The 127062-nt window shown below is 47.6% G+C and overlaps 1 protein-coding gene across 7 annotated transcripts; it reads left to right on the plus strand.

The window, feature by feature from the left end:
- The first annotated feature begins 8244 nt into the window (after positions 1-8244).
- Positions 8245-117119, plus strand: GAS7 (growth arrest specific 7). Of its 7 annotated transcripts, XR_015703221.1 has the most exons (16): positions 8245-8525; positions 48395-48518; positions 69305-69376; positions 70395-70480; positions 74103-74156; positions 83739-83828; positions 86005-86120; positions 91811-91885; positions 95150-95228; positions 99263-99391; positions 101391-101514; positions 103922-104001; positions 106319-106417; positions 107119-107246; positions 113553-113614; positions 114946-117119. XR_015703221.1 is itself a non-coding variant. In XM_087750799.1 (15 exons), exons 1-14 carry the CDS (start codon positions 8343-8345, stop codon positions 107230-107232), a joined length of 1425 nt encoding a protein of 474 aa, XP_087606925.1. In that variant the 5' UTR covers positions 8245-8342; the 3' UTR covers positions 107233-107246; positions 113553-117119. The 7 variants fall into 7 exon arrangements, 5 of the variants coding, with proteins under 5 accessions (XP_087606925.1, XP_087606926.1, XP_087606923.1 ...); XR_015703220.1 differs by having other exon boundaries at positions 107119-113614; XM_087750799.1 differs by having other exon boundaries at positions 113553-117119.
- Positions 117120-127062: the final 9943 nt, after the last annotated feature.

Genomic DNA, 127062 nt, shown 5'->3' on the forward strand with positions numbered 1-127062 from the left:
ATAACAGTATAAATGTCACTGTGGGCGGGTTGTGCCTAAAGTGTGGGCCAGCACCGCCTCAGATGAAACAGGCAAGGGACAGATTCCAAAATATACTGCCTGCACTGGAAACCCTTGCTACAGAATTTTATGGATGCTAAAAGTTTGCATGGGCTCAAAAAATAATGGAAATGAACTGTTAAATACAAGATACTACCTCTAACTGGGGAAGACCTGAGCTATCGCTTGCTGGAAATCAAGAGGATGTTCTGAAGAAATATCTCTCTGCACTTGTCCTTTTCCCTAGACTTCTGCTATTAGATATTGCTGGAAACAGGATAAGAAACCTGACAGACCTGTGGTCTGATCCAGAACTATTTGTCTTATGTTGTTGTATAACACTTAGAAGTTGAGACCCAAGTGGCCACAGCTTGCTTGTTACTGATACTGAAACTATATGGTTTATAGATTATGCCTTTCTTCCTTTCAATGGCTTTTCCATTTAGCATGAAATAGTTAAACATTCAATAAATAAAATTCTGTGACCTAGTGTTTATAGAGCTGGAAGACGAGAGGACACGGCTACAGTATATGCTCTAATGAATACAAATGCTTAGGAATCATTGAGGTGGTCTACAGTCAGGCCCGTCCTCTTCTTTGTGAGCATCCTGAGCACCATGAAATGCCCTGGATATGCCCTGCATATTTGGTTTGCACCAAGAGGAACAGCAGTGGGATGGACTACGGGAAGCTCTCTCCTGAAGTTCTGTAGCCAGCTGGTTGGAGCACATTGTTGTGACTTGGGCTTTCCAGAGCCCCAGGAAGAGAGAGGTGAACACTGAACTGCCGGAGAGAAGGCATGGCATCGCCATTTCAAACAAGGGGTTTGTGACAACTGGCTGCTGTTGATATCTAACTCGAAGGCGAAGAGTCAGAGTTATGAGCAACATTTATATGACCAAATATGTGCCTGTCATGTAACAGGGTGGGACCTGCCCTGCCTCTCAGTAGGAAATATGTTGACTGGAAGCAGGCTGATGTTATCGGAACAGTTTGTTATTCTCAGCCGGCTTCCAAGAAAGGAGGTGAATGGAAGCAGTCAGCTCTCCAGGTGAATTATCCTGGCAGGCAAATCCAGTTTAGTCTCAGGTGAATCACCACAAGCTGTTTGTGCATGTAATATCACTGTCCATTTATAGCCAGAGACTACGTTTGTTTATGTCTGACTCTAAAATAGTAGGTACAGCTCTGGGCACTGTTACGACAAAGATGACTAAATCTGCTCTGGAACATCACTAAGTTGTACAATGGCCACGGCCAGGCAGGGCACTGCACAGCTGATCTTATTTTCAGAATTGACCGTGTAGAAGGGGAGTTCCAAGGTCAGCAGAGCCACAAGAAACACTGCTAAAGGCAGAAATCAAAGGTAAAGCCATTCTGTATCATGAAGTGCATTTTTTTAATTGTGTTTGAATCACATCCTTGGTCATATGAACATGACTCATAACTCTGAGTCCTCTCCTTGGAACGTCTGAGGTCCTGGATGCCTAAATTTCCAAGTGCGATACTCAAGAATATCTGGCTTAGGAAATCCCTAAACTGCCATTTGGTGGATGATGGGAGAGTGTTCAGGGGAAGCACTGCTATACGTTGTCCTGCTCTTTCACTCCACCCTATGCATTCTCTTTGAGTTGCTGTCAGGAAGACGACTGCAGACTGGATGAAATTTTGTTCTGAGCTCCTGTATCTGTTCTTATGTCTTGGCTGTTCAAAGCGTTGAGAATGGTCCCTTCCATCAAAAGCTGTAGCTTTTAAGCATTTTAACAACTGGAAGTATCTTTTGTGTACAGGCTCAGAACATTTCCTCTTCAGCAAAAGAACTAATTTCTGCTAGTCATTTAGACTTCAAAGGTCATTTAAAGACCCAGTGCTACATGTGGTTTCTTTTTAGTCTCTTTCTTTCCTGGTTCTTGGCCTCAGGAGATCTCCTAGTGTTGCTGTTTATTGCAAACAGGTATGGCAAATCAGTCATTCATGTGAATCTCCAGTCCATCATGACTAAAAAACTCTCCCATCCACCTATGCCAACCCTTTCTCATTTTGAGCTCCGCAGGATCTTTTCAGTGAAGACAGCAGGAGTAATTTAGCTCTTGTCCATGGGCTAGACAGATTGTCAGATGTTGCTTTAAACAAACAAAACACTGACCAGGCTGCTTCTACAGCTGTCAGATGTGAACTTTCTTCTGTTACTCCCAAGATGTTCTTAGGTCCCTCTTCAGGGAATCGGCCCATCTGTACAGGGTTTGTTTTAGTGGTGTCATTTTAAGCTCCAGGTCCAATCTGTAAAGTCATGGAATAAATTCTCTCTGACTGGATAACCATAACTGAGGCTCTCCTCAGCGCTACATGAAGTTGGCTCTTTCTCATTCACAGACAGCATTTCAGTGACACTAAGGTTTGTTAAAAAGTTAGATGTCTAAGACTGAGGTCTTCACCCTAGACTCTTTGGTAGCAGACGGGGAGAAAAAGGTCCTTTCAAGGTGAGATTTGTCTCACCCTAACATAGAGTATGTTCATGTGACACGAATTTTAGAATTGGTTTCTCATTGCTAAGTGGAATACTGTCGTGGTTTAACCCCAGCCGGCAGCTAAGCCCCACCCAGCCGCTCGCTCACTCCCCCCCATGGGATGGGGGAGAGAATCGGAAGAGTAAAAGTGAGAAAACTTGTGGGTTGAGATAAAGACAGTTTAATGGGTAAAGCAAAAGCCGCGCATGCAAGCAAAGCAAAGCAAGGAATTCATTCACTCCTTCCCATCGGCAGGCAGGTGCTCAGCCATCTCCAGGAAAGCAGGGCTCCATCACGCGTAATGGTTACTTGGGAAGACAAATGCCACCAGTCCAAATGTGTCCCCCCCCCTTCCTTCTTCTTCCCCAGCTCTATATGCTGAGCATGACGCCCTGTGGTGTGGGATGTCCCTTGGGGCAGCGGGGGGCAGCTGTCCCAGCCGTGTCCCCTCCCAGCTCCCTGTGCCCCCCAGCCTCCTCGCTGCTGGGGTGGGGGGAGAGGCAGAAAAGGCCTTGACTCTGTGTCAGCACTGCTCAGCAGGAACGAAACCATCCCTGTCTTATCAGCACTGTTTTCAGCGCAAATCCAAAACACAGCCCCATACTAGCTACTATAAATAAAATTAACTCTATCCCAGCCAAAACCAGGACAAATACCTTCCTAGAGCAGATGACAGAGTGAGTATGACAGTTGTGATGGCTCAGAAAATAAATTCAGAGAGATCTTACAGCCAGAGGGATTGTTTTGCTCATTCAGTCAGGCCTGTTGAGTACTGACCAGAGAACACCTGCATCCAGCCAAGATGCTTTAGCTGAGCTGGAACAGATGACAGAAAACAAGGCTGAGACTGAAAGCTGACCAATTCATTCCAGTGCCTGGTGCTCTTCACGTTGCAAATCTGCATGTTTCTGGGGTGGCTTCTGTATCTTCCATCTAGCGACTCTGGCTCTGATATCTTATGCTAGATAAAAAAGCTGTCTATGCTCAGAAATAGTTTTCCTCATAGAAGTAAACATGTCACCCTTTAACGTCCTTCACGGTAAAGACAATACATGATGCAGAAGCAAACATAGGTCTAAGCCTTTGGTGAGAGCTGCTCTCTGTGCAGGAGGTAAAGCCATTTTGCAAGTTGAGAAGGACCAGACATATCTCCGAGAAACAAACCATGTAATGATCTGCACAGTGAAATGAGGATTACTTACGGGACCTGCTCAGGAGAGATGGAGCTCCAGTGACTGAAAGGGATCCTCTGACGTGAACGGAGCCCTGCTGTTTACAGACCGGACATTTGTACACAAGCCAAAGTGAAGCTGTAGTGACAGGTTTAGAAAGAAAATGCAAAATAAGAATGAAGTTAGTGTTTACATTTGGGCTCGCCTGCTGAAAAAGGGAAGTTTGTAATTGCTTTGGGAAGTGGGCAACCCTAGGACTAAAACCTTGCTAGAGGCTTTCTCATCGAGAAAGTTCATGCAAAGAAGGACAGAAGCCTGCAAAAATATCAGAAAGGGAGATAAAGAGAAAGCAGAACAAGTTGGAAGTATAAAAATAGCAGAGGAAAAAGATATCAGAGAGTAAACTGAAGAAAAATATTTATGTATTCTGGCAACATTAAACACAATAAAAGTAAAATTTAGACTAAAATTCATTGTTGTACATGAACGCTCTAAACTATTTGGATCTGTATTCCAACGTAGGCATAGCTGGGTTTGTATATGCTGAAGAAAAATATGGGGTTTTTGGTTCAGTTTCAGTTCTTGCCATCTATAAATGGCATTGTTAGAGAATACTGCTGATAGATGTACCTGGCCGTGTGCCATGATGTCAGGTCTGTTGTTTTTTGCCAAGCACGGCACAGCTGGTATGATAATAACACATAATGGATCATAGTTCAATAGTTATCAGCTTAAATGCTTATCAAAAGGGGATGATTTTAAGCAATTCACCACAAATTCAGAGAATCAAAAATAGAACTGTGGAAAGTAGTCCAAAAGTTGTTGAAAGAATCCTGAGAAAAAACCCTGAAGAGCTCAGCTCAGATCGCTGCTTAGCCTCTCTAAGTGAAGGACAGCTACATTGAAAGTCACCTCCTGAAATGTTCAGGAGAAAGGCTGCAGTCAGGCTACCTGATTACCCACTTTGAACGAAAAGGTATTGCAAATTTGTAAAACTCCAGGACATGAGAGAGAGAAAAATACTCTAATAAAGTGTCACATAAATAAAAATCCTGTGCAGCCCCAGGCCAGGAGACACACACATGATGGTACACTATAGGCACAAAAGGTGGTGGTTGTTCTGAACTGGCTCCTCACTACTGATTGCAAAGCAAGAACAAAAGAACAAATCAAATGGAGAAATGGGAGGCTCTTCCTCCGTGAAAAAAGATGGAAGAGAAAGGAATCTGAATGTTAGAAACAGAACAGGCCATCCAGGAGTCAGTGGTCAGATGGGGTCTGGGAAAAGGACTGAGCTCACAGCAAACCACCACAAATTGTGCAAAGCCTGGACTGACTCACAGAAGTACCTGCGTCCTTTCCACCGGAACAGAAGTTGATGCATGTGCCCTGAAGTGCAGGACCCGCGCCAGCACCTGCTCCCTGAAATGAGTTGCCCAAGCACGTGGCTGTGCATGCGCGCAGAGGGCCCCAGACAGGTGGAGTCCCCGACTTGCACGCACCGGAGTAGGTCATGCACACACTTCAGTCGAGGGAGTTACAAACGGGCAAGGAGCGTCACACGCAGGCTGCAGTCCCACGAACACCTGCATGCCCAGATGTGCAGCGTACGTGCAGGCACTCTCACGTAGCAGAATGGGACACACAATTGACTCATGCACATAAACTGACTTGTGCAAGAGGAATCATGAGCCCAGTGGAGTTAGGGACATACTGGAATAGGGAGATGGATTGGTAATGCACACAGCGGGAATCACACGCACTGACACAGATCTCATGCTCTTCAGAGCAGCATGGACAAATACACTGTGGCTTATATAGGTACACGCTATGTCTCAAACCTGCCTGCGTGGAGGATCTCACCAAGCCACAGAGACACGCAGTGTATGCCTGCTGCTGTTGAGACCTACACGTCCTGGGCTAAGTCACACCACACATCTTGAGTTTTGCACACATTGTGAGTTTTTGCCACATTCACGGTGGACACATTGAAATGAATGATGTGTACACACACAGACAAGTGCAGTCTTATGTGTGTGCACGTCTATTCCCGGAGTCAGTCACGCACCCCTGTACTGCAGCAAGCCTCTCCTGTGGACCAACAAGGTTCTCAAACACACACACATGGAGCTCAGTGCTCACACACTTGCACACGCTGGAAGCAGACGTGGTTTCCTGCACACCCACAGACACACAGTGCCCGGGAGGCAATCAGCAGAGGGAGCATCGGAGGAGATGTGGACATGTCCGCTGGGCACGGCTGGCTCCCGCCAGTCAGGGGGGAGAAGGACCCACTCATCTCACTGATGACTGAATACAGCAGCAGGTTTGTGCCCTCCTTTCCCCTCTCCACCGACTGACTACAAAAGGATGCTGGGTGGCAGGCTTGGATACGGCCGTGGGGTGTTGTCAGGCAGACCCAACTCCTTCTGCCTCATCCCTTCCACATGCATGCTGGCGTGAATCTGGCACACACAGAAGTGAGCCTCTCCCTCTCCTTCGTGTGCCACGCGTGCTATTGATGGGTGCCATGCGTGCAGATCGCCGTGCCACAGGTTGCACAAACACGGGTGAGACCCTCGCACACGCCTGTGGTGCAGCGTCACACCAGTCACTGATCCTTACAGGCACTCTGGAGTGAGCCTCTCATGCATAGGTGTACAGAGACACACACAGAGCCAGCTTACACACACACACACGCGCAGCCACACACATGCAGCTGGGTCTCACACGGTTGTCCCATACGCACCCGTACAGGTCAGTCTCCTGCAAGGGTGAGTCTTGCCCACTCCGGTGAAGCCACACACACGAACACGCGGGTCTGACTCACAGCTCAGCCTCAGCGGCTGCACGCACACACAGCTGTCTCTTGCACAAGCAAAGATATGTACACCCTCATACAAGGCTGAGATTCATACAAGATTGAGTTTCTCACACGCGGTTGTGGGAGAGTCTCCTACACAAACACGTACATACGTATCCCATACACCACACACAAGATGTAGTAGAGAGTCACTCAGGTGCGCGTGCCCTGCCTTTCCGGTACACCCACGCACACGTGGAGATCCCAAGCACTACGCGGGCGAGGTGCACATCCTCTCACCCCGCCACAGGCGCACACCCCCCCCGAGTGGGCCAGGCAGCCCGCCCTGCAGCAAGCTGCACATACGTGTATGCCTGGGCTTCCTACAGACACCAGTGCTCGTACACGTATAGGCAGGCGTATATTCCATATGTGCAGTGAGTCAGGTGTGCGTACCTGGACAGAGACACACACACAGCGGTTCACACACACCTCCGTGCACAAAGACAGGTATGTCTTACGCACACACACAGGAGTCACACGCCTGCTGCAGCGTGAGTCAGGCATGCACACCTGGAGCAGGTTGTACACGCAGGCTGTTCATAAACAAAATACACACAGGGTGGTGTCTCACACACACCCATACACGAGCATCACACAGATGAGGGTGTCACACACATGGTGCGTCTCTCACATACACACAGGTGTCACACAGACCAGGGTGTTACATACACAGAGGCGTCTCACACACGTGCAGCTCACACACGTGCCGCAGTCAGACACACACGCGTGCAGCAAGCTGTGCACGCAGCTGAGTGTTGCAGAGACACGCACACACTTGGGGATGTGTCGCACCCCCTTGGATGGTTCGTACACATTGGGGTGTGTCACACCATGTCTTTCAGGCAAAAAGGATTTCCCACACTTGGGTGTGTGTCACGAACACGCACGTGGTGACGCAGACATAGAGATGTCTCCCGCTCTCACACAGACGTGAGTGTCTCCAAATGCACACACGGTGTCTCAGACACGCGGGTGTTACAGACACACATGGCGTCTCACACGCCGTCTCTCACACACAGGTGTTGCACACACACACGGGTGTCAGACACACAGACAGACACACACACACGGCGTCTCACATGGGGCCTTTCACAGACACACACGGGTGTCTCGGTGTCACAGGCACGGTGACTCCCATACACACGGGTGCCTCTCGCAAACACACACGTGGGTATAACGCACACATGGGGGTCACGCGGTGCCTGTCCCCCAGACGCGGTGTTTCTCACACACACACGCAGGGGTATCGAGCAGGCAGGTGTCACACGCAGTGTCCCTTGGGGACACGGTGTCCGTCACTCACACCCCCCCACCCCCACCCCCCCACCCCCCCCCACACGCGCACACCGTCTCTCTCTCTCTCTCTCTCTCTCTCTCTCTCGCACACGCTGCCTCGCCGACACGCGTGTCACACGCGGCGCGGGCTGCGCCCCCAGCTGGCCCCTCCCCCCCGCCTCTCCGCCCCGAGCCGCCGGTGCCCGCGGGGGCCCGGCCCGGGGCCGCCCCGCTCCCGCCGCCGCCGCCGCCGCCCGCGCTCGGCGCCCGCCGCGCCCCCCGAGCGGAGCGGGGCGGGGCGGGGCGGGGCGGGGCGGGGCGGGCGAGGGGCGCGGCCAGCGCGGGCCCTCCCGCAGCCCTGCGCGCCGCGGGGCCGGGCAGCGGCGCCCCGGGCGGGCGCGGAGCGGCGGCCGAGGCCGGGGCGGCTGCGGGCGGAGCGCGGCCGCGTCCCCGTCCCCGTCCCCGTCCCCGTCCCCCGGCGGGATGTCGGGCTCGCGCTGCCAGACGCTGTACCCCTTCTCCGGGGAGCGGCACCGGCAGGGGCTCCGCTTCGCCGCGGGGGAGCTGATCACGGTGCTGCAGGTGCCGGACGGCGGCTGGTGGGAAGGGCAGAAGGAGGACGGGCTGCGCGGCTGGTTCCCGGCCAGCTACGTGCAGCTCCTGGAGGTAGGAGCGGGGCCGGGGCCGCGCCGAGCGGGGCGGCGGGAGCGGCGCCGGGGGGCGGGCGGGAGCCGCTCGGCGGCCGGGCCGGGCCGGGCCGGGCCGGGGCGGGGGAAGGGGCCGTCCCGGAGCGCCCCTCGCTCGGCTCCCTGGGGTCCCTCCGCCCGGCCCCCGGGACCGCCCCAGCCGCCAGCTCTGCTGGCAGGGGGTGCCGGCGGCGCTGGGGGGGAACGCGCGGCTGCACACCGGCGCTGCTGCCGGGGACCCGCCTCGGCATCGCTCTGCCCGCTGCCGGGGGCAGGGCAGGTGCCCCGGCCACCCCAGGGCCGGAGTGCGCTGGGTGTCGGTTAGAGTAGGCGGCACTCGGAGAAGGAGCAGCCCCGCCGGCCCCGCCTCGGCAGCCGGAGCCGCTGGTACCCGCAGTCGTAGCCGTGGAGCGGCGGGGTTCGGGGTGCAGGGCGAGCTGCGGGCCCCTCTGGGCACCGGTGCTTTCACAGCTGCTACACCGCAGCAGAAGTCAGTGGCGGAGGTGATACAGCCCCCGTCAGTCACGCGTGTGGGCCAGCTGCTGTCCGAGTTCCTCCCTCGCCCCTTCCCTCTCCCTCTGCTTTCCTTTCACTGAACATCTCTTGGCTTTGCGTTGTGGAAGAGGTAATTCAGATACGTCCCTTCCGCTGCAACAGTTCCCCAGCTGCCTGGAGATACCTTGCTGCTGCACCGGGAGCCCCGGCAGAGTTAGAGTCAGTTGCCCACCCTCAGAGGTGATGGACTTTCCGTCGGGGTGCTGAGAAGCTCTGTTAGCTTCAGTTGTTTTCAGGGCCCTGACAGCTGTATTCCCACCTCAGGGACTGCTTGTGGCTGGACTTGTTTATTACTTTCTCTCCTATGCAAATAAGACACAATGTGAGTGTAAATATATGTCCACAAAGACTGCCTCACCGTCTTTGCATTTCTGAAAGTGAAATCTGAAATATCTCATGCGCCAAAGCAAGAACCTGCCATGAGCCCATCGGTCCTTCCCTCGCTGACCGTGCCCTGTTGTCACTTAACCGAGAGTGTGCATACGGAAATGGTCTCTCGAAGCAGCGTCCCTGCGGTGACTGGGCTGAGGTGGTTAGCGGCACAGTGTTTCTTGGGTCAGCCTCTGTGTGTCCTCCAGGTTCCTAAGGGGAATCAGACAGCCTGCTTCGCATACATGCAAGGCAGGCACCACCCGCCCCAGGCTTTCCGTGCCCACCCTCTGGGGGGTCCAGAGTGGCGGGAGGCACAGCCCCGAGCAGGACCAGGCCCACCAGAGGCACGCAGAGCAACGTCCCGTCTGCAAAAGGTGCTGGGCAAAAGGACTTTTTGCCTATAGATCTGGCATTGCCTTTTGGTTTCTCTAGTCCAAATGAATTAAAAAATCTCTGATGTTTCCATTGAGTTTCCGTTTCTCATTCTTACCTGGAAAGAAGGAAAGTAGGAGCAAAATTTCCCCACTCAGTCCTACAAGAGTGAGGCCAGGGACTTTTCTGTGCCACTGAAGCACTTGGGACTTTTTTGTTAGCTTAAGAATGTGGGAGTCCTTTTGTTTGTCAGTTTTGCCACCTACAAGATCATTTACTGAGATATGTGAATGTTTGTGGTTTCACAAATTGCTAAATATTTACACATCTAACCAGGAATTTAGGAATTGTTTGAGGCGAAATGTATCATGAGATGAGACAAACTCTGCTCAGCAAAGGCAGTGGGAAATCACTTCTGCGTACATAATAACCCTGCTTCCCTGTCATCTCCCTCCTGGAAACTCCTCTTCTCCGACTTAAGTCTGAGCAAGTTGCACTGTGCTCAGGTCGGTGCCTGCAGCCCCCAGATGCGCCCTTCTGGCCCTTGGCTCATGTTCCACGGAGAACTTTACTGCAGACCCGTTGTCCACACAGCCCAGCCTCCTTTCTCTTGCGCAAACCTTCAGAAGGACGGTAAGAAAGACGGCGAGTGCCGAGTGGTGTTCACTCTGGCATGCTTTCCTTCTCTCCAGAGGTGGTGCCTAATAAGGACTATGAGCTGGAGTTAATAAATATGAGAGCTAATTAACCAAATTTATGGGACCACAGGTACTTGGCACACATTACAGTAGGGTAGATGTGTGAGAAGAAGAGAGACCTGTGTGTGTGTGTCTCTCTCTCATGGCTCTGTGCAGGTAGCCTTTCCCTTGTGTACAGGTATGCAGCTAGCTTGCTCAGGGACCCGATCTAACTGAAAGACACCACGATAGAAATACTCTTCTTCTGTGATCCGAGCCCCCGTCCAACCACATTGACATTGGAGCTGGCATCAGGAGGAGATGACAATGCATAGCCAGATGGGCCATGAACACGATTCTCCTTTCAGTACCAACCAGCACCTATGTTGGCTTTGGGTGGCCCTGGCCCTGCAGCTTTTGGTAAGGTTCAGTGTTATGTTCTGAGCTGAACGTAACCACACGCTGTTGTTGGAAGAGGAAGATGTTATTTATTCCCGCCCTCTGTCCTGCCTTCCCTTCCCTGTGCCCAGTTCACTCCAGCAGGTACCTGTGCTCCTCTCTCTGGAGCCCTGAAACTCATTGTCCCGAAGGACAGCTGGCTGCATTTTCTGCCACAGCAGTGAATAAACGTGGCTTGCGGCATTGTCCGAGGCATGCCAGGGCTGGCAGGGTTTGCCCTTGCATGGCACACACCCTTTCTGCTCACAGCAAAGTCTGTCAGGTGGCTGGGTGCTACCAAAAGGAGATGGCCTTCTTCTGAAGCTTTTGTAACTTTAAGCCTGCTGCTGTGCATAGGCAGGCGGGCTGGTTTTTCTCATTCATACGGCTTCATGTTTACCAACACTGAAATCTCCTCTGGCAGCGCTGCTCTGAAGTCTGCACTGAGTTTTGGTCCTGAGCTGAAAGAGGGACACGCTGCCCAGGGCAGTGGCTGAGTCCCCACCCCTGGAGGTATTTAAAAGATGTGTAGACGTGGTGCTTGAGGACTTGGTTTAGTGGTGGGCTTGGCAGTGCTGGGTTAACGGTTGGACTCGATGATCTTAAGGGTCTTTTCCAACCTTAACGATGCTATGATTCTATGATTCTGGGAGGGAAGTGAGAAAGGTGTGAAGGACAGCAGTTGAGAGGGGAGTCTCTTCCACCCTTGAGCGGTCGGTTTAGCAGCTAGTCTGCAGCGTGCTGGTTCCTGCTGGACGAAAGAGGAGAAATGACTGTTCCTGATGCTATCTCTGACTTGGGAGGAACCATGCTGCACCAACAGCACCTGCGTCTCTTCACAGGCAGCCAGGCTGTGCTGCTGCCAGCGCCGATCCTCTGCATGCTGCCACATGGCTCTAGTTGGCTTATCCAGGAGCTAAGGATAGGGCAGGCTCTTCCTCCTTGTATGCACTCACTCCTGGCTCTTGCAAAGGAAAACAGGTATCCATGGCTGGTGGTTAACCAGAACTGGTTTTAATGGCAAATGTGGAGTTGGACAGCTCTGATAAAACCATGAAGGTTGCTTGGGAGAAATAAACTCCAGTGCTAGAGATGGGCATTCCTGAGGGATTGCTGCCTTTGCCTCCCGAGTTCTCTTGCTAGCAAAAATGTGTTTTCAATTGATTCATCACAGAAGATCAAGGAAAGGACCAAAGCTGTAGTAAATAGAGAAAGCTGTAGCAAGAGAGGCACAGGGAGGTAAAGAGGTAATGATGTTTGGCACCCTTTGGTTCCTGCAAGCCCACAGTGGTGGGTTAGAAGAAAACAACGATGGCTGGAGGTTCCTGCTCATGGCAATGATGGAAACAATGAGAGCTGGAGGAGCGTATTGTAGGGATAAGCCAGAAACAAGATGTTTCTGTGAGCCCTGGAGAAGATACAGTTGTCATAGAGCAAAAAGGGTAGCATAAACCAAAAGACTATCAAAAGCAGAGAGCAAAGTGAGCAAGGGAGTGTATTAGCTCCGTGATGGGGTTCCAGATGGGTTCCCTGAGGCCTGGGTGGTTGGCAGCAGCTGGGGAGGCTGCTGTGGTCCTGTTCACAGAATTGCTGAGTTGGAAGGGACCTCTGGAGATCAGCTAGTTCGGCTTCCCTGGCCATGTCTGGTCAGGTTTTGAATATGTGCAAGGGTGGAGACTCCACAGCCTTTCTGGGCAATCTGTTCCAGTGTTTGACTACCCTCACAGTTTTTTGTTATGTTTAAAAGGGATTTCCTGTGTTTTAATTTGTGCCGATTGCATCTCATCCTTTCACTGGATATCACTGAGAACAGTCTGTGTCTGCTTTTTTTACAGTCCCCCTCCATAGGTTTTTATACACACTGCTAACATCCCTCTCGAGCCTTCTTGTCTTGATGCGATACAGTCCCAGTTCTTTCAGCCTTTCCTTGTATGACAGATGCTCCCATCCCTTAATCATAATTGTGGCCCGTTGCTGGACTCTCTCCAGTATGTCCTTGTCTTCCTTGTGCTGGGAAGCCAAGTACTGTTTCTTATACTGTTTTGCTCTTGGAGATAGTAGGTTAATGGAGAAACAGCCCTCCACCAATATTTCCTGAACATAAGAATCCATTGACACTAGAGGAATCCAAAAGGGTGCTGCCAAATTCCTATGGTTTTGCTTTTACTGAGCTTGATCTGTGAGCAAGCAACGCTCTTGTGCAAACTCAAGGGCTTGGGGAAGGAGGGGTGTTGTTGCGTGTGATCCATATCCCATTGAGTAGATACACCAGCAGCTTCAGCCTTCACCCCACCTCCTTTGGTGGTTGACAGCTATGTATGTCAGCCATGCGACCTGAAAGTCAGGGACTAGCAGCTGCATCTTCTGACCATCTTCTCCCTCATGCGTGCTTTTATATTTTTGCCTGACCTTTTGACTATTTGAGCAGAGCCTTGCAGGGATCCTTTGTACCAGACCGCTGCAGTCCTAGGTTAAGCAATTGTCCTTCCCTGCCTGATGCAAAGAGGAATCTGTGTAGATACCGGCGATGAGGAGTCCTTCAAGCCAGCACTGCCACGGTGAACACAGGTATAGAGCAGGTGGAATGTGGTGTGTGATACAGCGAGGGATTTCTTAACAGCTGAAGGTAACAAAACGTTTCCTACCCAGAGGCTGACTGCCTCCTCACCCCACCTGCGTCAGAGATGCTTGGGATGATGATGGGTGTCGAAAGATCCGTACAGCTCCAGACCTGAGGGCAACCTAGGACAAGTCCCAGGTGTGTCCCAGTTTGTCACAAGCTTTATCGGTGCAGGACAGCATAGATGTCAAGCGGGTGAGGTGGTGTTCGACCTCTGGGGTATGTACTCCAAAGCACCTTTGCACGGGACCCTCTGGGGAAACACTGGCTGTTGTGTCTGCCTTTTCTAGAGAAGTGATTTTCAGCAGGGTGGGGAGATGTGTCATTCAGTCACATTTGCAAGCGGTTTGTTTTAAAGTCTATTTTGGGCTTTGCTTTTTGTATTTGTGGTTAGCTAGAAATCACTTATATAAGCAGCAGCAGCAGCAACATATGCAAATTTGCTGAAAATTGTCAGCACTTTTTATAGCTTCAGTCATCCCACAGATGTAAGTCTCTGTATGTAGCACAGTGTGTGCTTCCAGCATGGATGGAGGTGGCTCTGGAATCTGACTGAGCGAGCTGGACCGAGTAGGACTGAGAGCTGCCGCTGATCTTGTCTGCACTTTCACAGCTTGATTTACTGGAACCGTGGGGCACTTTGGAAGGAAAGAATCGCATCCTTCTCCCTCCTGTATGGTGCACGTGCAGGCATCAGGCAGTATTATCCATTACTTCCACTGCTGTGTGATATCCGGGGGATACCTCATCCCCCCAACCCAACCTGTGACATCTGCCACACGAACACTGAAACGTGCCAGCAGCTGAGCCTGGAGGTTGTGGCACATTCAGTTGCAGGAGGCGTGGCATGGCACGAACTGCTTCATTCTTTGTGCCCACGTAGTCATAGAGAAAAAGGATGAAAGGAATTCACAGAAATGATAATGCCTCTAATTTATTTTGTAATAGCAGAGAATGTGGAGAGGATTTCCATGCCAAGCTGTACCTTGTCTTAAGCTGATATGATCCAAGGAGACAGTGTGCTTAAGGAGAAACTAGAACCTGCAGCTGATTAGCAAGGAGAATTCCATTTCATGAAAAAAATTCAACTTCTGAACATTTATGTGAAACAGTATTGTGATGAAACCCCTATTTTTAGAGAGAAAAAAATTATGGTTTATATTTCTCTTCCTTCACATTAGTGATGGAGTGTATTTTGACCAAGAAAAGCCCCAAAACATTTTGTCAGAAAATATCCAGCCAGTCCTAGAAATGAGCATCACTGCAGCCAGTGCTACAACGCGATGGCTGTGCTGTGTGCTGCCACAGCCAGGGCTGACACGAGCAGCTGCTGGAGCTGCTCCCTGCTATCGTGGGAGCTATATAATGTGTACGATACCCTTGGAAGAGAGGAGATGGTGGTACCTGTTGCAACAGAGCTTTTCCTGATGACGATACAAAGAAGAATAAGGTTGTGTATGGAAAGCACCTGGCAGGCTGTGAGTACCCGAGGCCTGGGCTCTTTGTGTGTGGCACCGGTACCTCCTGCATGCAGCAGTGGTGCTTTGCTTTCTTAGCAGGTTGGGGTTTGTTGTCTCACGCTCTCTCGTTCCTCCATCTCCCCACTCAAAAATCAGCTCAACATAAAAAGTCATGGAGAGCAACAAGGACCAAGGGTATGTGTGACCATCTTGGGTACAAATGCGGCTGCTACCACTGCTTTTTTCTAAGGATACTCCGTGGAACAAGTAATGCTCCAATATGTAGTCTTGTGTGATGGGAGAGGAATCTGGTCTTTAATCCAGCATGATAAGGCTGTGGGTGCTGAACCCTTCTGTGGTTTTAAGCGGCTAGGGAGTGAGCATGGCACTGTGCTCAGGAAACCCGTACGGCGTTCTGTGCCTGGTGCTACAAGCTTAGCAGTTAAACTACTTGGCTGAGCAACTGCCAGGCTGGAACTGGTTCTCCCATCTCCCTGTCATTTTTTAGATCTGTGACTTTCTGTAACTGTATCTTTTCAGACTTGAAACTTCTGGTCATCTGACCATTGACATTTCTGGAAAATGTGAACAAAATGAAATAATCTATTTTCTCATATTAAAAGGATGAGGAAATTATGTTTTGCTGCCAGAAGATCACTTTTCGATCAAGGTTTCTGAGGGATTTTAAAGCCCCATGAGAATGTGAAGGAGATGTGATACTACAGTTTACAATCCCTCGCTCATAAGAGTGCCATCTATCATGCATCTGGTGATAATTGTCTGTAACTGTTGAAGTTACAGATAGAATTTAAAAACTGAATAGTACCATAAACACCCAAAATTTGTGAAAGAAAGGGCCTCACTGATGGGTGTGGCGTTTTTTGTGAGCTCTTCTGCACAAGCTGGGGTGTTGCAGAAGCTGGGCTTAGGGATGCTGCACCTGTAGCAGGTGAGAACAATCACATCGGTGGCCTTGCAGAAACTGCACAGGACAGAATTTTTAAAGATGTTTTTCTTTATCCTTAGCTAAAAGATGAAAAAATGTCACGGGAGGCTTAATCTGGAAGGAACTCTTTCTGTCTATGGATTACAAAGAGAGTCTAAAAACGGTCTCACTGCAGATGTCCGCCTTGCAGATGTTAAAGACAAAATGAGTTGCCATCCACCTGCACGTTAAGGGTGGATATAGAGCGAAGATGAAAAATGTGGATCATTTAAAGACTCACTTGAAGATCGCTTAGTTCTCTCAAGAATTCCCTGTTCTTTCTGTGCTCTGAATGGGGCACGCATCCTGTAGATAAACATCGGAGAGCGATTTCTGCAGTGGTAGGCATGGGGTACTCTAAACAGTCTCATTTTCCAACTTGGGTGCTAAAATGCACCTTCAATGTCTTGAGTGGTGTGCTGGAAACAACGTGTGTTGAATGTATAACATGGTACTTTATACTGAATGTAGTTTAAAAGACACAGTAGGAATAATGAGAAGATGCCAGATACTCAGTATTTCCTAAAACACTGCTTTATTTTGGTGTCCAAAGTGGAAAATTTAGCTCTGAAACCAAGACCAGAAGATTCTGGCAGATTTGGTGGGGTTTGGTTTTCTCTACTTATTTGACTTCTACCTGTGTGATAATAAATGACCAGGTAGAATTAACTGGTCATTTAAATAACCAGATTAAACCTTTGTTTTATTCTCCATGATTCCTTATCTTCCATGGTTGCTTATGCCCCGTGGAGCACATTATTATCAGTAATGCACCCCGGTTCTGCGTTACCAGAATATTAAATGTCTCAGTATGTACTGAGGACTTGTTTTCATTATTTCACTGACTACTGACACCAAGCGCAATCCCAAAGATAGGACATTTTTCTGTTTTGGAGAAGTCCCACAATAATAGGAGCAAGTATGTGGTGCTGCAGCATTGCAGATAGTATCTGTCTTTGGAAATATTTGGGCCCGTTGAGGTTGTTTTCACTGTGGCCACACTACAGCTCAGGACAGCAAGATTGATATTGCTCACGGTGCATGCGTTCATCCTTTTCGCACCAAACGGCGGAGCATGGGGAGCCAGCCTGCTGAGCACGGCAGGCAGGCAGCACTGCTAACTTGTGTCTTGGAATATTTGACATAAGGCACCGATATTTCTGTCTTTGATTTCTGACACTTCCAGGGAGCACTTGTTCTGTGCAGCTTTTTCAGAATCCAGCGCTTATGGGCTGTGCCTTGCTTACTGTGCACACATGACAGATTTACTGGAAGCCTCCCAAAAGCTTGGGCCGTGTTGCGGTGGCTGCTTCCTGCTGTGCACATTTCCAGTAACCGTGCATGGCTCCACATTTACACACAGGGAAGGAGGACCTGGGGAAATCTGAAAGAAGCATAAGGGACTTGATGGTCCCCACTCTGTGCTTTGCACGCTGTCATCAGTTTACGTCAGTTTAAAGTGTCGTTGGCCGTATTTAATTACATGTCACACTCCCTTTTATTGGTATGATCCACTTAGAGCGCACAACAGCGTAAAATCAAGGCCAACTGTTTGTTCAGCCGCTGTTTTTCAAGAACAGGGCACTTCAACAAGTGTTTGTCTTGAAAAATGTAAGTATGCTTCAGTGTAGTTGGAATTTTTTATGTCACGCCACTGTGTAAAACATTACCTATTAAGAAGAGCTCATGCAAAGGTTGGTATGTGGCAGGAAACCCGGGCTATCAGCTCTCCAGATTTGCACTGCGTCTGCCGTGCAGGCAGACAGGCTGAACCCATGCAGCATGGGGGGTCGGCATGGGAGAGGGCCGGGCCAGCAAGAGCCCCTGCATACCTGCCATACCAGCAAAAGTGCACTTGTTTTGGTTGAGGGGGAGAGCAAACTATACTCCATGGGCTGTAGACTTGCTGGTGATACTCTGCCTGCTAGGGTGCCTCCTCTGTACATGCTGTGGTGACCGTCCTGGGAAGCACTCCTTTTACAGGTATATATAATAGCAGAGAAAGTTTTTTGCTCATACTAGTAATCCAGTTTTCCACATTATGCTATCAAAATAGCTTTTGTATTAGTCTAGTACATTTGTGGTTTGCTTTTTTGCTGGCAGATCCCAGAAGGGGGATGCCATGGGTTACTCGGGAGCTGCCACTCTGCATTTTGTAGAACACATCTAGCAGTGGAACAGCCCAATGTCTTTTAACATACACCTTGTTCGGCATTTGTGAGCAGTCCCCTCAGCACTCAGTTGTCGGTATGGGCCACTTTGGAGTGAATTTAGGCTGACTAACAGGTGACTTTGGTTACTGATCTTTGAACTCCCTAGATGGGTGCAGACTCAAAGGTTGAAAATCTTCCTTTGATGTCGTTTGAGATCTGTCTGACACTTCTTCCTACATTCATAGTTGGTAAGAGTAGACTGTGCAGGCTGTTCTTGAGCCACGGATATTCCCGCTGTGATGCTGGCAGCAAACGCACCGTGGTCTTCCAGTGTTGGTCTGAGCACCCAGTTTGTTTACTGCGCAGATCTCCCCGGGCTTCCCCAGCTCTGTGGCAGCTTGTGATAACCCTCTGCACCTCTGCTGCTGCCGTCTCCAGGCTGTACGCTAGGAACAAAATAATGTCAACATTAACTGTTCCGTCTGCTATCACTTCACGTGCCCCTGTTGATCAGTTCTGTGCCTCTCTCTTCTGCCCTGTCAGTTGATTTTCTGTGGAGGAAAAAAAAGCTCACTAAAAGGTAATTAAAAATAAAATGTCTTGCGAAGACCTGGGATGTTTGTATCATAGGATGGATTAGGCCAAGGTCCGTAAGGAGGGCGTGTGAGTGAGTTTTCCGTGGCTGTCCTACAGCGAGCTCCAAGGCCAGGAAGGCGCGCAGCTGAGGTGAAAGCTGCAGGCCGCCTGCCCAGCCCAGCCGTGCCGCCGCTCGCTGCTGGAACCCAGATCCGCAGTGGGCAGCACTGCTGGTGGACCTGCCAGAGCAGGGGCAACACGGCAAGGCTTTAGCACATTACATAGAGAGAAAGCGGGAGCTTGCTCTGGACTGGATAAGGAGCCTGTAATTGGCAAGTTGTGCCATTGGCACTGAATCCTAGTCTTTGAAATGCCCTCTCACACTCAGTGAGTCCAGGAACTTACCCGGCATGAGAGTGAGGAGGGAGCAGAGGCACATCACAACATAATTAAAAGTCCCAAGCTGCCTGTTTTATCTTCCCATATTTGCCCCTATCTTTTACTTGAAAACTCTGTAAAATCTTCCTTAACTTTCAGAGGCAGATCTGGTAGCTCCGAGTTAAATCTGATCTCTTACTGAACCTGCGGTGTGCTTTCTGGCATGTCAGTGTTGCTCATGGCCTCCGTTAGCCTTCTCGCACCCATTCAGTCAGAGACATGGTCAAGCAGAGACTGTTGAGGAAAATACAGCAGTTGAATGGGGAGCATGGAAGGGGTTAAAAAGAAGCATCTCCCCTCTCCTGAGAGGTCTCTGGGCTGCCAAAGGACCAGCTTTTGTGGAAGACAGAGGGAAGGAGCAAGGATCTCTGAGCTGGTGGACATTGTTTGGGACATGAAAGATACACGTAGGATTCCAATTATGTAGTATTTTGCATTTATCACTAGTGTAGTTTGTTTGCTGGGATGTTACCTGTTCATTGAAGACTTACTGAAGCTCTTTAGGCTTTTGCCTCATGTAAAAAATTATGTATAACTTGCACATATTTACAACACACTTCTGACTCTCTTTTTCTTGAATTGCTTGAGGAGCGAGTGGCATCATCAGGCCTTTGTGGTTGACTTTTGAGTTTAGGAAGACTAACTTTTCTTGTTTCTGCTCCTTGCTCTCTGGATTATTAATTTTTTATTTTGCACAGTGGTTTTCTCACTCCTTGACTGCATCTTTTCTTTTGAAAGTCTTCACAGAAAGGAGTTTATGCATGCTTGTGATAGTTGGTCTAACAGAAGATATCAGCACTCCCAAGAGTACCTAGCACATATCCTTATGCTATCATGACTATAACATTGCTATTAAGTGTATTCTGTCATTCTGCTTTTTTCCCTCTGGTCATCTATAAGCACTTCCAGAATGTTCTTTTAAATTGGCTGACTGGATCTGCTTTGTCTTCCTGATCCTTTCCAATTTACTTATTCATTCATATTTCCATACTTATTCATTCATATTTCCAAATCAAAACCCTGCAGTTGCTGTGTGCCCACGGGCTCTTCCTTGGCCCGTGTGCCACAAAGCCACAAAGCTAGACCTACAGTGACAAGCTGGTGCACGACAAGAGCAGTTTCAGTTGCTGCAGAAGTGAGGCTTCGTCGTAGAAGAGGCAGCATCAAGAGCTGGCAAGTTTTTGGTAGTGGGGGAGAAGGAATAATTAGTATGGAGGAGTTTGGAGGAGAAAAATGGAGATTTGGAGTGACAGAGTTTGCAAGGGGTGGCAGAGAATGGAGAATTAATGTAGTTTGAATTTGATACTGATATGGCAAAGTGCCATGCAGAAATTGCAGAGAAGAGGAATTATATTTCCAAGGGGTGGGCAAATGCTTAACTCAGAAAGGAATACCCAGAAACCGGATTGATGAATGCAGTGTATTTTGTCCCGGAGAAATGTGTGTACTGTCTGCAGAATTCAGTTTAAAAATCCTGCTGCAGGCTGTGTGTGTAGCACATGGCTGAGCAGTTCCAGCCCTGCCCATGTAGTGAGCTGCCTGAGCAGCAGATTTGCTTCTCCTGTGCCAGCTGCTGTATAATAGGACTAATTCATTACCAAGGCCAAGTAATCACTCTCAATAGCAAGATTTAGAGGAGAGCCTCTGACTTGTCTCATTGCGCTGTGAACTGCTGATTAGCAGTGATAACTGGCACCAAATGAAGATGGGAATTGAAGCTCAGTCCATTATGGGATGAAGAATAGAACTTCAGGTATTTCCAAAAAGAAACCATGTTTAAATTATCTATGGGTCCCTTTTGGAAAATAATTTTGACATGAAACTGTGTCAGTGAGCCCCTGTGCCCAGCTCCTGCCTCAGCTGCACTGCCCCAGGGTTTGCTGGACTCCCTCACTCCTGCTCCCTCCTCTGCTCTTGGCCAGCACAATTTACCAAGTCCGAATATGGATCTTTGGTGAGGGACAAAGCTTTCTCTCGGTGCTGGCCAGAGACATGATCCTGGGCTCTCATGCAGCACAGGGACGGGGCCATGGGAAATTCTTCTGATGTGCATCTTGCCAGCTGTGCTGGAAGTGGCAGGGAGGAGAGGTGGTGCAAATCGCTGTTCCCAGCATATTGTGATCACTGTGGCCGATGCTCTGTGCTGCCCAGTGTGCACCAAGCAGGCTGCTGCCTGCCTCATCACTGTAGCAGGTAAGACAGAACAGGGCATCTTCCAGCGTATCTCTGATTAATGATCCCCTGCTCCGGCATCTTGTCAGTTTTGAGGTGGGACCTGCCACATCTCAGAGGTGGGACTCTCTGCTGGAGCAGGACAGGAGGTCTTCTGGCCATGTTGGAGCCCCATGGACAGGGAACCCACAGATAAAGACCACCAGCCCTAAGCAGCACATGAAAGGGGAAAGAAGCTGAGGGCTGCTGCCCTCACTGTGAACCAGAGACACTGAATGCTACAACTCCGGCTGCATTTTTTACTTGAGTAGGTTGGAGAACTTGATCACAGAGCTCCACCCAGTGATGCCCAGCAAGTTCTTTATATCACAGCCTTATAGGCTTGCATGCATGCACTATTCCTTCTGTGTGTCCAAGGGAGGAGCACTCCAGTCTGACCTGGGGAGTATGGGGACTGCCACCTCCCTCATGACTGTCACCCAGTGGCACAGTGTTCTCTAGGCTCCCTTCTCCAGGCCAAGAGTTGCTCTACCCATGTCTTCTGGGCTGCGAGGCTGCTAGTTTGCAACCAAGCGCAGATAATTTCAGATACACAGATCACCTCATTGTATCATTTGCATGAATGTCACACAGGAGGCTGCCCACATCTCGGCACTCCTGGGGCAGCAGGCTGCTGGTTTGCCTGCAGATGGGTTGCACGGAGAGCCAGGCCCAGTGCTGCTGCAGCCTCAACTGCACAGAGCTCTTCTTGGGAAAGGCTCTTCTGCTTCACCGTTTTTCTCTCAGTTGACCTCAGTGGACTTTGCATTAGTCTGAGAGTCTCTGCAGCCAATGGGTCTCATCCCTTCCTCTGAGTTGACTATGAAGAAGCTTGTTCTTATGTCTTTCAGCGTCTCGGCAGGATGGGGGGAGGTGCTGGTGCTGACGAGCAGGGCCGATCAGAGAGGGCCAGCTGGGTGCCATGCACTGGGTCTCGTGCAGAGCAGCAGCTCTGGGACCCTGCACTTACAGCTGAAAGACGGTGATTTTTGTAACACCGGGAATGAAGCTGGCCGTGCTGAATGGAGTGGCTTTTTGCTGGACAAGACGTGGATCTCTAGAAATGGCTCTTTTGTGACTCTAGGATCAGAAATACGCAAGCAGGAATGCCCGTAGTCCCTGTGTTAGCACTGATTGGTGCTCTGTGTATGTGTGTGTGTGTCCCTGGTTTATGCAGCGCTTTTAGAGCCACACCGCGGAGCCCCCTCCTCCCTTCCCCGCCCTGCTGCCTTCTGGGGGCAAGGCTGCTCCGGCGCTCGGGTGCCACCGCTGGGGTCCGGGCATGTGCCCTGGCAGCCGGTGAAGAGCACCTCAGGAACTCCAGCCTTTTCCCAGCCCCCGTGCTCCAGCCTCTGGAGCAAATGAATCTCAACATTCATTTCCGTGGTACGGAATTTGCTTTTGCTTTCAGTGCTGGAGGATCCAATGTTTGCCAGTGGTTAAGAGGGAAGAGAGCTTGAAAGCCGCTTTTCCCCTCCCCATGGGAGGCAAGCGTGGTGGGGAGGTTGATTTGAATTGCTGTGCTCAGGCCTTTCCCTCCCTGTGCTGGCATGGGATGTTTCCCCTTCACCACCAAGTCAGAGCCTCATGCAGTCTTCTGCTGTTTTTTTCTCATCTCAGAGGATTCATGCTTTAACTGCCATGCACCTTCATCCTCTCTGACACACACCACCTATGGAAGGATCAAAATCAATCCAAATCGTTAGTCCTTTTTTTGAAAATAACAACAATGCTGACTAATAACCTTTGCCTTGCTCTGTGTGATGGAGGCCTTGTGGGTTCTTAATTGCTTGTTTTGACTTGAGGGTGCACACCTGTACCCCTGTGGAGAAATGCAGCACTAGCATTGTCAGGACTATTTGGCTGGGATGCAACAGACAACTGTCACGAGTGGTTCTGCCTGCCAGGGACAGCACGTAGCAAATGGGTTTAGGTCATGGTTTGTCACTGTCTCTTTGTTCAGGTGGCATGCAGTTTGAAGGGCAGATGTCCTCCAGCTTCTTATGGCTTGGAATGCAGTGCAGCTAAAATCCTTAAAAATACTTTTATTTTAACAAATAAGGTTACAGCTTGGCCTCTGATAGAGCCTGTGCACCTAAGATGTCTTATTCTACTCTGCGGTGAGCAGCAATTGTCTCTTTCTGTCATGTAATGTGTAACTGCCTCAGTTGCCTTATCAGAGTATTTCCAAGGAGTAGAATTGAATCACTGATCATTACAATGCAGGACACAATTTTTTCGTCTGTCGTAAGCTTTTTCCTTTACCTATGATGTTGTCTTCCTTGGCAGCTTCCACATTTTATTCTCAAGGTGAGAAATTTATTTATAAATGAATAAAATATATAAATTTATACATTCTTCAGTGCTGGCTCATTTTCTCCTGTCTGCTAGGCTTAAGCTCTAGCAGTAGGAAGGCAACTTCTTCAGTTGAAGGGGTTAAATATATCACCCCAGAAAAGAGCAAGCCAGATCTGAAAGCTGTTCCTGTACCACTAATTTTGATCTCAGCCCTGTTTCCTGTCTAAAGACTTTTCTCTTTCAGTGGAGATCATGAAATGTCACATTCATTATTTTTGCTCAGAGCATGCTGAGAAAACGGCTTTCAGCTCCAGAGATTCCCTCTCTTCGGAGCACGGTTTGAGGAACAACAACCATGAGTTACAGCGAAGTTGCAGTTCTCGATTATTTTTAAACAATATCATTCTGAAGAACAATAATATTAAGTGTGTTGCCATGGTGTGGTAGCGTATGATTAATTAGACACAGATTCAATACGTTTAAGTGTGCAAGATGACTACTAGAGTCAGGCCAAAACCAGGATAACCTCCCAGATTTCCCTCAAATAAAGCAGGTTTTGTTTTTCTTCGCATGGCGAGATCCTGCAGCTGTGCAGGATTCACCAGGGAAATTCCTTCTGTAATCAGACCAACTTTTCTCCCTTAATCCAGCCAATTACAGGAACTTGAGATGGACAACACAGAGCTGCTGTGGCAGGAGCACCACTACACTATGGACGCCCTCTGAAGCACCCGTGCAGGTGGGGGAGATGGACACTTGCCTATGGGGGCTGCACAGGAAGGTGGCACGTCTACAGATGTCACATGCATACAGATCCTGCTGATCCCAGGTTGTCCGTAAGCTTTCGCTGTTTCAGTTCAGCGATGGGCACAGCAATATTTAGAGTAATGTGAAGGATGTTTAAGCTATGACAGGTGAAGACCTATGGCAAGGGTGGAGAGCTGACCTGGTCTGGCCTCCCCTTCAGTCCTCCCCTGCCTCTTTACGCTCATATGGATTCAGCAGCAGTCCCGTGATGACCCTGTTGAACCTCCCTCCACGAACCCGTCCAGCTCTCAGCACCAGGCGACTCGCTGTTTTCCTGGGGTGACTTCTCTGCTGGGTGAGCTTGCAGGGCCACGGAGCACCAGAGCCTGTTCAAAGGGAATGTCGAGAGTAGGGACGGGAGCAGGACCCTGCTGTGAGGCAGCTCAATGCCTCTCCTAGTATTTTACCCTGTGGTTGCAGCAGCCGGGTTTCCAAGGATGCTGAACATGTCCCTTGCCTCTCTGGGACTGGGGTGGCAGTGGGTGAAGCAGTTCGAGCACACAGATCGCAAGGTGTTACAGACGGCACCAGAGCCAGACCTCCACCTGGTCACTAACATGTAGGTGTGCTATCTCCACCGTCTGAGGCAGACATCCAGCCCTTCTGTACAGACGACACGAGACACACTGGTTTCTCCAAAGGGGACTGAGTGTTGATTTATGCTTAGCAGGAGCTGCCCAAAGCTCACCGGTGGGAAAAGCCAAGTCCTGGGGGTGCTGTGAGCGAGGGCTTCTCCTGGCAGCTGCAGTGCCTGACGTGGGGCTGTGCAGGAGGGCTGTATGTGTTTGATGTCCACTGGTTTGTTAAAAGCTGCGGGGAGAGGAGGCCGTTAACCACCAGCCTCCTGTGCAGGCAAGCAGCTTGAGCGCAGGAAGTGGGAGCCGTGGCTTCGGTTTCCTCTGTGTGGAGTCAAGCGCGTGCTTCTCCGTTCCTCGGGGAGCGCATGAGCTGCCAGGCCGTGCAGCGAGCGTCCTCCTGCCCCCGGGGAGGCTGCCCATGGGCAGTCAGCAGGCAGGAGAGCAAGCACGGGGAGTCCAGGGGGACAGCAGGTTTCTCGTAAGCTTCAAGGATTATTCCTGTTGTGATGGTCCAGTGTGGACAGGCGAGCAGTCCTGGAGCAGAAACTGCTCAGTTCAACATGCAGACAGTGAAGAACAAGTTCATCTTTATTTCAGAGAGACAAAACAGTCACTCAGATTCCTTTATAGCCAACTGAGGAAGAGGTACTTCTGAGATCAAACTCTCCCGATGCTTTTTCAGACGTCTAGGCTGAAGGAGCTGGGTCTTCTGTCTCTCCCCGGTGATCAGAGAGCACCAGCCCAACTGGCTTGGCTGTGGGCACCTGCGTTCGCTCAGGTGAAGTACGCAGTGCTGAACGGAGGCAGGAGCGTTGACCAGCTCTGCATATGGGTGTCTTTGCACTCAAAACAGCTCCATGAGGAGCTACACTGAAATGTAGTTTTCATGTCTTGCCAAACTGTTCTTCCTATTGCTAACTCAGAGAGCAGGAGCCTGGGGGTGTTGTTATCAATCTGTAGTTTGAATTCAGCATCTGTTCTGCGTCGTCCTGCTTCTTTCCTAGGCGTGAGGCCAAGGCTGGTGTTTGGTGTCCAGGAGGAGGTGGGACCTGCCTGCAAATGCAAGGCTGTGTTAGAGCTCCCGATTCCTTCCTCCCTAAACAGGGCTGTTGCAACAGAGCAGGAAGGTGCAAGTACGGTTTTTACAAGCCAGAAAGCGGCTCTTGAGTTTGAATGAAAACAATTTTCCTACAACCTAAATGCTTGCTTTTCCCGCCTGTGTCTCTCTGAGCCACACAAATATTCGGGCAGCTGGGTGCAGCCCCCCAGATGTCACGGCATGGTTGGCCTGTGGCTTCGCGGGAAGTTTCAGGAGGGAAGTTGTACAGTGAGGTGCCCTGAGCAGGGCAAGCTCCTGACAGAGGTTACCTCTCAGGAGCTTGGGGTTTGGGATATTTTCAAGAGGGTGTTTCCATGACTCCTGGATTAGCTGGGCCAAAAGTTGTGCTGCAATACTCCTCTGTTTTTTCTGCTCTCACAGGGTGGCAGCTTGTTACCAGGAAATTTCTGACCCTTTATTTTTACATCAAGTCTAGATTAAAAATAGAATTCTACCTTTTTCACCAACACACATGAATTAAAAATCCCATGGCCTTAAAAATCCCATCTAAAGCACTGGGATATAATTGGTAGACTCATCAGAACTTTCGTGCTTTGTCTAGATTCAGTTTTTTTGCAGTCCCAGGCTTCAAAATACCTCAACTGCAAATACTACTGTGGTTCACGTGCAAAAGTTTGCAGCGGTTCATGCGGAGAGGGTTGTAGTCTAGGAATTATTTCTTTGTGCCTCTTTGAGGTAATGATGTCCAGGTGGTTATACATGAGACCAGAGGCAGTGCCACACGCTGAGAAGGGCAGGGTGATGTGTGCTGCAGGATGGTGCCATCGCTGGGGTGCTGGGCTGGAGGGGAAACAGGCAGCTCTGTATTTCAGTCTCTTGCAGAAACCCTCAGATGTTGCAAGCATGTGTGTGCTGCAGTGCCTGAGGGCTTTGGCAGAGACCACTCTGCCCAAGCTACTTTGTACAAATCCAAGGTCACTGATCTCCAGAATCCGTTGAATAGCACGGCACAGGCTTGGATCTGCAATCACATCAACCTCTGTCTGAGTTTCTACCAGGTCTTTTCAAAAACAATGACCTTGTGTCTCTGTCATTCAAGCACATTCATTTTTTACTGACATTTTTAACGGCCTGCTGGATCAGTCCAGAAGCTTGTCTGGCTTCGTGATTCAGACTGGGTTGGAAAAGTCTCTTGCATTTGGCTCATGGGTGGAGAATTGTCTGAATGCAAGGGGAACATGGCTGATCTGAGAAGCGACCGATGAATAAAACTGAACCTAGGCCTTCTGCACCGCTTTGAAAATGGCCTGGTTTGGGTGTCTGCAGGGAGATGTTACTGGTTTGGCTGGTGGTAGTTAAATGACTCGTATTTGTTTTTAAATATCAGGATAAAGGAGAGGTAAAACCTGCATCACGGTGGTCCCCAGGACCTTATTCCCAATTGCTGTCAGTCTAAATTGTTGCTCTTACAGCTGAGCCCATTACTCTTGTAATAAATTTCCCACCAGAGGACGGAAATGAGGTAGAGTTAAGCAGTTTCTCAGTAATCACATAACTCAAGCATCAGAGGCCCGTGGAAGAAAATGATTTATCATTATGTTACTAAAGATTGCATTGTGAATGCCGTCAGAAAGATTTCATAGTCCCCACCCCAATTCTTCTTAACTTTCAGCTCCAAGTGTTGACCTTTTCTAAGTAGCATTTTCTTATATTAGATTTTGTCTTCTTTTTAATACATGATGTCATACTTTAAATAATATTTTCATATCAAGTGCATCTATTCCAAGCCACCTCAGGGAACATCAGCATAGTGTGATCTTCGAAAAAACCTGCCCAGGGAATACATGCGTGTCTCATACTATAGTCATAGGCTCACTCCTCTGCTCCAAGAAAGGCTCAATAATACCTACATCATTTCTTACAAACAGTTTCTGTTTTTTTCTTAAGGAAGTCCAAGCTATACCATGGCTTGAATATCACCTCCATCCTGAACCTTCCTTCCTGCAATTTAAATCCATTTTCATCCCACCTTTGGATGGGAAAGCAAAACCATCCTTTTTCTCTTTTCAGCAGCTTTGTGACATATCTGAGACACTCCCCTCTCACTCGTGCCTGCTCTGTATTAAACAATTTTTCCTCTTTTCCTTTCAGATAATTTTTTCTAGGTCTCTGGTTTTTATTCTCTTCTGGACTAGCCAGTTTGTTCATATCTTAAAGACTGAAGCTCAAAACTTGACACATAGCTCCAGATGAGGTCTTACCAGGTCCGTGTCTCCAAGGCTGCTCTCTTGTCTTCCTTCCCAGTCCGATGTTTGTCTCTCTAGGAGAGCGTACCACTGCTGACACCTCTACGGCTCCACTTCCACCTTGGGGCTAGTGTTCAGTCCCATGCAGGTGATCAGATTGGTTCAACAGTTCTATCCAGGACAAGATGGTGTAGGCTTTTAATTATATCCTTGTTGTCTTCTCAGGGGCCTTAAAAAAATGTTAAATAATTTATTCAATTATTTTTCTAGGAACTGGAGTTCAACTGGCTGTTCCATGACTCCGTCTCCTTCTTTTCCCATTTCTCCAAGCTAGGCACTATGTTTTGCCTTTTCTGTGTTGCCAGAACTCTCCCTCCCTGATTTACCATGAATTCTCAGAGATGATTAGCAATAGCGCTGGGATTTATGAGCTAGTTCTTTAAAAGTCTTAGGATGAATCAATCAATCTCAGTGTTCTCCAACTTATTCCTTTCCTATTGAAGACTGAGATCTTAACCCTTTGTTGCTAGTATTAACTGTGACAGCCACTTGATCATGGATGACTTTTTTATTAACAGATGACTTTTTGTTGAAGATACTGAACACGATCATCCATGGGTAGCTCTCCTCTGCGGAGCCACAACTGGCTCCTTTACTTGGTCTTCCTCTTAATACTACTGCATTTATAGAACATTTCCTGTTACTGTTAATGCTTTTCTGCTGATTTTATCTACTTTTGCGCCTACACTTCTGTACTTGTCATAAGAGTAACTGGCAGCTTATTTTTCATTTAAAAGCAATCTAAAAGGTTCCTTTCCCTATCCGCATAGCACCAGGCACAAAAGGTTCCCAGTCCCAATGACTTCTGATGTTTCCATGTTATAATTATTAAAATTCACTGCAGCAGTTAGAGGTAATTATATCCAGTGGACGTAAGAGGAAGATGTATATTGAAATGCTGAATTTCATAAACAAGATTAACTTGCTGGATGTAGAACAGCCAAGCAGATTTTCTGTATCTGTATCTGCTTTGAGAGATGGCGTGGCTTGGTGATGAATCTTGAGTAAGCAGCAGGTCACCATGTCTGGACCATGTTGGAAATGCATCCTCATTGCGGGATAGTCCCAGGGATTAGGAGGGCAGCATTCCTCTAAATGAGTACATTCAGTTCTCAGCTCTGCGATGAGCTTTATCCATAATGGCAATTAAGTCACACAAGCTTGGTGCCTCTGGCTCCCTTTGTATAGTTGCAGTAACTCAAAGCCAAAATTATATTTAAACTTTGTTGTTGTGGCAATAGGCAATTTCTGTGCTTGCTCATTCTGTAGGTAGTATGTTCGGGCTGAAGCTTACTTCTCTTGGAACAGCAAAAGTTGTGAATTGCACAGAAATAATGATATTTGGGGCTGAGTTCAGTGCTGAATTCTGTACTTCTGTGTCTCATCTCATGTCAAAGGGTTATAGCGTAGTCATATATTTCATCAGTGGTGCGTGTCACTGACTAGCAGTTCGCCAACAGAATAGCTAGGCTTGAGGAAGAAAGGGAACCTCTGGCGATGTGGCAACACTGGAGTTTATAACCTGGCCTGCTGTTCGCAGGGCCCATGAAAGTCCTGCCAGCAGCAACCACCACCTCCTAGCAAAACTTCTAAATTTCCTATGCACGTCACCCAAGTTGGTTGGGTTGACCACATTTTAACCATAACCATAAGGCATAACCATGCTTTAACACTGGCCTTTTTTCTAAGAATTTCTTCCATGCTTTTTGCTGCATAAACAAATCTGATGTGAAGCAAAAATGCATCCTCATAGACATCCGACTGGGGGCTTGAAGTCTGGTGAAGTCCAAAGAGAATGGAGAGTCTAGAAGAGAAACGTGGCAGTTTTTAAATGGGCAGTTTATTCCTTTCCTCTAAACCAACGTTAGTGGGGCAAGGGAGTGACGGGGCAAGGAGAGCGGGGGGAGGTGGCCCAGTGGCACTCCGCTGTGGTCTTCTGAGGATGACCAGTTACCGGGTGGGGCGAATTAAAAATCATCACTAACTGTTTCCAGGGACTTCCCTCCCACTGGCTGTTTTTTGGGCTGTTTTCTTGTACTTGCATTTTTTCCAAGCTGAATATCATCTCGATATTTCCTGTCTGTGTTTCTGCCTGCTCCACTTTGCTGCATGTGTCTGTCCCAGCTGCAGCTGATCGCCTCCGACCGATGAGTCTCCCTGTCCTGGACCTGCTCGGCTGTGCTGTTTCCCGGCACTTTTCTTGAGGTCTGCCTTTGTCATCCCTTTTCTCTGCAGTCCTTCCCACTCTCTGCAGTGTGCTGGCTTAAATGTTCTTCTTGTATATGGGCCATCCCAGGACTAAATGAATTTTGCTGCACAAATGTGGTGACCTGGATATTATTCTTCTCAGATGAAATGCTTGTACTATGGAGTTTCATTAAAAAGAGATAAACTGGGCAAATGAGATCTGAGCTCCCTGTAGCGTGCAGAGGGCTGGGAGCAGTAGCTCCGAGGACAAGAAATTGAAGTTTTTCAAACGCTCAAAGGTATGCCGCTAATTAGAAAGTAAACATGAAAGTAAACGTCAGCCGTGGTATGTCAGAGGTAAGAGGCATCCACATTACCAAGGACTGCCCAGTCTGTTGAAATGACGGCTTACTTTACAGGCCTGGGTAGGTGGCATGTGGGAGACACGGGTGTCTTCTGTGGGTGTCCTCCTCCAAACCAGAAAGACCAGAAGAAGGAGCAAGAGCCTCTGTGCAGGGGTGCCAGAGAGGGGACAGCAGCTACAGAGAAGCACGTCGTGCTGCCAGGATCAATGCAAACCAGCTTGGTCCTCCCCAGGAGCAGCAGGAACTGCAGGAAGGAGAGGAGAGCACGTGGCTCTCGCGCAGTGTGGAGATCCTCTGCTGCTCTGCCCACCAAGGGTCATCTTCAGAAGCAGCTGATGGTGCTGCATTACCTGTATGTCATATTTGCACTTTTTTCCATTCCGGTAATGGGAAGAAGCTTGTAAATGAATGTAGCATACTCTGGCGCCAGCAGGCAACTCTGCCACACTCGTCCAGACCTTCCTGTGGGAGGGGGTCACGGCAGCCAGGTAGCTTGTGGTCATGCTCAGCATGTCCTGCCTGAGCAACCTCCAGTTGTTGAGCCTGGCGGAGAAGGAGAATTTTGCTTTAGTGACATCTTAGTCCTCTGTCGGGGTACAAAGGCAGTCCCACACTTCGCATTTTTAGAGAAGGGACCCCTGGAAAAATGCTGCAAATGCAGCAAGCGCTCATGTCAGCAGGGCCCTCCCTGCAGGACGTGCCCACTGAGCCCGGCAGCAGACCCGCGTCCCAGCTGCAAGGGGGGAGCAAGTGTTTTGCACCACACCGCAGAGCCCTAAAGCCCCCAGTCCTCCCCTCGCCACCTTGTCCCCCCAGCAGGGATGGGCACACGGCCTCCCGCTTGCTGTCACACCAGCCCCGCTCCAGCGCCAGAGCCCACCCATGCTCTGACAGTGGCTGCCTGTCCGTCTGTCTGGCCACAGCGGCAGGCAGGCAGGGGTCCAGGGCGAGCCACGGCTCTGTGCGGAGGCTCCGGCTGGGGCTGCGGCAGCCTCACTGGGCCTTGGCAAGTTGTGGGAATGGCCTTCTTCCCTTGCTTTTTTTTTTGTTTGCTCATTTATTAAGAACTGTAGCAGCAGCAAAAATAAAAACTAAATATCGTCTGTCTGTCTGAGCGTGCTTTACTGCAGCGTTACAGGCAACAACAGTTACATTCCCCGCGCCTGAGAGAGATTACGAGGGAGGGCGCAGGAATGTGCATCTGGCAGCACTTTGTATCTTGGCCATTTCATTGTTTTCTCTGCATCTGAGGTTCCCAAAGTTTTGGTCGTGGAGGGCCATTTAATTCAGGGAATATCAGGCTGGGGCTGCATAACAGATTTTCTCTGCAGGGAAACACCATTCAAGAAAAACTGAGGACGGTTGTAAATAAAAAGTCCCCATCCAGGCTGCCTGCAAAAGTAGCTAGGAGCTTTATTTGGGGACCCTGACCTACCACAGCAACAGGGGGAGCAAATTTCATTTTAAAGTGCAGGAAAACGTAGCTGCAATATGCCAAAGCCTTACTAGCTTTGCTTAAGGCCTGGGGCCAGGAGCAGAATCTGAATTAACTATTCCAATTTTATTTTAATTGCCTAGATTTTGAGATAATATTTATAACAAAAATATCTTATTAGAAATGCAGATCATTAACATAAGGTTCTCAGGGATCTGGTCCCAACATTCTTCCTAAAAGAGAGAGGATATTTGAAGTTTTTAAAAAAGTAATTAAAGATAAGTACAGACAGCTAACCTGCATTATTCTTTGGACAATCTCAGAATATCCTTTTCTTGAGGAGAGTACACCAGCAATGGAGGTTTGACCAGAAACTCTTCTATGATGCTTTTACTTGCTTTTCTAACTCACAAATGTGTTACTTGCTCCAAAGTATTTTTGTAAATAGCCATTTTTGGCAGATGACTGCAGCAGAGGTGGATGTTGCCATGCCTTAGCTTTGCTGTGCATGCTTGTGTGTGCACGTGGGAGAGAGTCTATATAATTTAAGGGAGAATCCCTTCCTTCCTAAAAGAACAGACACTAATTATTAGCTGTTATGAAGTGATTTTATTGTGTCTGGGAGACTGCAGAACACAGCAGTGGAATTGTTCTTGTTAAAAAAACACATAGTGATGCATGAGAAATGAAGCAAGTAGAGGCATGCCCTGGCACAGCCCCCTTCTAAGCAGCATATGTCTGTGAAGGTACCTTGCATAGGTACATCGTACCCTTGGGAGAAGAATTTTCTTTCATAGCAATTTATATATTTTTCATGGTTTTATTTTTACTCATAACTTCTTCTTTTTGCACCTTGTGCATTGCTGGAGTGGAAGAGTGTCCCAGTTCTGTGTAAACCACAAAAGCAAGTAAGTCTGTCACTAATAGCTCCTGCGATGGCACCGCATTCACGTGGTCCCCGGGTAAAACGCTCGACGCCTGCAATCCAGCTTGAAGTGGGAGTATTTTGCTGCTGGGGCCAGGTCTTATTCATTGTGTTGCTGCCGTGGCTGGCACTGGGGTTTGTTTACCTGGCTGCTGTGCTCTGGGCCAGAGGATGCTGCTGGAAGATGCTTGTAATTCCTGGGAGCCGCGGAGCACACTGGAGGCAGACGGGGTGCCAGGCCGCCAGGTGTGGCAGGGCTGGTAGAGGGGTCAGCAAACGGCCGGGAGGGATTTTGTTCGAGGGGCCAGGAGGGTGATGCAAAGTGTGGTGCAACGCAGAAAGTCTGTGGACGAGATCAAGAGCGGACCTGAAAGAGCTGCACGGTTGGCAAGGCACAGGTTTCTTTACCACCTCTTCTTATTTCTGCTAGGTTTCTGTTCAAGTTTTTCCCTATGTAAGCAGTTACTTCTTCACATTTGTCTTCAGATAAAACCCTGTGGCATTGTTTGGGGACGGTCATGGCAGGAGGGGGTATGGCACATCCCCATGAAACCAGAGTGGCTTGGGGCTCCCTTCCAGTTTTTTGTGCATGTATTTTGCAGCTCGCTGCAACGCCTTGTGAAATATCCAACCCTGGCACTGCATCTAATCCCATGAAGTCATCAGTGCTTTTTGGCCCTGGCCGGAGAGAGGGGACCTGGTCCCGTGTGCAGGTGAACGTGGATACGCTTGGGGCTTCGTCCCGGGCTGGTAAGAACGCGTTGTGTCAGCACGTATAGCAGAGAGCGCTTAGCCAGGCTGAGCTTTCCTGCAGTGTATGGGCTGGAGGCCCCATGTAAAAACATTTGGCATTATTCCCAGATGTTTCATTTCTCCAAAATCAGCTGCACTCGAAGGGCCCTAGGAGCGCAGAAGAGAGCCGTGCTGCCCAGCTCTTGCCTGCCCTCAAGCCTGCTGGGGGTGACTTCTCTGCCCCTCTTTTCCATGCAGCTGCCAAGGGAGATGGGTCAGACCATGAATTTAGGTGGCTGTGGGAAGTTTCTTTTTTTAATTGCTTCCAGTCACCTTTCCAGTACAGAGCACCTGGAGCAAGCAGCATGCCCCCGGCTCCCTGGCTGCCTCTTGGGCCTCTGGCCATCTTGCTAGTGTGCCACGCTCTGCAGTCAGTCAGAGGGGGATCTGTCCCTGCAGTGTGTCATTTCAAACTGGAGGCAAGCAGTAATGCTGCAGCTGGCCTGACCTGGCCTTGTGACTCTCTGGCATATGGGGGTGACTCTTACAGTACAAGGTTTGCTCAACAATAGCCCTGTTGTCCCTGGCTGCCCAGGACAACAAAGCCCTTCAGAGCGCTTGGCCCTGGTGCTCTGCCTTGTACCAGATGATGATGTCAGAGATGGAGCGACACGTCCCTCCTGAGCAGGGCAAGGCAAGGAGGGCTCCTGCCTCCGCCCGGGCTGCCCTGGCAGAGGGCACATCCAGCCCAGAGCTCTCGGAGTGCTGGCGCTGCCTCATCCCCCGACTTTTACCTTCTCCTGCCCGTTCTCACCCTACCAAGCCATGGTGTGACAGCTCCTAGCTGGGGAAGTCTTAGGATCCAGGAGAGCCAGCTCATGGCAGCCTGTAGCAGAGCTCTGTCTCAATTTCTAGTGAGGGGATGGGGCTGTGACTCAAGCAGCTCGTGTCAAACTTCGTCATATCCTAGTGAGCTGAGCGTATGTGGCAGCATGCGGAGCTTGGGTATAGAAACATGAAACCGTGCTACCGTCAGCTCTGGATCTTTTGAGAAATCAGCTTTGTCCCAGCTGGCCACATCCTGTTATTTCGAGACATCATGGTAGGAAGACACCATGGCTTCGTTTCCTAATAACAGAAAGGCAGCGGGGCAGAGCACTCAGTGCGCTGCTTGTTGGTGACCCAAACTGGCTGTATACTGGCAGATGAACCATTCCCAGACCTCCACAGCCCATATCGGCTGTGCTAGTTAAAATGTTAACTCTCTGAACAGCAAGAAACAACGGTGCTGAAAGGAAAATGAGGAATGGGAGAGTGCTAACTTCTTTGTTTCTCTTTGGGAAGAAGAAAAAGGACTACAGATATTTCAGAGATGCTCCTGGACTGCTACAGGAAGACGGACTGCAGGGAGGGATTGCTCTGTGTTTGAGGGAGGCAGTTGGACACAGCCGTGCTTGGGAACGGGTGAGAGGTACCAGCCCGGTCCTTCCTGACATTCTTGCACTTGCCTTTTAACTTCTGCATGGTACAAATGGTGACTTCCCCTGAGGGTCTCCAAGGCCACATGTTGATGCCGAGATCTGCCTCTTTTCTCTTCAGTACCCTGTGCCTTAGAGTTTAGGCAGACATAGCGTGTGAAGGTTTTTCTTAAAACTGGTGCTGCAGAGATGAGCTTCTGCACAAAGGCATGAACACAAAGATACGCTGCAATGCTCCCCATTCCCTCAGGGCTATAACAGGGGACAGCCACATGTGAAGTACCTCTCTTCATCATTGCTTAGCTTTGTTATGGACTGGGATTATTCCACCTCAGCTACCTGTCCTCCACATCAGGACCTGGAAAGATGAATGCCAAGGGCTGAGAAGAGCATGTGCACTGTGGTAGGGGCTGCTGAGTCAGGTAGCCCACTAGAGGCAAGGCTGCCACAGCTCCATATCCCCAGGTCCAGACAGCAGTGAGGCTAAGCGTGTATTCTCAGTAGGCATACAACACGAACCCACATGCCTGGTTCCCCGCACAGTTCAACACAGACAGAAACACTCAGCACTCTCTCAAATGGCACCAACAGCCTCATCCTGTTCCCCTTTCTGGCTGAAAAAGGACAAAGATCTGTTACTGGGGAATGCATACATACATACAGTGTGGAGCCCTCCAGTAACTGGCTTCAGACAGTCTGTCCAGGAGCTGGCCCTGGATCCTGGTCTCCCCAGTTGCTGGCACCTGGTCATGCAGCGCCTGAGACCGCAGCCCCACTCCATTTGCTGGTTCGCAGACCTCCTTGCACACACCAGCACACGCACAGACATACGCTGAAGATCCTTCCAGTAACTGGATGTAGATACCCCACCTACCTGGCAGCTGAGCCATGGATCCTTTCATCTGACACACAGAGACATGCATAAGCAAATGGGCCTCAGCCAACAACCAGAACTTACGGTCCCTACAGTAGTGGGCTTGGATCTCCTGGTCTCTCCAGTAGCAGCTCAAAGACCCTCTGGTCTCTCCAGTATCTTATAGCTGTTTTGATACCTGGCTAGTCCAGCTCGATAGGCACCCACAGGATACACCAGTACTCCAGTGTCTCCAGTTGCTAGCACTGCAAACACACTGGCCCCTATGTCTTCTGGTCCCCTCTCCAGTTGCTGGCACTAATTAAATCTCCATGCATGCACATGCATACTGAATAGAGAGGCCTTTACCCAGGAAAATAGTTAGAAATGGATTTTAATAAGAAGACAGGATGGACTGCAGTGATCAGAGTCAGGGCATGGACAGACAAATGTGATGACCATTTACATGTGACTAGCTCCTTTCATCCCCTTAGGGCTCTGTTTTCCCACACTGGTTTCCTCCCTTCCCCCACTTTTGTTTCCTCCCCTAATCACCCCTTGTCTTGTATAACCCCAAGATGCTCTTTGCCTGCATCCTATAAGGAGTCCAGTCTTATACCCCTAGAGGCAGTATCAGTCTGTAAGATGATCTAGAGAGCCTTTCCCTTGACTCACTGTGATGGTTTTCGCCCCAGACAATGGGGCTGATTGCTCTCATGCACAGGGGAGGCTCCAGGCAGGGCGCTCTGTTTGTGGGATTAGGTTATCTCGGTTCCCCACCCGTCATTGTCCCTCTGTGCTGCTGTTAATGTTCCTCTGTGCTCCCTTGTGTGTGGAGCTGAGCCCTTCATCACAGCAGTCTGCCTGGTTGACCCCTCCTTGGCCAAGTGCCCACTGGGCTCCCCCAGGCCACGCTGGAGAAGCTCCACCCAGCAGTGCCAGCTCCTTGCTGCTGCCTGATGTGACCGCCCGCAGCTTCTTTCCCATCCAGTCTCACTCTGGCCATCACCTCTCCACACATAGCTCGGCTGGGTAACACTAGCCAGGAGGAGCTGCTCAAAGGGAATGGAACAGATTTGTCCATTAAATGACTTTTTGTCCATTAGCACAGGAAGAAAAAACAACAGTATATTCTCCTAGGGGGTGATTCTTGAGCTCCCTGTGGGTACATATGCATTATACTTGCAGGGTGTAGCCATGGTCACCATATTCTAGGCAGGCTTTCTTACTCAGAGCAGACACCTCTCCCATCTGGCTGTTCAGGGTCTTCAGTGCCTGCTGTGAGGGTGGTACTTCGTTTCCCCTTTCTTGGATGCTAATTCAGTGCCAGGACTCTACGCTCTTGTCAGATAGTGCTAAATACTGTCACAGGGTAGCACTCACACCGGCTGTGAGCACACTGAAAAGGGAGCATAGGAAAGTGATGAACTTGCTTGGGAGCATGCCGAGAGCTCAGGCAGAGCAAGAAGTGAGAAAGCCAGCAGCCGGGCTGTCCTCCTCTGCAAACCGCGCTCACCCTCCTGCCACACCTGCCGCTCGCCAGATCAGGAGCCGTCACAGGCTTTTTATTCTCTTTCTTGCTAACCACCCTCCCCAAATCAGGGCCCCCTCCCATGCTCTTTCCCCACATTGAATCTAACCCCCCCCCCCCCCTTATCCTTCCTACTTCTTACACCTGCCCAGCTTCCCTCTCCTCAGCCAAAAAAGTCTATAGCTATTGCCAAGCACTTTGGCACCTGAATTGCTGCTTTACCGGGGAGCGAGCATCGTCTGTGGCAGGATTGGGACCAGACCTGGTGCCACAGGTCCCATGAGACCCACCACAGGGGACAGGCTCAGCTTCAGCTCAATGCTGTGGCTTCTCCCAGTCTGGCCCCTTACATGGCTTCAGGCACCAGGCACACATTGAGAAGGAAGGGAGAGGACTGACCTGCACTGGAGTTACTCGGATTTTTCACCTCTGGCTTGACAGCTCCTGTTTTGAAGGGGTCTCTTCCCACCCGTTTTGGTCTCTCACACAGCACTGAGACAGAAGACATCACCCAGTCTGTCTCCCTGGGTCATGTATCATTCAAAACCAGTTTGTTTTTCCCTAGTACTGGCAGAGAAAAATATACCAGTCCCAGAAGGCTAATTCTCTGCAAACACGATGCTATTCATGGATATTACCTTAAAGCAAAGTCCTGGGCACATGCCTGCACCGCAGCCACGGACCTGGGTGGGAGAGTAGGGAGGATTTTGGCAGCTGTGGATCTGGCTGGGAGACCAGGCCCTCAGCAGGGAAGGTAGAGCTGGGTGGGAAGCATGCACACTGCATTTCAGAGCCAAATGGGAAATGGAGGAGTGCGGAGGTACAGGAAAGTTGGCCCCGGAGCAGAGACCCATGCACAAGGTCCACCTGGTGGTCACAGCTGTGGCGGGTTGGTAGGAAGGCGGCAGAGATTGCATCCAAGGAAACGGCTGCTGCAAGGAGATGCTGAAGTTATTTAGGAGGAAGAAGGAGTGAAGAAGACTTTGGCGTGGCATAGAGGAGACTTACTAGGGCAAGGAGATTTTTAAGACTGGGAAAAATAAGAGCTGTCCTGCTAGACTGGCATGTGGGGTATGTGCTGGGCATAGCTCAGCCCACGGCTCCAGGCTGGCAGCGCAAGCCGCACTGTGAGACGCCCTAACGCTTGGCACAGGCAAAGGGACTTTTTCTCTTCGAGGAAGAGGGCTGGTGTTACAGAAGGTGGCCAAAAATGAGGCAGGGTGCCCAAGGAAGAGGAATGCCATGGCTGGGCTGGGAGGGCTGGAGGGGCAGTGTCTTGCTGTGTTTCTGCTACAGAAGTGGTGCCCGCAGGGCCACCCAGGGAGGGCAACTTGTCCCCAGCAGCCATGTGCCACCAGATTCAGCTGAACGGGAGCTGTACTGGTTGTCATGACAACTGGGACAGGTCATATGACCCGCTCCACTTTCTAAATATAAATCTGTTTCACACAGTGTATGTGACTCCATGGAAACCAAATGTTGAGCAAGAAAGATTGCATAAAAATGAACAAAATACAGAATGACTCAAAGTACTACAGATGACAGGCATTGCCGGAGGGGTTCAGAGCTGCCCCAGGCATTCCCCTTTGCCAGGGCACGCGTTAGGGTGGGCATGCCCATGCCCAGCCTGGGGAGGGTCTGGGGGGCACTTCTCAGTGCTGGGATCTTCATGCCAAACTTGGGATGGACACGAATGCTGGTGTAGGCATCCCTGCCACCAAGGGTCTTCTGTGGGCTTCTCTCACGAGCAAATCCTGTTTGCAGCATCAGCTGTGTTCAAACACAGACCCCACTTCTTTGGCGGCAGCATGTCTGCCTTATTTCTGCTTCATACCCTTGGGTTGACGCACACCTAGGCCACGTTAGGTATTTATGAAAACTGCAGTTAGACAGAAACATAAGCCCAGTAATGTCAGTACAGAGCAAGCTTTTCCCCGCAGAACAGAGGGCTGTTCTGGTGCAGGTACACGTTGTGGCATTTTTTCCCTGCTGTGTCCTTGCGTTGCTTCTTGCAGGGAGTTTCTGCTGCGTGTTTTGGCCAGCTTTCTGTCCCCAGTGATCCTCCAGCACGGGGCAGGATGCTGCAGGGGGGCAGCTTAGCTGGACTCTGTAGCCTTTCTCTGCGCTGTTGGGTCTCAGCAGAAGTGCAGTGTCACTCTGAGCAAGTGGCAACAGCATCCCGACACTGCATTTAATTCAAACCTTTCCCCCAGCTAGAGGCATACTCTTCATTTGCTCCAAGGCTGGATGCTCTGTTGAAATAGGATCATAAAATCAAGGAAGAATTTGAATTGGAAGGGACTCTTGGAGGTCTCCGGTCCAGCCCCCTGTTCGAGTTAGATCAGGTTGCTCAGGGCCTGCATTTGTGGTTTTGGGATTGTTTTGCTTTACCTTGGGTTGTGTGTTCAGGACAGCCTCTGGGCTGCACTCTGCTGGAGCGCAGTGCGAGCTAACGCATCTTCAGAGAGCTCAGGCTGTTAAGCGCACAGATGTTTCCTCCCTAGGATCCCTCTTTGAAGGGGAATGGGGATTTCCTGCAGTTTGAAAATGGGAAGTGATTTTCCTTTATTGAGCAAGGCTGAACTTGTGTCAGGGGGTCAGTCAGCACGGGATAGACTGACGCGTACAGGCCTTTCACTCCCCGTTGCCTCACTTTGCTGCGTAAAACCCCTTTTGGCTTTCTTTTTTTCCACCATTGGGAGGGGATCACATTGCCAGATGGTCTTCCAAAGGAAGAGCGTGAGTTGGGCTGCTGCTAACTTGATCACGAAGAGCGAGGAAGAGAAGAAAAACAAAATAGTCAGAAAGTCAGAAGAGGTGGAGTGGGAGAGGCATCCCCACTGCCTCCCTGCTGGACATGCTGCCCTGCTCTGAGCTGGCTTAGCTAGACAGCAAGTGCCAGGGCTTCAACATGCCGGCCGTCGCTGGTGCTCTTTTTTGCATGGAGCATCCAGGATGTCTGACCCATTGTCATTCTCTTCCGACACGCTTCTAGACAATCTGTGCTTAACAGCGCACAGATGAAACAGTGTTCCCTGGTCAGGAGTGTGGCCTCTGCGTAGGTTGTGATGCTGTGGCGTGGCTGTCCTGCCTGCACTGGTTGTCCTCCTCTCTCTTGACGTCCCTAACCCAATGCCTGTGGATGCAGGGGGGATGGGCCACAGGTAATGGCCGGGTTTATGTGCTCCGCCCTAAAAAGCACATCCTTCTGCCTCTTGTCAGTGCTGGTGTCCTGGACGAGGTGGGTAAACCCCATAGATCAGCTCTTATTTCATATGCTTGCCTTTGCTAGCTCTCTGGCGCATGGTTTGCTGCTGAAGAGCTCCAGTGCCTTCTCTGCTTTGAGCTGCCTTTTGCCTTTGCTGCTCATTTCTGGTTCCTTTCTGCTGTGCATGTATCAGGAGAATCCTGTCCCTGTGTTTCTGCAGACAGCAAATGAAAACCATTGCTTGCCAAGGAGAATGAGGCCTGCTGGGTGGCTGGCTCTTGTCTACCCCTCCATGTATCCCTGCTAGATGGATTTCTTATCCTAGGAAATCTCGTAGGAGGGAAGTGCTTGTGTTCTTGGTTTTGAATGTTTTGAGAGATACTTTGGTCCCTTTTCCAGGCAGCAAATACAGATGCAGGAGGATTTCACTGGGGTCACACGTTCTCTGCTCTGCTCACATTGTTCAAATTTCCTGTTTCTTCAACGGTGTGTTGCAGACATCCTTTTCAGGTCCAGATCTGCCTGTCCACCACCATGCAGCGGCTGGTGACACTCCCAGAAGTGACAGTGAGGGGAGTGGCGTAAATGTTTCTCTCAGCTCAAAGGCACTGCGGGAGTTGCAAGATCTGGAAGGCAGCAGGGATTGCTCGCCCACCCAGCCTGAGCTGCTGCACAGCTGGGTCAGGGGCTTCAGGGTCCCATCTTTTTCTCTGATTGGAATAGAGCAGGTCTTCTAGAAAGAGGCACTTAATCTCGATGGAGGAACTACAAGAACTGCACAGCCCCCTGGTAAGCCGTTCCAGTCGATACTTATCGTCATGATTGGCAGATTCTTTTTAATCTGAGCCTGTCTAGTTTCAACTTCAGTCACTGTCTGCTGTTCTGTTTTTGGTGGTTTGTAATGCTCTCTGCTGATATTGAAACCTCCTCTCCATGTAGACAGTCCTCTGTTGTGATTTACCGTTCTCATAAACTATCCTGGCAGTAATTCTCCTAAAAATAGAAACAAGACACCCAAGTAATAGCACAGTCTTGCCGTCTGAGCCGTCTAAGGAAGAGGTGTGCAAGCAGAAGTGCCTCCCTTTTCTTGTGACATGTGTCGGGGCACAGGGTGTGTCCTGGTCAGAGCTGGGTTTTGGGAGAGGTTTGAAGCCTGGTCTGGCGGTGCTGTGCCAGCTGTGGAGCTGGGCTCTTGAACACCATCTGCTGGTCGCTTCCCATCTCCACACTGTCTCCTGGCCCCTGTCTCGGTCTTGTCTCAGTGGACTGGCAGCAGGATTGCCTATCATTACATGCCAGGTTAGCCCGAACTTCTCCCATATGGGTGTGCAAAGATGTTTCCAGTTTAACCATGCTGATGCTAGAAGGCGGCACTGCAAAGGGTCTGGCTCGGACAGGGTCTGCTAAGAAAAACAGAGCGAGAAAGTCTCTCCTGTTACTCAGATCTCCTGTTTTGGCAGAGAAGGCACGATGTGCTGCCACCATGGCCTCTGTGGCACTCTCATTTCTGAAAGGATACGCTGCTGAGTGTGCCAAAACTATGGGGTACTTAATTTGTGATGCATTATAGAGCCCAGCCCCATATGCTACTGCCCCACACCATCTATCCCAGAGCCTCCTGGTATCTCTGCTTTGATGGATGTAGAATGGTGAGCAGTAGAGGATGAAGCCAAGTTTCCTTTCTTCTGCAATTCCTCCTCTATGCCATTTTCAGTTCCTCTTTCCCCCACAGAGTATCAGTTTGGAGCAGAGCTGCTATACGAGTGGGAGTTCAAGTGTGTGTGGAAGGGGATTGCACTGGGACCAGTTAGGGGCTCTAACACAGAAGTGGTCCCAGCATCCCGAGGATCTTCCTCTGCAGTCCTTGTGCAGAGGTCAAGTCCTGCCCAATAGTGAGCTGCTGTTTAGGATCACATTCCTCTCTAAAATAAAAGGATCCACACATCCATACTCCATGCACATCCAAGCCAACCATTGCCCCGTTGTTTACAAAACATCTGCATTTGGCAGTGCTGGGGTTTCCCTTATATTCAGTCCTCTTGACTATCATTGATAGGGACTACTGTGCTTGCAACACTTCTTTATTGGCAAAATCAGAAGCAAAGGTAGAAATATTAGTAACTCAAAAATAGAATTAGCAACTGCAAAACATAATGCTTGTGTGCTTTTTTGAAGTGATATGCATTTCGGCAGGGACTATAGCTAAAACATTGGCTTAACTTGGTCTTCATACTATTTCCATCCAACATTTGCTGGTGTCCACGCTATACTGTCCACATCCATCTCTTGGCATAGTTTGAGAGTACAACCATGGCACCTATCTGTAAAAGACCTCTGCTTTTCCTGCAGTCCGTCTGGGAGATCTGAAGCAACATTGAAAAAGTGACTCAAAGGATGTTGGGGCAATTGCAGAGCTTCCCTTCAGCAAACCAGCAGCATCTGTCCTTGCAGGGTCCTGGGGCTGACTGTGTGGAATGAAGTAATACCATGGGGCCCTAAAGAGAGCTGAACCTAGTCTTGACCTGCTTGGTACACGGGATCACTGTAGGACCAGATTAAGAACGAGGGGTAGTGGGAATGGGTAGGACTTCAGCTCCAGGAGGGAAAGAAGTGTCACGGAGGCGCACTAAAACTAACCAAAATGAAGGACAAACTCAAAACAACTGTATTGCACAAAACAACCAAAATGACACAACAGAAACCAATGAGAAACAGGGGTAAACCGAAATCAATCAATACTCCAATAACATTTAACACGTAACAGGTTCACGGTGTCAGTCGGGCGGGGTGGTGTTACTGCACGGCCATACACACGGCAAGGATGACCCAAAGTGCGCACGCACTCACTCACTAAGGGGGAAACACTCTCCCTCCCATGGGTACCCGGAGGGTGCAGTCACTCACCCGCAGCAGGGGCGGTGTGAGGGCTCACTCAAGGATATCCAGAAGAAAGTCACTCACCCGAAGGAGGCGAGGGCCCTCAATCCCGGGAAGTTTCCTCCGGCAGCGTCCCAGCCCGAGGGGAGAGGTTTCGCACCCAGACCCACTGCTTTGAGAAGGCCGCTCTGAGGGGGCCGCCGGCGGCACCCCGTTTATGCCCTGGGTCGCATCTGCGCTGTGGCCATCACTGGCCGTGATCCAGAAGCTTCTCCGAGCCCAGGAGCCTCAGGGGCTGCGGGCCCCACCTGGCGACCGAGCGGCCCCGCTCCCCGGCTCCCCCTGCCGGGGGGTGTACATGCCGGCGGGCATGGCGCGGCACAAACAGCGCGAAAATGAGGCGCGGAAAGCCAGTGATCGCCATCTTAAAAGCCCCAATCTTCCGGGGGGGGGGATGGCGGTGGTGGTGAAGTCCACACAGTCCACCCTGTGACCACAGTCATGATCCCACTGGTTTCTTTGGAGTGGTGGTACAGTCACCTCTTGCCTCCGAAGTTAAAAGGGGGCGTAGTGTTAGTGAGTTTAACACCCACTGTGGATCACCATCGTCGTGTGTATGGCCGTGCAGTAACACCACCCTGCCCGACTGACACCTCGGACCTGTTATGTGTTAGCTGTTATCGGATTGTTGATTGATTTCAGTTTACCCCTGTTTTTCATTGGTTTCTGTTTGTAGTTTTGGTTGTTTTGTGCAGTAAAGGTGTTTGAGTTTGTCCTTCGTTTTGGTTAGTTTTAGCGTGCCTCCGTGACAGAAGGTGTTAAGGACAGAAATGGTGAGTGTGCAGTACAAAGGTGTGAAATGCTGTACCTTCGCGAACGGCTGGACTCAATGAGCTTAAAGGTCCTTTCCAACCTAAATGATTCTGTGATTCTAGATTCTGGAACAGAATCCAGGTTGGATTATCCCAGATTCCTCCTTATGTGATCATGCACAGCAGCGAGAGTCTGGTGTAACTTTGTTATCGTCAAGGCCAGAGATCTGTGCAGTGAAGCTGAGGGACCCAACCTGCTGCCAAATTCTTCGTCAGCTGGTTCGCTCCTACGCTGTGGATTTTCATTTTTCTTCAGTGTGCTTTTGCAAACAATAAAGTAAGGGACGATAACCCTGTGATGGAGAGTTTAGGAGCTGTCCCAGGATTTGTCCCAGCACTCTGCTATCCCTTGGAATATGCTGGGAGAGAGGCTGGTTTTGTGGTTCAAAAAATAGCTTGGGGCTACCATGCTTTTCTCTCTGATCTGTCCTTCTCTGCATATGTTACTTGATCCTGAATGTTTGAATGCGTTTTAGCCCTGGCTTTCTCACCAGACCTAGCTGTGTTTTGGACAAGGACTGTGTATGGGTACGGTGCAAGGACAGCCCCTCAGGAGGCAGTCCTGGAGACAGAAACCAACTGGCCACCTTCTCGGCTGTCATTGCTATTACTGGGGTGACTGCACTGGTCAGACAGACTCTTTCCAAGAGTTCTTTTTTCTTCCCGGTGTTTCCTTACGTTAGGTGAGAGGGGTGTCTGAGAGCGATGTGAGATGGGAAAGCTCCCCTGCATGGCAGGGCACAGGAGCTGAACAGGACCAAAAGGAAGCTTGCACAAAACAGCTCTCTGTAAGGTCCATGGGAGAAAAGTATGTGTCAGTCCCATACACTGGTCCACGGGTCTGCATCACCTGCACAAGCAATGCGATGCTTCCAGGGACGTCATGCCTGGGAAGCCTGCAGTGAGTTATTTTCGGTCGTGAGTGAAAGTAAAGCCAAGCAAAAGGATGATGCTAGATATTAGGGACATACTGCAGGTGTCAGGGCTCGTGAGCAAGTTTCTGCTGGTGCCCGTACATGGCTGTAAAGAACTGGAAATAAATATGTGGTTGTTGGAGCCATGTTAGCAGTGGCATTGCATAGTGAAACAAGGCACTTCAATAAACACCCATATCATGTTGGAAAAGAACTCAGATAACCCAGAGGTAAAACTGGGATAGCTTAATTTTTCTGTCATATTCATGAGGTTTAATGTTTTCATTAGTAGGATTCAGAGCTTTCAGGGAAAGCTGTATGAAACAGAGAGGTGTTTGAGTGGCATGTATGGAGGGGTCCTGCCCCTGCGATCACATAACTGGCATGGCTGTGGTAGCTTCACGAAGACAAGAATTTCATTTAGAGCATTTCTAGGCAATAGTGTAACACTAACAATAATGAGAACGTGTTCCTTTGGGCAGGCTAACGTGTAAGAGAAGTTTTCACTGGCATCCTAAGCTGAGATCAGAAAAAAAAAAAAAATCAAATAGTAACATAAACTGTGAAAGCTTCTGCTGTCTCACATGTACAGCAGGGTGAGTGGAACTGTAAATTGATTTGATTAAACCTTAGAGAGCAGAAACACAGGGGATAGGAATAGATGGCGGAGATCCTACTGATTAATTCTGCGTACCACTTTGCTAGCCGTAGGCACGCAGAGCACGGGATTTGAGTCATAAACCCAGTAGAGTTCCTTAGTATCTCCCAAGCTGACTTGTTCAATTCATGTCGGGCCAGCTGAGTCTCCCAGGCTGTATCTCTGCTCAAGGAGAGGAGCTAAAATCTGAACGAGCACAGGCTCCATCTGTGCTGCAGTGGTGAGACAGTATTCATCTCACGCTGGCCTTGGGTCCGTATGGCTGCCTTGCAGCCGGTGACCTGTCTGTGCAAGTACGCTTGATGAAGCACGAACACAAGATCATTCTCGAGTTCAGTGCCTCTTGAGAGTCATTGTAATCAGAGTTTTCTGAAACTGAAAAGAAACATAAAATAGACTTTTGGCTCCAAAATCATTAAATGTCGCTTTTATTCTGGGTTGGAACAGAGTTGGAATTTCACTCGGAGACTGAGTGTGTAGGAGAAGGACACATCACAGATTTCTTTCTGACGGTACTGTTCATATGTCTGTCAATGTTTGAACATTACATGCAGGCAGATGCTGAAACTCTGTCTGTCCCCTGGATGTGGCTGCTTGTGAATCGAGTGCAGTCACTTCAGACCCGTCCCCACCGTGTTGGAAGGCATTTCCTGGGTAGAGATTCGCTTCCGTGGGATAAATAATTCCATTCACACATTTTCCCTTGTTCTTTTGTATTTCTTCCTTTGAAGGCAATGCAAACAAACAAACAAACAAAAAATGAGTACATTGCATGCCTGGTTTGCCTTAGGGGATGTGGAAAGGCAAAGTGGAGCTCTCTGGATGTGAGCCAGGAGGAGGCTGTTCTGTTCATAGCCACAGCCCTGTAGGGCTGCAACTGCCACTCTTTGTCCATGCATCTTCTCTCTCTACCTTTGCCTTATTCAGTGTTCCCGGTTGAAGGTGGGGTTCATGCCTCCTTTGGGATGAAGCGCTCTTTGCCAGTCTCACATCAAGCAGCTGCTGTAAATCCCAAGCTGCCCAGGAACCACCAGAGCTACCTGGAAGGGGGAGATAGTCCAGGTGATGCAGTGTAGTGCAGACAATTACTTGCACTTCAGCTTCACCTCTTTCTTTTCTGTGCACCCTGAACCTGCACTGAGGCTTGCAACTGAGTTGGTGAAGAGATGTAGAACTGAGGTGGCACTTGAACCCTGCTAAGCAGTTCTGTGTGTGCCTGGAGAGCAGGTGACAACATGGTGCCCATCTCCCGCTGTTCCTAATGATCTGGATCACTCCTAGTAATCTGGATCCTAATGATCCTGTATCTGGATGATATGGATCCAGATTACATCTAGTTCGGTAATGTATGCATTGCTAATTACATGCATTATTAGTATATAATCAGCATATTGATAAATTTACTTCAGCACACTACTCCTATAGGCGACATGGCTCTGCAATGTTTCTTCTTGAAAATGTCTGAAGGTGATGGTTCCCCTGGAAATTAAATTGGGGCAGCACCTCCATGAGCAGTGCTTTGACCCACCAATATATCCACATTAAAGTAAATGAGTGCCAGATGCATGCCTTTCTTTCTCAGACACTTGATTATTTTATGCTTTGCATTTTACTGCTTAATGAGAGTCATTTTCTTGGACAGGTCCAGGTGCTCATGGGACATCAAATACAGAGGAGTTTCATTTCTCTCCCAAAGGATGTTCTGTGTAGCCAGTGCTCCAAGGGAAGGTTGCTTCATGTTCTCAATGAAGCTAGGACAGATGAGAGGAGAAATGGATGGAAGGTCTTTGGGTGTATTGCAATCTCTACAATGCCAAACCACATGGTCCCTTTCCAGATGTGTGTCTGGTTAGACTTTACAGTATCTAGATATTGACTTAATAGGTTGTGTTTTTTTCCTTTTCTCAGCAGAAACCCAGAAAGTCAACTGCTCAGACAGGAGAAGATGCCTTGAACGGCCATCTTCCCCCCGGCTGGCAGAGCTATATGTCTCCCCAGGGCCGAAGGTACTATGTGAACACCTTCACAAATGGTAAGTGGGGAGGGGGGCTCCGGTAAGTGCGTCACCCTAGCAGTACAGATCTGTTGCAGGAAATTGTCTTTCAAGTTGATTTTGATGACAAAGTAGGCCCAGAGTCAAAGGAATTAATATGACCCTGCCACCATATGAAAGAAAATAATAAGAAGATTTAGTCTTCTGATCCTGTCTTACTTCTGACCATTAGAAGACATCTGAAGCTTTTATAAAAGCCAGGGAATGTAAAGTAGAAACACCCCTGCTGTAAATGTTTTAGAATATAAAACACTGTTAAGGATATAATTTTTACCACATTCCTTATTTCCTTTCCCTTTAGCTGGAGATATTTATGTCTATATATGTACATATATGTAAAATAGTTTGATAGAATGTCAGGTATCACTAAAGCACCGTTAGGGGAAAACAGAAATAGTTAATTGAAAAGTTGCTCAAGTCAGAGTCAGCTTGCCCATGGAGACAAGGGAAGAAAAACACATGTAATGGGACATCAAAGACAGACTTTTTAGTCTGTGTTTGTGTGTTTTATTCACTGTCATGCTAGTGGTGAAGCAGACTTAACTCACAATCTTATCAGCTGCTGAAGACCTGTCAAACTTGTACCCCCTTTGGCTTGCCTAAGACTGTGTCTACCTGCTTTTCTTGTCATGAGCTCAGAATGGTGTTGCAAAACAGAGACTTGTGACCAGCAAAACCAGATTTCTTTAGAAGAAAGAATGACAGAATGACAGGGGAGGAAAGCACAGCAGGAGTTCACCTTGTTCACAAAGCCATCAGGAGCGACCACTGGCATTCCTCTTTCTGACTCACTGTGAGTGCAAGGAGAGCCAGGGGCTGTCACAACGTGCCTCACAGTCCATTCAGGGACTGATGTGCTTTATTTCAGAAGCCTTTGGTCCAGAACTTGGCCAAGTCATTATTTACCTGAGTTTTATGCATTGACATCTCATAGGACCCTCCAGAAGGCACATTACCATTAAACACTGGCTTAATTGTCAAGCATAGTCTGCTCTGGCTCATGGGCAGCATCCTCTGCATGCCTAGGGACATCAGTAGGAGTTAGATACCTTGTCCCCACTGCAATTCAGAGGTGGGTGAGGAGGTGATTAAACTCAGTCCCGAGCCATCATGGTGATGGACCCTTACTCACATGCACTGGGTTGAGGTCAGATAAAACCAGTAAGAGGCAGAGCCTGGTTTTTATGTGATAAAAGCTCTTATCACAGGACCCCTAACCCAGAAAGGTAGATGGCCTGGACTCAGTTTCTCCATAATGTCAGGCAACTTTTTACTTTTCCTCACAGAAGTTGTAGGCAATATAACAAGGGCCAATAGCCACATCCTGCTTGGTAGGCCCAGGTCAGAAATCAGGAAAATTATTTTCTCTAGGAAGGCTGGATAGCCCTGGCACAGGCTGACCAGGGAGGTGGTGGAATTTCCATCCTTGGGAGATCTCAGAACCTGGCTAGACAAAGCTGTGGCTGACCTGATGTGTTGTTAGCAGTGATCCTGCTTGGAGTGAGTAGCTGGGCTGGAGACTTCCAGGGGTCACTTCCAACCAGTCCTTTTTGGGAGAATGCCCAAACCACCTATAGTGCTCTCAGCTACTGCAATGGGATTGCTATGCAGCAAAAATGGTTCTCAGAATAACAGAGAATAAAAGAGACAGTAGAAGCGTGATTTCTGTGTTCTGGTCCTTGCTTTAGGGAGCACTTATTCAAGTTCTGTTGAGATGAGAAAGCTCCTCACCAGAGTAGTCCTAAACCCAACTGGCTTTGAAGTTAGGATGCTCTTGTTTCTTATGCTGGACTCAAGAATCATGCATTTCTAAGCCTCCCACACCTTCCATGAGGGCTGTAGCCTTTTGTGAGACAACAGGATTCTCTTGCAGCGTGTACAGGGCCACTGTGGCCCCTCGACTCCTCCAGCTTAGCTGGTGTTCCTGGCAAGCTCAGTTTCTCTCAGCCTGCTCAGTTAGAATATGCTGCTGCCTGAAAGTCTTCTAGCTGTGTAGATACTGCTTTTTGCTAGTTTATCAGTTTGATGATATTGCTTGGGAGTATTTTTGCTCTAGCTGTGCTATATTGCATTATCAGATTGACATCCCAAATGCCTATGCTTCCTCAACATGGTTTATGTGCCAAAGAAGTGTCACCTGTGGTGTCACCTAGGCCTCAGACAAAGCAGAAGCTGAATGCAACCTCAAAGCCTTTCTGCCGAAGTGTGTGATGAAGCCTCATCCAGCTCTGGCATAAGCATCTGTCTGGACACCATTTTGATTTAATCTAATTGGCTCTGACCTTTGTCCCTGCAAAACTGGCAGTGCAGGACTATCCACAGGCAGATTGTCCAGTCTCATGTTGGATATGCACTTTCTTCCTTGACTGTGCTGCAAAGTTGGACCTGCTGAGCCATGCAGTCACCGTAAAGTCACATTTGGCATGCAAGGCTTGCTGTCTAACAAGGGGATTGCACCTTGACACTCAGGAAGTATTCTTTGGCTTTGAGCCATATGATAAGTCAAAGACAATATGCTATAAAACTGCAGTCCCCATCTTTCCTATGATAGAGCTGCATTGGCATGGGTAATGTTTACTGCAAGTCTCATAGACCGGACAGCTCACTGACTGCACCTGATGACTTGTCTTAACTTCATATTTGTCCTGTCATTGCTGCAGCTGCTGCTGGGAGAATCAAGATAAACAGTGACAGCATTTGTCATGGGGACGTGGTGCCAGCGTACCTCTCTGTCACAGGGTTTCATGGGCTTCCTTCCTGCTTTGCCTCCGTAGCACCATTGTTTCAGCAGCAGGAGCTAGGTCTCTTTTCCGCCAAGGTCTTATTTGTGTAGATATACTCCTAGGTTGCTTTCTCTTTATCGTAGCTATCACCAGATGGTGAAAGTACGCTGGAGCGTTTTAGAGAGAGATCACTGTTCGGTGCACAAGCATGGTAACTCAGAGGTCAGTGGAAGCTAGCTGGTTGCCCTTCAGTCTGATCCACGTAGTTAAAGATCTGCTCACCATTACCCACCAGCAGCGGTTGATGCAAAACTCTTGGTTTGTAAGGTCATAAACGTTTCTCAGATCTCCCAGGGACCAGTTATCTCTTTACTGAGATGGATGATCAGAAAGCGTTTCAAGACCTCCTCCACACTCCACAAATTCTCTGTGTTTTTTTTTTTTTTCTATCAAGGGGAAGTCTGGGTGTTCAGCAGCTTTCACACAGTGAGTCACAAAGTGGCTGGTTGACTTGCTGTAAAACCACCGTAGGGGTAACAGCCATTGCTAGAATGTACATCTGGTCTCAGCTGAAAGAGAAGGGACATTGCTAACCCATCAGGAAACACTGTAGACCCTGTGCACGTTGCTTTCCCATGGTCTTTCCCCTCTGATTCCACAGCTGAGACGGTCTGAAACGATGCTTTGTCTCATGGCCCACACATGCAGCAGGAGACTGTGAGGGGTCAGGGAGCACTGCTTTGGGTGCTGATGGCTATAGTGCCTCCCAGGAAGGGCATGAGCACTTCTCTTGCTAGGACACTGCAATCCTGACGAACCATACTGATCACATCTCCTTGCTGGACAGAGGTCCATCTTCAGTGGGGTTGATGAAATGTAGACTCTTTTAGAATATAGCATAGCATGGGAACAGCTCTGGGTTCTGTCCATGCAGCCCAGCAGAATCTGGATGTTGAGTCTGCCTACGAGAGAAGGATGTTAGAGATACCCACCCAGCTACTCTTGTGTCTGGTCTCAGCCAAATGCCAGCCCTTTTCTACATGTATTAATCCCATATAGATGGGTGCAGCAAGTATACTTGTTAATATACAGACTATTAAAAAATACAAGATTCTGTGTAAGACACATTTCATAGTTAACCATGCCAGTGAGTCACTAGAGGGAAGAAAAGGGAACTTCTTGAGGCAACAAAGTGTTAACTAGTCAGTCAAACAGAGTAGTTCCCACCCATCTGAGGAAGAAATATTTGCATCTCCAAGGGAGTGAAGCAGTCCTTATTTTAATGAAGACAAATGGCCAGCCTATCTCCTGGATAAGGAATAAGTACTGTTAAGATTCAGAGTGAAAGATTAAATCTGTCTGAACCCCCTTTAAAGGGCTTGGGAAGGAGCCTTCCCCGAGCCAAGGAGCTTCCCAGCGCTGTCCACATGAGTGGACCTTGTGATGCAGACTTTCTCATGGAGGGCTCTCCTTAACAGGTGCAACAAGGCATAAGGTATGCTCGGAGAAGGAAGCTCTGTGTAGCACCTTGCCAGGAGAGGACAGCACTTTGGAGCGATAAGGGAAAGAGAAAGAACTTTCTGGTTATTTTTAGTCTAAGTGGTTTAGTTGAGGTTTTCTTTTTTTTTTTTTTCCACTTCCGTCTTTCACAAATGCTTTGCTGAAACTAGATGCCGTGAATAAAGTGTGTTATTAGAATTGTACATTAACATAGCTGCACTGGAAGGTGAGTTTAAGGCAATTTGGATAACAGCAAGGCACTCTTCACCAAAAGTTAAGGTAGATGCTTCAGCTGGGGGACCTCAGCAGTACACTGTCTGCTCCCAGCACCTTCTGCTGCCTGGAGCAGGTAGAGAGCTGGCACCAGAGGGGTGGACCCTCTGACATGCAGCAGAACACTGGGACACATCCTTGGACTGTAAGGGCTCCCAGGGACCTTGTTATATGGGGCTACACTGAAAAACGAGTTTTTCTTCTCCTCCGTTTGGAGCCTCCTGTCAGAGAGAACTTTACTTTTCAGTCCCAAAGTGGAAAGAAGCTCTGACTCCAGAGCAGTTTAGGCGTGTCCCCGTGTATGTCTCATGTCTCCTGTTATCAGGATCTACGAAGCTTCCTATTTAACAGGAAGAAACATGAAATTGTCCTGGAAAGGCTTGGTGGTTGCTATCTGTCATCAGCCAAAGACGGGTTCCCTCCCAGGCTCCTCTGAAGTGCTCTGTGTCGTTTCCTTCCGTTTCCAGGTGTAGAACCTGGACCTGGATCAGAATCACCATGCCAAATCAGGGGTGTCTTCTCCAGGTGCTGAAGCACCAAATTGTCTAAAGGGACTGTACAACTTCAGCTTTGTTATACTGGCTCGTACTTTATGTAGCCTTTTTTTTTTCCCTTGAAATTTTTTAATCCAAGAAGGGATTTCTATATCTCAACCATGATCTGAGCTCTGCTTGCTGAGAGAACGAATGGTTTCAGAGAGAAAAAGTATCACTGGTTATTCTTCTAGCTTACAGCAGGTCTGTCTGGCTGCTGTGGAGACTGTTTTTTGTGGGTTTTTTTCTCTTATTTTAAATAACTTAGAATATCCCTCCTATTGAAGCTTTTCTGTATTATTTGCTTTGCTCTTCTCCTACCCACCGAGGCTGAGCCAGGCAGTGGAGCTGAAGTAGAGGCAAGAGGCTATCTATCTACTTCTACTCAAGCCTGCAGAAATTTGAGAGGAGAAACTAATAATAGCTAGAAGAAGCACAAAGCTGTTCAGTGGACAGAGTGGGAGATGCTACTGCTCTTTCATAGGTAGTGTTCCGGGGGAAAAAGGAGCCAGAAAGTGAGCGGAGGGGAGGAAGGGCTCCTCTCCGTGACACAGAGCATCCAGGGGCATCCTCAGCTCTCCTCAGCTGGAGCCCTGCTAGCAGTTCCTGTGCGTTCTGCCTTGCCCGTGTGCTGTACACACCCTGGGGACCCTGTCCAGCTGCTTCCATCCAAGGATGCAGCTGCGGAGCCTCTGCCAGCAGCGTGCTGCTGCAGGAGCTGTCTCTGATCCTCCCACCTTTGCCAGAGTCCGGTGGTACCCAGACTTGGCCTGCCGCTAAACTCAGCTAATTGCTAGAGTGCTACATTGTGTTTTTTCCTTCAGGGCTGATGTTAGGTAGCAAATGTGGCAGGGCGTTTTTGGTTGAACAGCTCTCTGCAAGGTTTCCTGTAGCCTGAAGCCCACAAATGCATGCTCTTGCTTTCTTTTTATACATGTAACACATCCCTTAGGCATTGCTACCATGCATCCTCCCTTTGGTTGTCCCTTCCACCTTACGTCTCTCATGCATGAGGTAGAAGACAGTCACTTATCTCAGCCGTATGCTAAGCATATGTGGCAGCTCCAGGCATTGGGTTCCCTGTCTGTTCTTTTAAATGTTGTATTTGGACATCCTCTGAGTGGCCTGTCCTTCTCTTGCAGTACTCCAGCTGTCCTGTGTGCCCAGCCAGTTGCCCTCTGAGGCAGTGGGAGGCATATCGCGGAGCGGGGTGGGGTGGGGGTATTCACCGAGCTCAGGGCTGCGGCTGAGCCCTGCCTTGGGTAAGAGCACAGCCGAACATCCCCCCCGCCCCACTCGGGGGCTGCAGGGCGAAGCACCGCTTTTCTGAAGGTGGGTGCTAGCAAGAGCAGCCTTTCTTGGCGGGTTTACGGCAGTTTTAGCACTTCCATCATTGACAAGCAGTGGTCAGACAAGGTTTGTGCCCTCTCATGTGGTAGGATTGTGGCTAAACACCTATGCAGCATCCGGGCAGGGCAGGTCTGTGAGCAGAGACCCCCTCATGCAGGAAAGGCAGCTCATTTGCAGGAAGACAGGTCTTAAAAGCAGCAAAGGCGGTTTGAAAGCTGGCTAGAGGGAAAGCAAACTAAAGGGAAAGGGGACCATAGTTAAATTACAATAAGATGGTGCAAAACTGTTTGGCACATCATACTCAAAGCGTGGTAATCAATGGTCCCTTGTCAAAGGGAGGTTTGCACCGAAGGAAATCCTGCAGGGATCTGCCCGAGGCTTCGTTCTGGTCAGTATTTCCAGTAATGAATGGCGTGTTGACATCGAGAGTACTTATTCAAACGTTAACTTTAACCGAAGCTGGGACAGAACATGGTGTGCTGCACCGAACAGGCTCAGAATTCACAACCATCCTGCAGCGGAGGGCACGCACTGGAAGAGTAGGATGCTGTTCAGTAAAGATGCACTTAAGATTGGAGATTTCATCAGAAATAATTAAGTGACAAAGACAGGCAATGGAGCAGTTTACAGACAAAGTTGTAGGGGCTCTGGAGGATCTAAAACGGTGTGTGAGCCAGCAGTGTTGTGCTAGTACAAAAACAGCCAGCATTTTCTGTTGTATAAATAGGAATGTTGTCTGTGAGGCATGAAGTAAGCCTGTAAGCCTCCAGCTTTACAGGGAAATTATAAAGCCTCAGCTGGAATATTTTATCTTGTTTGGGCTCTAAACTTGAGGAAAGATGTGAGCCAGTTGGATAAAGCCCAGAAGAGAGTAGCAAGAATGATGGGAGATGTGGAAAACATGGCCTGTGGGCAAATGTTAAGAGATTGGGGCTGCCTGCCCTAAGAAAGCAAAGAGGTGGATGGGAACATGAATGTAGGCTTCAAGTGCATAAAATGCTGTTGCGGAGAAGACTGTTTGCAATGCCTGTTGTGACTGACAGTAAGACACAGTAACACCCTTCAGTTGCAATGAGGACAACTCTAACTCTTCCTAGCTCTCTGAGACAGTAAAGTGTGGGAGTAGGGAGTCGCCTGGGAGCCTGTATCCCTGGAGGTCTCTCACAGCAGGTTACGCAAAACCATGAAAAATCATGTTGGCCTTGCTTTGGGGCACAGCAGGGACAAAATGACTTCCTGAAATCCCTGTCAGGCCTGTTTTTTCAGTCTGTAAAGCCTAACCTGTATGAAAAATATTTATCAATGTAGAGGATGACAAATGCCTGGGACTCACATGGGAGTTGTTCTTTATTTGGTATCTGTGTTTCCCCAATTTTTACATACATCACATCTAAATAGGCTGTCACTCAACTGCTGGTTTGCTTTTTCTGGTTGTCTTAAGTCAAAGAACTTTAATATGTGTTCAGAGGAACATTTACTGTGCTTCATTTCGTGTTTACCCACATGCACCTGTGCTGAATGTTCCCACTGTGCTTTGGGACTGATCCTGCTCCTCCCTGGACAGTCCTGCCCTCCGGCTCCCCAGGGAAAGGCAGGTTTAGCCAGCAGCGTGCTGGGCAGCAGGCGCTGGTGGGCTCTGCACCGGGCAGTCAGTCTGCTGGGATGGGTCCACAGCTGGGAGCAGGGAGCGGACACGGCCTTTGAAGAAGGACAACAAGCAAAAGCTATACAAGTTTTGGTGCGGTGGGGCTCTGCCAGCTGAACCCTTTGTGTAGTTCTGCTCCCTTCTGAAAACAGGAGGTGTTGGGTGACCGGTCCATCCAACGAATTGCCTTTCTGAACATGCCTGGCACTGCACCATCTCTGCTTTAGCAAGCAACCGGCACCATTTACCTTCTTCCTCACATGGTGCAGAAGGCTTTCCTTGCATTAAATATGTTTTTTTGCTCTTGGTGCTTGAGCTATTCAGAGATGGGAACTCAAGTATGCATTCCCATTCCTGGGGAGGGGAAATGGGATTTTAGGGGTAAGTAACATCTTGATTCTTCTGAGCCTTGAAAATACAACAGAACCTTCCCCCACTGTGAGGCGTTAGTATTACTGACAGCTGTTTCCAGTGGTTAGTGTCCTTCCACGTTGTGCTTATCTGCCTGTGCTATCCCTACATCTTAGCTGACCATAATAGTATTTCCACCATGCGTGTTGCTGTGCGGTCTGATTTTCATTGTCTTTACATGAAAAACACAAGGAAGTTGGTTCTTAACTGGAAAGAAATAGAATTTATGAGACACTGTTCTTGTGTGGAAAAAAGATGTTATAAAAATCGGTAATGAAAGAATTGGGGTGACTCTGTACGGAACAAACAGATTTGCACAGGTAAATGAGCCAGCCGACAAAGACAGCACATTCCTGGCTATCTCCACTTGATGGCCCAACCACATAAACACTCCACAGTTATCATCCTTTGAAACTGGTTGGACTCAATCCTGAAACCATTTTAAAGGCCTGTGACCTGTAAAAGGTCTGCAGAATGAAGCACAAGAGAATTTCAATATACCTAAAATTTATTTTCACAGTATGGCCTGCTGTAGGAAGGTTGAGTCTGCATCAATTACATTACAGTCAGGATGCCTGGCGTCTGTCTTGTACAACATCTAGAGACATCCAAGCTTGTCATGTCAAAACATGAGAAAGAGCAGAGAGATGCAAGCCACTCTAGAACGCCTGGAAGACCCTTCTCTGTAGCAGTCATGGTCCTTATTTTGCATCATTAGCTCTGCAAGTCCTGTGCTGTAAGGAAGGACAGTTAGGATACCTCTCCTGGGATGTGGAGGGTTAAGTGCATGTTCACGCTCTCTGTTTAGACTCAGGACACCAGCAAGCAAGGATGATTGATAAACTGGAAAGAAGTGTGTGCAAAGGAGCTCATAGCTGTCAGGCTGCTGCTCATCAGAGTCCACAGCACTGAGCGGCCTCTAGGATGCTCACTCCTGTGCCCCTGGGTAGGCTTCACTATCCCTATCGCCGTCTGAGCAGGGCAGAGTTCGATTTGCCTGACCAGGTACCATCCGCAGGGTGGACAAGTCTATTTGAGTGGGATCTTCCAGTCTCACCATTTATCCATGAAAAGAAATGATTACCTTTACCTCTCCATTGTCTTCCTGATATAGGTGTCTAAAATAGCTAATGTGAGCTACACCCTGTAAGTGCCAGTCTCTCTTCATTGACTCTAAGGAGCGCTTCAGTGACAATACTGACTCCACAGACAGGTAAAGCTGGCTGTAGTGAGTCTCCCCAGGGACCTGAGCTTACAGCCTAGAACTGAAGGGGAACTTAAAAAACGTCCTCAGTTTCCTTGCATGGGATTACTGCCCCTTACTACTCGCACAGCAGAATGCAGCCATGATGGCGTCAGCAGGCACAGAGAGGGCTGCACAGTGAAATGGTCTCCTCCTGTCAGGTCATATGGTGAGCACACCTCCATTCACACCCAAAATATCCGCCCTGGCTTTCTTCCCCAGCAGCGCGGAGGATGCATAGGACATCTGTAAAATGCCGCACCCCATTTCTACACCGAGTTCCTACAGCTGTTGCAAGTGCCCAGGTGTGTTCACACGTGCGCACAAACACACGTCTGTCTGCATGTGTACTCGCACATCAGAGGGACAGCACTCTGGGGAAGATTCAGTGTCTGAAAAGCTGCAGTATTCCCGGGGGTTACTTGAATAACAGGAGCTGGAAGGCCAGGCCAATAGCTCTGCAAATCAGACCAGGGCAAAAGTATTTATCGAGGGGCAGGAAGCCTTGGCAGGTTTAGGAAATATCAGAAATATCAGAACTATGACCTGTTGGCATGGCAATGTTTGAGGAGAGAAATAAGTCTTTAGATACCTTCATTGCACAAGTACTAAGAAGAAGCTAGGAGGCCACGTGGGGGCTGGCAGGAAGGCAGTGGAAAGGAAAGGCAGGCTCTGCAAGTACAACTTCGGAGATGGAGACCACCTTCCCCGTAGCACACTTCGCCTCATTCAAGGTAGCCACAGCGTATAGCTTAGAGCTGGCCAGAGCTGCAGCTCAGTGTTGCAGAGCTGTAAGCCCCGTGGAAAGCTTTTCTACATGCTAGAAGCTACTAGGCCTGAGCTGAAAAAAACTGCATTTATGTGTGCAGTACTCATAGGCTTGATTCAGCAGATGGAGGGGAAATACTTTTCTGCTGTTGGAGCAATGAATGGAAGACCAGTGGTTACTCCGAGAAGTAACTCCCTAAGGGTGAGAAGGTCCTTCCCAGACCTGCAGTATTGGCTGTTCCTCAGCAGTCTGTCCCTGTGCCCTTGATCAATACTATTCTGACTTGAATATTTTATCCATCAAGTTTTAGATGCTGAAGTCTCCTCCTAGACAGTGTTTGGCTGTCTCCACACTCATGCTTCCCCAGTTTCTCCAGCCTCAGCATTACTACCCACAGGCACGCAGCCCCTAGCACTACCACAAGCCCTCCAGGACGCGTGCTCAGTCCATGTTGTCCCACGCCCACTGCGTGTGCCAAGGGAAGAGGAATTGGCTGTTTGAAGTGTGTAAGCAGCAACCTCTTGTCCCCATCTCCTGAAGCTCCTGCTGCCGTGCAGAGGACGTCTCAGTGACTCCGGATGGGGAGGGCATGGTGGGCAACCCACCCCTCTCTAGCCTGATCCTTCCCAGTGCCCAAGAGGGGTTTGTAGGGATGGCTGCTGCTGCGTTCCGGGGATGGGGAAGGGTGTTGGCAGCTGGGGGTGATGACAGCTGATGGACTAAGGGAGAAGGGGTCTGTATATCCCAAGGGCAAGGGGGGAAAAAAGTCTAGCGGGACTGGAAAGAGTGTAAAACACCCTCGTGCACAGCTTCCGTGCTTCTTCTGAACCAACCTGGCTGCCCATCGACTTCCCTTATTGCTTCAGAAAAAAGATGAACACAAGTTTTTTGTTATTTCTTCCTCACCAGAACTGTGCTGGCCTTTTTGTTGGTTTTACCTGAGCAAACAGTGGTGGGCTGCATCCTTTGAGGCCAGCTGTCCATCTGCACTCTCCTTGGGCTCACAGGTCAGTTCCAGTGTTGACCTGTTTGGAGAAACATGAAATGAGGCCTCCAGAAACCGCCAGTTATCTTGTGGCCTTCGTATTTCAAGTGAGCTGGCTCAAGTCGCAGCTTGATAAATATCCCAGTGCTTTATGCACGCTCCTCCATCTCTGTCTGTGACTCAGGTGAGGGGTTGTTGTGTGTGGTCGTACTGAAGAAAAGCCAGTAAGTGTTTATGCGAAGTGCTGTAGACCTCTTGTTGGCCCCTCAGGGCCTGTGACCGTTTCACCAATCAGCCAAGATTGCCTGTACCTGGCTGTGTCCTGGGGTGTCCCTGTCCATTCCCTTCCCAAGACAGGTACCATTGCAGCAAGTCAGCCAGAACCTCTGTTGTTCTGCTGGAATTTCAAGAAGTAAATGTCCCCAGGCTGGTCTGGGTTGCAAAACCGCTGTGTGTGAAGCTTCCAAAACTTCTCATGTATATGAGCTAATGGGAAGACTGTGAATAGGAAGAAACCCTGTCTGGGAGAGAGGGCAAAGAGACAGAGTGCTGACATTTATATTCAACCCTGAGCACATCTGGACAACCTGTGGGTCATTTGGGGACAGGTGCAGGCAAGGTGAAATCATTTCTGCCCTCGATATCTCCTACCTGACAGTCCCTGTGAAATAACTATGTTTATTTACTTGCTGCTGTTTTGGGGGTTGGCAGCAGGCTTCTAGCTGGCATTTTCAAAGCCCAAAGCAAGGAAAATAGCACTGCTCTCCCCTGCCTGTATTTCTTTACAATGCTTTGTGTTTGGTTCAGGCAGCTTCAGGACTGCTGGCAACGTAATGCAGCTTACTAGGGCTGAGCCTCTCCCCTTTCCCAGGAGATTCCCTGGCATCATCTGAAACAAATGTATATTTCTGAAGTAATTCCCTAGTATGACGTTTTCTTATCAATAATAATTGTAGTTCTGTGTTGTGATTACAAATGAGAGGAGACGTGAGTCCGAGCACAAGTGATGGGGAAGGACGTACAGACATAGGGTAGGAGGGGTAAATGAAGGGGCAGAGAAGGTGAGAAGCAGTCAGGGTGTGGGGGGGGAGATGCTCTCCAGTCCTTGAAAGGTGTAAAGAATTGTGTGCTTCAGAACCATCTTCTGTGCATGCACAATACTTACCCATCTTTAAGAAAACTGGGCTGAGCGATCTCCTCTGACACCCCATTAATCCTCTTTTCAGATGTGAGACTGTTGTAAGCCATTGACTGAATGGTGCTGGCAGAGCAGATGATACTGCACACAACCTGGGCTGTAAGAGAACGCGGGAGGGTTTCCATGCTGCTCGGCAGGGGTGGCCTCGGTGTGTTTTCTGAAAGGGGAGCCCTAGGATCACACTGCCATGCTGAGTTTGAGAGTACCATGTGCCCAGAATGCGCAGCTACTATGTGGTTAACCATACGGTTGCTCAGTGTCTTTGGGAGTGGTTTACAACTGTGCGTGGGTGGTAGATTCAGCAGGAAAATATTTGATTATGCTGAAGTAATTCTCTGATGTGCTGCAGCTGTAATACCTCTTGCATTAGTCAAACAATAGCACTCCAGCTACCTTGTCCATCACATTAAAGATGACTTATATACTTATGACACAAGTGTGCGTGTGGCTTGCTGCCATCTTGCATTCTCAGCTGAGGTCAGCCTTCGATGGTGTGTCCTTATTTCCAGGCTTTTCTTGTCTGTGGTGTTATGTCCTTCCCATTTACTAAACAGCTTTCTGTCTCCTGGAAAGCAGGAATTCTGCTTTCACGTTATCTTGATCCTAATTAAGGTCCATATATTCTCATTGTCACAAACACCATTAGTAAAATGCCACCTGCAAAAGCAAGTTCTGGGGCACGGACTTTCAGCAGTTGTTTCATTGAAAGGAATCTCAAGTCCAGCACTTCAGAGTTTAGGAAATTTTTCTTGATCTGCCTGAAAAAATACATATTACTTAGCATCCTCCTGGTACCACCAGCCAGCTTTTCTGTTTCTGTCCTCCTGGATACCCTTTCCTGCTTATCTTTCTTCCTCTGAAGTTCCTAACTCCAAGCAAGCCTCTGATCCAACTGTGCAGCCTGCAGCCTGCCTGCTGACCCCAGGACGAGCAGAAACAACAGATTGTGCTTTTCTAGCCAGTGCCCAAACAATAGCTGAAAACTCAGTGCCATAAACACGTTGCATTTCCCTCGCAAACCTAGTGCTTAGGGACATTAAACATCCCATGGCTCATGAGCAGCATGGTGCTGTCCTTGTCTTGCAAGTAAATTTCCCAGGACACCAAACCAGTATCTGCTAAAACATCCCAGTCTGAGTGGTTAAGTGCTGATAGGGCTAAGCACCATTGGAATCCACAGCTGGAAACTCCGTTAATCTTCATCCTCCTTGTGCCTTGTCCGTGGGCGGTTGTCATGAGCAGTGCCTGACACAACATGGGCAGGTAAGAGGTGGTGACAGTGGTTGTGGTCATCTTGTACGCAGCACCTTTGTCATTAGGGCACTCACCGGGTCAGAGAATACCCACGGAAACTCAAAGGGACTTTTGCATGTTTTGAGGTTCTCCATCCTAAAATATATCATTCACTACATTTATGTCTCGTAGCTTCTATGCAATGCCAGAGCTGAGAGGACTGTAACATCAGTATGTTGCAAGCTCAACTATTCTTTCCTAAGACACATAATTTTTAAGCATTGTAAGCTCATAAAAAGGATTAAATTAAGAAGCACCAGGTGCAAAGGAAACCTCCCTACTGCACCATTGTAAGCTAGACCTTAATCAAGAATATGAAAGCAATTTTAATAATGCTGCATTTCACTGGGTAATTGGAGGATGACAACAGACTAAGTAGGAGAATTTTCTACCCTCCGATCACACAGTGATATTTGTGTTTTCGCTGGTGCTGTTGTGAGTGGGGAGGGGAACGGGGTGAATACAGAGTGGGCAGTTCTCCAGAGGAAATGCATGAGAGCGCCATCCCGGCAGCCCAGCACAGCTTGGAATGAATCTGGCTAAGGGTGGCACTAAGGCTATTAGTAACAGTTGGTCATTTTGTAATTTCACCTCCAACCTTTACCAAATCTTGAATTCTTTATTTTCAGGGAATAAACAAGACTTACTTTATCTTTGTTTGGTTAGAAAGCAACCTCTAAGTGAGCTGATAGCATGCCGTTTCTTTGAGAGAGATGACCCAGTAGTTTGGATAGACTGGTATGTTCCTGAGCTCCTGCCCAGCATGCCTTGTCATGTCCCTGAGAGACGAGGTGCGTGTGTCAGCCTGGGGCTCAGCAAAGCCAGATGCGTTAAAGGGGCTCTCTCCTTGAAGACAACCAGTACTGCAATGCTGGAAAGCTGTGAGGAAGTTCACCACTTGCAGGCAATTCTTGCCTCTTGTGAAGTACTTCCTAGACGCGCAGTGAGAGATCAGTGGATGGAAGAATATAACCACGGCCTGCTCTAGTACTTCCTCCGCCTAATATTTTTCCATTTCTCTGAGTCACTTAAGGAGCTTGGAAGGATTTAGTCTGTGGGTTGAGGTTTTTCTTTCATATCTCACCAGCTACGGTCAACACCTACTCCAACTAAACTTATGAACTGCAGCTGAAATAGTAAGTCATCTGTGGAGACACCTAAGAGATGTCAAACATTTTCATTACATGGTTTTTCTTGTACAGATAAAACTTTTTAGTGGCAGTTTCCCTCTGATACGGGATGCCTTAGCGAAAGGGTGCTATAGAAACCTGCCCTGGTGAAGTGGCCTAAAACCTGGAAAAATAAAGTGTGTCTCAGAAAATGCTGGAAATAACATTATTATCACTAATAAGCCTGCAATGAAGGGCTCGCTTTTGTTGCATGGTGTTTGCAAAAGGAGGAGCACGGTACAGGTCCCAGTGCTCATTTTGAAAGATCAAGTAAGGACTGTTGTCAGCAGCTTTTCCCATGCTGTTGAGGTAGCGACAGGCCCCTTTACCCACAACACATGGACAGGAGATTTCAAGAACTCTTGGATGGTGCCTGTCTCCATGGTGCTGTTTCGGGACCGAGGATAAAAGCTGTGTGGCAGCCTCAGTCTCTTTTTGATTGAACTGCCTGTGGGATGGAGCTGGATTTCAGTTCTGACACTGCAACTCCTGCTGAACTAGTTCAGGCACTACATGGTGCTCTGCTTTCAGCACTTGCGAGATTGAATCTCATGGTTCATGCAGGTGCAGAGATTTGCATCTGGCACTTCTGCCTGCTTTTTGTGTCTCTTTTCGTTAGGCATGAGGATGGAAGTAAAGGCCAGGGCCCTGGGAGGCCCATGGAGGAGCGTGACCTCGCAATGCAATGAGAAGACACCGTGTAGAGGACCATGTTGCGGTTCAGAGGCTTGTGCGTAGGCTGATTGTTTGGGCCTTTTGAGCTGATGTTGCTATAGGTGACCCAGTTTCAGTACTGCAGGGCTCACTGGACCAAAACGTTGGAGCACAAAGATGAACGTGCTGCTGTGCTGAATCAGGAGAGTCCTCAGGCTCTGGCCTGCAGGAGGCCAGGAGGGGAGAGCCAGGATGGTTCCTCCTGGCCCGGAGTCAGTTCTGTGAACTGACGCAGAGGTGAGACCTCCTCACTCCAGTGAAACAAAATCTCCTTGTGCTACATGTCCTCTACGGAACAGGAGGAAAACATGTTAATTGTACTCTCATTCACCCACTCCTTCTGCTTCTGAAGTTTTGAATGGCTTACTCCAGTCTCAAGGCATTGCAAGTGGTTTCCTTACGTGCACAAACCCACACACTCCTCCTGCCTCTCCTTTGGGCTGTTTTCTCCCACACACGATATCAAGAAATGAAGTGCCATGAAACCCTTTCTGATTCATCACAAATATGGGGAAGATCTTAGTAAGAAATGGGAGATGAGGTGCGAGAGCACTGACGGCACTTTGTTGTCGGCTGGCGAGGTGAGGTTTGCTTCCAGCAGAGCCAGCTGGAGCGTGGTGGCTTCAGGCAGCCTGGAGGTTTGGACTGGGGAGCGCAGTATGGTGCTGTTAAAGGACACCTGTTTCCAAAGCAGGGCTGTTTGCACGCCCTTCGACTCACAGGTCCAACCAATCTTTGCACTTTGGGGAGCAACGGACAGGCAGCAAACCTTGCTGAAAGCCTATGGAGATGCAGCGGAGCAGCAAAGGAAGGCTAGGAGGTTCACAAACTGTCTGCACATATGGGTGATTGCTACATGCCATTGGCTAGAGCAAAGTGAATCCGAAAAAGATGAGGTAAGACTGTGGGGCCTGTTCTACCCTACTGTGAATATCACTTCTAATTCTGCGCGTTTTCAGGAACAGTTTGGGAGAAGCTTGCAGGGCTTCTTCTTGTGTCATTGAGGAGGGGAGGACCTGTTCTGTTGCTGTTTTTCATCCATGTCAGAGTGACCTGTGCAGCCTGCACAGCTTCATGTTATTCAGGACAGAATATTGCAATAGATTTATTGCTATTAAAACCAAAACAAACTCCAAACCTATTTATAAAGACGTGAGATAGCACCAGCAGTCGGGTGACACGTTGTAGCTGCTGCAGATCCTTAAGACCAGGGAAAGTTTCTGTGCAGTAAGCAGACCCAGAAGTCCTCTGGCTTGCTCTGCCCTGTTCTCGTAGTTTTGGCCAATGAAACTATGGCGCATTTAGCTCCTAAAATAGCACTACAGATGACACCATGCAGAGGTACTAAATCCATTCCTGAAAGCAATATAAGCACCCTAGGAGGAATCATGCTAGACCTTAAAGCCCTGATATTTGGCTGATGTATGTTCAGACTGGAAAGCAGCTGCTTTGACCTCGGAGTGCTACTGGATTCATGGACACAAAATTCCTTCTTCAACTGCTACGCTTTGATCCCAAAAGCTGTCTGCACTGGGACCTGCTCAGAAGCTGTGTTTCTTGACTAACATGAGGTCCCGGAGTGTGTGGCTCTCCGAAGGCCGGGCACATCATGTCACTTCTCATTCTGCCAAACAGATGCAAAGTGAACTTTCTTGCCCCAAACACCACAGGTTTCCGCTTTCCTTTGGGAGGAAATGTTTAACCACATCTGTGAAAACCCTCTTTGGTTCTGTTGGCACGTATCACTTGGGTCTTGTACCTATTTTTCCTCTCATTACATCATTTCAGTTTGAACAAGTGGCTTTCTACTGCCTTGCTGTTTAGTAGCGAATTTCCAGTTATCTCCCAGGGCTGCAGGACTTCTTTCTGTTCAGAGGCCTCCTGCACAGTCCAGAGAGTGACAGGGAAACTACTGATTATTCCTTCCCCTTGTTGGCTAAATGGAATAACTAACATGTGGCTGATAAGGGAGGACAGAACTTGTCAGTGTTGGTCTGCCAGTGCTAAATTACGCTCTCACGGAGTGAGAGGCTTTAGCTTGTCTCCAACATCCTCTCTGGAAAATTGGGTGGTATATAAAATCTTGTCCGATATTGAATCTGTTCCTAATAGCAGTGATCATTGTTTTACCACAGGGTTACAACTGGTCTTCAGATTTTGCAAGCACCAGCATCAAAGGCTGCATTTGGTACTCCAACACGAGGCTCTGTCTTGGCTATATCAAACAGGGTGTTACCTCTCACCAAGCCTTTTCTAGTTTTTTCTAGTTGTGGAAGAAATCAAACCCCCCTGTTCACTTCTAACCGTGACTAAGCTGCAGAGAAATTGTAATGTTACAGTATGAGTAAATTTAGTTGCTTCCAGCAGATGGCATTACAGCAGTGCAGTCCTGATGGAGGCGAGTTCCTCTCCCGGCGCAGTAATCCCTCTGCTACTCTGTACACAGAAGTGGTTGGGTTTTTTTTCCTCCTAGCACTCAAAATAAATGGGGTTAAACAGATTCTTGTTCTTTTCATTTCCTATCCAATAAAAGATGTTATTTCTATCATATGCATCTTTATAGCATTTTTTGCTTTATTTTTCAGTGTGCCTAACTCCACAATCACTTTATTTTAGAAAATTTGTCAAGACACTGAATGTTTTGGATTGTATTCACAAATATGCTCACCACTGGGCACGTGTAAAATTTCTGCCCTCAAGTTGTGCATCTGGGCAGTCTGCATGGCAGAGGGGAAGAATTAGGTACTTCGCACCAGCTCCACAGCAGCTAGCGGGCAAAGCAGAGACCAGTTACAAGAAGCAGCTGGTAATTTTAACCAATTAATTAAATTTCAAATATATTTGTTAAGTTTTTAGGTACATTCCTCTGTACGGTCTCACAAATGCAAAAATATTGCAGACAGGTATGCTTGTATAAAAAAACCCAAGCCAAATAGGAAGGCAGCTGTTTTTACTGCCGATGTCAAAGTCAGTTCTGACGAAGCCACGGTACCGCGCTGACGGCGCTTGGGCGTAGCAAGAGTGGACATCACAGCCCCTCCACACAGATCTCCAAAAGCCATTCTTTAAAACACTTGTCTTCAAGTCAACTTACTTCTGTTATTCATTAATCAACAATTTACATTAGAAAAAAAATCTACCAGAACCATGGGTAGCATATTCTATTGTTTACCTTTGCATTACAATAAATGTAAATAAGAATTTGTCTTTATTTAACCATGCACTTGGGTATTTTAAGCCAAGACAAGCTGACTCATAAAAGACAACTCTTAGCATTTGATTTTCCTTCTGTTTAGTTAAAACACATTCCAATTCTTCCTTATTGACCTAGTGTGGAATTTATTAACTTACTACCCAATTCACAAAAAGCTGAGTAAAATTAAAATATTGCCCCGTGATTCATCAAAGCTTCTAGTCCACCAGGTTTTGCACTTGCAAGGAAAAAAAAAGCTCAAAGTATTTTTCTTTGCAAGCAAAAGCGTGCTGTGGCTCGGGGAGGAGGGGAGAGAGGGGGAGGCAGGACGCAGGGCGTGTGTCTGGAGGGTCTGGGCATCGCAGGTGCAGGGGATGGCGCCGTCCCCCGTTTGGGATCTGTAATCCTCAGTCCTTTCCTGAAATAAGGAACCTAGCGCAACCCTTGAGGACACCTGTATGTGTAGATATGTGCATGAATGTATATATAAAGACAGACAAAGCAGTACTCCCTTCTTTACCCAATAGGCCTTTTCTGCTTCTTGAAGCACGTTAGCGTTCCATTGCTCAGATAAGCACTCATCCCGGAGAGGAGGCCGTACCTGCCCCGATGGACATGCTGACTGCCAGCCCCTCAGCTCTTCCACCCAGGAGCTCTCTCAGCCGCTCCTGCCCCGTTACCGCTTGACCATGTTCATCCAGAACAGAGAGATGCAGGATTTCAGGCTCTGGCAGGCTTGGATGGCTGTTGGTTGGGATTTTGGGAATGACAGTTTCAAATGAAGTGGCCAAAGTAGTCCTTTGACTTGATTACACTAACTTGCTTATTTTCTTATTTGATATTGGCAGGCGGTCAGTATTATTTATTTGGTTTGGTACCAAAGTGTTTATTCAAAAGGAATGGTGGCTTGGGCTTTCTAGCTAGACTTCTCCAGAAGTTGCTGTTCTAACTCCTCTGTCTGCTGTTCGCAACTTTTACAAAGTTTTGCAATTAAATCTTCTGTATTTAGCATGTGGTCAAAAATAATTTTCCATTTGCTGAGAAAATGAGGAAAATGGTTAAACTACAGAGGAAACCGGGAGGGGAGAAGCAGCAGCAGTCTTCTGAGTATCAAAACTGGTGTGACATACATGTGCATATCCCAGCTGCTAAAGGGCCCGAGCGGAAAAAAGGAAATTTGCCAGGGAAATAATAGTTTTTTTGAGGGAAAAAAATGCTATGGTCTGTGCATATGTCACTAAAACCACATCTCTGAGTCATTCACAGCTGCCTTTCATGCGGAGAGCAGGAGCAAAGGCACTGCCACCGCTTGGTCCTTGTTCCCAGGGTAAGGGCCACGACTGGCTGTGCTGCAGCTCCCTGTCCACAGTGGGCTGCAGGTAGGACCCCACACTGGGCTTGATCTAACTACACCTGGAAATGCCGTCTGTGCAGATTACAGGCAGTGATCCGTGTGTCCAGCTGTAGCCCTGCTTTCTTGAGCACGGCCCTGGGGCAGACCTGCACTGGAAGAACCAGTGATGCAGCTCCCAGTCTGCTCTGTTCCCACCCATCCCAGCTGGCTGCCAAGGGAGCGGGGGCTGGGAAGCGACAGCAGAAAGAGCTGGGAGGAGACGGGGAGTGCAGGGAGGTGCAGGCACCCCCCTGACAGGGTGCGAACCTGGGTCAGAGAACACTGAGGGTCAGACCCATTTGCACGTGTGTAATAGACATAATTGGTGTGTGCAAGACCTCCATCAGCCTTACACTGATGTTTTCTTCAACAGAAACGACCTGGGAGCGGCCAAGCAGTGTGCCTGGGACTCCAAAGAGCCCTGTGTCACAGAAGAGTTCTGCAGGTACTGTTTGATGCTGTGCCTGACCACTGCACTGGGTGACTCTGCTTTGCTACCACTCAGCAGAGCAAAGAAAAATGCTGTGATTACATGGGATGTATATTTAATGTGCACGGTCACGTGAGTGTAGCAGAGTAAACGTGGTGGGGCTTTCTCTTCTGATACATAGGTCTTCTCGCCTGCTGTTTCCCTACTGATGCATCTTCTGGCGGGTTGTCTGAAGTGCTGCTCAGAGCTGGGATGGCTCCTTCCTTGGAGGCAGATGGTGGCCCAGCGAGTCAGCGGGGCTGCCGGCTCTGGGAAGGAAGGACGGGCTGCCCTTCCCGGTCCTGCTTTCTGCCGGGGCAGGGCAAGCAAAAGCTGCAGAGGAACACGGGCTGGCTGTAGTTTTTCACACAGAGCACATGTGCAAAACGAAGCGTTTTAGGAAGTGGTAGCTACAGGGTTGACTACTTCACCTCTGTCCTGACTTGAAGTTGCAGGGAATCAAGTAACAGAGAATCAGCTGCATAACTGATAAAGCATAAAGCACCGTACAGCTGTATACATGAACCATAAACATCTTAGACGGCTTGCTTTCTTAACATGAAAAGCCCATCTCCATTAAACCAGTGCTTTTTACATACCCTACTTCTTCAAACACATCGTTTTACCAAACAGCGCTATGGGAACTGTTTTGAGTTTGGGGGTCTCTTTTTCTTGGCTCTTTGCAGCTCAGTAACTCCTGTCGTAACTCCTGGTAGGAGCCTGCTGCAGGATCCTGAGGGTGGAGTGGGCTGAGCTTCTGCAGAGTCTGGTTCTGGGGTCTTTCTGGGTTGGAGCTAACACATCCCATTGCCAGCCTGTTAGGATGGGGAAAAGCATCTGTAGTTTCTTAGGCTGGAGGCAGTGAACACTGGTGACTCAAAAAAGGCACCATGATTTATATCTGTATATTCAATTATGTGATTAGTTTTTAAAATATGCAATTATTCGTTTGCTACCGGCAGCAAGCCTGCTAACTCTCCATCTGTTCTTACAGTGAATGGCTACCACATCTCTGGGACCCCGGTACACCAGCTCGACTCTGGTCATATCAGCCTCCGGAAAGCCAGTGGGGACCCCCAGGTAAGTTCTGGGGAAAAAGCCAAACAGTGGTACCCAAGAATAAATGGGTCTCCACTTACGTAGTTTAGGAATCTGCCCAGAACAGGAGATCAAGAGACATTTTCTTTTAGAAACTGTCAAATCAGACAGATCTGTTGCATCTAGAATACTGTCGTGGTTTAACCCCAGCCGGCAGCTAAGCACCACCCAGCCGCTCGCTCACTCCCCCCCGGTGGGATGGGGGAGAGAATCGGAAGAGTGAGAAAACTTGTGGGTTGAGATAAAGACAGTTTAATAGGCAAAGCAAAAGCTGCGCATGCAAGCAGAGCAAAGCAAGGAATTCATTCACTCCTTCCCATCGGCAGGCAGGTGCTCAGCCATCTCCAGGAAAGCAGGGCTCCATCACGCGTAATGGTTACTTGGGAAGACAAATGCCACCAGTCCAAATGTGTCCCCCCCCCTTCCTTCTTCTTCCCCAGCTCTATATGCTGAGCATGACGCCCTGTGGTGTGGGATGTCCCTTGGGGCAGCGGGGGGCAGCTGTCCCAGCCGTGTCCCCTCCCAGCTCCCTGTGCCCCCCAGCCTCCTCGCTGCTGGGGTGGGGGGAGAGGCAGAAAAGGCCTTGACTCTGTGTCAGCACTGCTCAGCAGGAACGAAACCATCCCTGTCTTATCAGCACTGTTTTCAGCGCAAATCCAAAACACAGCCCCATACTAGCTACTGTGAAGAAAATTAACTCTATCCCAGCCAAAACCAGCACAAATAATTAGTCTTTGTGTCCAACTGGTAAAACAGTACAAAACGCGAAGATACTTTGGACTTTTTTGTCCTATCACTGCTTTCTGAAAAATCCACCAGGCCGCTTTAGTCACTATGAACAACCAGCCCTACAAATTCTCCTGCCATTCCAGCCTGAAGCCTGGGCCTGCCTCCAGCACAGTCCTCTCTCTAGACTTGCACATCTGCCCATGTCTGTATCTCATTGTATTTTCTTGCAGCTCCAGCCTTCCTTCCCAAAGACAGTATTCACAAGGAATTTGTCCGAAGCTTTTTTCTCAATTACTTCATCCATTCCTGCATGTCCTTTTACAGGCGCTCCTCTGTGCCTTACATAGCCCGTGCCTCACCCATCTCGTCACCCCAGGCTAGTGTTCAAGATGCTGACCCTGCCTGTTTGTCCAAATTTTCAATAAATATCCCTGCACTTTTTCTCGCACCACTTCATGGCCCCGGGAGAGTCTTCCCCGCAGGTCTGCAGATGCAGCACAGGGCCCTCTTCCAGCTCCTCCATGAAACTCGTTGCTCCCTGCCAAAACACCACCAGTTGAACAGCAGGCGGTTGCACTCCTGTTGGGTTGTGCTTCCCTGCCCGCTGGCGTTTTTCCCCCGGTGGTACCGGACCTGACTTCTCCATTTCTGTATTAACTGGTAGGTTCTTCTGCAGTGCAACTACTTAAATGCTCCCAGTGAAACGCGTGTTTGATTTGCGTGCTGCTACCCTGCTGACCTGGGCTGCCTGTTGCTCTCAGCGTCCCTCTGATGTTCCCTATTTCTTGGTCTAAATTTTGTGTTGACTGCCGACTGTCTCTCTCTGCCTCAACACACTTTCTCGCCCGCTGCCTCCTAGGTAGTGGCCTTCAGCCTTGCCCTCGTGTGCTGTTTAAACCAAGTCAGCATTTCTGACTTTGCTTCCCCACCAGTGGATTCATGGCATCTCCCATGATACAGTCCAGCGCTGTGGACTCCCTGTTCCTTCCACATCCGCATCAAACATCTTTCACTTAACTGTCCCGTGCTGCTTCTTGGAGCTGCTTGCACAGGCTGGAGGCAGAGCGTGTGGGCACCCAAACTAGGTCAAAAGCGTTTTAGGAACTGATGTAGTGCATTACGAGACACCCCTGTCCACGCGTCTGCTGTGAGTCCGTCAGAGAGCCCGAATAAACTTGCAGGCTGTGACTTCGTTTAAAAAAAGCTATGTTAATCCGTGTGCAACAACTCTCATTTCTCAAGGTATCTGATTCACAATATTTTTGCAGTTGGCTTGGTACACAAGTCAGACGAAGTGACTCCCCCAGAACTTCCTTTGTAACAACATTTGGCACTTTCCATTTTTATGGCGCTGAGTCTGACTCAAGTTTACAGCCACCTTTTTGGTCAAATTCCTGTCTGAGATGCACGGGGAGTCCACTGCCGTGCACTGGTTTGCTCAGCTGACTCAACCATCAGAGTGACAAAAATCCCTTTCATGCCTTGTCTCGTTCAGTTCAACAGCCTCCATGATACTTTCTTTCCATTGCTCCTTTATTACAGGTTTTTCCAAATTGGAAGTCCTGGCTTCATTCCTGCTTTGAACCTATAACTAATTTGAATCTATAACTAGCTGCTGGTGCCATTACTTCGGAGAGCAGCTTGTGTCCACGCCCGCTTGGGAGCCTGCTTTTCCTGGGAGCTGTGGCTGCTTTTGCAGAGGAGTCCTTAGTAAGGAAAACGTCTGACCGTAAACTGTTGCTTGCAAGAAGCTGTTCTCCACACCCTCAAACTCTCACTTTGGCCAGTCCTTCTCCGACTGGCCTGTCTTGGGCTACCCCAAGCGGCTTTGCCTTGACTGCCTCCTTGTCTGTTCTTGGCACAGGCTGTCTCCTGCTGCAGAGCAGCGTCCAGACATTCTCCAGGATGCTTTCTTAGACCTGGGTAGCAGCCATCATGCAAACAAACGCTGGCAAGGGCCCTCAGGCAAGCTCAGCCATATTTCTTGGAAACAGGTCAAGGGGGAAAAAGCCACAACTGAGAACACCACGGAGCTGTGCTGTGCTGGGCGCAGGGCCAGGCCTTGTGTACGGCTTCCTAGAAAGCAGCTAAACGCTGCCCCTTCAGGTTGTCACCGCGGCGCAGAGCGGGCAGCGGCAGAGCCGGGCCGGCAGCGGCCCCCGCCAAACCCCGGCGCGCGGCCCGGGCGCGCTGCTGCGGCCGCGGCTTCGGCCGCGCGTCCGAGCTCGGGCTGCGGCCGCGTGCGCTCCCCGCCCCGCGCCTCGCGCCCGCTCGTCTCCGCGGCGGCTGCTGTGGAGGCGGCGCCGGGGCTGGGGGACACGGGGCTGGGGGACACGGGGCTGGGGGACACGGGGCTGGGGGACACGGGGCTGGGGGACACGGCACAGCCCGGCGACCGCTGCCGGCAGCGGACTCGCACGCTGCGGATCAGCTCCGAGCCGGCGGCCCGCGGGCGGCCGGGGCAGGACGGCACCTCTCCGGCGCCGCGGCTCGGCGCCGGCCACCCCCCACAGCCCGGCGCGGCGGAGGCGAGAGGCGGAGCGGCGGGTCGGTGCCGCCGCGGGGGCTCGGCCGGCAGGCGGTGGGGCCGGCGGCCCGCCTCGCCCGGCTGGGAGCGGGCTCCGCCGCCCGGCCCGGCCCGGCCCGGCCCGGCCCGCCATTGGCCGCGCGGGCTGGCGGCGGCGAGGGGCGGCGGCGAGGGGAGGCGGCCCTGCCGGGCGGCGGCGCCGCCTCCAGGTCCCCCGCGCCGCGCCGCGCCGAGCCGGACTGAGCCGCGCCGAGCGGAGCCGCGCCGCCGGGCCATGGGGTCCGCCTAGCGCCCGCCATGCTGGGCTCCGAGAGCGGCCGTGACGGTGCGCCCCGCTTGTTTCCGCAGACCCCGGGGTCCCCGGCGGCGCCGCGACGGCAGAGCAAGGAGAGCAGCCTGACGGTGAGTCCGGCGGGCGGCGGGGGCTCCGCGCTGGGCGCTGTCGGGCGGCCGGCCGGCGGGGCGGGGGGAGGCGGGCGGGCAGAGCCTCCACCGCCGGTGATTTTGGTGTTTAAACGCTACCAGGTCAGGGGCCCCGGGAGGCTCCGTCCTGGGCTGAATTCCAGTGTCATTTTCCCCTTGATTCTGGTGGTTGTGGGATGAGCAGGAGGTAAGGACAGACCGAGGAAAGGGAACATGCCTGCTCCAGAGATGCTGGCTGCGAACCAGGTGTCCTGAGGAAACTTCCTCGTCTGGTAACCGTCCCCCCCGACAGCCTCTGTGTTTGGAGAAGCACTGAAAGGTTGGAGAAATACAAACTGAGGAGCTGGGCCATCGCCCTGCCGGCGCAGAATCTTCATTTTTCTCTGGAAGAGGTGTCAGAAGGTATTTTTCTGTGCCCGAGTGCCCAAGTGAAGATTTCCGATGGCAAGTATAGGCAAAGATTTTAGGTTTCAGTATGAAGTTAATCTTGCATTTGCTTTTAATATTAGTAATTAAGTATAGCTGACTCAATTATGATGTTCTCAGTGTCATGTTTACAGACTTTAATATCTTTTGTATGCCTGGTGATCTCATCTGGGACACAGTTTGCACTTCTGGACTCCTTAGTGCAGGACAGATGTTTAAAAGCAGGAAGGAAATCAAAATAGATTAATGAAAGTGGCTGGGAATAGAAAGGTTTATTTAAAAGGAAATAATAAAGAAGATAAATGAGCAGATAAATGAATTGCAGTGATAAAGGAGAGGCAATAAACATGCTTACCGCTGCAAGCATTGGCAGGGTGTAAAATCCATGAGAACAAAAGGAATAATGTTATACATCATTGTTACCTGTTACTGCGAGGAGGAGGTTGCTCTCTACATTATCGCACACAGCCTGTTGATTTATCCATCGGCGGGCACGATTCCCTGGGTTTCTGGTGACAGGGACGAGGGTTCGAAAGGAGCGTGTACAGGTGCCTCTGACTGCAGCACAGGTCAGTCGTTGCCATGTAGGTACAGTTTTCTTGGGGAAAAAGAAGTATGTATATCTTCAACATTTTACTTGGTTATCAAAATCAGTCGTTATGAACGAAAAAATGTGTTGTTACTGTTAATTAGTGTGTTGAGAGGGTGGTATATCATGAAGTAAGTATAAATCTGTTGGTTTGGGCAGATTTGCAAATGTCCTAGGGAAGCAGCTGCAGGACCTCCAGGGCCGCGGTGGCTGGGGCTGCAAATGTGTCTGAGCCACCTAACGTGGCCCCTGCCCATCGGGTCGGAGGGGCAGGAGCGAACCGTGGGCTGAACATCGTGTCCAGAGGGGCTAGGCATGGTCCCGGGGCGGCTTGCACTGGGGTGCAGGGTGCAGCACAAGAGTGACAGCGCTTGTGTTTCTGAATTACTTGCTGCTTACAGGGGTGAGGACTCAGGTTGTTCGCTGAGGATGGTTTTCACTGTCATATTTGCTGGCCCATGTGCCATCTGGTAGCATCTGCAAAGCAAGAAAGTGTTGTGTGTTATGTCAGGGTCACTGGGTGTGCATTTATCCAGCAGAAGTCTGAAGCTTTCAAGTACGATGCATCAGACAGACAAAACCAAGCTAATTTTAACAGCTGTTCGCTCCAAGCCATTGCCTGCATCAAGGAAGCATTGTGCCAAACAACATTCTCATACGGAGTGTAAACTGTAAAGCAATGTAAATTTTCCCCCTGTCTCCTAGGAGGTTATATTTATTCAGCGCCACTCAAGCTGACGTTGGGATGTTCTGGTTAACAGAGCTGCAGGGCGCGTCCTTAGCTCGCTGTCAGATGGTTTCTCTTCGTCTGTAGCAGTGCTCAGGCAGAACCTCTTCTTGCAGAGGGGAATTTTGTGATTAACTTTGGGGCTCTCAACCCAGCAAACCTGCCCCCAGACTGAAATCCTGTGATACGCAAACTGCGGACATCAGGTGATGACCGGCGGCTGCAGCCTAGCTGTCTGTGTTTCACTGTTTTCAGCAGAAGACAGGGTGGGAGTTCGTTCCCATCTTCCTAGGAATGCATCTGCCTCCTCTGCATCCAAAGAGCCATTTAGAAGCATGGCTTCTGGAAATCCTGAAGGCAGGTGGGAGCTGGAGCATTTCTCATCTATATGCACCCAACAAGAAGAAGAGTACGGTGTTTGCTCTTTGGTAAACGCATGTGACCAACACTGTGTTGTCTGTTTTCTTTGGCAGGGAAACCCCTGCTGGGTTATATCAGAGGCTGTTATGAAACTGCTGCTTGCACAAATTATTGATGCTCACTTAGGAAGCAGCAGTGCAGGTCTGTGGTCTGCTTTGATTTTGCAGTGGGTTTCAAGGTGCACTCATTAGTTTTAGGCTGGATGGTTTGCTGTCTGAGTCCTGAAGAGCTGTCTCTCTGGCCGTGAGTTCCTGTGGGAGCTGGAGCTCCTTTACCGTAGGTGAGGAAGAGTTAAATGGAGAAGGTACAGGGGGATATCAGCTCAGGGACAGATCTGTCTCTCACTTGAAGAGCAAGCAACCTATCTGATGATACGGTATTTCTGAGCGTGGGTTTCTTCCTGAAGAATGCTCTAGTGCCTTGTCAAGATACTGCACGACTTGGGAAATGCTGGCATTTGTATTGCGTGTGTTGGACACATACATGAACACGTGCTGCGGATGTGAAGAGGGGCAGCCTACGTGCAGCAACTTGGTATTTTCTGCTGCTGTGCCCTGCGTCTGACACAATGTGACGAACACGGTATGAGGCTGCACGCTCAGCACCATTCTCCCGTCTGCCCTGGGGCTGACTGCATGGCAGAAACTGTCAGAAATCCCCTGCTTCGGCATGCACCGACCGAATCACCTCCGGACCTTTCTACAGACAGACCAAATAAAGAGGGCTCCTAAACACTTTTGGCAGAATCTTCCCTTTGAAAGGGACGCGTATCAATTGACTTTGTTAACGTTCAGGACTTGCGTTGTCTGTTCTCCGCTTCTGTCCTACCGTAGCTGCAGCATCACCCTGCCAGCGCTCGAACCACATGCAAACTCATGATGTTGAAGCTACCTAGACACAGTCTAGGCATTCGTGAGCTTCCCTGTCTGGGTAGAGTTAAAACTGTCCAAACCTTTGTCTGTGCCTAAGCTCTTCTGAGATCTTCTCCAGCCTTTGCATTTGGCTGTTTTGCCTGAAGAGTCCCATTTGGCAGGTGAACTCATTACATCTAGTGGAGCTGGCTGTTGTACTTTTCGGTTCTCAGCTGAAATTGAAAAGCAGAAACTGAAGCCAGGCAATCTGGCACAGCTGTGCTGTGTTTAAGGTGCTGTGAAAGTGCAGAAATCAGAAAAAATAATCGGCATTTTTAAGTTAAACAAACGAGCAAGAACGTTGCCGCGCTTCAGTCACTTTAGCATGGCACAGTAAGCTCACCCACTGTCCGCTCATTTATTTATATAGTGTCTTATGTAATAAACATGTAGTTGATTATCTAAGCCTTGATCAAATTATTCTTGTTTTATTCATGTTGCTTGGCAATGTCTCATTTACTGGTGAGTGCTGGTACCAACTTCAAAGCCTCCAGAGGACTTTGAAATCCATGAAATGAATGTGCATGTCCAACACAACAAAGTTTCCTGCGCCAGTGCACACTGCTATTGTAGAAATCCTGTGCGCTCACCTGCCTCCCTGTGACTTTTCTGTCGCCCTTTTGCATCTCGGACATAATCAAGAGTCACCTACAACGTAAACAGCTCATTTTGCCATCACTGCCGATGTACTCGTGTGAAATACGAGCTGCAGTATTTAGCTGCCAAGAGTATAATGGCTTTTGCTCATGATCAGTATACAGGCAAAAGTGTTTTAATTTCTTTGTTGAGTTTGGTACACAGCAGGCTTGTCAAGAGAAATGCATCAATATTTGTTGCTTGCCTGGTTTTTCTCTCCCCCCCCAAGCTTTGTTGTCACCGTGTTTTTCACAGCATGTCTGCTCTGACCGTACCTTCAGCCCTTGGCGATCCAGTGGCTCCCTCACACAGGTTTTATGGTGCCACTCGTGTCCAGCGGCAGCTGGAAGGACAGGCTGCTGTCCTCTGGCATGTTTGCTTAGCTTATGCTTGGAGTACGCCTTGCTGGTGTCTTCTCATTAACTTTGCTTTGTTGCAAGCTGAGAACAGCCATTATTTCTATTAGTGAAGAGGCTGGATGAGGACTTAATGTCATGGTGAGGCTGATTATCACCTCGGCTGTCGCAGTGGAGCCTGTGTGAACATAATGCAGGCCATAATGCCTTGCTTTCTCTTAAACTTCGGTGACTCCATCATTAGCTGAGATATGTGTTTTAATTGTTTTGTTTCTTACTGGCAATAACAGCTGTAATAGTCAGCTTCTGCACGCTTTTATTCAGGCCTTGTTGGCTAGTCAGCATTGTTGAAAGCGATTAGCACTGCGATGGTCTGTCCTGTTTGAATCTGGACCTTGCACAGAGCCTGACGGGCTGTCAGGGGTGAGATTAGTGAGAGCAGCGGTCCTTCGCAGTTAGCGAGAGCAGCAGCGGTCCCTCGCGTGGGAAGGGGGTGTCGCGGTCTGCAGGACCCATACTGAATGCTGGTAAACATCAGGACGTCATCGCGAGATGCCCTGTCTCTCTTTAGTCAAAAAGCTCATCAGTGGGACTAAGCTGGTGAACCAGAGTGCTTTTGTTCAGCTGCCTTTGATTTTAGAAACAAGAAAAGGAGCATTTCAGAGGGAGGATTGTGGGGGGAGCGAGATGTGGTCACTCCGCTACTGGCGTGTGGCCGTGTCCTGCTCATTGCCAGCCCGGTGTTCCCCTCCCTGCTGGGAAACCCCGAGAGGCCTTAGAAATGTTCGGAAATACAGATCCAAGAGCTCTTGTTTAAGTATGAGAAACCTGTGGTGATGAAAGGAAAGAATGCGGTCGTATATAATTTTTAGTAATATTTCTAGAGTTTTGAAAATCTTCATGCCCCCTCCGGCACTTTGTGTAGAAAACTGTAAATTCTGTTAAGTTCTGTTTGCCACACAAATAATCGTTTTGGTTTTTTTTTAAGACTGCAAAAGTTTCTGCATTTTATTTTTAGAATTCTGACACCAGTTTCCTTTTAAGTGTGATACTAGACCCAAATGACCTCATGACTTTTTCCAGAGAATTCAGCATCATTTCTAGACAATTAAGTATAAGCTTCTGAGAAGGGAGGAATATTTGATTTATTCATAAAACTGAGTCTGATGACACCTGTTGAGGAACACGCGAACTAGCCCTGCTCTCATCACCTGTTGCCGTGTGTACTCACTGCTCCTCTTCCTGCTGCATGCGTGGACGGGGTGCGGTCTGTTCGGTCCATCGCAGTGGGACACCTTCACCAGTCTGAGCGTGGGCATTTCCAGTGACTCTGTGTTTATTTCTTCAGGATATTAGTTAATTAACAGAGAGTCTTAATAAGCAGCTTCCAACTGACACAGATTTAGTTTTTGCAAAACAGGTGCCGTTTTTAGCAGGGAATATGAGTTTCCCTTGCAGTTTCCCTTTGCAGATTTTTAAGCTGCAGGGAACAGCTCGTGTGCCACTGTATGCGCTCCCCGCTGCACGTCACCGCTGTGTGCTGGTGGGCAGTGCGGTGATGCCCCGTCTTCTGGTAAAGGCTGCAAAATACGCTGAGGAGGTACCTATTTCCCCCCTTCTCGTTATCCAGTGTGACAATGTTGGGCCCTAGAAATCTTCCTTGAAAACACTGCTGTCTTCATGGGAAGCATTTGGTCCTTTCTCAGTTGAAATAAGTTGTGTTGGGCAACGCAAAACTCCACTCAGCAATGTGTTTCCACAGGGGACCTCTTAGCCATTCTCTGCAAGACCACCAGTAAGAGAATAGGTGGAAACCAGAATAGCTTCACCTTTCACCGCTGCAGCACTGGGGCTCCTGATGTGGAGATGTGAATTGTTTCCAGCATCCCTAAAACTTGCATGCAGTCTCTTTACCTCTTTTGCCTTCTGCTGCTATTTTTAACTTGAGCGAAATCCCAAGTTCCTGTAGCTTGGCAGCGTGCTCTCAAGAGGCAGCACCTTGTCCTGGATGCCCATCAGGTGTTGTGTAAGCACTCGCCGTAGCTGTGCACAGGGCAGTGTTCAGTGCTTGCTGCCAGGGTGGAGAGGCTGGAGGGGCTTCTGGGGATGGAGATGCTGGATGGGCTGGAGTTGCTTGGGGGGGTTGGAGTTGCTGTAGAGGCTGGAGGGGCAGGGGAGGCTGGAGGGGCTGGAAGGGCCGGTGTCCAAGTGACCTGTGGCTGTCATCCAAATTTTTATTCAGTGAGTGTGAAATGCAGCATCAAACCCAGAAATCCTCAAAGCCAGAAGCTGTTTAAACCTGTCTTGACACTGCATACCTTCACGTGGTTACCTATAACATTGTCATTGCTGACAACGCTTTGTTTCCCTTATCTCCCCTGCTCTGGGAGGGTGAGCTGCAGTGTTGCTCACTCAGGGGAAGCAGTTGGCCTGCTATGATATGTGGCAGAGCAATTGTGCACGGGTTCTGAGGCCATCATATTTTTAAGGTGAAACTACAATATATTGTGTTATTTGAGAAACAGTGCGTGGCTGTGACAGCTCAGAGACATGCCCAGGTACCAGCGCAGCCCGTCATCAGCAGTGGCATGGGATTTGGTGAACTGTGAAGCAAAGCGGAGCCTTTTCTCTGTCTGCCCTTGTGCGCCGGTCCAGCACTGGTCCAGGTCGGTGCTTGTTGGACGCTGTCTGAAAGTAGCAATTTGGCTTAAGGTTTCTAGCCGGTATTTTTAAGACATTTGGACTGATCAGTTGTGAAGCTTCCGGGCGGGGGTGAGAGGAGTCTCCTGACAGGGTGCTGAGCCAGGACACGCTGACAGCCCCTCGCGCTGGAGCTTTGCACTGCCCGCGAACAGCCCTGCTCACCCCTGCTGGCTGCGAGGAGAGGTTGGGGCTGCTTCCGGCAGATGATGGGATCTGCTCGCAGGCTTTTAGATCTGGTGATCCCTGAATGGAGAAGGGAAGGTAACCCAACCTACCTAACCTGTATCAGGAACAGCATGGCCAGCAGGACCAGGGAGGTGATGGTGCCCCTGTACTCGGCACTGGTGAGGCCGCACCTCAAGTACTGTGTTCAGTGCTGGGCCCCTCACCCCACGAAGGCCATGGAGGGGCTGGAGCGTGGCCAGAGCAGGGCAGTGAGGCTGGGGCAGGGGCTGGAGCCCAAGGCTGGGGAGGAGCGGCTGGGGGAGCTGGGGGGGCTCAGCCTGGAGAAGAGGAGGCTGAGGGGAGCCCTCATCGCTCTCTGCAACTGCCTGAAAGGAGGCTGGAGCCGGGGGGGTCGGTCTCTTCTCCCCAGGAAGAAGCGATGGGACGAGAGGGAACGGCCTCAAGCTGCGCCAGGGGAAGTTTAGGTTGGATATTAGGAAAAACTTCTTCACCGAAAGGGCTGGCAGGCCCTGGCCCAGGCTGCCCAGGGCAGGGGTTGAGTCTCCATCCCTGGAGGTATTTAAAAGATGGGTAGACGTGGTGCTCGAGGACGTGGTTTAGTGGTGGACTTCGTAGTGCTCGGTTAATGGTTGGACTCGATGATCTTAAGGGTCTTTTCCAACCTTAATGATTCTACGATTCTAACCAAAAAAACAGGGCAAGATGGGCTTGCGGTGCTGTCCTGAGATAACTGAGCTGACAGGGAAGAGGCAAGAGAGGAAAACTTTAGCAGAGACAGGAGGTGTCCTCAGTGAAACGTCCCTCATGGAGGGGCTTTGTGCTGGAGGCCGCAGTGGCGACAGAGGCCAGCCTGGGGTAACGCAGAGGCCCATCGCTGCAGCATGGGCAAGCCCCGCTGAGCGCGACTACACGGGCATGTCCCCTGACACCGCAGGGGTGCGGGGCGCCCGGGCGAGGGTCAGCACCGGCACCTTTGTTGTCGCGTGGTCGTTCTGCTCTGAACTGAGCTGATGTTTTATAACATCCTAATGCGTGGCACTTCTGATGGAGAATATGAGGGAACGGGGAGGTGTTTCAGCAGCTTCTGTTGTGTGTTGTTCGGACCATGTTGCCGGTGGAGGCTGGCTCTGGCTGGAGATGCAGGCTCACCAGTGTGTGGCTGCTGCCTGCAAAGTGACAGTGAAGTGAGAGACCTGGTCTCTGGCCTCCTGCAGATCAGATCAAAGCCTGATGGGAGCTGGGAGGGAAGACGCATGGTTTAGGGTCTAGCTGAGGTGACAGCCGAAGACACTGTAGGTACAGGGTCCTCAGCCTGGTTTGAAAAGGACTTGGCAAGCTCTGGGCGGGGTGATTTTTGTGGATAAGAGGGGTGGAGAAAGCTCTTGCGTTACATACAGGACAGCCACCTAGCATGGGCAGACAGAAGCAGAGCCAATGTGGGTTTGTAGGAACAGCATTGTATCAGCTGAAGGCTTTGTCTGCGTTGCTCTGGCATGGGGGGTTTACACCGTGTCAGCACTTCGCAGCATGTTGCTGTGTCCTTTTTGATCCTCTCTGAATAGCCCAAAGGCAGAGTGACCCTGTCTAAGCACTGCCTTTAGGTCTGCCCGTGCAGCTGTGCTGACCCTGCCCACAGCTTTGGGTTTGGATTTCCTGTGAATGTTAACTGATCCAAAAAAACCCCAAACCTGTACAGTTACCTTCGTTAGTCTTCCATCCCCAACTTCTGTTGGTTCCTTGATTAATACACAAATACTCTTAGTGTCCAGTGAACCTGCGGGTGCAATAAGAAGGACTGCTTTTAGCATACCTGCCCAGCAGAAATTTTAGGCAAGCGTTATGTACTGGCAGCGAGCTCTGACTCTTGCTGATGCTTCCCCTGTAGGGCTTAACTGCACCCAGAGTTATTCTGCAGCACGTTCTGCAGTAGCTGTCACACTCTTCGCTTCCACTGTGCTTTTATCAGGCCACATTTTCTACTGTGATAACTTAATGAGCACTTGTACTTTTCTATGCTTTTGTTTAATGACTGTGTGATGAGTCCTGTCTCACAAATTGCTGTGGTTTTTGCACGCTGAAGGCTAGCTGACTTTAGAGAGCCCCTGTTCCTTTTTGCAGGGAGCATCGCTTTTATCTGAAAAGGTCTCTGGGATAGATGGAAGGGCTGTGCCCTGAAAAAATAACACTTTTTTTTTGTAATCCTGTGAGAGACTAGCATAGCCAAGATATTCTCATGAGATACGCCGATAGTGCCCTCAGTGCTCACGGTATTTCTGTGTTCAGGGCGTGCTCAGGGTGTTTCACGTCAGGATTTTTACCACAGTTTGTGAGGGATCTAGGAGAACTCCCTGTATGGTGCTCTCCAAATCAAGCAGATTTTCCTCATGTGGAATGGGTAGTTTATTTTCCTCTGAGCCGACACTCGTGCTTGCTCAGAGGAGCTTTCTGGGAATACTTAGCTGCTGTTTCCATGCAACAACCAATTTTTCTTCACTGACATGCGTTCACTGTGGATTTTCTGATTGGAGGTGCATGTATATAACCTTTCATTTGCATCAACAGCTAAATTTCATTAATTTCTAACTCTCTTTTTGCTTTTTTTTACAGATAAACTGTGTGACTTTCCCCCACCCTGACGTAATGCCAGAGCAGCAGTTACTGAAACCTTCGGAGTGGAGCTACTGTGATTATTTCTGGGTAAGTAGGCAGCCAGCCACATGCCATATTGCAGCTCCTGAGCTTCTGAAAAAGTGGAACAAACAGCTTGATTTGTGGTACAAAGTAAAGGAGAATTTGGGCTGAAATGCAGTGCATTAGGGCAGCACCAGGGAGACTGAGGATGCCAGTGAAGATCAGGTGGAAACCATCTAACCAGTCTCAGATGTGGGCGATCATCAGAAGAGTGTCCCGAAGGGCATGGTCAGCTGTCAGGAGATGGTTTTGGTCAGGAAATGGGGAGGATGTAGGACAAACTAGACATCTCAAAATACCTCAGCCGAAAGAACTGTGTGGCGGGAGGAGGGATAGTGAGGTGGCTAAGAGGGAATATTATTTCAGTGTTTCCCAGAGCATGAGAGGTAGGGATGCACAAGGAAGCTGCGGGTATCACATTTAAAACAAGCAGATAGTTACAAGCTTTGTGTTAAATTGTAAAGCTCACTCCCACGGGATATTCTGAAGGATGCATGATAAATTAGTTTTTTAAAGGATGAGGTTTGTGAAGGACAGGCCCATTAGTAGCTCTTAAATTGAGTAGTTTTAATGTAGCCTTCAGCATGGGAAGTCTCCAGTGGCTGTGTTTCTGTGGGTGCCCTCTTGTGCTTAGCTCTGCTTTCAGGATCCTGAATCAGATTAAAATGATACAGTAGTCCTTCAAGTGTGGAGCTGATAGAAGAAACCTTCCACTGGAAAACTGTTTTTTTGGGGGGTGGGGAGAATACTACCTCAGCAATGAAGATTTTATGAATTTCACATGTGTTTTCAGTTATCAGTTATTGAAGCATTTCCATTTTTTAAAAAAAAAGTTTTACTTACAAAAAAATGTAGCTGTTGGAGGCACAGCAGCACTTCCCCTCGTGTGTGCTCAGCGTTGGTGTGAGTACTAATGGCAGTAACTTGCTAAAATACACTGACATACTTGCAAATGGTCATGTTAACCAAACCATCAAAGTTTCTTCACTTTCTTCCAGTCTTCTGATCCCAACGAGCAATAAATTGGAAATGGTATATAGGCTTATTTTTTGCGTGTGTCTTACAGAAGTTGCTGCCCTGCTTGGTTCTTTCCATTTAGGCTCGGCCACGGCTTGGTTGCTTGGGTTTTGTCACATCTCGCTCGCAGTGAAACTCCACTTAAAGCTGCCTTTCTTCTGCAAGCTTTTATCCGCTCCCAGGACTTTCCTCTTGTTCAGCCTTGTAATCCATGGTCTGCCCATGACTCACCTCCTTCTTCGATCAACTCCACTCCTCCCGGTGTCTCAGGCTGGTAGTGCCCAGCTGCTCGGTGCCTGGCCTGGCATCCTACAAGTCTCCTGCTTTGATTAATGTGGCATTTTTCTCTGTGCAAATGTGCAGCACCCAGGGTATTGGAGCAAAACCTATTGTCCTTAGGGAAGCGTTCTCTAAGCCTGTTTGTTGGAAGGGGGTGGGAAATGAAATTCTGAAATCAGGGAAAGCAGAGAGAGGCGAGAGAGAAAAGAGAGAGCAGAGAGAAGACTCTGTTGGTCCTTGTAGCAACCCTGAAGTCAGTGGAGGAAGGGGTGAAAAGGGCTGTGTAGGAAGCAAACAGTGAAAGATGGGATGTATGGCAGTCATCTGTTGAAGAAGTTGGTGTTTTACCCTGCTTTACAGCAGATCTGTGCAGGCTGGCTGTATTTTTCTGAGTGCAAATCAGGGTTGAACTTTATAGTCTATTAAAGGTCGTTTAGGGCTGTGTCACCTTTGGAAAGAGCAGCAGTGTCTTTCCCTCTCCCCCAGCCGTTCGCTTGTGCTGGTTCCAGGATCCCTTCTTCTCTTTGCAGGGCTGAGCCATCAGGGCTCACGCTTGCTGACGCCAGCCCAGGGGTGTTATCAGGTATGAAAGGCCATGGGCAGAAGGGAAGGCAAGACTGCTGCTTTGGCCCCAACGTAGTCTTGTGCTAGCTAAAGATAACTGTAAAACTTCTTTTTTTCTAATAAAAAAAAGGAATAAGAGGAGGGGGAAAGACAAAGTGTTGCACTATTCCTCTGAGAGGGGCTGAGGTTGTTTATCAGAGGAGAGCTCTTCGGACACCATCGCTGCCTGTTGCTCGGACTGCCTGGGTGGTTGCCACTGGGAATTGTGTGTCTGTGGTTTTGATATCCATATCTTTTTCTTGAACGTCCTTTTCCCTTCCAGGCTGATAAGAAGGATTCGCAAGGGAACAATACAGTGTCGGGATTTGAAATTCTTCTTCAAAAGCAACTTAAAGGGAAACAAATGCAGAAAGAAATGGCAGAGTTCGTTCGAGAAAGGTAATTAGCACTTTGCTATGAAATTAACTATTTATGGCAGTATTTTTTTTCCTGATGTAGATATTCCTTCGGTACGTTAATGGTGTAGCATAAACTGCACAAAAGACATACTACCAATTCTTAAAGAACATTTAATATTTCTTTAATGTCCACTCACACTCTCCAGTCTTCCCCAGCTCTCACTCATCTCTCCTGCTGTGCCTGTCTCAGTTGTGTTGTACACAGGCTGTCCATTTAGACAGAGGAAGCCAAGAAGGTTTTAAGCGGCAGATTCAAGGAAAAAGCATGGACATGGAAAAAACAGAGTAGAGATGATATTTAGAAAGGAAATATTTTGTCTGAAAGATAGAGAAGCAATTTGTTGACATGGAGCATAGGCACAGTTTCCTAGGGGAAGATGTAAAAAGACATCACTTGGGACTTAAGCTGGTAATGGAGCTAAATTACACATACAGATATTTAGAGCCAACACCAAGTCATAAAGGCAGATGTTGCTACCAGAAAATGCCAGAATGCTATTAATGGTCTGTTGCTCTGCTGACATGGGAAGTGCACTGAGCACCAGAGAAGCAGTTGATAGATGCTCAGTTCAACCATGTACAGGAGATGATGTGACATCATTACTCATAAGTAGTGTCACTATTATTTGAAATCGCTTGTCATGTGTCCAAGCCAGTGTAAATCATCTTGAGGATGACTCTGAAAACTTGAGAACAGCCCATAGGGAGCAAGTAGTGTTTACTCCCAGGAGGAAGGCAGAGGACGCTGATGGATGTTCTTTCCTGGATGCAGTTGCACCAGCTGAAGGAGCTGCTGTCCCCTCTTATTGCCTCTATGTTGGTGCTTGCTGCTGAGTTGGTACTGCATTCCTGCTCCGCTGCTGTGGACACAGTGTGGCTGTGCTGGTGTAAATCAATAGTGGTGGAAGCAATGAACGGGGCAACAAAGAGGCACCTGTATTGGCGTTTGGGGGGCAGTTCGATTGGGCAGAACTTGCAGATAGTTGCCTTCATTTGTGGTTTGTTTTCTTTCTCCCTCTTGTCTTTTTTTTTAGTATTAGGGATATGGCAGCAGTGGAGAAATGCAAAGTATAGCACAGGCAATAAAGACGGTCTGATACAGGAGGTGCAGAGTTCCCAGCATCCACTTGTGGGTCCTAATGCCTTTGACGTAATACAGTCCAAGAGACAGTTGCCTCTATGATCCATGAAAAAATGTGACCAGAGGATGCAGGTAGAAGAAAGGACCAGCTGGCAAAGGAAGAATACCATTGAGAAGTAGTCTTGCTAAGCTAGAAGATGAGGAGAAGGCACGCAGAATTGTGATAGCCATTGGCCAGGGAAAAGAGGAGGAAAGCCACTCCAAAGAAAGTAATATATAATGCAATTTGACAGAAACAAAAGAAAGCAGCATTCAAGAGGAAGGGAAAGTTGGTGTGAAATGAGAGAGAGCAAGGCGGGAGCAGCTCTGACACTGGGAAGAGGCATGTTCGTGTCCTCAGTAGAGGAAGAAGTAGGCATGTTACAAAAGAAAAGACAGAAAAGATTCACTGTGTGCTGGAAACAAAGAAGGTTTGGAATTGAGTGTGAAGAGGATCTAGATGGGAGTTATAAAAAGATGAATATATTTTTCTTCTGTTTGGAACAAATGATTCAGGATTGCTCTGCATGGAAAAGGAGGACGGTGTTGAACTGGAGAGGTTACTCATGGAAATGACAGCTCAGGCCATCAGGGGAACCTTTACATTCCCAGCTAAGAGGGAAGAAGTACTGATAAGATTTTCTTGATGACCATCAGGTGGCTCGGGGAATACAAGACCACGTTTAACTAGGGGTTTTCACGTCCAGAAAAATTCTCTCCATCGGTACAACCAGCCTTCTGGAGGTGAGGTTCAGGCAGCTAATAAAAATAGCTTTAAATAGGAAGCTGGGATGAGACGTGATAACCAGATTTCTTCATCAAATGACGAACAACTAACTGAAATTTAGTTTATCAAGTAGATGCTTTTAAAGGAGCTACTTGTAAATAGCAATCTTAGAGTGAGCAATTATGTGTTCGTTCAGTTCTTGTTGACAAAGGCAGGATTATAATACAGACTTTGAATTTTAATAAGACAGACCTCAAGAAAGAGAGGAAAATAATTAGTAAATTGACTGAACTGAAAGATCAAGGATGTGGGTGTGAAAGAAGGAAAGAATTACTTTAAGTCAAAAGTGAAAATATGGTCCAGCATTTGCATTCAAGGAAGCACTCCAAAACAACCAAGAAAATCTGCAGCCTGCCCTGAATAGCATCAGTCTCTCCAAGTGTAACAAGTAGTGTTTTTGTTAGCAAAGGCACACTGTCTTAGGCTTTTGGCCACTTGCTTTTTAATTGAGCTGGGCTATGCTTAGAAAATTTAAATAAATAGCAGATTATTTAACTATATGAAAAGAGAGAAAGGAGGGCAAGCAGGAGAAAGGCTGTAGTGAGTCTGATGGAGGTCTGTCTGGCCCACTGACTTTAATCTGACCGTGGCAGTACTGAGTGCGTCAGAGGAAAAGTGCATGAGAGTCTCTGTCCTCCCAGTGTCCGATAACCAGAAGTTTGGGGATTTCCAGAGCCAGAGTTTGCCTTAGGTCTGCCATGTTCAGCAGATACTTGTAAACACCTTCCACTGTTTGTCTAATCCTTTTGAGTCTTTTTATATTTTCGACCACTGGAACAATTTGTAGCAGACTTCTGCAATTTATGCACTACAGGAAAAGTAATTATGCTTCGGGTGTCTGATAATTTCATTGTTGCCTCCCAATCTGGAGAAGTAGCAGAAAAAGACTCAGAGTCACTGTCTTCACGCAGTGACAGTTGTGTCGATGTCTGTCAGATATCCTCTATCACCTTTTCTCCATGTTCCCCGTGTTGTCTTAATCTATTTAGTTTCTTCTTCCGTGGCAGTCACATCAGATCATCTTTGCCTCCCTTTGTAGCTCTCTAATTTTTCTTCATCCATTATAACATGGTGTGACTGAAACTATTTAAGTGTGGGGACATGAAGTACTTTATTTAAAAAAAAAGGCGTAACAGAGCAGGGAATAAAGATCCAAAGAGCAACTAGAACTAATAAAGTCAAGACAGTATGGGTCAAAATGCACTTATAATCTGTAATGCTTCTGACTACACAGGGAGTGAAATTCTGAAAGTTTTCAAACAAGTTAGTGAAAACAAGAAACTTAGGATTTTTTGTGCGTGAAGCTGGAGTAACTGCGAAACAGCCGTGGGGGTTTCTGGAGGTAGGTCACAAGGCTAAGGAGTCCCTCTGTACTGGTGTGTTGGTGTCTCTCAGTCGGCACAAACAAGGTGTTTATATCGGACAGGGCCAGGAGGCATATTTTTTTCCCTTTTTGAGGTATATCTTCATCTTGTTTTTTAGCTGCTTTTGAGATGTTCAAGGTGTTTTGGCCACAGATGATGACAGGACGGTAGGCTGGGGTGGAACAATTTATGTCTTATAATTGGGACTCTTAAGCAATAATGAATTCACCTTTTTAATGTTATTTTTTATTGTTATTCCTCCTTGCTGAGGCAGTCTGCCCTATTAGTAGTGCCATCCACCTGCAGTACAAGTAACACTTGAAATCCCAGAGCCTGGGCCAAAGCTGGGACCAGTGAGGACCACTTCCAGTGAAGCCAGTGACCTTGCATTTAGGGTGCCATGCTTAGGACAGCCACTGATGGCAGCAGACATAGTGTGCCTTCCGTGTGATTGTGAAAATCATGAGGCTTCCTTTTGTCTTGTTGTGTCTAATACTTCCCCAACTACAGCAGTATCGAGGAAGAACTGCAGAGTTTTTAGGTCCTTATTTTGGCAGCAAACCTTTATGATGGAAGACGGTTATTCCTCTGTTCGTGACGATGAAGGACCGAGACACAGATTTGGTGTGAGTCTGTCTGTATGGGCAGCTTAGAACAGTCAGCAGACCAGCCAGCACCTTGCACACCTACCATCCACAAGTAAATCACTCAAAGGCATCCTTAAGCCAAAATTGAACAGGAATAAAGTTGCACGGTGAAGAACGTAGACTAGAGCTTTGGTTGGGAACTCCTGGTAACTGAGGCAAAAGCAGTGAGCCCTGGCTTTGTGCTGGACACTTGGGTATTTATCTCAGCTCCATTTAGACATTTGCATCTTCCTCATAGTTGACCTATGCTCCCTTTCCAGTCCATAGAAATTGTCGCTTCTGAGACAAGATTAGTCTCATCCTAAAGTAAATATTTAAAGTAGGTCAGGTAAAACGTGCCTGGATAAAGCCCTTTTCATAGTGAGGTCCTAACCACAGTGTAGCCTTTGGTGCTGGACAACTGTATTTCTTGGTCTTGCTACAGCAGGCGTGGGGAGCTGCCTGGTTTTGCTCTCAGGGGAGGAGGAGGAAGAGGACCGCCATGTGCTGGGTGAGGTCTGTGGTTGTACTCTGCCACACTGAGCTGGGTATCACCTTGGGCCTCAGCTACCTGCATCCCACAGGGTGACATCCAGATCATGTTTTCAGCAGCCCACAATATCAGAGCCCTTTTAGCTGGCTCAGGGGACCCCTTTTGTTTCGAATGTGCCATGCATAGCAGCGCTTGCTCAACTAGCTACTGCAAATGGGTGTGCTAAAAATACCCCACCTTCTTCTCACTGGAAGGAGATGGATTTCAAACCAGGTTTTTCCCCTGCTTGTACGTAGTTAGCACAGAATCAGGACTTGCTCCACCTGGGTGCCACGCAGCTCTCTGTTGGCGATGCTCTATTGAGCAAGCTGGTTTGAAAACCAGCAAATAGGCAATTGTTTGCCCTAGCTGGGATCATGTATACCTTGCAAATGTTTCACTAGAACTCAGGGGAGCCAGAGATGGGTTTCAGGCACGATGCACATCACCTCTGAACCAGCAGCTGCTCCTTCCCTCCCTGTTGTGCAATCGGCATTTACCCTTGTCCCCTCGGTCAACAGCTCCACTTGTGCTTCTCCCTGCAGCCGTTCCCATAGTGGCTGTGTGCCAACAGCTTCCCTCTTCTGCACCCCCACCGCTGGCAAGCTCAGATGCTGTTCCCGGTGTGGTGCTGCTGAGTGAATGGAGAGAAGGACAGGGCAGTGGGTGGGATGGGCGAAGGGCAGGGGCTGCACTACCACGGGTTGGTGACAGAAGCCCCTGCCACGTCTTCACCAACTTTGTTGTCTGTAACAGGGCGCAGGAAGCAGTCAGTGTCCCTAGCAAAGGTGCAGTCCAGCACCCCAAACCTCATTTGGGTTTCTCCTGTATCGCTGCATTCCTTCCTCTTCACTTCAGGGATGTGCGACCTCACGTTTAGCAGCAGACTGAAACATATGCTTCTCAAGTGAGCCCAGCTTTGCAGACAGTCCATGTTGCACAGTAGAAACACTTTGTCCTTGTTATTTGCTCTCCAGAACTGTAGCTTTTTCTTCTAATTTTATCGCACATGCTGTCCTGCATATATCCCTGCTCTTGCCATTGCATTTTTAGCATATGGAGGGGAGAGATGGATCCTGAAAATGGCGCTGCCAAGCCCTGGAAACTGAAAGGAAAATTCCTGTGGCAAGATCTATTAAAATGCAGAGAATTTCTTTAAATTATGTGTGTGGGTTTCTGCCTTAAAGCTTACTTACTGCTGTCTTTTTATTTTATCTCTGTGTGTGTGTGTGTGAGTGTAGGATAAAGATTGAGGAGGAATATGCTAAGAACCTGTCCAAACTGTCTCAGAATTCCTTGGCTGCTCAGGAAGAAGGGTAAGTGTGTCTCGGTGACTTTTGCAGAAGACAAGAATTTTAACGTAAAAGGCATTCCTCCCACACAGGTACATGTATTTTTCCTGAGCTCTCCCATTGAGTAGAGATTTGTTTGGCTTGGCATCCTGTGTGTGTTGAGAAAGGTAGAATTGCTTTGGAATAGTTTTCTCTTGAAGATGTTCATGGTAAATTTTTAAGAATATCTGCATAAAACCTTGCATTTGCAATAATGTGTTTATGCTATCCTTGTTCTAGCCAGCACTAGTTCCTTTAAGGATTAGCATGTATAAGTACTAAATTACTTTGAATATGGAAGGAAATATGGAATATATGTACTGCTGATAGTAGATCTGTAAGGTCAGGCCAGTAGAATTGGAGCAGCACAGACAGAGGGAGAAGAAGTCTCTTCTCATCTTGGGTCTGGCCCTCACAGAAAAGCAGCAGATTGTTCCTTAGTTACAGCATGTTCACACTTTGGAAGTTATTAAGAAGGTATTAGGCAATGCACTTCAGACTGGATTGCAATTCTTCAGCAATAATGAAAAGACACCACTCCTGAAGGGTAAGAAGTTGGTAGCTTTGTCTGTTCCAACACAAACCCTCTAAGCACTGAAAGCCAAGGTTGGAAATGACTGTCCTCACCCTAGTTCTGACACAGTGTGTTTCTACTGGCAGTGAAGCTCCACAAGGTGTTTGCTCAGCTTCCAGTAGGCAAGGACAGAAATTGCAAGAGGGTAACTAGGCCTTCTCTGAGCACCTACAATGACGATGGGTTCTGTTCTTCTTTCCCATTAGGGGTGGCTGTTAACCTGCTCCTAGCAGAGCTAAAACCGCTTTCTTCCACACCCCTCCCACTTTCTCCTACCCCCAGTAGGAGAAGGGGGGAATGCCTGAAAAAACGAAGGGGAAGGAGACTAGGGGAGAGTAGATGAAAAGAGAGGGAATGAGGACCAAAGCATAACAAATGTTGAAGTAGGGAGCTGAAGGGGGGACAGAGCAGAGGGCAGAGAGCTAGGAACACTGCCTGGTGGTGCTCTGCCTGGAGAGGTGGCAAGATGAGGGAATGGAAGGTGCTGTGGTGGCCAAACTGGCTAGGACCAGGAAGAGACTAGTGAGAAGATCCTGGTTATTGGTGAGGCCCAGGAAAGGGAAAAATTCCATTTAAAAAAGTGAGGGAGGGATAGCAGCCAACAGGAGGATCTGAAGGAGCCAGAAGTGGGACTGCAGCCTAGCACACTCACAGTAAACATTCACCAGGATCTTCCTCTCATTTCTGAGAAGGTGTGAGTCAGGGGACCCCATGAACTGCTCTGTGCACACACCAGTTACCACTGCTGGTTTCGTATTCCACAGAACATTTTGAGCTTTGCTGTCCAGCGGTCTCTGGAATTGACACAAAGTATGGGCTGTCCCTCCAGGGTCCTTGCCCTCCTCTGGGGGTAAGAAGACCCACCATCATGTATGGGAGTGGGACATGAGGGTGATGAGATGGGACCGATTTGTGGTATCAGGATGGTTCTGTCCAAGTTTCTGTGAGTACAGTGCTGCTGCACGTACACAGAAGGTGATACAATCCATGGTCATTTAAGTCATTGTGGTTGGATAAGAGAGGCAGAAGATGCTTAGCAGGCTGAAATGCCTTTTTTACTTAAATAGATCAGATAAAATAGTACCAGTGAGAACTAGACAGTGGGAGGAGACCTCAGGGTGGGACTAGGGAAGGAGAAGAGTTGGGAGCACTTACGTAGGTGAAACAATCTCAGGTTGTTTAGCTGTGATGAACACCATACTTGAGGACTCAACTCATTGGAGCAACGTCAGAGTTTACAGATCATTATTTTGAAATTGCAGATGACAAGCAGTTTTTCAGGCTACCAGGAAGGGACAAATATGACTATCTTTGAAAAGGGGGTGAGGGAGAGAGAGAGAGAGAAGGATCCGGGAAATTGTAGATCAGTCAGCTTTATGTAACCTGTGCAAAGTGGTAGAATAAGGCATCAAGCTTTCTAGAAGCACTCAGCGGAAAGCTAAGGTGATGAGCAATTATTGAGGATGCATACAGAACAAACAATGTCAAACCAACCTAAATTCCTCCAGTGATGGAAGAACAGAAGAAGTCAGTATCGTAGCTCTTAATTTAGTATAGCTTTTTGCAATGGGAGATTCTTGCAGGCAGGTAAGAGAAATGTGGCCTAAATAAAGCCTAAGGTGCAAAACTAGGTAAGAAATCATACCCACTACTTAAAAAAAGTAAAGTGCAGAAAGTAGCTATGGAGTGAGATCCCATGAGGTTCGTCCCAAGTCCAGATTTTTTTCAATGTTTTTGTTAATAACTTATGATAGAATAAATAATGGATTTACTGTAATCAGAGATGAGACAAAGCTAGGAGGGATGGTGCATACAATTTGAAGAAAAGATTGCGCTTCAGAATTATTTTTTTAAACTAGAGAAGTGAACTGAAAAAAATTAAGATGCATTTCAATGAGGACAAAGTACCAGGTTTTATACTTTCACAGGATGTGAAAGATACAGTTACATAACGGTTTGTGGGAGAAGGATCTGGCTGTAGTGAATCACAAGCTTATTCATCAACAACTTCACGCTGTTGTCTAAAAAAGCAATCATCCTGAGATATGTAGAAGAAAGAGTGTCTGATACAAAATAATCTGTTACCAGTTTAGCAACTGGAAGACCTCTGCTGGGAGATGGTGTAGTTTTGGTTAGGACGCATTAAGAGGAATCTAGGCTGTTGGAGAGGGTCTGGAGGAGCGTACCTAAACTGCCGTCGTCTGGAAAATAATTTGTCTGAAGGAAAAAGAAGGTGGAGAAAAGACCTGGTAATTTTCGAATACTGAAAGGCTTCTCCGAGGACAAGTAGAATAATCTATTCACCAAAGGTAGGGTGTGAAGTAGAAGAGGCAATGGGAAAACTGCATTGATGAAGATCTATTTTAAGGATTAGAAAAGAAAAACATTGTTGTGGTAAGGATAAGAAACTGAAGTATCTTGCTTATGGAGACTACATCTCTGTAACTGGAGATCATTATGAACAGTGTTTTCAAAGATCTGCTACATACAATGCAAATATAATTCTGCCTTGGTCACAGAGATCAGTTATCTTCTCAGATTCCTGCTATCACTGTTCCATGATTTTGCTGAGTATGATGTGGTACAAAGCATTGTGCCTTATCTATCTGATGGATCTCGCTGGGAGGATGTGCAGAAGACAGGGCATTGCTAACTGTCGCTCTGTGTTCTTTCAGCACATTAGGAGAGGCTTGGGCTCAGCTAAAGAAGAGTCTAGCTGACGAAGCAGAGGTTCATCTCAAATTTTCTTCTAAGGTAAATAGTTCTTCCTTTCGCAAAGATTTTTGCCCTGTAATTGATGTGGATCTCACTTCAGTGCTTGTGGGTGGGAAAAATACACAAGCATATAGTACAAATTTAGAAGAATTAATAAGTTGGTGAACAAACTTATAGAAATTCTGTCCGTTCTTCCTGCCAAAATCATAGTTTATTTAATTTACCTGATGAGTAAGTTAAAACATATCTAGCCTTAATTTTTCATAAAAAAGAAGGAAAACTGATTCTAGTGGTTATTTACCTAGGGCTCTAAGTTCCAGCCTGTTCAAGTGAATTTACCTAGAGCTTGTACAGATTACTTCTGTAGAGGAAGAAATGAAAAATAATATTTGGCTTCTCAACAAGAATCTAATGTATCTGTCTGGAAGGAAGAAAACCAGGACTCTGACTTCTTGGTATTGTTAGCCTTTCTCAAAAGTGCACTGGAAATTACTTGGTTTTATTTTTGGATCTTCTCTCAAGTGATGCCCAAGGAGATTTCTTGAACAAATTATGGTATTTATCTGGTTTTTTCCACCACACGTGACATACTCTTGTGGCCTGTTGCATTATGTTAACCTCTGTGGGTGATCAAGTTCAATACAGTGGCAGATATCTCAGCACAACAGCCATGTTCTGGAGGAAAATTATAGCTCTGCACTGTTTGTAAGCGATTATGCAGAGGTTACTCAGGCAACCAGCTGCTGCCTTGGTAACCCGCTGCTCTGCTTCGAACTTCTACTTCAGGGCTGTAATTAGTGAAATACTTTTTGCTCCCCGTTGTTCTCCTGTATTGTTTTCCAAGAGGAAGAAATGCACCCTGGAGCGGTGTGTGCGTGTAGGCAGGCAATGTATAGGGGCTCTTTAATTATTTTACTTTTCCTTAAACCATGCACAGAAACTCCTGTAGCATCCTCAGCTCTCCCCACTGTTCCTGTACCTGCTTTGAGAGTTCCTAGTTCAGGCTTTCTTTTATTAACAGAATAGGTTTTCAAATGTATTGATTATTGCTATTACTTTCAGAGAAGTTATTCTTAGAAGTATTTATATTTCTTGTTGATAGTCGAATGAAACCAGTCCGTGCTGGTGCGAGCAGTCAGTACAGCGCAGAGCACACCAAGAACATTGAAACATCAGCACCAGCCATGAAGACATTGAAAAACTTCTGTGACAGTCCTTCATGGCACTGTTGCATTAGGGGTCATGAACAGATGGGAGAAGGTGACAGCGCTCTTGCGGCACTTGGAACATAAAATATTATTACACTACTAATGCCTGTACAGACTGGCATGGCAGCTGTAGATACATGCACAGGAGGGGTCCTTCAAGAAGGCTGTCATGGCATTAAACCTCCATTCCCCTCTTCTCCATTATCCCTCACTGAGGTCCAGGAGGTGAGTTCTGCTGGAAGAGAAGATGCACATGTGTTGTACTAGTTGAAGTCATGGTGGGCTGGCCTGGATATGATGGTGTGTTACCAGCCACTCTGGAAATGGTGCTGATGCAGCAAAGGAAAAATAAGTACTTGTGAAATCAGAGGAATTTTTGAAGTGTGGTTTCCAATAACTCAGCTGTGTAGTTTCTCCAGCATCTCATACTATGCTTAAGCCTATGCCTCTGTCTTTCTGCCTAAGACTCTACCATAGCGGTACAGAGATCCAGGGTCTCCATCCTCTACCTGATAACTTCTCTTGGCAAACTTCTTGAGATTTCAAGTCCTTTGTCACATCTCACTCATTCAGTGATGGGTAAATATCAGAGTTGTCTGTATGCACTGGTGCTTTAAATCTCTTCATCTTAGGAAAGTAGTTTATGGTTTTTTTTTTCATCTATTGCATGCATTTGAAGGTCTTTTAGCAAGATCTTCCAGCAAAAAAAAAAAAAAAAGAAAAAGGAAAAAGTATGGGCAACTATAATGCAACATTTAAAAGCCTGGGTCAGTCACATGTGAGTCTGTTTTAATAGCTTATGGTGCCTCTTGCAAGATGGAAGTTCAAGGAGGATAATGATGCTAGAGGATGGATGACTGCCTGAACTCAGAATTCCACTTCTTTGATTCCCAGAACACAAAACTGAAGAAAGCAGTTGCCTTGTTTGCATTTTTAGCCTCCTGGTAATGCATTTCCTATCTTTATGAGGATCTGAGAATTTCCTGTCCCATTATGAACCGTGTGAAATAAACAAATATCTTTACTTTCTGTTAGGCAAGTAGAACTACCAGTGAAATGCCCTCCTGTTTGGTGTGTCCTTGGCCGTGGGGATTTTTATAAGGGTTTTCACAGCACTGCCTCTTTCATGAGATAGGTCAGGTTGCCACCTCTTCCACTGAGGATGACTGATCCATGTTGGGTCGTTTACTCAGGTTAATCTGTTTATTAATGGAGCAGTCTGAAGAGCATGCAGACTGTTTAGCTACTCCAGACTCAGTTGGACACAGACATCTCTATCAATTGTAATATGTTGCCTCTAGTATTCACTGAAGCCATCCTGAACTTCTCTCTGTTCCAGTTCTTCTTTCGTTGAGCACTGACAATGCTCCTGGCACAGCTATCGGTTTGTACCTCTGTTCTTGAGTTTGTGTAACCATGCTGGACCACAGAGTTGTGAACAGGTCTTTATTAGCTTGCCTAGGGCCATCCTGATGAGACTGTCATAAAAATATTGTCCAGAATTTTCTAGTGCAACCCGCCCCCCCCAGTCAGAGCAGGACTATCACCCACAGCATATCAAGCCAGCTACATCTTTGTCTAGCAGAGTCTTGAATATCTCTAAGGACAGAGATTTCACGACCTCTCTGGTCAACCTGTTCCAGTGCCCAGCTACCATTCTGGTGATTTTTCTTTTTTAAATTACATTCAACCTGGACCTCCCAAAGCCCAGTTGTCTGTTGTGACATTGCCTGGCCCTACTAAGAAGAATTTTGCTCTGTTACCCTTGCAGCTGACCTTCAGATGCTGTAGGCCATACTAGATCACCATGGTGCCAGTCTTCATCTGCCTAAACAAGCTCTGCTTTAGACTTGTTTAACCTCTCTAGGATGTGTGCTGTAGGGCCTTGGCTGTCTTTGTAGCCTCTCTCCATTAAACGGCTGTACTAAGCTTGAATGATGTTTCCTTGTCCATTAAAATAACACTGGAGAAAGGATGAAGATACTTGCTTTCAGGGAGTATTTGATACTGCTCCACTGTGAGCCATGTTAGGTGATCGTGGACCCAACTCGCCTGCGTTGATGGAGTCCAGCATCCCCGCAGGAGGGACAATAAGAAAGAAGTATTTGGTTGCTTCTGGGGAGGTGAAATATCTATATCCCTTCAGAGCGCATTTTCTAGATGTCAAAACTCTATCAGAAGGCCAAACAGCAATATGATACAAACTCTGTTAGAGTTGAGTATTACCGACTGTCAAGTCCTGCTTGTAAGAGATCAGTCACATGTGCAGTCTTGATGGATCTCTCCTGAGTTCAGTTCAGTGGTTTCTTTCTGCTACTTAAGAGTTTCAACTAAATACTCGGACTTCTCTTCAGGCTCCCTTATACTTCACAGAAATAAATAAAATGTGCCTTTATTGAGTCTCTTCACTATACAAGAAATGCAGGCGTGTTGCCACAGTCCACTGACTCACCTTATTGCAGTCAGGGTTAGCGGCTTTTGTTTGTGTACTTTTTTTTTAAGCAAGTTGCATCAGTTAGGCCAGAATCAGAGCACCTCAAGTAGTGCTCTGGATGTTGCCTGCAGTTGGATCTTGCGTGTGAGAAGAGAGATACGATTTAATGGGGCGAGAGGAAGACAAGATTTCTGTCCTTTTGCTCCCTTCAGTAAATATTCTCTTAACAGAGCTGTCCTGCGAAGAGCTGAGTTTTGCAGTAGCTTCACTCAGAGGTCTCTTGGGGAAGAGAAGCGTTGCTGTATGCCATTGCCTTTGGCTGCGGTCTGTGTATTGTTTCCTCTCTGTCCTGAGCTCTGCTCAGCAGAAGAGCCAGGAATTACTGCCCGGCTCCTCATTATTGCCATTTCTTCCTTTGTTTTCATTACCAGCTTCAGAGCGAGGTAGAGAAACCCCTGCTCAACTTCAGAGAGAACTTTAAGAAAGACATGAAGAAGTGCGACCACCATATTGCAGACTTACGGAAGCAGCTGGCCAGCCGCTACGCAGCAGTTGAAAAGGTGGGAGCAGAGAACAAACTGGAGAGTTTATGAGGTACTGCTGGTTTGGACAGAAAAGCAGCTGCCCTGTGAAGTTTCTGTTCTGCCACAAAGAACCACAAAGGTTTTTGCTGAGTGCTTTCTGCTGTTAGTTATGCTTTGCCAGGCCCCTGATGTGGTTTGCTGCTTAGCTGAGATTTGGGAAATGGGGCTACAGGCAGGGCTAATGCGTTACTGCTGAACGGGCTTTTTGTTTCATCCTCCCCTTCCCAATTTGGGGCAATATATTTCTGATACATTTGATGAAATGTGTGCATCTGGAAGTCACATTTGTTGCCCTCAAAATGTAAAAAACCTTGCCTTAGAATAGCAGCAGGGTCAGGCCAAAGACGCATCTGGCTCAGTATCCTCTTGTGCAGTGGCCCAAAGCAGATGGCCAAGGAGAAACCGGCACAGCAACTCACAAACCCTCTCCCAGTTCCCATTTTCTGTGCCTCGCAGCAAACATCCTCACCTGAAAAAACCAAACATCAGCAGCACCCGAGTATCAGGGGCTGTTTTAACATGACCATCCAGTAGGTAGGTTGTGATTTAGGGAGGGTTATACCCGCAAGAAGTGCTCTCTTAGCAGCAGCTGGCAGGAAATGGGACACCCATGCCTTGGCTGCCAAGATGCTTATGCCAAACGGTATCCTCATGCGGTTTGCTCTTGCGTGTAAGTTGGAAAGGAAAATACCATGCCCAGTCAACCCAGAAGGTTGGTTGGGCTTTCATGGAAGATCAGACTGCACGTGAGAAAGTTCTCCCAGGGACAGAATTGTTGCAGGATACACAAGGTTATTAGACTGTATGTGCGCAGGGAAGGCATTTTTTCTGCAAAACAGTAAGTTCTTTACAGTCATATCTGCAAAGAAACACAGTCCTCAGTAGGGATATTGAAAAGAATGAATTAAAATAGCCTTGAGAAGAAGGAATTAAAGAAAGGGAAAAGCCGTGCCTGCAGCGTGCCTGATGAAGTACACAGCTTCTCACCAGATTGCTTTCCTGCAGCTCCCTCTTGCGTCCCGCCGAGCCAAGCACAGGGTCTTTGGAACTGCAGGTTGAGAAAGTTAAGTAATGCCTCAAGAGCGTTGTAACTTGCAGGCTGGTGTGACTGTAGAAAACTGCAAGGTGCTAACAAGACGTAACCATCCAAACTTAGTTTTAAACACCGTAACTGGATAAAGAACAAATGTGGCCTGTTTTATAACAAGGCCGTGCAAAACAAGTTATTTTTATTTTGTGTATTTAGGCAATCTCAACAAATGAGGTGACAGCATGCATATGTGGTAATGACGTTTATTTGTTAAGACACTTTACTGATTTGCCTGTACATGTTCAGTAATGATACTGATAAATCAGGTTTTAAAAACCTGGAAAACTTTAAAGTAATTTAAATAATCAGTTGTAACCAGGTCTCAGGTTGTTGATTTCTACAGTGCGAACTGATGTTGTCATGACCCTGAATTACTTTTTCTGAAATAATTCTAGAAGTTCCTATTGTTAGAGTTTCTGATAAGTGTATATTGAATCCAGAAGGTACATAAAAATAGATTTTGTAAGTTACTTGAAATTCTTTCAACGATTCAGGTCCTAAGAAAAGCAAATGGAAGAAGTGTCTTGGTGATGCTGGTTAAGACATTTAGAAGAAGCTCCCGCTCCCCTTTCTTCTAGAAATAGTGAGAAAGTTGCTAAGAAACATGAAAGTCTGATGATGCCTTTTGTACTGTGCCTTTCTCAGAACCTATGAAGAGTTCAGATGCTTTTGTGATTTGTTGGTGACAACTTCTGTATGGTGGTAGGACACTTCTTTGAACACCACATGGTGTCCTAAGAACTTGAATCCCAGTTAGGACCCTGTTTTATGCAGAGTCCCTGACTTCTTACTGACAAATACTTGTGTGAAGGAGTCATACATGGCTGAAAGCAGCTGGCAGCTCTTTTCCTCTAAAACGTGTGACTCTTCTTTAATTGCTCCAAGGCCCGGAAAGCCTTGACAGAGAGACAGAAGGATCTGGAAATGAAAACGCAGCAGCTAGAGGTGAAGCTCAGCAACAAGACAGAAGAGGAAATTAAGAAGGCGAGACGGAAGTCCACTCAGGCGGGTGAGTACCTGTGTCTGGCAGCGGCTGGAGGCGAGTGCAGCCCCACGGACGGCAGGAACACGATGGGATGCCACTGCCTGTCCACCTGTGTGTTTCTTGTTTTTCAGTATTGTAGCTACAAAGTGAACCATGCTACCAATCTGTTTGGTGTTAAATCCTCTGAGGAAACAAGCCCAGTTTTTCCGAGTCAGATGTCACAAAATGATGATTTTGATAATTGGGGTGAGAACAGTAAAAGGAGGGTGAATTGTCCTTTTGTTTTGTGAAAGTGTGCTGAGATAACTGAATGTGAAACTTTCAAAGTCAGATTCAAAGAAGCTCAGCTGAGGATGTTTCTTCCTTAAATCATAGTTCCTTCCTTGGTTCTTTCCTAAATCACAGTCACCCACAACTATGTGGGTGCCTATTATGCTTCCTATTACTGTCTTTTTCCTTGAAAGTGAACTTTTTGTCTTTTTTCCACTGCTACTCAGTGATTAAAATAATTTCTTTTCAAGGCATACTGAGGATACAGTAGTGTGTTCTATAGTGTACTGAGGATACAGCTACTTGATGTGACCTGCGTGTGTTTTACAGAGGCTCAAACCGCTTCTCCAGGATCCACCAGGAACTGTCTGTCTTGAAATCTGCAAAGCTGATACATGCAGCTCTGTTAGTACCTTGGCTGAAAATATGTTTTAACTAGGGCTTCCATGTTTTGTCCCTTCATAGATCCATTCCTTGGCAGAGTGGTCCTTCATAGCTCTGAAGCTTTTAAAACTTCAGGATGGCCTGTCTGAGTTTTGAGGAGACTGAGAGGAGTCAGTCATGGTGTGACCACAGGTATTAGCGACAGGAGGCTCCATGAGAGATGCTCTTCAACCGTCTGCAAATTCACAGCCTCTCTGTGTTCTCTTGGGTCCCCAGAAATTGTTTGTAATAGATATTTACTGAACAAGCAAGGGAGAGCTGAAGATCAGATGGGAGTAACCCAGAGTTTGGTGTGAGTCTCCCCATCGCTCCCCCCACTTGGTGCCACTGTTACGGTGCGTGGCAGGGGAGGACTTGCCCCATCCCTGCAGGTACTGCTGCCCAGCTGGGCTGCTTGCGATGCGCACAGCAGCAGCATGTAGTGATCTAGCTTTGAAATGAGGCCTGCTGCAAGTGGATGGTAGGACTAGAGAGCTCTAGACCAGAGCCCTTCTACGATCCCACCGGTTACTGATACGTGGCGTTGCTTTCTGCTCCTATGGGTTGTTCATGTGTTTCATGGCTTTCGTGTTCCTGGCTGTACAGTGGCTCAGATTCACGTGGATGGGTGGAGGATAACCCCAAGTCAGATAGCTCCCGAGGAGCCTCCTGGAGTGTGAGAGCCATTAGTTTGGACTTGTCATGTCATTAGACATCCCCCGTCTGGGTGGATAAGCTTATTGCTGAGCTTTAAGCCATGAATCCTGGTTTCTTCGTAGAGTTTGGTTGCCACCCTAAGTTCTAAGTCCATGAGAGACTTCCAGATGCATTTACTTCTTTGACACTTGTTTGGTCTATGGAGTCCTGTTCTTAAAGCTTGATTTGTTCCTGGTTTATGTATAAACACCTTTTTGCACCAAAAAGAACAGGATGAATTTGAGCCTGGACCTAGGCATCAAACCATTAGGGAAAGTGTAACTGAGCCTCAGTTGAAGAAGAAAGAGAATTTACTGGCTGGAAACCAATAATCTCTGAGACATGCCTTCCAGATTTTCCACCCACCTTTCCCTGTCTGTCAGAGCAGAGTCCTGCAACAAAGGAAAAATTGAAATAATCGCAGCTTATTGTGTTACTGCCCCGAACGTGGGAGGAAGCCAGAGCTTGACTGGAATCGTGCATCTTCAGAGGCTGGAGAATGCATGAGTGTGCAGCTGGGTCAAGGTTGCAAATAAGTGTCCCTTGATCTCAGACAGCTTGAGCCTGACGCTTCACTCCCATTTTAAACAGACCCGTCTTAGAATGCAGTCTCACCTACAGAGTGCTACCCTGCAGCTGCTCAATAACTTGTTACTATTGATTTCTCATTTTAATTATTTTATTTTTCAGATATGACTTTCTGTCTATGAGATTTTTTTTAACTGAAGTAACTTGCTTTCATAGTTCTTGGCATTTTGTAATATATTACTTAATGCTCATATTTTCCTTTTGAAAATCTTGTCTTTCCCCCTCATTCTTTCTCACCCCAATCACCTGAGCTTTTGCCACACATCAAGTGCATGCATTTTGTTGAAATGTTGTTGCGTCTAACAAATGCCAGGTAACGGAACTGCCTTCAGCTCCACCAGGACTGACCTTCAAACCCTTTGGGTCTGTCTACAAAACCTGAACTGCGATTTCTTTCGAAGCGCCCTAACACCGCCTAGAGAAGACTAATGTGTTGCTATTTTGAACTTCTCAGGAGATGACCTGATGCGCTGTGTGGATCTTTACAATCAAGCCCAGTCCAAGTGGTTTGAGGAAATGGTGACCACCACTCTGGTATGTAACTGTAGCATCTCACATGTATAACAGTGCAAAACTGGAATAGCGTACAACATTCATCACTCATAGCTAGTTGCAGTGCAAAGCGGTGGGAAAAACTGGGTGATGAATCTCCCATTGTATTTCCCATTCTCAGTTCTAAGAAAAACTCATATCATTAGTGGAAGGAAGAAATAATTGTTTCATTGCAGAAGGCATTAAACCAGTTCAGGGCTGCTTAGGGGCCAGAACACTGGAATTGTCCCCAGGAAGGATGAAGTAATGCACACGGAAGACATGGAAAAACATGTGATAAATCACTGAATCCATTTGTACATTAATGAATTTTTGTATTCCATGGTTTTACAATTTCTTCAGGGGTATTGCCAGCTCAGAAGAGGCATGCTTTAATTACCTATTGTTCTGCTTCTCTGAAGATAACACAGCTCACAGTATTCCCCCTAAGGGCGTATACCTTTGCGGTTAGTCACCAAGATGCCAAGATACAGCTTTGATGTGCTGTATTCCTTGAAATACCTGTACTTTGGCTTTAGGGCTCCTCCCTCATGTCATTCCTTAGAGCCCTTCTGGACAAGGGCCAATTGCTTTCAAAAGTGGGAAATAAAACTGTCTTTTGCATGTATTTTTCTCATTGGACAAACACAAAACTGTAAACTCCTCCTAATAAGAAGCAGGATAATAAATTGCTCAGCATTTGGAAGTGTGTCAGTGCAATATTTAAACTACAGTAAATAAATAAAGGCAGATGGATGAGTGGAAAACCAGGAGGCAGATATCTTCCCAAAAGCAGAACAAGAGAGAAAAAATTGGCTGTTCCTATACATAAGGGATGTGATTCTCCTCTCACTGACCATCAGTGCCACTGTGTCCCCATACGGCCAGGTTATGTTAGCTGCATATTTGCTCCTGGAGAAGTGCAACTCAGAAGTGCTCTAGTAGTAGCTCAAGAGGGAAGTCATAGCCTGCGGGCTGCCCAGCAGATCTGTCAGTTGTGAAACTCAGACTGAGAAGCATTTGAAGGTAAGGCATACAAGAATATAAAATCTAAATTGACAAACGGTCTGCATCTGATCAGCTCAGATACAGATTAGATCACACGCAATACAAAGTTGAGAGACTCAAGGTCTAAAGATTTGTTTTTCCTTGCATACCTTCCTCCCTGAAGTTTCTAGTGCAGATACAATGCACATTCTGTGTATGGCGTGCTTGCCAGCACTAGCACGCTGGCTTCTGTGCTCTGGCCCTGCACACCTATGCCCTAAGTAAAGGAGTCTTAGTTCAAAGTGGGCCATTCATCAACCAGCAACAGCAATAGGAGCTCAGTCTGTTTCAGTCTTGTCCATACCATAAGCTCCTTTGCTCTTCTTCCTCCCCAGGCAGATAGTCTGCCGCCTGAGATTTTTGTGCTGTAATGAAGGATCTGTTTCCCGGAAGGCATTTAACAAATTGCAGATAGCACAGGGAAGGCAATGTAGCAGCCTGTCTGCGTGCATATGCTCAGCTTGCACACCACCGTGATGCCCAGTTAGTGGACACCAGAAACGCCCTCTGCAGGCAGTTTTTGTAAGATTTGGCCCCATTGATGACCCTGTGAATACAGAGCTTTCTAGTGAAACAGCAGTCCATTGCAGTATATGTCTTTAAAGGCAGACTTCCATAGCATCCTCCTTCCACTGCTGCCGCTCAGATGGACAAGGAAGGACTACACGCAGACTTTGGGGTATAATATCAGAATCCAGGAGAAGAGGGAGGCAGAAAAAATCAGGAGGAAAGTTAGAAATCACCTGCCTTTTCAACTAAAGCGTTGCTGGGATCTGCTTACTGCCAGCTGAGCGAGGTGGAGACTTGTCCCAGCTCATCATCTGCTGAACAGATAGAACTGCTCTTACAGGTGTCTGGTTAGACCGAGGGCATCCAGGCCCTCTGACCCATACACCCCAACGCTGTCTCCTGCTTCCCCAAGGAATCACAGTGACTTCTGGAGCTAGTAACAAAGCATGCAAACCTTCTTGCAGGAAACAGATTCCCTTGTTTGAAGCATCCCTGAAGACAGTAGCTCCTCTCTCTGCCTTGGTTGTTTTGGAAAGGTTTTGACCTTCTTTTCTGTTGTTAGGCTCAGGCTGAAGTGACTTCTGTTGCTTGCTGTCTCTGATTCTCTGCAAATCAGAGGGATGTGCAACCACAGAGTTCAGCTCCAAAGTGGGACCCTGGGGTAGTATCACACTGACTGGCAACCTTTTGTGTGTCATCCTTTCTCTGGGTCTTCACGTTGAGCTTCCAAGAAAAACATGGACTTGTTTTTCTTCGTGTCCAGGAGCTTGAGAGACTAGAAGTTGAAAGGGTGGAGATGATTCGGCAGCACCTTTGCCAGTACACACAGCTGCGGCATGAGACAGACATGTTCAACCAAAGTGTAAGTCTGCTTTTTGTTTGGTCCCTTTGGTCTTTACTGCACTTCAGCTGAGCAGAACAGTCCCTATCCTGATCAGACTGACCTGGACCGAAAGAAGATGTGAAAAGTGTATGCGGTCAGCTTGTTTGTTTGCAGCAGTACTGTACTGCGACCCCAGTCCTGCTCCTCCAGGGCACGCTGATCCTGGTTACATTTCTTACTGCTCGATTGCAGCTTTTTGCTGGGGGAGACACAATAAATTGAATTACGTTTGGCCGGCATGAGCCATTATTAGTTCTTCCAGCATGATGCACTACTCTTTAAGGTCATCTGTTCTTGCAAGGAAGATGGTAAATAGTTTCACTGTTGCGGGAGGGAGTATATTTTTTTTTCTTATTAAAAAACTGTGTAGTTTTCAAATATTAAAATACAGGGGATGTATGCTGACCTCAGTGCATGGTTGTATTTGATGTAAGGTACAGATTTCAGGACAGGAGTCAGAGACTGGCTGGCCAGTGTTACGTCTGCCTCTTCTCTGCTTCCCGCTAAGAGGCTTCACATTCAGATCCGGCTGTTGTCCACCGAGTCTTGCATACGTGCAGTTCTCGCTTGTCTGCAAATGCAACGTAGGCGTGCCCATAGCTGCTCTGTGCTTCAGAGCAATGACTGTTTCTGCTTGAAATGCGCCCTTGACATTTTGATTCTTGTTTTGTTCTTTTTAGACAGTAGAGCTCGTGGATCAGTTGCTTCGGAAAGTGGATCCTGCCAAAGACAGGGAACTGTGGGTAAAAGAACACAAAACTGGAGATATCCGACCTGTGGACATGGAAATATAGACTGATCTGTAGATGTATGTGATGAGTCCACTGAATTAACCAGGCTAATGTTTGTTTTTTAAGGGTCAGAAGAGCATAGGGAAAAGGTTGTTTCACTACCAGACACCTTGTAATTTATGCCTGTATGGGCTATCTCTGTTACATTTAGTCATTAAAATGGTCCTCATTGTGCTAAGCCTTAAGCACCAGACATTCCAGGGTGAAGAAACCAGATGTGTGCTTCCCGCCAGAGGTTCCCAATTGCACGCAGCTTCCAGAAGAAATCTGCTTTCTGGTACAGAGAGAGCTCTGTTCTTCAGTGACTTTGTGCTACATCCCTTGCATGACTATCTTTATACAGTATGTTAGAACAACCATGCAGTGAGCCTCTGGCCAGCAAGTAGATAACTGTTTGAACATGATGGAGGAGGCAAGGAAGTCCTGATCATGAATCCCAGGTCTGTCACTGACTGCTTTCATGGCCATAGGCAAGTCAATTAACTTTTCTGGCTCCCCCATCTATAAAACACGCATATCTCGCAGCAATGTTCTGCGCGTAACATTGATTTCGTATAACACAGTTTCCCACCATGGCAGTGAAGTGATGGCCCTTCTCCCAAAATCTATGGAGAAGACTCCTGTTCTTCCTGTTTTATACTCCCTCTCAGGGATACATAAACCCATTATCATCATGATTTCTGTTCTAAGCCAATCAATAAGGTTGAAAGTGTTACCGTCACCGTTATTTATCAGGAAAGACTTGGTTGTGCTATACCTACCTCATTAGCTGTCTGAGTGCCCTCAATGACAGAAAGAGGTTATATACCAAGGAATAAATGAGATGTTCAAAACCTTTCCTGCTTACGCCAGATGTTTTCTCACAGAATCTCCTTAAAGACAGTCCTCTAACATTTTATTTGGGATCCAGGTTTAAGTTGCCCTTTGTTGGTTCCTTCAGGTGAATATCACAGCCTTTAGGTATCTTTAATTACCAAGTTTGTCCAGCTAAATTGTGGGTTCTGTCTTTTTACAGCCTGATTTTCAAAGGTGCCATGAATCGGTGATGCTAGATGGCAGTAGATGTAGATGTAGGTGTCCAGCAGTTCTGCACCATCAGATTCTTAACCTTAGGTTTTTCCTTTTTTACCACAAACCACCACAATTCAACGCTGCTCTTGGCACATAGTGTTATGTAGTTTGGAGACTGCTGTTATTTCTGATTGATTATTCAGTGTTGCTGTTAATGTATTTTTCAGCATTTGATACAATGCCAAGATTCTTAAGATTCTTGCTTTAGATCCAGCAGAAACCTTGATTCTCACCACTGTGGCCTTTACTCAGTGTTTACCGTGTTGTTATCTACAATTCCCCAGACTGTACTATTTCATTTGATCCACAGTGATGCTCCACTTTATCTCATTGTTACCATCCTTTTTCCCCCAGCACCAAAATTGCTTCCTTCTTTTGTTCTACTACTATTCAAGGTTTTTCTTCACCAGCCTCAAAGTGCTGTGATTAGATTATTGAGAGTTAATATTCCCCTTTACTAATACAAACTGAGACACAGAGAAGTCTTATCTGAAACACATTTTTAATATTGATGCAGTGATTATTTTTCTGGTTTGTTATTTCAAACTGAATTCTCTTGCATCTTCCTATTGTTCCCTTTTTCTCAGCCATCTCTTTACCAGCATAGATTCGTTCCTGTCTTGCAAATGCCTCCACAACCCACTTCTCTGCTGCATCATTAACCGTTACAAACCTTTGCACGTTGGCAGATGCAATGCCGTGACCACTGCGTGCTCAGGATCACTGTTCCTGGTGTGACACCTCCCGTACTGCACTTCCATTACACACTTCTGAATTTGCGACTACTATTTTCTTCTCGGTCTTGGAAGCATCCAGCACACTGTTATGTGAGTCTCTCCTAAGTTCCTGCAAAGACCGTTGCAACACAGATGAAACATGGTTTGCCTAAGCGTCGCGTAGTCCTTGAGCTCACTTAGAGTACTTATGCTTCCCTAGGCTCCTCTTCTGCTGCTCAAGCAGGGAAGTTTTGTGATGATCTCTCTTTTTCAGTCTTCCTATTAATTCACTCTCTGTCCTATGAATTTTTCTGGCATACCAATGTGTACTTTTCCTATCTCTACCATGCACTTTGGAGGACAGGCACTTTTTCTTTTTTTCTTTTTATTCAAACCACAGGTGCAGGGTGAGCTTTCAAAACTTCAATGTCCAAAAATAACTGGAGTACTTAAGAGCTGCATCTCAGGTTGATCCCTGTATTCTAAGCTGTATTGAAAATGAAAATGAGCAATCTTGATGACACCTCACCACATTCTTGTTTTGATTGCAAAACCAAGCTAGTTGTGCACTTTATACAGTATTCTCCTTAATAAATATCTGAAATAATGTCTTACCGATTACACTTTATTTTTCCTCTTTCTTTAATGATGTTTGTTATTTTGTCTATTTTGGACTGGAAATACTGTCCATTAGCACAGGTTTCTCTGAGGACTGAAGTGTATTTCGGTTCCTCTACTAAGGTGTATTTAAGCTGCTCTCAATTCTCAGTTGTATTTTCTGGTAATTTTTTTTTCCCTTTTGTTTTATTTCCAGACAGTTTTACTACTTCTAGTTTTTGGTCCGTTTGAAATGCTTCAGGAATGTGTGAGCTGCACAGAACGATAGTTCTCTTGATGGAGTCTGTATCTCTTTTTCACTTCGATAATCTGAGGAGAGCACTTGTACCTGGCTGTTATTCTTCACCAGGTCCAGCAAACTCTCGCGCAGTGCTGCTCTGCCATGGGCGAGGTGCTTCCTCTGCAACAAGACTTTCATCTGTAATCAGTGGAAGCGTTAGGGAAGTTTTGCTGTTGCTTGTAGAGTTTCCAGTTTATTATTTCCTGCAAAAGATGATATTCCCTTGTGATACGACACTGCAGACAGCAGGATCAGTGTTACCTGGCTCGTTCACTTCTCTGAGTGATGGATCCTGGACAGTGTGGGGCCTTAGAAGTCAGGGAGTGCTGGAGCCCCTGTGCTTCTGAATGAACAGCAGCTTCAGAGAAGGTAGTGACATGTTTGAAGGGAAGCATGGACACCTGCCTTTGTGTTCATTCCTAACAAGGTAACTTCAGGAGTTTCATCATTGCTCTATTCATCTTTCACTGAGTTGCAAAAATGCAGTTGAACCCAGTCTTTCTTCAAGCAACAGCTCATCCTAAACGGCTTCTTCTCCGGAGCAAGATCAGGCTTTGGGTTATGTTAAAATAGCTAGCATGTGAAAAGCATGATGATGTTGCAATGTAACTGATAACAGGAATAGCAGAGTAAGTCTCTTGCCTCCATAGGTACTGAGCTTAAGAGTCATCTCATTTCATCTGGCAGGTGGGCTCACACACTTGATTCAAGTTTTTACTGTTTTAGTCACTACAGGTATCAGTCCTTTTTTGTTGAGTGACAAGGCTGTCTTACATCGTCATACGGCTCTGTGGTCACAGAGCAGAAGGTGAGCTTTCAATTAGTACTGTGTGCTTTCACCTGAAGAGGTACAATTAGTGGGAATTTGCCTCTGGTTCTTATCTGGTAGCTCTGCTTGCCCAGGTCTTTGTTGAAGCCGCCTGTGTTTCAGGAGTCCTGCCGCTCCGGCAGAGCTCCCTCTTTGTCTAAGCCATGCTGTCACATACTTGCCTCATGCCATCAAACCTCTGGCTCCCTGGCGATCTCTGCTTCAGCCAGAGCCTTTTGGCCCTTGTCTGAGCTCAAGGCCTTCGTGAATTCCTATGGCTTTGAATCCATTGGGTGTCCTGAATCCAGTGCCAGAGCTGGTGAGGTGCTTACCAGCTGTAACCTCAGCTACTGTACAGAATGGGAACATTTTATCCATCATCCGTATCAGCCTGCCTAGGTCTTCAGAGCCATCTTCTGGCAGAGTTTACTCAATAGAGAGTCCTTGTTGGAAGTCTTTCTCTAAGGTATTCTTTCAGCTTATTTCCTACCAGAACTCGTTCTGGATCCAGTGCTGTTGGCTGATTCCTGTTGGAGTTCATGAGCTGAAAGCAATGAGTCCTTGACCACGTGGGCCAAGTCCACTTTTCTCCCTTCACTGGCAAGACTCCAGTTGCTGTCATAAAGCAACATCCAAAAAGGTCTAATTCTTGGATTTCCAGTCTGCTCCAGATTCACTCAAATCTGTAACTCACATTTGTTCATCACTTCTGTTGTTGAACATCTTGTTAAAGACTTCAGTTGTTCCCTTACAGGAATGTTATTTCATTATTTGACACTGGGATCTTTAGAGATAGCTTTAATTTTTTTTTTAAATGTTAAAATATTGTAACAGCAGTGAAAGTCATGTGGAAATCCCTGTTATGTTTCTAGAATACTTATCCCCCCTGCAGCCCTGCCTGAGCTGCTGTGGGGTAGCTGTGCTCCCCCTCGCGTTGCACAGTTACAGCAAACACGGAAATGTTTTTCCTTTCCTGCATAGCAGGCAGCGTGCGACCGCGCGCTCGGGTTCCCATTACCCTCTACGCATCTGCGCAGTTTCATGTTGCAGAATTAGCTGCTTTTTGTTTAACTGACAGCCCCATGCTGTAATGTCAGTGTGTGGAGCTGTCTTGTGACAGTGAACTGCACTCAGATCACCTCTTTTATTTCATTGGGTTTTTTTTCTTTTTCTTTTCTAACAGGAATTTTCTGTAAAGCATTCACAGGAAACTTTTACATGCTCAGTAGCAGTCATAATTTCTCAGACATTCTCAGAACCTCTTTAAATTTGTCCCTGTTTTTAATGTCATTATTTAAATATTTCTTGCAAGTTAGACTCTTTCTGTAGAAATGTACACTCTTCACCTGCTCTTTGGAAGTGCTTGGCACTCAAGAGATTTCTCGGAACACAACAGGGAGGATGTAGGTGATAAGAGACTTTGAAAATCAGGCTAACAAAGAGAAATGTACAAGCCTCTTTTTTTCCTTAGTCGTTCACTACATGTGTAAGGTAAACATTAAGAAACGAGAACCTCAAATAGTAATGTATAAGACCTAGCCGCTATACATGCAATTCCCAGCAGCCCTACGAGTGACCCCGTGTCAGGCTGTGGTCGGAGCGCAGCTCTAGAGCATGGGCCTACAGCTCACTGTCTGATGCAGCTGTAAAAACCCAAATCCAAAATTAAGTGAAAAAGCCCATCTATTTCTTCAGTCACACACAGGGAGAAAAACACTGCTTACTCAGGTGGGTCCTTCACTATCAAGCACCTTAAGAAATCCAGACCAGCACCTTGAAGGTCCCCCTGGAATGAGTAGATGTGACTTCTTGGTGTGATCAGTTGATTGTTTCCTTCTGAATTGAAAACGTATTTGCTATTTTATTGTAGCTAGCGTGCTCTTTTGCGCTAGTGCAGCTTGCTGGGTCTGTTCCCAGAGGTGGCAGTCGGAGTCTGGTGTCCTGGAGGCAGTCCTGGTCACCCTTACATTCCCGCTTTGCGAGAACTAGGTCTTCAAAAGACAGTGTCAAAAAGGCAGTTCTCAAAATAATGAGCTTTCCTGATCACAGACCTTTCTGAGAAGTCTGTAGGCTTTTTGCTACCCAGCATGTGTTGAAGTAGGAGAATGAGGTCCCAGAGGTTGCTGAAGCATTGCTGGGAATCGTTCCCGTGGCGTGGGCATTCCTCCCGTACCATACAGTGGTAGGGAAGAGCTGACAGGTGTCCTTTGCACAGCAGAGGTGTCTGACATTTTACTGGAGGAGCCTGCTGGTCACATATAACTTAACCCGGTGGGCAATAGTCACAGGCAGATTCAAATCAAAAACAGGCACATAGGGCAGGAAAATGTTTAGCTGCTGAATTCTGCTTAGCACATGAAAATCAGTGATGAAACGTTCCCTTGTATCTGTTGTTTGATACAGGGCTCTCCAGCTAGCACCTGGTTGTGCCAGCAGGAGACCGGTATGTGGCAACACCACACGCATGACTACAGAATGGGTTTGGGCATTTGGCAGTGCTGTGGTGTCCTGTGCCCTCGCCCTGAACTGACCATAAGTCAGGTGGAGAAGTGCCAGGCCTGGCGTGTAGGTATTCTCCAGGAGCTTGGAGCACACGGTCTTTCTGTTGCATAATGGTGATGAAGTCTTTCCTGTCAGCAAATCCTTGTCTTTTCCTGAGAAGCACTATTGTATAAATAATATTCATTACCTTGTCTTATAGTAGATCTTACTCATATAAATGTGCATCTTTCAGTCTTATTTTTTCCTCTTCATTGTTACTGTAGCCAACCCTCCATCACTGAGATACACCAGTTTTCAGAATCTTTTCTTTAATTTTGTATTTTCATAGAACATCTCTGTTGCTTTAATGTGCTGACCAAACTTCATGCTTTTGGATGTTTTCTGAGAGTGGTAAGTGCATACTTTTTGGTGGGGTTATTTTCATTTTAGTTTTGGATTTTTCTTATCAGCCACCGGGTTCGGAGGTGCAATGACTCCTTTTTGTGCTAGTCACCGTTTAGTTTTCCTTCCTGGACATTTTTTCTGGAGGGACCAACACATAGCACAATTTGACTTAAATTTCTAATCCCATGCGTTCCTCAAGGCAGAAACCTTTTGTGCCTAATGATGCATCTGATTCTAAGAATTGTACATGGATAAAATCTTTCATAGGCCAATAAAAAAGTCTTAGGTTAACCGCGTAATAATTACAGAAAAAAGAATATATATTTGAAACATTCAAATTTAATTCCCTCAACTTACATTAAGTTGAACTATTTCAGGTGCGTCGTAAGAGACAAACTCAGTGGATATTCAGAACAAAAGCTTTTCAGCTGCTGTATTCAGGTTCAGTGAGTGGACAAGACTATGATTTTGAATATATGCAGTCTTTCAGGACTACTGATTTAACAAGTAACTGAGTAATGGCTTGTATCACAACCCTACTAAAATTCCAGTAGTAGTTCCCCTTGAAGTGCCTCTTTAAATTGTATCTATCTGCTACAAGCATGTAAAATACACAGATTCACCCTACAAATTTCCAAAACTCAGGAGCAGCCAGCATGCACAGATCTGTGCAGGATTCTCAACCCTCCTTCCTTGCCCTGCACTGTGCACTCTTTTAGGACATCCACATACCCAGTAGACCTGCCTTTGTCTCGCTGATCACCTACTGTCCAGCACAGTCGTCCTAAATTCTCAGTGCTGAAAATGGAGTAGGAAATGTTAGACCTAAAAGCAACTGCATTGAAGGAGCATTGCTAACCTGATCTTCTGAAACATCCTTCAATATAGGGTTCTCAGTAGAGTAAGCAGGGAATTCTGCATAAAAATAGTTGGCTAAGTGGCATTTAGGGCTGAAGTAGGCCTTTACTGTGTAAAATAAAAAAAACTTGACTCATTTTTTTTAAAGCAGTTATTAAGAAGAAATTTTCTGGTACTGGAAGTCTAAAGCTGAATAGTGATTTCGGGGATCTCACATCTGCATGACATGACAATCTTAGTCATTTGAATTTGGGAACGCTTGACCTGAAATCCCTTGTTCCTTTGGAGTTTTTTGACGTGCTGGCTGAGATTTTCAGAATAGCTTAAGGAATTTGGATGTTCATTTACCACTCTTTTACTCCAGCAGGTCAAAAACACTCTTTAGGGACAGCAGCCTCTATCCATTATGAAAAAAGCAGGTACTAGTATTGGACAAATATTTTCTTCTCCTTCTTAGATGGTTTCCTTTCTTTCGGCAGCCCAAGACAGTATGAAAAATGCACCGCACGGTTTTGCAGACATTCTAACAGCAGAGATTCAAAGGCGGGCCAGATCACCAGTCATACACTAAACCAGAGTTTTCTACTAAACTGGAGTTGCTTATTGGGTCCTTTTTGTGTAACTTTTGCTAAATAAGTCTAAATTTCTAGGAAAGTTGTCTTTTGCCAGTACTAATGACTTATTTTTAAAGATGTTTAACCAAAATTTTATAACTTTCCATACATTTTGGCTGAATAGACCCCTTAAATAGTTTATATATCATGCAGCCTCTGTCTGGGTAACTAGTAGATCTTGGATTGTTGTGCAAATTATAGGATGGCTTTTGTTCCATAAGGATATATGAAGGAATCACTTACTGAACTTAAGAAGTTGAATGCAGAAAAGATTTAAGGGGCAGATCTTCAGCTTGGGTAAACTGGCAGAGTTCGGTGGAAGCTACTCTATGTCAGCTGTGGATCTTGTCCTTCAGTGTTGAAGGCATTTCCTATACATAATTTTTCTGTCTTACTGTAAAACAATTTCATATGGTTAAACTGTATTTTCCTATAGAGTTCTGCAAGTTTATATGCACCACAGTGCTCATCTCATCTCCTGTAAAATAAACTGTACAGAGACACATTGAGCATGGAATTGTCTTTACCCATTTGCTTTTTCTTCTACCAAAGCCACGCACCTTTTGAATGCAATATCATGAAAGAACACTCGGGGTGCCATATGCACATGCACTGCTTTGTTGATACCAACTTAATGCAGCTTGAATTTGCAATGACATCACTCGGGTGTAATCTACTTGTACTTATCCTTTTCAGATCTTTGCATGATATTCAGATGAATACAGTCCCTAAATTTCATTTTCATTAGGAAAACAATTTAAGAAACACCTGTAGTTAAGCGGTTTTGCTTCTTAAACAAGCAGGCAAGCTGACCATGATCAGTCTGAAAGGAGCTGCCGTAAAACGGGCATGCTTTAAATGATCTGTAAGTCTTCTACACCCGGTCAGTCCTTTACCTGCAAGTTCCACGTGCATCTTGAAGCTTAGTTGAAGAGAAATCACTGTTGTAAAATGTTCATGTTAATAAATTGTTCTACTTTGAATATTTGAGTTAATATGCATGCTGGCAGGTTTTCTGACAAAGTCAAAATCAACCTTGCCAAAATCCTGTCTAATCCAACAACTGTCCTCAAAAGTGACCAGCATGGGATGCTGCAATAGAAGCAGAGCTCAGAGCAAGCGGGTGTTGCGGTTCTGCAGAATGCGAGCCCACCTTCCCAGCAATGTGTGGCTCGGGGACCTTGGAGGTAATGGCATTATCCACACATCTCATAAACCTCAACGGAGCTTTCTTCTAAGAATTTGTCCAGTTTTGAACTCATGTAAAAATGTAGTTTCTGCAACCACCTGCAAAATGGTGTCCCGCAGCTCCGCAGTGTGTTTGTACACTGATGTGGTAAGTAGTTGCAGGAGCGTGCGTGCTCTTCTCAGAAAAGGAGAAGAAAGGTAAGACACTGCAAAAGTTCCAGGTGGAAGCTTGGTTTTCACAGCAGAGTCTTTGCACCTTGCCCAGAGTAGCCTAAATCTATCAAAAACTCTCAGAATGCTGTTTCAGATGTTTGTGCATGGTATAGACCAGCTTGGTGAACACTTAACAATTCTCCACACGCTGTGGTACATTTAAGTTCAACTTAATTAAAAGCATTTTCAGTTGTAGAGGAGTTCGATACCACTTTGAAACCCAAGGTGGTGAGTTACTGTGCAAGGCATGATGCTTATTCGCTGTGCTGGTGTAGCGCCAGTGCTCAGGAAAACCTAACGGTGAAAGGACCAGAGTGGAAGTAGCAGGGTGGGAGCCTCGCAGTCTGCAACATTTAGCTCTAAAGGGCAGGGTGTTTTACTGCACTCTGCACAGGAATACCTGTGCTAGACTTTTGCAACCAAAATAATTAAAAAAACCAGCTTGGATTCCACCGTGCAATTAAGCCTTTGACCTTCTCGCGTTCCTCAGGAGTGGAAAGAAAGCTGCAAGGGCACCAGCGAGGAGAGTTGATTTCAAACCGCTTTTGGGACTAAGAAGTAGACGTGCTTTGTGCCTCAAGCTGTTATCTAATAGTTCAGAAGTTTCTGTTAATTATAAATAAAATTATGTCAATACAGTCTGCATCTTCTGCTGTTTCCCTGATCAGCAGTATGATCCTGAAATCTCTAGATAAATACAAGTTTTCTATATGGTGAACTGGCCAGTATGTTACGAGTGTCCGAACTTCTACTTCGTTGCAAATACTAAGTATAAGTGGAAATCGGAGGCTGTGTGCACACCTTCGGTTTGGATCAGATTCTGTTTTGGTCTGGATGCTGTTCCTCACAGCACCCGCACTGCATTTGTGCTGGCTCCCCCCTACCTTCGGTGGTGGAATAACTCAGTGTTGTTGAAGGCAGAATTTGGGAGCAATTCAGCGGTTCAAGTGATCGGAGAACTGCTGTGAGAGGCAGGCTTTGACGGCGCTGCAGCCCTGCCCTGGCCGGCCTTGGTCCCCCTGCGCTCTTCCCCCGCCCCTGCGTGACCGATGCGGCTCCAGCTTCAGGGAAGAGGTGCAAAGGGGGAATGTTGCAAAGAAATATAAATCCCCAAGAAGCAGAACAACCTGCTGAAATTCCTCCCACTTGAGGAGGAGGTGGGACACGTTGGGGTGGACTTGCATGAACCGTTTGAGTGCAGTTTTGAGCAGCTTTTTCAAAAGTAAAGAGATGGGTTGCTTTGCTTTTCAATGCTGAACCTATTGGGAAGCCCTGGCAGGGTGCAGTCCTGCCTCCTGGCAGGGTGGGTGGGAGACTCAACTGATTTGAGGAAAATCTGGTATCTTTTTATTTATTCTTTCTTTCAGCCAGGGACTTCCTGCCACCGGCGTACATTGTAGGTGGATGTTGAAAATAGCTCATGAGCCTGGAAAGCCTTGCAACCTGTTAGAACCATTTAGAACTGACTCTTGTGACACAAACCCAATACTTTGTCACCTAAGATGAAATGTTTGTGTAGATCTACCTTACAAAATAGCATTTCTGCAAGTTTTTCTCATGCTCATTCATACTCCCACAGTTCCCAAACACGAATGTCTCGGGAGTGGCTGGAGCCGCAGCACTGCTCCTGCTGTGATAAAAGCAAAGTTAGTCTTTTATCAACAGTGGCCTGCTCTACCTAACAGACAGAAAACATCACCCTATGTTGCTTATGTAGGTCTGGAGTCTGGAGAGCGTCTTGTTGCAGTGCCCCGCAATTATTTCCATCTTTGAAGGCAGTGCCCTCCAGTCCTTCACGAGGTGTACCTCGTTCTTAACTCCTGTCTGATCAAAACCCAGAAGTCAGTAGGGTAGTAAAACTTAACAGGGTCCAAGGAACATTTAATTCACTGTCTCCTATTTGTAAGAGAAAACCTTGTATCAGTCTTGTGTTTGGCAAATGAACACCTCTGTCCGTGTTCACAGTTTGGGGTTTTGCAGGGAGGCTTATGTCCAAGAAGCTAAAGGCTCATTTTAAATGGCCACTTCTAACTCACCTGAAGCCCAGGGGTGTAAGCCTTCCTCTCAACAGCCTTCTACGTCTTGTCCCAGCCTGCATCAGTTTTCAAGTGTACCTGCCTGTATTTCTCCTTTCTTTTTTGTACCTTGCCGTTGTGGGTCCCCCTCCCTCACTTGAAGCTGAAACAGCTCTTTTCCTCACAAATCTCTCTGCTAGAAGCATTTAAATTCACCAAAAAAATGAGCAAAAGATGGTAGTTCCTCTCAGGCTGCACAGTCAAGCTGCAAATTCTTACGCTAACGATGTCAGAAGTTTGCATAACTCTAAAACAGGTTTAAGCTGTTGGGAGAAAGATTTTACTCCGAGCACTGCTGGAGCCAGAGATTCAGCCTCTGGTGGCAGGAGGTCCTGCAGCTGTGTGGACGATGGCAGGAGCCTGAGGGCAGGAGCACCGGGCGTCCGACTGTCTCTGCGCTCTTCCCTGCCTGCGTGGGGATTTCCACCGCTGGAGACAGAACACAAAGCAGCAAAAAATGTGAGTTTCAAGAACGTGTCCAAGGTCCTCACAGGCTCAGATTCGCTCGAGTTTTGTGGTTAAAACAGGACATGCCCCAGCAAGCCCCTGCTCGCTTCTGCTTCTGCCCCACGGGTGAACTTGGCAGTCTTGTGAGGAGTACATGCATTTGTACCCGATCCGTGCTGATTTGGTGTACAATGGAGATTTGAAGAGTTCAAATTGAGAGGCCCCAGCTCTATTCTGGTTACAAACACGAAACACACCAGCTGCTTGACAAAAGCATAGTTAAAAGTCCAGTCATTGAGACAAACAGAGAAATAAGCAATCTAATCAATAGCGTGGTTAAATCTATTTCTCACAATAAATATGACAATGCTGCCTGAAGAGAAACCCTGGGATGATTTGCCAGTGCCCTTTCACCCTCCTGCAGTTCAAAGCCATTTCTGCATCTTGGAATGCGGGTTTTGGAGTGCATGGTTCAGCCTGTTACACCAGAGGTCAGTGTGTCCCCCTTTCTGCCTTAGAGGGCTGCGGACTCAGAAGTCTTTAGAGAACTGCAGCTGTGTCAGCTGAAAATTGCAAGGTGTGCTAGCAGGGCTGGTGATGGGCCATGTGCAGGCACAGACCCAACAGCACAGAAAACCGTCACTCCAGCCACAAACGTGAAAGCCGCCTGCTTTTTTAGTATCTGGCTTTATTGCCATAATTGACTCATTCTTGCTCATTGTCAGTCTACAGTGCCTCAACGTATCCCAGTTTGGAGCAGTACAAGGAAAGAGGAGATGACAGGCCATGTCCTGTGATGTGCCATGTGACATATTTCTAACTGCCTCATTTTCTTTGTATATGACCTTGATGTATGGTCAACAGAGGACAACACCGCATCTGTAGCCACATTACATACCTTACTTCAAGCATTACTGCTTAACTCTAATATGAAACCTTTGATGGGATTTCAGGGGAAAACCTTGCACTTAAAGCATTCTTCTAGGGCAGAGCAGTGGTAGTGCAGCACAAGATGCCTTGCTCAAGGAGTAGGGCATAACTTACAGCTGGAAAGAAGTGATGCTGAACTTTTATACCACGGGGAGCTACAATCTTAGAAGCACCAAAGCCCCCAGCATCTCCACCTGCCAGGTGGATGACAGGGTGCCAGGTTTGGAAAGGGACCACATAATCCTCTACTGGGCAGTTCTTTTCCCTGATATCACTTTAGTGGAGTTGCTTCTTATATCGTCTAATGTTTCACATATAACCATCACAAATACTCATGTTCCCCGATTAAAAATGGGCTGAGCCATGGTGTCAGGAAGCAGCAAGAGGCAGGGTTAATCCCTGAGGGTGGAACAAACCAGGAGCTACGTGAGCACAGCACAGGCAGAGCCCTCACTGACCTGAAGGGGCACGGGTCTGAGAAGTGTGGAAAAAGCAGGGTGCTGGTCATGGGGTGCATCAGCATCCTAAGACAAGGTGAGGTGATGAACCAGGTTCATCCACGGAATTTTGTTAGGAGCAATAGGAGATGAGGCAGACACAGGATTAGGAGGCAAGGCTACAACAAAGGTCTGAGGTCCATCCAAGAAGCAAAGCTGGAGATAGGTGCACCTACAAGATAGCTCGGACACCTACAACATAGCTCAGGCCTCAAATGGTGCTCTTGGAATCATGGGCAGAGGGCGCGGGTGGCAGCCGCAGGTCAGGCTGGCGAGGGCAGTTAAGTCCTGTTGGTGCACCCAGGGGCCTGACAGACTGTTGGGCCTGTCTGCATCCACGTTGGCCACTGTACAAGCATAAGAAACAATTCTGCTTTGCAGGGCTTAGGACAGACAGAGAACCAGGCTGCAGAAGGTCAGAAATGCTCATGGTGATTTGCACTGCTCATGGAAGGATTCACACAAGTCTACTGAATAGGAGCAGTCATAACTACTGCTGTGAGTCAAATGAAGAAGTTAAACTTACTCGACAAGCTGAATGGGCTGAAAGTGTTTTTTAACCCTCACAGGTCGTTGTGACATATGTCCTTCATGAGGCCCTTAAAAGCAAAGCTATGTGCAAAGTTGAAGCAATTGGTTTAACTTAGCTCTTGTAATCTCTCCTGGTTTGCTACACAGGTGCCAAATACCATTTTTCTCATGTGGTTTCATTAAATACAATGGCAATTTCTGAACTGATGGTCAAGACAAAATGGCCCAAGGAATGCTGTTTGCACACCTTACATTGAACTAACCTCACGCACAAGTGAAGTTTCAGCAGTCAGGATCTTCTATCTTGACTCAAACCACAGAAATACTAATTTCACATTTCTTACTCAAAGAATCTTGCTTGTATAAATTACTGTCTCGGTCCTTATACAAATGAAAAAAAATTACAAACATGCACTAGTGAGGTATTTATTGTAGGGACAAACAGTCCAGCCTCACTGGTTAATGCTGCATGCTCAGTTGGCACTGTTTTTTTCACCAGTCCCTGGAAGCAGAGGACGGGAACACATCTAGCTCTGATTTTGACTTCCTGTTTTATAAAGTAGAAAACCAAACACTCAGTCTCCTGGAGCTAGAGCATAAGTTACAGTCTTTTTATTTACAGAGCTATGATTTTTTTTTTTTTTTGTAGACTTAGCAAATGCTTTAAGACTGTATCATTTGTCTCTACTTGTTTGCTCAAAGAGACTAGGACTCTCTTTTTATATCAGCTGCGTAGATGTCTGTAAGCTGACTTCTCCAACGCGGTGACAATCATGGCTCTCTGCTCACAGTTCCAGGCTTCAGGAGCTTTTCTCACTGCCCTTTCACTTTCTGGCAAGTCTATTTAAAAGGGAGAAAGGTTGCTGGATGGCGCTGGGGTTAATGGGGAAACGTGGGAGTCAAGTCAGGACACCCTCTTAGCACTGCTCACAATTCTCAGGAATCTTTCCTGTTGGCTCACATTATCATGCAAATGCCTGCAAATGTGTTACAGTTGTATGCTTAAGAGTATAATTAACTGCCTGGTTGCTGCGGTGCTTACATATATTGAAAGAAGATGGGTAGTCAATGACTTTTTTGTCCTTTGTTGCTTTGTGCTTTTCCTCAGTCTTCTCTACTGCTGAAACAAATGCATTTCTTACCTCCGAAGTCTATGAAAAGTAAAAATTCGGGTTAGGCCAAAGGTCCATATAGTCCAGTATCCTGGCACAGACAGTGACCAGTAAGTACCAGTTTCTTAGGGAAGGGTGGGAGAAGAAAGGTTTGTAATGAAATATATTGTGATTCATTCCTAGATTACACTTTGAGGCCCTGGTGATCCCTGCTCCGGGACTCTCTTCCCCAACAGCGGTAGTGGTGTATTTAAACAGCACTTGACAGATTCTTTTTCTCCCATGAGCTGATTTGGGAACTCATATAAACTTCCCATAACATTATGTAGAAAACAGCTGCACAGCACAGTGATGTACGATATGAAGCATCTCCTTCTGCTTCCTACTAATCTGCACCTCTCCAGGTTAATTTGTTGTCTTAATTCTTGCATGGTAAAAGACAGCTACTTGTCCTCTCGCTACCGTGTTCCTTCCCTCCTGCCCCAATCATTTGTTGTTCAGGGTGAGCAGTTTTGATCCCAAAATCCTCCTGCTATGTGCCTGACCTAGCTCCTCTCTGTCCTCTCCAGGTGGGATGAAGAGAACTACACAAGGTATTTAAGATGTAGGCCCACTCAGCCCACATAATGCTGAGTGGCTATTTCTTTCCTAATAATCCATAGCACTTTTTTATTTATGTTGCTTTTTCTCCTGACAGTTCCTGTGCTCTGCAATTACTTGCCTCAGAGTTAATAGGAACTTAAGCTAACGACTATAAGAAAACAGTATTTTGCATTTCTTGCATAGAAATTGTTCTGCAATGCTTATAGATGCTGTTATCTAAAACAGTAACATTGAAATCTGGAGAAAGATCTGTATCTTCTAAAATCTTAAAACACGCAGAAGGGACTTGGTACAGGAAAGAAGGCCTAGAGAAGCAGTTTTGGCACAAGCTAGTAGTAAAAGTGAGGTTGTTACAGCAGTGAAGTAAGATTCTAAATCCTGTCTACCATACACATGTGAAGCTATCAGAGAAGTAACCACCGACGTGTTGACTCCAGGCAATGACTCCAGCACAATGATGCTCTTGTCAGAGTAAAAGCTCTCCTTGCACAGATACTGCCTCTGCTTGTTTTGGTCTGTACTTTTTTTAGCCATCACAGCTGCCTGTTGCTCAGCCAGCAAAGACGTCACTCCACCTTTCCCTCTGAGCTACCCTTGGCCACAGGCAATCATTTCTTCACCCTTTCTTCAAGCCCCTCTCTTCCTGCCCCGACCATACACACTGCTCTACCTCATTGTCTCATTTCGGAGTCAACCACTTCACTTCCCACAACTCTGCCTCCAGTAAACACTTCTCCTTTTGACCTCCCTATTTCTTCCTGCTTTCTCTCCCAGCATGCATCACTTCATGTCATCTACTGGCATCTTCTCATCCAGCCACCTCTCCAGCCACCTCTTCTCCCACCTGAATTGCTGGTGGAATTCATGATGGTTATTCCCTGAGTTCCTTCAGTTGCCGTCTCCCTCTCCACCCTTTCCCTCTAAAAGCTATGTTTGCTTTGTTATCCTGCAGCATCCATTCTTGTTCCTGGGAGTGTTCAATTCCATAAATCCTCTCCACAAATCCACTTTCTTCATTTCCACCAGATTTCATCAGCCTTACCTACAACTGCTGCTGTTTCTATGCTGGCTTTCACTCCAGCCCTTATAGTACTGCCTGTCTGTGCAGAGCTGCACCAGCAGCCCCGGGCAGAATGCTTTCCTGGACACCTCAGGTGCTGGGGATCTCCATGTTTAATATGCTTCAGGGGGTATAATATTCTAACCATACCCAAGTTACCAGATAAACCGACAGATACATACATAGACAGATAGACAGATCAGTCAATGATTGATCAATGATTGATACCTTTTTCAAATGAAGTTCAATAAAATCCACCCATCTCCTTCCCTGTTCTCCTGTCTTTCCTGTTTCCTTCCTCTGTCACACTGAACTCTTCTCTCCCCAAAGTGGTAGAGATTTTTCTTTTGCTTGTTTTTCATTTGTTCTCTTCCACTCTCACTGGCATTGATGCACTTCAACTCCATTCTTCCTTCCTCCTCTCTGTTACTTTGGCTCTTTGCTTTCTTCTGCTCTTTATTGCTTCCAAATGCCACATGCCTGAAAAAAAAAAAAAAAAAAAAAGAAAAAAAACCCTCCACACCCCAAAGCTACCTCACTCAAGAATGTACATTCTTCTTTACATGGAGCTCCAACCTCTTTCTTTCAGCCACAAATCAAAACAGGATGGTTACCAATACCAGAATCTTATCTCCTGCTCACCCCCAGACCTCTGTCTCTCCCATGGATTTTACCTGGACCTCATCTTTGCTCTGTGCTGGTTTTCTCTTCTATCTGGAAGCTGCTGACTGCCTGTTTCTTGATCACACCTGGTCCTGGTCTCTTGTGGCTCTTTGCTCTCTCTGTTTACTGCCTTACATTTATTCTCTCTCATCTGTTGTATCTCTGTTTCCCTCTGTCAGCCTTCACAGATTCCCCTTCCCTCTTATCTCCCCCTTTCTAGTATTTCTCCTGCTCAGACTGTTTCAGTTCTGCATGTTGTTGGTGGCTTATTCCCTATCTCTTTCCTCTGTCATTAGGCAACCTCTTGCATAATTCATCATCACATTAATAAGAAAAGTCTTGACAACGTAGCTGTCCCGTCTAGACCCATGTTACTACTCACAACACTACCCTTGCACACGTCTCATTCCTCATCCCATTCACTCAAGACCTTCATCAGTCCTGTATTTGTACAGCTCAACAGGTTGATCTGTGGCTTGCAGGGGCAGTGGACCACATCTGAGCTTCTCACTGCCTCCCCCACGCACCTGATTGTCCCAGGAGGATAACCAAGAGATGCTGCTTCATGTTGGAAGGCTCCCTGTACTGCAAAAGGTGACAAGAAGGGTTATAAAGACTGCCTCAATACTGAGGGGTCGATGTGCTGTAGCACATCCTAAGGTCCTTGGCATTCAGGCCTCCCCAGACTGGGGTTTCTGGGCCTCTCCAGACCCCAAGACTGGTGTCTTGGCTGGAGGATACCATGATTCCTTCCAACTCAGAGACCAGGGCTTCTTTCTGCTTAAACAAGTGTATGAGGAGTTGAGATGGCTGATGTATGGCCAGGTGTCTCCTTAGAATCGTAGAATTATTTAGGTTGGAAAGGACCTTTGAGATCATCAAGTCCAACCGTTAACCTAGCACTGCCAAGTCCATCACCATACCATGTCCCTAAGCACCACATCTACACATCTCTTAAATACCTCCAGGGATAAGGACTCAACCACTTCCATGGTCAGCCTGTTCTAGTTCTGGATAACCCTTTTGATGAAGCAATTTTTCCTAATATCCAATCTAAACCTCTTCTGGAGCAACTTGAGGCCATTTCCACTCATTCTATCACTTCCTACTTAGGAAAAGAGACTGACACCCACCTCGCTACAACCTCCTTTCAAGTAGTTGTAGAGAGCGATGAGGGCTCCCCTCAGCCTCCTCTTCTCCAGGCTGAGCACCCCCAGCTCCCCCAGCCGCTCCTCCCCAGCCTTGTGCTCCAGACCCTTCACCAGCTTCGTTGCCCTTCTTTGGACACGCTCCAGCACCTCAATGTCCTTCTTGTAGTGAGGGCCCCAAAACTGAACACAGGATTCAAGGTGCGGCCTCACCAGTGCCGAGTACAGGAGGATGATCACTTCCCTAGTCCTCCTGGCCACACCATTTCTGAGGCAAGCCAGGATGCTATTGGCCTTCTTGGCCACCTGGGCACACTGCTGGCTCATAATCATCTGGTTGTCAATGAACACCCCCAGATCCTTTTCTGCCAGACAGCTCTCCAGCCACTCCTCCCCACGCCTGTAGCGTTGCATGGGGTTGTTGTGACCCAAGTGCAGGACCCAGCACTGAGCCTTGTTGAATTTCACACAGTTGGCCTCAGCCCATCGATCCAGCCTGGCCCGGTCCCTCTGCAGGGCCTTCCTACCCTCCAGCAGATCAACACTCCTGCCCAACTTCGTGTCATCTGCAAACTGACTGAGGGTGCACTCGATCCCCTCATCCAGATCATCGATAAAGATATTAAACAGAACGGGCCCCAATACTGAGCCCTGGGGAACACCACTTGTGACTGGCCACCAACTGGATTTGACTTCATTCACCACCACTCTCTGGGCTCGGCCATCAAGCCAGCTTTTTACCCAGCAAAGTGTACGCCTGTGCAAGCCATGAGCCAGTTTCTCCAGGAGAATGCTGTGGGAGACAGTGTCAGTACTAAAGTCCAACCAGACAACATCCACAGCTTTCCCCTCATCCACTAAGCAGGTCACCTTGTCAGAGAAGGAGATCAGGCTGGTCAAGCAGGACCTGCTTTTCATAAACCCATGCTGACTGGGCCTGATCCCCTGCTCGTCTGTACGTATCGTGTGATGGCACTCAGGATGATCTGCTCCATAACCTTCCCCTGCACCAAGGTCAGACTGACAGGCCTATAGTTCCCTGGATCCTCCTTCCAGCCCTTCTTATAGATGGGCATCACGTTTGCTAACCTCCAGTCAACTGGGACCTCCCCAGCGAGCCAGGACTGCTGATAGATGATTGAAAGTGGCTTGGTGAGCACCTCCGCCAGCTCCCTCAGTATCCTTGGGTGGATCACATCCTTGATACACCTAGTGCTCTCCAGACTGACACTGTGCAGTGTTCAGAGCATGCAGCTGCCAATAGATCCGCAGAGACACCTCTCAGACTTTTGTCTATCATCTCCCCAAATCCTCAAAGCTTAAGGCTTTAGGCACATTATTTATTCCTTATAAGGTACAAATAAAAAAAGTTGTGCTGTGTCTTTCCTGCTGCCTTTACTGCTCCCAACAGCTGTAACCCTGAGCCATTACCAACCCACCTCCCCTTTCCTGCCTTTAAGGATGCTACTGCAAGAATGCTAATACAAATGCATCAAACCACTAAAGCAGGGGATC

Source organism: Nipponia nippon, unplaced genomic scaffold (assembly GCF_047370975.1).
Source record: "Nipponia nippon isolate SJK-2023a ecotype South Korea unplaced genomic scaffold, ASM4737097v1 scaffold_14, whole genome shotgun sequence".
Lineage (NCBI taxonomy): Eukaryota > Metazoa > Chordata > Aves > Pelecaniformes > Threskiornithidae > Nipponia > Nipponia nippon.

Coding starts and splice junctions, on each gene's coding strand:
- GAS7 (XM_087750797.1), top strand. CDS start 8,343: ATGTCGGGCTCGCGCTGCCAGACGCTGTACCCCTTCTCCGGGGAGCGG. Junction 83,829..86,004: donor GCTACTGTGATTATTTCTGG/GTAAGTAGGCAG, acceptor TTTCCCTTCCAG/GCTGATAAGAAGGATTCGCA. Junction 91,886..95,149: donor TTGGCTGCTCAGGAAGAAGG/GTAAGTGTGTCT, acceptor GTGTTCTTTCAG/CACATTAGGAGAGGCTTGGG.